The 144,179-nt window shown below is 37.7% G+C and overlaps 5 protein-coding genes, 1 long non-coding RNA gene, 2 other non-coding genes and 1 pseudogene across 9 annotated transcripts; 3 read left to right on the top strand and 6 right to left on the bottom strand.

Annotated features, from left to right (window-relative positions):
• Positions 1 to 1,523: 1,523 nt before the first annotated feature.
• LOC149933610 (uncharacterized) lies at positions 1,524 to 6,220 on the bottom strand. 2 transcript variants are annotated; one of them, XM_090155568.1, is made up of 3 exons: positions 6,077 to 6,217; positions 4,447 to 4,617; positions 1,524 to 1,850 (listed from the first exon to the last, which is right to left on the bottom strand). In XM_090155568.1, the coding sequence occupies exons 1-3, from the start codon at positions 6,135 to 6,137 to the stop codon at positions 1,579 to 1,581; spliced, it is 504 nt and encodes a 167-aa protein (XP_090011694.1). In that variant the 5' UTR covers positions 6,138 to 6,217; the 3' UTR covers positions 1,524 to 1,578. The 2 variants fall into 2 exon arrangements, with proteins under 2 accessions (XP_090011694.1, XP_090011695.1); XM_090155569.1 differs by lacking the exon at positions 1,524 to 1,850 and adding an exon at positions 3,709 to 3,882 and having other exon boundaries at positions 6,077 to 6,220.
• Positions 4,084 to 4,440, bottom strand: LOC149933611 (uncharacterized). Its single transcript, XR_016472805.1, has 2 exons — positions 4,346 to 4,440; positions 4,084 to 4,266 (listed from the first exon to the last, which is right to left on the bottom strand). It is a non-coding gene; the product is annotated as an uncharacterized LOC149933611 (long non-coding RNA).
• Positions 6,221 to 46,945: 40,725 nt separating the features above from the next.
• Positions 46,946 to 47,446, bottom strand: LOC149933609 (uncharacterized). Its single transcript, XM_090157354.1, has one exon. It carries the CDS (start codon positions 47,444 to 47,446, stop codon positions 46,946 to 46,948), a length of 501 nt encoding a protein of 166 aa, XP_090013480.1.
• Positions 47,447 to 48,469: 1,023 nt separating this feature from the next.
• LOC149933608 (uncharacterized) lies at positions 48,470 to 50,086 on the bottom strand. The gene has a single exon (XM_090157353.1). It carries the CDS (start codon positions 50,084 to 50,086, stop codon positions 48,470 to 48,472), a length of 1,617 nt encoding a protein of 538 aa, XP_090013479.1.
• A 1,191-nt stretch (positions 50,087 to 51,277) lies between these two features.
• On the bottom strand, positions 51,278 to 52,009 carry LOC149933607 (uncharacterized). Its single transcript, XM_090157352.1, has one exon. It carries the CDS (start codon positions 52,007 to 52,009, stop codon positions 51,278 to 51,280), a length of 732 nt encoding a protein of 243 aa, XP_090013478.1.
• Positions 52,010 to 60,264: 8,255 nt separating this feature from the next.
• On the bottom strand, positions 60,265 to 127,807 carry sra (RRM_RCAN_like domain containing protein Sra). Its single transcript, XM_090155974.1, has 4 exons — positions 127,458 to 127,807; positions 95,293 to 95,466; positions 65,251 to 65,425; positions 60,265 to 63,706 (listed from the first exon to the last, which is right to left on the bottom strand). The coding sequence occupies exons 1-4, from the start codon at positions 127,623 to 127,625 to the stop codon at positions 63,495 to 63,497; spliced, it is 729 nt and encodes a 242-aa protein (XP_090012100.1). The 5' UTR covers positions 127,626 to 127,807; the 3' UTR covers positions 60,265 to 63,494.
• On the top strand, positions 73,302 to 73,383 carry TRNAL-AAG (transfer RNA leucine (anticodon AAG)). Its single transcript has one exon. It is a non-coding gene; the product is annotated as a tRNA-Leu (tRNA).
• TRNAL-AAG (transfer RNA leucine (anticodon AAG)) lies at positions 74,103 to 74,184 on the top strand. The gene has a single exon. It is a non-coding gene; the product is annotated as a tRNA-Leu (tRNA).
• Positions 127,808 to 137,555: 9,748 nt separating the features above from the next.
• Positions 137,556 to 138,252, top strand: LOC149933603 (uncharacterized; annotated as a pseudogene).
• The last annotated feature ends 5,927 nt before the right edge of the window (positions 138,253 to 144,179 follow it).

Here is a 144,179-nt window from a genome sequence, read left to right as displayed (position 1 = left end):
AAGTAGATAGGCCTTATATATTTCGATCTAAATAATATATTTGATACAATGCGATTCTAATATTAGCTATTCTCTTTGAAATGTTTTGTGGTTGTACAAAGGATTTTAACTCAGTAAAACACTTAGGACGCGCAAGGTCTAGCATATTACTTCAGAGCACATCACTTGTCGATAAATAAGTCCAGTTTATGACGTTTATGGGAATGTAATTACAGATCTTGCCCGTTATTTGATTTCACTACTTTTATGGCCTGGAGTAATATAGGACGTGACGTTTTTGTTTAAAGGACCGTGCAATTTTTAACCGAATGGTTTTCGGGTGGATTTTACGCCTTTTTGTTTATAACAATAGAAGTGAAGTTATTATAATACCTTCAAACGTAACAAAGCGGAAATAATATTTATAAACAAAATTGGAAAGTGAAATTTCACCTATTTGGAATATTGAGAACTGCCTAGCTCTTTCGCCAACATTGTGTACGTTTAGATATTGTTTACTTTAATTTTTTGAAAATGTGACGTCATTATGCTCTTTAATTCATTTTTTTATGTTAATAAATAAGCTTGTACGATTGTTATTAAACTTTACATATTTTGTACTGTGTTTATTCATCGATAACCGCCCTCTGGCGGCACACTGCCCACCCTGACACTGGCGAGACACTTCGAACTCACTGCACCTCTTTCGCTTAGAAACAACCTATAAATCCGTAGCATTTGAATGTTTAATCTATTTCCCTAGGACAAGATCTGTAATTATATTCCCATAAGCGTCATAAACTGGACTTATTTATCGACAAGCCGTATGGCGGGCAACCCCCACCCTGACACTCGCAAGACTATTGTTGTCGAACTCAGCGCCCATTTTTACCTACAATCCACCTATAAATATGTTGCATACATAGTTTCCAAGTATATCCGTCTATTTAAAAAAATAATATATGTCCCTTTAAGGCCGCACCTCTAACGAGCTCTAAACGGTTTTTTCAGTTCGAAGAACTGTTTTTGTTATAATCTATCATTTTACCTGTCAAAATCATTTAGATGGAGCCAATATCACTATCGCGACCAATTTTTTTCAAAACCCCGCAATGTTTAAATATCAATTTAAAATCAAAGATGAGTAACTTTTCTCGATCAATTTTATTCCTCTCATTTTTTTAAATATAACGCCACTATCACTATTCCGATATCAATTTTTCTATCGATAAAAATCCGTGAAATCACAACCAATCAATTTGTATATAATTTTGCGGTTAAAAATCGTATCAAAATTTATAGAATTATAAGGTATATTTCTGAAATCGATCAAAAAAGTATCATTTTTAAAAAAGATACGATAGTGCCCAAACTGACACGAAGCTCACGCCGTTGACGTTTTCCATCCTCCACTCCCGTTCTGGTCGAAAAACCAGACCCTGAGCGTCACACCATATTCATTCTCCCTAGTTTAAATTGCGCCTTCATATGCTCTATAATCCCGAATAATTATTAGTCGAGGTATACGTATAATAAATATTCAGTTATATTTATTTTTATTTTATTTGCTGTTAGTGTCCGAAGACTCTAAATTTGAGCCTAAAAGCATTGACAAATTTGCCAAGATGAACTCCAACTTCCTGATTCAAAATGGTCACATCTGGGCTTTTTAGAATTGTCAAAGCATTTCATTTTCGAGCAGTCAGAATCTGATGCATTATGCCATTTGGATATTTTCGCTCTGCAAGTACATTGGCATGTTTCGTCACCATGGACCCTAGATAGTGAATAGCATTTGGCCTTTTGCAATCCGATTCCTTTGCACGATGTGCGCTGGCAATTTTCGTCACCGTCGTCTGTCGATGGGCACTCTGTCAACGATAATTATTTTTCCGGGTGTAAAATTTATTTCGTTACATCAAATAAATCAAATATTAGTTTCCTGAAAACGAATAAACCCTGATAAAATATTCCCTTTTCCGATCAAATAGCTGAATATTCCGAAAGGGTGATGGATAGTTTTCTTATTTCAAATAGTTTGCAAAATAATTGGTTCTTAAATCAAATACTTAAATTATATTGTATTCGAAATATTATTTGGTATTTCATTTTAAAAAGTGCCAATTTAGTTTATATATTCTTTTTGGTATTTGACGTGGCTTGAAAATAAATATTTGATATAGGATTCTCAAAAGATTGTATTTGCAAACTTGTAAATAGCGACCGGGCTAAACGAATATTTATTCTACTAAGAGTAACATCTACTAAGCGCCATCTATTAAATGAGCGAAAAAGAAACTACTCGTAGATATTCTTTTTAAAAATACTGGAATGAAAAAGATAAATTTAGTTTAAAAATCCTAGATATTTTTCTAATAGACTTTAAATGGAACATCCAAATTTTTTTTAAAGTGCAAAATCTTGAAGCCCGAAATGCTATTGTTCAATGCCTTTGCAAAATTGCTCTAACAAAACTTAAAATGTCGATATTCAGGGTATTTATTTAATATTGACGTATTTCATTTGCACTACCGGGAAATTTAATTTAGTAGACAAAGTATTACACGGAGAAAGTTGCATGGAAAATTCAAAAACGCACAGCACAACTTTTTTTCTCTCTAGAATATGAGGCCATGAAAAATCTCTAAATTATTCTACCGCAAAAAATGTTTTCGTAATGAAAACAATATACCATTCATTTAAATTTGTTCAATGGGTTCAAAAAAAGCTCGATTAAAGGTCCGTTTGCGACAATACGTGCCCGATGAATCTTGTTTCGAGGCTTGTCACGTGTCTTTTGTTCACTCGTCCCTTTATATAGCCCCAGTGGAAAACGTCCATCAGTGTCAGGTCTGCAACTGATCCAGGCACCGTCCTGTGGAAATCATAGTCCAGAGAAATGCGGTTCAACTCTTTCTGCAGAAGCACCTAAAATGTTTGCCAGCTCAGATGATTTGGCAGAAAAGGAATACTTGATGGATGGCCACTTAGAGAAGAATAAGAAGGTTCGGGTTTTCGTTAGACATCACACGAGGCCAGTGATAAAAGTCATAACGACGTTCAGGATCTCCTTCGTGAAATGCTTACCAAGGAGTCACTCAAATCGCATGGAAGTTGTGATTGCGCACTGAGCACAATTCTTTGGTAAACCTATATTTGCTCGTCAGAGAGCCTTATTGGAGAGTTATATTTAAACAACTTATACTTTATTTATTGCGCTTTAACCTAAACTATATATCCCTTGTAAAAATATAGTTTAAAATTAATGAAATTTATGTCATTGACCAATTTAAAAACGATCCAATCAACGCGAGGAGTACCTACAAGTACCCGCCTTTTGGGTAAAAGCGTAACTAACTAACTAACTAACTTGTTTTGATTACGAAGATAGCGGCATCTGTGGAAAAAAGAGCTACTTGACGTCGACCCGACACTTGCTTTAAGAGAACGGTTTTATGACTGTGTATTCTGTGAGGATTGCGTAAACTTAACAATTGATTTATTATAGCCTATATAATAATTCTACCATTTTTTATTAGAAATAATGAAGAGGCGTATTTGATAATATTGATTATACTCGAGCAATTTCCCAGTGATAAGCTAAAGGTGTCGCTTTAAAAATGAAAACTTTTCATTGTACAGAGCATTGTAATGCGACCAAACTGGTTTGTGAAGTCAAGTGAATATAACCTAGAGGCTTTGCCTACATTTCGATTTAATGGGAAATGGTTGAATTGTAATGAACACGTTTTTATGACTTCAAAATCTTGTGAGAAATTGGGATTTTCCATAGAAGTAATTTCTATTCACCTTTTTGAGTATACAAAATAACTTTCTCTTTGACTTTTTGACTACCATCTATCGGTGAAATCGTGAACCTTTTAATTTCTTCGAAATTGAGATCTTAATAAAAACACAAACCATGAAAATTTTGTAATTCTAGATTAATTCATTTTTAAGACCACAATTCAAACAAAATAATAATTTAAAACAAAGTGCTTAGAAAAATTATATTTATAATTAATAATTATAATAATAATTCTTAAGTGTAATCTTTCGTAACCCGTTCAACCTAAATTCAAGATAGAGTCTGAAATGTGGCAGATTTCTAAAACTAAGGGTCGATTCTAAAAGTCTGTTAGAGAAAATTTCCTTCTTCCTATCGTGTGAAGAGCTACTTCCCCTACTTCTAACGTCCTCTGTTCCGTCGTCTTCCCAAAATTTGGTACAGTCGCGAAGAAGACGAAGAAGCAGACGACATCGTGGCGTATGGGAAGAGAGCTTTCGCTAGAAAAGGAGGAGATAATTTTCATCCACAAATCTTAGAAATCAAAAATTTAAGAAGAATAAAAAAAGTATTTCGAACGTTTCTAAGAGATGAATCAATGAAACTACATAGAAATGATCAAATGTGAAAATGGTTGTGCTTGGCTCCGGACTATCGCGCCATTCAGTGTGAAATCTTACCCCCGCAGTGATCGAAGGGTCCGAGCCACTTTCCTTCTACGCATGTTATAGATTTTTTTCCACCAGTTTCACACGGAATGGTGCATACGTACATCGTCCGTCCATAACCGGAATCATGCATATCCGTACAACGGTGCTTGGGGTGTTTGTGGAATTCATGATCAGGACAGTCTATTTAATGAAAACAGAAATTATCAACGCTTTGTCTTAAGCTGAAAACACATTGAAAGCCAATCTCGGCTTTCGTTAAAAATGTGAAAAACACACAAACTGACAAAACCTTTAAAGAAAGCGTTTCTATGTAGAAGCACCTTCCGGCAATAATTATGTCGAAAGTGGTTTGACCTCCATCTATTAATGGCAAAGCGTACTAAAAATCACATTTTCTGTAGTAGTAGAAAGATTTTATGAGAAGAGCGAGTAAGTATTAATGTCCATTATAGCGCCTTATTAAATATTTTAGTAAATCACGCAAAACTTTTGCGGAGGCAAAAGCTGAGAAACGCTCATCTAGAGAATGCGAATTGTTTTTTGATCAGAAAAGGTCATCGAGAACAGTCGCGTAGCAGCCTTAACAAAGGACCTTGTTCAGTTTCCCTGCTTTGCGCTTGTGTTTCTTTCAAGCAGACGATATAAAGAAAAATAACTACATTGAACCCGAATGCAATCATTTCTACCAGAAACGACGAACTACACCATTAACCGGTCTACCATCTGGAGTAGGGATGTCCGTTTCCTCGATTTATTTAATTAATTAAAACAAAGAAGGATTAAACTTTTGTCGTTGACTCAATCCACAAAATGTTTCAAGAAAACTCCTTGTTTTTCTTAAAAAACAGCAGTTTTACTACAGAGTCAGCTGATAATCGCAAATAAACGTATTTCTCATTAATTTGGGTTTCTATTTTCATCCAATCGAAAAGATGCTGTTTAAACATTTACAAAATAAATTGAATGTTTATTCGTGGCAACAAAAGTGATCAAGCTTGCCAGCGATAAAAGTTGATATGTAAGCACACGCTTTTTGCTTCCCTTTTCTGTGTACGCACTTCTCTTTGCGGATGCCAGTACAGCGAGAAAAGCAGAAAGCACGTGCCATTCGATTATCTAACCTTAAAATCCGCTTCCCTTCGCAACTGCCAGTGCCAAAACAAATTAAACTAACTAAGCCGTAATTTTCCTCCTTGATTAAAAGAGATTTTGCCCGGGTTCTTTTCACTTTCAATTTTATTTATAATTGATACCTCGATAAATTTCATCATCAGGCGAGTTTAACGTTTTAGGCTACATACGGTACACTTACAAAAACCTACTTAGACTAACGCTTAATAAGCAGATTTTGGCTGGCGAAAAGTAAATTGTAAAAGCCAAGTGGCTAGATTTTACATTCTTAAAGTCTCTTATATCATAAAGTGTGCTTTTGAAGGCTGTCATTAGAGATTATTCTGGTTTCCAATTTCAAATTCTCCATTCACACGCAAATAAATGAAAACCTTAGAGCGATTCACGTAATTTTGACATTGAATGTATATTTGAAACGTTTGGCGCACTAGGGCAAATGTGTAGAAGTCTTTAGGGAGGCAGACATTTCGAAATACATATTAGATAAAACCTTATCAATACAACTTACCTTCAGCATTCGTAGGATAGAGAGCGCTAAGTATGAACGCTGCGAAAACCACACAGTTCATTTCCAAGATACTTTGAAACCACTTTCTGTAACTTTCTCGCACTAAGAAGCGTTATATGCCTTTTCCTAGAACGAATTGAAAGTCAAGTCCTTCTACTCCAAACAAAAAACGCCACGAGTAAAGCCACGAAACAATATAAATTACCACTTATTTTTTAAAACTTATTTCAATAAAATATAAAATAACAAAAACTAATAAAGTTGTACTCATTGAATTGTCAATTTACATTTTAAATCAATTTGAGAAATATTGCTTATTGTAGGGAAATAATGGAACTTACAGCCTCGCGTACACGTTCTAGGCTTAAAAAGCAAAGATTTTAATATTTTGGGATTTTAATATTAGAAATAATATTACATTAATTTTTTGCACGGATTTCGTGGAACTTAACAACGAAAATGTCAACAAATTGTCTGTTTTTTAACCGAATTCAACCGTCAGCTGCTTCTCTAGTTCTTTTTACCTCTCCGAGGGGTTTTACAATCATCCTGTGTGTGTGTGTGTGTGTGTGTGTGTGTGTGTGAGAGTTCGCACATGATTGAGATGTGGGGCGATAGGCAGTCTTTTCACCCACAAAGTGGGGACTTCTCTGTAAGTGGGTACATTTTTAGGTTCCCACTTACAATAATAGTTAAAATTAGTTAGTTAGCCCAACTACTCTTAGTTAAAAAATTACAAAAAAGTCCCCACTTCCGACGTGGTAGGTAATTTTGATTGAAATGAGGGGACTTCGGAATATACACTGATCTCATAGATGTCGCTAGCAGTTACAATTGAGCGATGTCCCCAGGCCTACGAAACCATTCTCGTTCGTCTTCTCACAGTATATCTGGGGACCCAAAAATCAATTTTAATTACATTGGCCATGGATAGATGGGGGTAGAATATTAGATCACCACATATAAAGATGAATGTCCCCACATATAATGTCCCCTTATATAAATAAATAATGAACATTTCTACGCGTAAAATGTCAAGAATCCCATTGCCTTATTTCCGGAAAATACAGGGTGTTTGTTTGAATATTTGTTATAATGTTGTAGTAGGCGGTTTAAATAAACATCATTCGTAATTCTTAGAAGTACAGGGTGTTTATTATTTAAATTCACGAAACAATCTACGATATTCAACTTACGCGTCTTAAACTAGGAGTACTATCTCGTGGAGGTAGATTTCAAGCAGCAACAGTCATATTTTTTGTACATACCGGGTGATTACTTTTATATTATCGTACAAATCTACAATATAAGGCGTTTAGAATTTGGTGTACTATCTCATTATGCCTTGACTGTTGTCGTGGGCAGTTTCAATAAATAACATTTGTATTTATATTTATGTAAATACAGGGTGATTATTTTTAGCATTGTGTACAAATCTAAAATATTCAACTTTCGTGTCTTAAACTTGAAGTACTATCATATGGTGTTACTACTGCTGTCGAGGTAGATTTCAAGCAGCAAGATATTCATGTCATGGAGTTCCCCGCACACAAAAATGATATCCGAGTGTAAACTTATTTTTACACCAAAATCGATGAAACAAAAGCAAACTTAAACAATAAAATTGAAAACAATACAATTATAAATATTTACGATATAACCATAAAGATGTGTGTAAAAGTCCCAAAATATCAATTATGGAGATTGTGAAAGTCCTCACTTTACCGCAAATATTTTTCAAACACAAATTTTAAATTGGCTACGAATATCTTATTGTTTTATGTATCGTCTCTAATCGAAAGTGTGTGTTTTTAAATGTTCCGATTGTTGGATAAAATGATCATGGAAAAATTTCAATCCTGTTTAAATATGATTTTCTATAAAAATCTTTTAAATTAGGCCACACTAAAACAATAAAATTAAAAACAATACAAGTAAAAATATTTACGATATAACCATAAAGATGTGTTAAAATTCAATACATTTCTATTAAGAAGATTGTGAAAGTCCCCACTTAAAAACAAATATTTTACAAACACAAAATTTAAATTGCCTAAGAATAACGTTTCTAATGAAATGTGTAAGTTTTTAAATGTCCCCGGATGATGGATAAAAAGGTCATGGAGGTCCCCACACACAAAAATGATATTCGAGTGTAAACTTATTCTTACACCAAAATCAATGAAACAAAAGCAAACTTAAACAATAAAATTGAAAATAATACAATTAGAAATATTTACGATATAACCATAAAGATGTGTCCCAACATATCTATTATGAATATCTTATTGTTTTATGTATCGTCTCTAATCGAAAGTGTGTAATTTTAAATGATCCGATTGTTGGATAAAATTATCATGGAGGTACCCACATGCAAAAATTCCAATCCTGTTTAAATATGATTTTCTATAATTTAATTAAAATTTATACCTAAAATATATAGGACAATCAAAATATTCTATTAAAAACAGAAAAATTATTAAGAAACTTTAACAAAATTTCTTTAAAGTGTGCAAACGTCCCCACATATGGATAACTAAGACTATGTAAGTCCCCACATCCGAAAATTAATCTTTTATTTTAAATATACACACGCTCATAATTAACGCGAGAATTGAAAGAAGGCTTTGAAATTTGTCAAATTTCAACTTGAAATAATTTATTATAATTTTTGTGATACATCGATAACATACTTTTCACACTTTCGATTTATAACTTTGAAGGTCAGCTATCAACCTTAGAACGTTTAAATCAGAATGTGTAAAATAATTTGGTCCCCAGATATCCGTTAAAAAGACTGTACAACTTCCCACATCCAAAACTAAAATACTTGGATTGAAATTTACACCTAAAATAGATAGGACAATCAAAATATTCTATTACAAACAGAAAAATTATTATATAATGAAAGTTGAACAAAATTTCATGAAACCCGAAACTGATCCTACTTACAGATTACTGTGTGATCTTTTATATGGTGATCCCATATAAAAACCTTATATAACAAGGATGTCAGTATCATGCCCCTTTTTTGTGTTTGTTGTTTGTTCGGGGACGAACATATTCTTAGGCGGGGGGAGATAACACGACCCGTTCGCTTTCTGGGCGTGAATAATGAAAAAGATAAACAATTTTTCCTTATTTCCTACCCAGTTCAAATTCGAACTAGACTTCTAAATAGAGACTACGTCGACCGCTAGTGACCATAATTCTAGAAACTCTAAAATAGTTTATTTTTTTTGTATCTTAAGATATTTAGTTTTTTAAATTAGTATATAAACCCATGTCGATTAGTATCAACATGATTATTGATTTTTGAATATGGAATTGAAGTAATATTGATATTTAGTTTGAGATTTATCCTTTTTGATTTTTCGTCTTTAGTTGAATTTAATTGTTGAAAGTTAGTTTAGTTTTTGATCAGATTAATTTATAATTGTCTTTAGTTTATTAGTTATTAATTAGTTTAATTGTCCTCTTATTTTCAAGTCTTTATTAGTAAATAGTTTAACCTAGTTAAGTGTCTTCCATCTTCAAGTTAAATATTTGCGCTTTATGTGCGTGTCTTCTTTATAGTGCGGTTTAAAAAGTCATTTTTGTGCGGGTCAAGATTTATCAAGTCAACTTCGTCAACTAGAACTTAAGTACGATCTTTATATTTTTTTGATTATCATTTCTATATTTTAAGTTTTATATTATTTCGTTACCAATTATATCCTTTGTCCAATGTCCCGACCTGTTATATTATTTCGCGCAGTCTCAGTCCCTCATTTTTTGTTTCCCTTTATGTTAGCCCCGAATGTTTTAATTTCATTTTCAAGAAACTCTTGTCATGACTCTGGGTTGAATGTAATTCCTCGAGATGGTAAATAATTAATCACATTCCATCTATAATTAATTAAGGCTATTTATATGAAATAATTGTTTAAAACTTAAAAACTAATTGTTATTTGACAGATTCTTTCTCATTAATTGTCTTTATTTCTAGTATGGTCTAGTTAACCACTTAAAATACTTTTAATAGTAAATATTGGTCTGTTCATTTAACGTATAAATTTTAAATATTGCACAAATTTTAGTTTTGGATGTGGGAACTTGTACAGTCTTTTCAACGGATATCTGGGGACCAAAATATTTTAACATTCTTATTTAAAGGGATAATGATGTGCCGATATAACCTATTTTTTATCGATTCCTACTCCAAAAATAAGCTTAGAAATGATGCTCGCGTTACAGGATTATTTAATATCAATTTTTAATTATTAACTTCGTGAAATACGGGCCTTTGTATTTTGGTATAAAGCTTAAACAAAGTGCAGCAGATTGAATTAGCTGGAGAGTCGTTGTTGAGACTTCCGCTGACCGAAGCGCGGGTAGATTGACTTCCGTCCCCTAAAAGTTTCTTCTTCTTTTTAATCTTGCTATTACAGGCAGGGCAAGTGTATTTACTGACTTTAGGATCCGTGCCATCCCAAAGCGCGTCGAACTCATCATCAGTTAGGTGGCGAACACATTCACGGTGAATGCGTTGGTTGCATTTCCCACAAGGTACTTTACGCTGTTTGCCGAAAAACTGTTTTTTGCACCTTAGGCAGCGGTCAGTGGAGCCCGCCATTATCCGAGAGTTACAATATATAAAATGTCCCGAAACGTTCTACTCGTAGCGCGAACGCACCCATAAAAAGTTAGAGAATACTGGTAAGCAGCGTGATACAAAGTGGACTAAAGATTTTACACACTAACTAAAACTTATATACACTAACTAGAATTATATACACTGAGTGAAATTATATACTCTGACTGAAATTATATACACTGACTAAAATTATAAACACTGAGTAAAGAGTTTTACATTGACAAAATATATACTGGAAAAGTATATACACTGACAAAATATATACCGGCAAAGTATATACACTGACAAAATATATACCGACAAAGTATATACACTGACATTATATATACACTGGCAAGAAAAGGACATAGTGATTAAGTAAAATAAAAACAATGTGGTGGCAATTAAAATAAACCATGAGCTGACAATGTGAGTTAAGAAAATAGTGCTTAAAATGCAATTACGATACGGTGGCTAAAGATAATGTATACCACATCAAAAATCCCCAGATGAAATACGAATAATAAAACACGTCATAAAAATTTGAAGAAGCAGCCCTGTTGGTAAACAGCAAAATAGAGATGTGCACTGCCGTGCAAAGCACAAAAGCATTAACGACCAAATTTTCGATTTACAGATTTTGGTTTTATTTCTCCTTATTTTATACATTAATTTCAATTTTGAACTAATTTTCGAATTTAAAATTTTTGTTCTTAGGAAATGACTTTTAGGTTTTTGCATTATTTTCAAACCAAAAACGCATTAATGTGTTTATTTTCTTTAAAAGTCAAATCAAAACGCATTTTTTTTCACGTTTTAAGACATGGTTTTAATGATATTTCTGAAATATCGTTTGGCCTGTAAATTGTTTAGTACCAGAATAGAATTTGAGTTGAAAAATCCAAGTATTCTATATAAACTTGAAAGAAGTAAGTTGGGGTATCTTAAGGCAAAGAAAGTTTGAATTTCGCGGGTTTTCTCCATATTTTGGTTTTGGTCGTTAATGCTTTTGTGCTTTGCACGGCAGTGCAGTCCTGTTGCAAGGGTTCAAAAGGTTGAGAATGGAGGGACAAATTTCAAAAAACGCGCGAAAAACTATACAAATAGTGAAATTTAATAATATTAATTAACAAAATAAATAATGAAAAATAATGAAAATTACTTAGTCAAAATTGGCAAACAGGGTACCAAAAGAAAGAATGTAATTAGACGCAGATTATGGTACAAAGGTAATCCATAAAAATAAGGGAACCTCTTTGGTGTGAGCGAGAACATACGATGATGCAAATTCAATTAGCGAAAGCGGTAATTAATTCTAGTGGCCGAACCACTAAGTAGAAAAAATTAAACAATATATTAAAATGAAGAGGATAACTTGTAGAATAAGAAAAATCCAAAAAACGATGGTGTCACAGATCTGCCGGGAAAGATAAAGCTGAATCAAAACAGCTTGTTTTCAAACATTTCGGAATTGGGGCTTTAGCCCGGGTCTATTTCACAAATGTTAATTTTTTCTAGTGAATGTTCGATGTTTTTTAGATTTAAATCTTTTTTGTACGTCTCGACTAACACAAATTGTTGTAATTTCTCTCTGTAGCGTTTTTTTAAGAAAGGTAAGGGGTGTTGTAGAACTTTGTTACACAATGAAAGGGAGTAGATGGATAATTTAGCAGCGGTTATAATTAGACATTTAGCATCAAAAAAATTATTTTTTCCGTGGTTTGAAAGCCAATAGTGTTGTTCATTTAATGAGAATTCGGTGTCAAATGTGCGAATGATTTTTTCAATATAATTTAAAAAACTTATAACGGTGGAACACGTAAAATATACATGAAGAAAGTCTGCTGGGGTGACGTTGCAAAAGGGGCAAATATTTTTAAAATTTGAAAACGCCTTAGAGGCAGTATTAGGGGTAATGACCTTTCCGAATTGAAATTTGTAAATGAGGTTATTCTCTTGCGAGTTAAATGTACTGGACCAGCAGAAATTCCAGTGTATACCCCTCGGGTCCACACACTGTACAATGGGTGGGAATTTATCGATAACGTTTACATTAATAGAGCAAACCTTCGAGATTTGTGTTTTGGAAATAGTTGTCATACAGATAGGAATTTTGTTATCCGTATTTAAATACGTGAGCCGACTTTCTACGGCTAATGGTGCAGGTTTTATAGTTCGTCTTTGGAGCGAATTTTTAAAGTTAGGACACATTTTGGTAATTTCAGAAATAAGAAAGGCGAGTTGATTATTTGCATTTCTGATTCTTGGTTTAATAGTAGCAAAGATGTCATCAATGGTTTTGAAAGTGCGATCGCGAACATTAATAAGATCTATAACTAAGCGTATAGGAGAATTTTGCCAATAGTGTTCTAGGCGCGTGGTAATAAAAGGGTTTTGAAAAACGGGTTCATTGAGTAATTCACAAAAATTTGATGGGGGTAGTATATCCGGGCCAAGAACGTTCCAAGTGTCTAATAACGAGCAATAAAATTTTTGAGAGTTGTTTTTAGAATATTCCATTTTATAGGCGAGTGCCTCAAGTCCATAGGACTGGGGGTTCGCTTTTTTTACATTGTAGATAAATAATTCGGTTTCCACAAGATTTTGTTTATTTAAGATTCGTTTTACTGTTTGGATTTGAAATTTTTTGGTTTGGGTGAGGGGATCAGATAGGCCGATACCACCGTGTTTACAAGGTAGGAAGAGAATTTGGAGAGGTAGCCAGTGTCGCTTGTCGTTCCAAATGAAACGACTACACGAAGAGTTTATCTGTTTTATATAGGTATCAGGTAAGTATATACAAGGTAAAAGGTACCATAGTTTACTGAGCTCATTGTTACATAAGAGTGCTCTGCTTTTGTAGGAAAGGGATTCGACAAATATGGTTTTTGATAGTAAATTAGCTTGTAGTCTTCCTAAAAAGTGTTCAATGAAATCTTTTTGCCAATTCTCATTGGGAGCAAATTCGATTCCTAAAATTTTGATCTTGTCTCTTGACCAAGACAGACCAAGAGGTGTGTCTGTCCTACCAGACCAAGCCCCAAGCCATAGCCCTCTGCTTTTGTCCAAGTTAAACCGAGCGCCACTGACTTCGCAGTAGCGTCTGAATTCAGTGGCGAGCACGTCAAAACCTCTGTTCGCTGACAAAAAGATGTTGACATCGTCAGCAAAACAGATGTAGACGAGGGCGCTGGAAATAAACGATGGCTTGAAGCTAAGGTCTGCCAGGGTCCCGTGACAATGACGAAGAAAGGGTTCTAAAGATAGGATAAATAGGAGACTAGATAGAGGGTCACCTTGTCTAATACCAGAAGTAACCTTAAAGCGAGAAGTTAGAGTTCCGTTAATTTTTATTCGTCCACCGGCGTTGGCATAGCTGAGGTATATATATTGAAACATGTCCCCAGAAATGCCAACGTGGGCGAGAATTAATAGCAGATAGTCGTGGTCCACCCGGTCAAACGCCTTCTCTTGATCGAGAGAGACCACGGCTACCTGCTGATCGGGGTTATCATTCACATAGTCAACGACGTCTCTTAGGGTGTTGATGTTGGTTTGAATAGATCTATTCGGTAGCGAGTACGTCTGATTTTGATGGATCACCTGTTATAGGGTGGGAGATAATTTAAGTGCGAAACATTTCGAGAAAATTTTATTGTCATTATTTTGTAAATAAATGGGCCGAAAGTTTTTTAAAAGGTGGGGGTCACCTTTTTTTATAAATTAACGTTATAATGGATGTGGTGAAACTATCGGGTAAGTTATTAAATTTAATTGATGATTGAAAAACTAGCAGTAGCAAATTGCGAATTTTAGGCCACATAAACTTTAAAAGTTCATTGGTTAAACCATCAGAGCCAGGAGATTTATTGGGTGGAAGAGATTTAACTACATTGTCCAAGTCAGATATTGAAAGTTCACTATTACAAAGAGTCGACGCCTGTTCGTCGAGTACGGGAAGTATGTTAATATAATTCGGGATTAGGCTCGTGTCCGATTTTGCCTTCTTATATAAATTTTCGTAGTACAACCTAGTCTCCACTAGTAAGTCTAAGGGGGTGGACGTGAACGAGCCGTCGGATCTCTCGATCGAATTCAGGGTGTTGATACTCTTTTTATTATTCTCTAAGTTGAAAAGGTACTTTGATGGTGTATTCGAGTAGGCCTGATGGTTGATTCGGCACCGGATAATGCTGGCGTCCGAACGTTTCGATTCCAGAGACGATAGTCTAGAAAGCAGTTCTTCTCGTTCAACTGCCTGGAGCTCGGAGTCCAGAAGTCTGTTTTGAATTTCAATAATTTCTTTTCTGAGGTAGTAGATTTGTAAGTGAATTCTTTAACGAAAACCTTAATTTTACCTTTAAATTTATCCCACCATGACATACTTTTTTCACTTAACCCAGGAAAGTGCGAAGACTCTTTGTCAATAAATTGATTCAATAATTTGCAGAATTTTTTATCATTTAGGAGGGAGTTGTTAAAGATCCATAGATCAGAAATGTTTTTTAAAGTATAGGTATCTTCTGGAAATTTAAAGTTTAGCAATAACGGTTTGTGGTCGGAAGATGACCCCCATCCAAAATATGCAACCCCTCTGCAAAGGGCACTAGGGTTGAAGAAATATAAATGCGGTCTAGTCGGGCTTGTTTCTGCTTGTTTGCAGAACTAGTCCAAGTCATGCCGAAAATATTAAAAATTTGGGCTGTGTCATATAAATTTAGAGTTTCAACGATACCTCTTAAATGGGAGACTAAGGTGGGACGGTGTTCTTTAGTGTTTAAATGATCGGAATTGGCGTCAAGGACGCAATTGAAATCGCCCAGTAAAACGAATTTATCGGAGTTGTTGTTTAATATATCCAACTTAATAGCATCAAGAGTACTAATAGCGTGAGGCTCGTCCTGGCTAACATAACAATTATAAATAGCGAATGAAACATTCGAATTTTGCAAGTTTATAACAATATTGTGGGCGTACCCGGGTACTAGCTCTATGGGTGGAGTATGGGAAAAAAAAGGCGCAGAGTTATTTTTTGTGAAAAAAGCCACCCCAGCTTGGTGGTTGGTGCGGGCGGAAAATTTGACACTGTAATTGTTATTAGGTATTACTAAATTGTTGCAATTAGAAGTTAAATACGTCTCTTGGCATGCTGCTAGACAAATTTTATGGTCGTTGAAGAAATTAAGTTCCCGAACGAGCTCATTTGGGTTCCGAAGACCCTTGGCGTTATGAGTCGCTAAACTAAAATCCATAAGCTAAAAAATATAAATATAAAACGAGAAGAAGAGCAATAGAAATTATATATGTAAAATTAATTATGTAGGTTATATATGAAGTCTGTAATTTTTCTTTTAATATTTTTGGTTGATATTAGCAATCAGGGTGGTCAGCCTTCGTGCATCATACGGGGTGACTGTTTTCTTCCGGTCTTCCAGTTGAACCAGTAAACCTGGAATGTCTTTCGTGTACGACAGAGCGATGTCACGGAGATTCTTTTTCTTACCCTTAGCAGAAATTAGGAAGTCCTCAAGAGTCGCAGTATCCAGGGCACCCTTCTTAGCGATGAATTTCCCTGGCGGTGACGCGTCGTTGAGGGTCCTCCGTGGAGATAAAATGGTACATGGAGGTTCCACCAGAGTGGCAGGTGTCTGCGACGGCACGGCTTGAGTACCGAGAGATTCGTCAGATAAAGTGTGAATATGTAGTTGAAAGTCCGATCGCGGAATAGGTGTCTTTGAGGGTGAGAGTTGAAGGTGGGTAGAGTTGACAATTAGAGGGTCAGAAGTGGACGAGGATAATGGATCCGTAATGGACGTCTCGTTGGTTGGAGGGTGATGAGAGTTGTGAATGGAGAGCGGATTACAAGTTGGAATAGCGGCAGCTTCATCTTGAAGGCTTGCTGGTTCCGGCTCAACTGGTGTCGGTTGTTCTATCGGGTGAGAATTCTGCTTGTGGACCCGGATCTGACCACCGTCAGTGTCAGACAAGACAGAAAACGGATTGTCATTGCATGGTTTCGTTGGGGAAAGCGCGGCTTTTGGAGTACGGGGTGCCCCCGTTCTAACGATCGACCAGCCATCTTCAACAGAAGGCGCACTGGACGTCAAATCAACCAGAACAGCGGGGGTACCTTTGTTGTCTTCAGGGGAGATGTCATCGGTGGATGTTGTGGCAAGTGTTTTGGGAAGTGTGGATTGGTCGTTGGGGGCGTAGCAGCGGTCAGCAGTATGCCCCTTACGCTTACACTTATCACACCTTTCGTCTCCTAAGAGTAGAAACATAGTGTAAGGGGTGTCGTCATAGTCGAAAGCGATGCTTTCTGGAAGAGTGTTTTCTTGATCTTGAATGAAGTATGTTTGTCTTTTTCCAGTAAAATAGCATTTGCCGGAGGCATTTGAAATTAGTGGAACGAATGTGAAATCTGACGCAAGTTTTCCATGTTTCTCCAGCATTGGCTTAATGTGTTCGTGGGGAACCTCAGGTCCAAGGCCACTGATAGTTAATTTTTTTGAAATGGTGATAAGACTACGGCACGATGTGTGTATACCGTGAACGTCGAAGCCAGTAGCGACTAGATCACCTACCAGAGACTCATCAGACAGGTAAACCCAAACTTTATTTCCTTTGTATGAAGACGGCTGCGTTATCTTGTTGTAGAGCATCATCTATAGCACATCCGTAATCGAAACTACTAATGTGAGAGATACCCTCAAAAGCAACTGCTTGACGTTGGGTAGTGGGCATAGGTTGCGCGATTGGAGGTCGTGGTTTGAGAAACTTGTTTTGGAAATTGACATTAGTTTGGTATTTATGGTTATTACTTGGGTTTTGTTGTTTGTTGTTACGATGCGAGGAAGAATTGTGGTGAGAGGAAGCAAAACGCTGGTTATAGGTGTGGTATGGTGCAGTGTTGTTGTTGGAAGGCTGATCATTGTTGTTGAAAAGTTGGGGGTCCATTGGAAGAGCTTTAGGGATCGCCCCCGATGCTTTCACGGCCGACGAAAAAGAGGCCATGATAGAGATCTTCTGTAGAGACACTTAGCCCCGTCCGAGGACCCAGACCTCCGCGGAAAAAAAAACGCTTTCGCTTATCCCACGATTGTCTTATAAATGCCAAAGCGTAAAAACACGAGAGAAAAAAAAAACGGCGGCGCGAGAATTGAAATCAATTACTGGTGGCCTCGCGCTCGCTATGAAAAAAATGAGTTTTCAAAATCCGTTGGGCCTAAAAATGGCCAAAAACGGAAAACTTCACACCTCTAAAGTTGTTCAAACTTGCCTAACACTCGACGTTCAAGATGAGAAAAGGTCTCTATCGAGAGCCCGACTGTTTCCGCTTCCTAAAAATACAAAAAACCGGCGATCCGATAAGAAAAACATCAATTAACACCAAGAAAGACGGAGCGCGAAAAAAGACGTTTTTAACAACATTATTATTATTACTATTAATAAATGTGTTATATTATTATTATTATTAAATGTGTTACATTATTATTATTATTATTAAATGTGTTATATTATTATTATTATTAAATGTGTTATATTATTATTATTATTAAATGTGTTATATTATTATTATTATTAAATGTGTTACATTATTATTATTATTATTATTATTAAATGTGTTTTATTATTATTATTATTAAATGTGTTATATTATTATTATTATTAAATGTGTTATATTATTATTATTATTAAATGTGTTACATTATTATTATTATTATTAAATGTGTTATATTATTATTATTATTAAATGTGTTATATTATTATTATTATTAAATGTGTTATATTATTATTATTATTAAATGTGTTATATTATTATTATTATTATTATTATTAAATGTGTTTTATTATTATTATTATTAAATGTGTTATATTATTATTATTATTAAATGTGTTATATTATTATTATTATTAAATGTGTTATATTATTATTATTATTAAATGTGTTACATTATTATTATTATTATTAAATGTGTTATATTATTATTATTATTAAATGTGTTATATTATTATTATTATTAAATGTGTTATATTATTATTATTATTAAATGTGTTACATTATTATTATTATTATTATTAAATGTGTTTTATTATTATTATTATTAAATGTGTTATATTATTATTATTATTAAATGTGTTATATTATTATTATTATTAAATGTGTTACATTATTATTATTATTATTAAATGTGTTATATTATTATTATTATTAAATGTGTTATATTATTATTATTATTAAATGTGTTATATTATTATTATTATTAAATGTGTTATATTATTATTATTATTATTATTATTAAATGTGTTTTATTATTATTATTATTAAATGTGTTATATTATTATTATTATTAAATGTGTTATATTATTATTATTATTAAATGTGTTATATTATTATTATTATTAAATGTGTTATATTATTATTATTATTAAATGTGTTATATTATTATTATTATTAAATGTGTTATATTATTATTATTATTAAATGTGTTATATTATTATTATTATTAAATGTGTTATATTATTATTATTATTAAATGTGTTATATTATTATTATTATTATTATTAAATGTGTTTTATTATTATTATTATTAAATGTGTTATATTATTATTATTATTAAATGTGTTATATTATTATTATTATTAAATGTGTTATATTATTATTATTATTATTATTAAATGTGTTTTATTATTATTATTATTAAATGTGTTATATTATTATTATTATTAAATGTGTTATATTATTATTATTATTAAATGTGTTATATTATTATTATTATTAAATGTGTTATATTATTATTATTATTAAATGTGTTATATTATTATTATTATTATTATTAAATGTGTTTTATTATTATTATTATTAAATGTGTTATATTATTATTATTATTAAATGTGTTATATTATTATTATTATTAAATGTGTTATATTATTATTATTATTAAATGTGTTATATTATTATTATTAAATGTGTTATATTATTATTATTATTAAATGTGTTATATTATTATTATTATTAAATGTGTTATATTATTATTATTATTAAATGTGTTATATTATTTATATATACATATATATTTGTATCACCGGTTTTCATTTTCAGATTTTAAAAGGTAACAATCTAACCCTAAAGCGATTCGAAATAGTTGTAAAAATGCTATCAACAAGGTGAGTATTTTCCAGATGGCCATTTTCCATCATATACCTTTAAGATTTTGTAATAGTGTTCTCAGCGTCATAAACAAAAAATATACCAAATTTGAAAACAATCGGACTGTACACTGAGATAAAAATATGCTATCGAATTTACAGGTATATTTTGGACCCACGGGTGTCAATGTCGTTACTGTAGATTGAACTGGATCTTTTCGTGAAAATTATGTACATAAACAAAATGTAGATTTTACATTTAAAAGTTTACGGTAGAGGTTTTTGTTGTTACAGGACAATATGTAAACATAACAGTAGGTAACTATATACATTTTACATACACTATAGTACAGTTTCTAGCTAAAAATGTTTAAACTACAGTTCACCCCTCAGTATATTTTACAGTTATTTGTATTTTATGGAAAAATATGTGAAATATACAGTCTGAACTACTGTATATTTTACCGTAAGTTATGTTTATTATATTGATGAATTTGTAAATATACAGCTCAAATTACCGTATATTGTACAGTAAGATATATTTAATATATCGAGGAATATGTGAAATATACAGTCTGAGGTACTGTTTATTTTACGGGTAGTCACGTTTATTACATTGAAGAATATGTAAAATATACAGTTTGAAGTACTGCATATTTGACGGGTAGTCATGTTTATTACATTGCAGAATGTGTGAAATATACAGTTTTAAGTATTGTATAATTTACGGGTTCGTATGTGTATTATATTGAAGAATGTGTAAAATATACAGTTTGGAGTACTGCATATTTGACGGGTAGTCACGGTTATTACATTGCAGAATATTGTTAAGAAATGATGAGATGGTGTCTAAGTTTAACTGTGAAGAACCCTGTGATCTTGTTCCCAACCGCACTCGTACCCGTGAAACTAATCAACAACCCTAGGCATGGACATCAGGCCCTGTCTCTAGGGATTGAATCGCACGAAGGCGTCGGTACTCTCCGCCCTATGGCCATTTACACTGGCTATTTATATCGAGTGAGAGCGCAGCGGGGGGGGGGGGTTGGAACAGGGTACACACACAATATATTAAAAAATATATTTACAAAGGTTTTTTATATTTACAGGTAAATGGTCTAAATGTTATTTTTATCTTAACAATATGTAAAATATACAGTTGGAAGTACTGCATATTTGACGGGTAGTCATGTTTATTATATTTCAGAATGTGTGAAATATACAGTTGGAAGAATTGTATAGTTTACGGGTACTCATGTTTATTATATTGAAGAATGTGTAAAATATACAGTTGGAAATACTGTTTTAGTAAAGACAAGATCGACCTCCAAATGCCAAGATCCTGGATAAATGCCAAGGAGTGGCAAAATTGTTCGAGAGTTTGAAGAAACGAAGTTCTACGATCTAAGAATCTGCATTTTTCCTGCAAAGACTATTAATACGCTTCGCTAACTAGACAGACGTCGCCCTACAAAAAATTGTTACCCCGTTAGAAACACGGGAGAAGCTTCTGACCAGCCGTTAGGGGCGCCAGTAGTAGCACTGCTGAAGTGCAGAACAAACGTCGACCATCGTATGCGGTAGAGTCCGACGCCGAAAATAAAAGAAAATTAATCGTTATGTCGATCAGTACAAAAAGGTCAACAAAATTACAATAAGTTCCTTCTTTTGCCTGGAATTCAGCAACTTAAAACATTAGCGTATCACAGCAATAATTCAAATATTGATGATTAAAGAGTGACGAAAACGTCATTGAATAAAATATTAGAGATTTTTTTATACCGCGTAACAGGAATGTACCCTCGGAGAGATAAAAATTAGTACCTTAAAGGGAGTATGTAGTTCCATGTTTATGGTGGATCAACGAGTTCCGCATTTCTACCACCAGGTTTAACAAAGCTAGGAGGGTTTGGTGCTAGTTACCTAAAAACGAGTTTTAGCAGAAGATTTTGGGATTTAAGTGAGCGCTTATAATAATAAATGTAACGTTCCACAGAGTAGCGTAGCCGGGATTTAATTTCGGAGGGGCACACAATGCAATGGATACAAATAAAATACATAAATTGTATATACACGTACCACCTGTGCCCCCTAACTACGCCACTGGTTCCAACTGAATAGTTTACTATTGTTTGGTAAAAGTAAGAGTATACTTTTACCTTTAAAATATATTTTTATTAGAAAAACATACTGTCATTAAAAAATAGCGTTACGAAAATAAACTTATGGTGTTATGTAATAAATGTGGTCTAAAATATTTAAAATTGATTTTTCATTAAAAGTTCTCGTTATGAACTTGTGAATTTTTCCCTTCAAACATGTATATTTTAGCTTCCCATATATGTAAAACATACAGTTTTCAATTACAGAAAACGTATTTACGACATCAAACTGTACTTTTAACGTAAGCTAACTTACTTAAAGAAAGCATTATATTTATGTTAATTTTGCAATGTGCACTGACAATTTCACAGATATTTTCCCTGTAATTTATACAGATTTAAAGTGTGCTAAAGGTTTTTACGTACCTCTTCGGTACTTTTTACGGTAAACACCTTTCTTAAAGAATACACGTTATTCCGGTAAATATTCTCTTTAAAAAATACCAAAACCCGGTAATATTTACAGGACTATTCTGTCAACGTGTTGCATCATATTTTCATGTAAACATTTTCTGTTAAAACTACGGTTTTTTCTCTCAGTGTATCATTTTATTTTGAAGGCCAAATTCGGCATTGCAGTCCGCCATTTTCCAAGATAGCGGACGAAATAATGGTCGCAAATCCATAAAATATTATAATTAAGCTCACACAGCCGTAATGAAACTATTTACCACTTTTCATTCTAATTGAGATATATAGTGGAAAGTTACGTGGAAAACCTTTTTGCGGCAATTTTCCAAGATGGCGACAAAAATAATGGTTGTACACAAAAAAACCTTAGAATACTTTTCAGAAACCCCTAAATGTATAATGTTCCAATTTTTAGCATTTTCGGAGACTTTGATTTAATAGTGTTTTGATTAAGTTGTTAAAGCAATTAATGTAATTAATAAAATAATTAAGTTTACTAAGAACAACCCGTGAGTTAAAAATAACAAGTTGGCAAGCCAAAATATACCTCTCCTCGGAAGAATTGTCCCTAGTGGTATTGATTTCTCGAGATAACCCTTAAAGATATATCTCCGCAATTTAGAGTTATTTGTTAAAAATGTTATCCCAGTTCTATCCTGCCCGGTATAAAATTTTAATTATAATTAAAATAATTGAGACGAAACGACCAATTTTAATTTATTCAGAATATCATTAGTTAAGTAGTTACAACAGTGAGTTAGACGTACTATAACAATGCACAATTGAATTAAACCATTTTTACAGTACAAGTTTGTCAGTTGAATATAATACAAAGTTAATGAAAGAAATATCTACAGAGGGTATTATAACGACCGTTCGCTTTTTGGTTTATAATTTTAACGGAATCGGGCCGATTTTAATTAAACGATAGTTTATCGAAATTTTGTTAAAAGAATATTCTCTAAGGCCGCGCGATAAATTTACGATAATAATTTCGCGTCGCCGTTAAATCGAAAATTTAGTTGATTCGGGATTGCCAGAACTGTAATGTTGTGGGCGAGTGATTAGAAAATAAAATGGAAACCAGAATTATGCAAAATTATAAATGTTTATTTTTATTCAGAACAGTCTATGGAACGTTCTAGATTTAACTTTCATCAATAACCCAACAATATATATCACTCCTACGTAATTGTACAGAACTGGTACTCAAGTGTCTAAGACTAGATTTGTCTTAGTTCATCGTGATTGAAAAATAAACCAAAACATACTTACACTTAAGTAAATATCATAAATTATACTGAGTAATTTTAACTAAATTCAAACTACCTTACTATAAACTCTTGCCTTAATTAACAGCTGAGAGCTGTTCGCTACTAATTACTTCCAATCTACTTAATTAGCCTCACAGGTTGAGTTGATAATTTCAAGGGTATAATTCGGTTATTCCAATTCAAAAAATAAAAACAATAAATTTTATCTTACAGCTGACTTAAGTTAGTTCACAATTACTTTAACACTTTCAGTCTTAAACACGCACTGTTCATACACTTAAGTCCATTCACTCACGTTCCAAACGCGAAACACAATTTAACTCTTTTCTTGACCGAAGACCGAACATACTAATTAAAACCGCAAAGTTACCTCATAACTTTTGACCGACACCAGTAGTTCGTCTGACAGCCAAGAACTAAGAAAGACTAAATCTTCTTTATTGACGTTAATTGGCGTTTTTAGACCCGTCAAGATTTGACTAAAGTTCGAAAAATTGAAGAGATTATATTTTTTACCCGGTTTGATTGATAGTTCTCCACACGGTGGCGCTATATTATTACTTTGATATAGTTTCAGCGGGAGTTTTGAATAATTATCATTCAATAAACAATATATACAGATATTGTATTAATCCGTTTAGTTCATAATCATAATTGTTCCTTTACTTGAATATTGTCCCTAAGGAAGTCAATGGCTCGGCGGTGAACTATCTGCATTGTAACAATGCGACCCGAGTTCAATTCCTGATCGCGATCACACTTTACATAAAAATACTAATATATTTAATTAAATATAAGATTAATATAATCTATCAATATTTAATTAAATATAAGATTAATATCATTTATAAATATTTAATTAAATTTAAGATTAATATAATTTATAAATATTTAATTAAATATAAGATTTATTTAATTTATAAATATTTAAAATGATGTAGAATAAATTATAGTACCTAACTTTATAACTTTGTAAAGGACATTCGCCAAAGCTGTTTTTTAAAAAAACACCGTAACTTAACAAGCGTTGGTGGCTGAGTGGTTAGAGTACATCTCTTACACGAGGCAAACCCGGGTTCGTTTCCCGGCCGGCGCCAAAAATTCGCAAATTGATACTAAGACGAATACCGTGTACAACTGGTGGAAACCCTGCCATTGGACGTTGAGAGGTAGCTTTATACTCAGCACTCAGTCCGTCCCAAAGTCATTAAGAAGAAGTTGGAGAGAAAACGCCCATGCAAACACAACAGACTCAACATCCACAACCGTCATAACACGTACTCAACATCCACAACAATCATAACACAAACTCAACACCCACAACAGTCACAACACGAAATCAACATTCACGACCTACAACATAACAATAACGAAATATCCGGTGAGCGCTGACGAAAAAATGCCAACCAAACCCAACCGCAAGTCAATCCGTTAACGCGCACCGTCACACGGTGGTTTTGCCAACCCTGCGAGAAACTGCGTACGCAGAGATCTCGAGAAACTGCGTACGCAATGATTACACTTTGCTACACAAATGCGAACGCGTTCGCAGGCCTGACAGACAGCCCCACAGACAGACACGGTGATTGTATAACCCCTCCTAGGGGACTTTGTGCCCTCGGAGAGGTAAAAACATTACAATACTATTCAGAAAGCCCTAAATGTATTATGTACCAATTTTTAACATATTTGGACACTTTCATTAAATTTATAACGTCAGGCGTGCTTGGCGGCCATTTTCCAAGATGGCGTCGGAAGCTCACGCTCTAGAGGTGGGGACATAAGTATATTTTTTGGGGGTCAAAATCTAACTATGTACCAATTTTCATCTTTATGGGGAAAATGTTCCGGGTCAAGCCCTTTTTAGGCTATCTGTCCTGGGCTATACGCATTTTAAGGATTTCCAAAGATCCCCCAATTATTAATTTAAATAATAATTATTTTTGTACAAAAAACCATTTTTTTTAATTACTTTAGTGCTCCATTTCGACAACGTGTTCGGCACGATCAGATGTTAGGACCTTTGAATTTCGGACCGCTAATTTATATTCTTTAATTCTTAATTTTAAGTTTCGTTTAGTTTGGCCAATGTAAACATGTAGCACGTGATTTGATAGAAAGCATATATTTTAGAGCGATCAATTTCATTTTAACAGGTTGAAGGTTATACTATATTTTATTAAATGGCTTTTTTTTATAAACTACATTATACCTGGACTTGAGTTATCAAGAACAGGTTTACAGGTTTACAGGTTTATTGGTAGCCGTAGTTATACACCCTTTTATAACAGGGTAATAGTGTAATGGTTCCGGGTTTAGCTTAGTTATCATAAAATGTGGGTAAATGCGTGTTAAAAGAGTATTTAAGCATATTTATTTACGTACTAAAATTAATTGAATAGTCGACATTAAGGGGGAAGAATACCTTAGTGAATTTTGAATCTTTGACACTAGATGTCACTTGGTCAAAAACTGCGCTCACGTTCCATGACAGATTTGTAGTAGCTCTATTGGGAAAATTCCTCTTAAATTTCCCAAAAGGCGTTAAATACAGAAAGTCAGCCAGTATACTCGTCAAAGACTGAAGGAAAGTAAAGTCTATTCAAGCGGGTAAAGCCTTAGTATTTTCTCTAGCAGCCACCCTACCCGGTGCATGTGACAAGATCCTTCCAATTGAATTGAAAGATGACGCTCCTGCACTATTTACCGGAAACAAAGCAGAGCCGGACCATGGATTGTCCCTCGGTTTAACGTTTATAGGCGGTAGTTCAGTAGGTGCATCTATTCCACAAGCTTGAGAAGAGTCGAGTAGCCGTTTACTATTGAAGGTGCATTTTGAATATCAATAAATTTTTAACAATGGCCAAAACGTCGAAGGCTCAACCTCCTTCCAAGGCCCATTCTCGCGAGAAGAAGCATAAGGCGAAACCAAAGAAACGTTAAGTTTATGAATTCTCGAGATTGGCGGAAAGGATAACTCACGTGTTGAAATATCACAAAAAGGAACGAAAGTGTTTAAATATCCCAGGAAGGAAGGAACGAACGTATTTAAATATCCCAGGAAGGAAGGAAAGAACGTGTTTAAATATCCCAGGAAGGAAGGAAAGAACGTGTTTAAATATCCCAGGAAGGAAGGAACGAACGTGTTTAAATATCCCAGGAAAAAAGGAACGAACGTGTTTAAATATCCCAGGAAGGAAGGAACGAACGTGTTTAAATATCCCAGGAAGGAAGGAACGAACGTGTTTAAATATCCCAGGAAGGAAGGAACGAACGTGTTTAAATATCCCAGGAAGGAAGGAACGAACGTGTTTAAATATCCCAGGAAGGAAGGAACGAACGTGTTTAAATATCCCAGGAAGTAAGGAACGAACGTGTTTAAATATCCCAGGAAGGAAGGTTAACAAATTTCAAAACAAAAGGGTAAAAATTTACGTATCTACTAACAATATTTAGATTAGTATCAAATATTTGAATTAATCAAAATCTTAAAATAAAAAATTGTTTTTGGGTTCATAAAATAGGAACGTGCTTTAGGTTTATTAGAAAATCACAGATGTTTAATTGTACAATATCACTTAAAGGGAATTAATTTTTGGGTTGACTAATACCACAGACGTAAACTTTTACCTCTCCGAGGGGACTTTGTACCCTAGGAGGGGTTATACAACCACCGTGTCTGTCTGTCTGTCTGTGGGTGGGTGGGTCTGTCTGTCTGTCAGGCCTGCGAACGCGTTCGCATTTTCGAGGCAAAGGGTAATCACTGCGTACGCAGTTTCTTAGAATCAGGGAAAAGGTAATTCCAAAAGCGCCCTCTTTTTGTCATTGTGTGTATAATAATTTTGTAATCGGCCGAGATTCGAACCCGAGCCCTCTTGAACGACAGGTGAGCGTTCTACCGCAGAACCACGGATACAGTTACGTTCAACTGAAAATTAAAAACTCTTCCGAGGAGAGGTATATTTTGGCTTGCCAACCTGTTACTATCTCATTTTCAATTTTTTTAGATTCAAGTAAAAAGGCTTCATAGCAGATTATAAATTTCATTAAAATTTAAAATTCAAAGTGAGGCGTCTGGACAGAGGTCTTTTCTCGATGCCAGATCATTATTATAATAGGCTGGTGCTGAGGACGTACCTTTGTCTTAAAGCTCCACTTTCAATTTGAGATTCTAATTAAAAATTTAATGAAGTATCATCTTTTTACTGAAATTTTAACTTATCACAGTTCAAAACAAGACTTATATTTATAAGACTTTTAATTTTTTTAATCCCATGCAGCTTGAATTTCCGGGACAGGCTTATACCCAGTATAATTATTCGCATTGTCTTCGGGGTATTCCTTTCTGATTCGGAGTAGGGCACATATCAAGTCATAACTTATCGGTTTCTTCTTCCCAGGTTGTGAAATATCATATGAAAAAACGTGTGGAAAGCTGTATATCTGTACGTCCTTAAAAAGAAAATATCTTTCAAAAAATATGCATTTACAATTTACAATATTAATATTTGCAAATACTCTTTCAAACTCCGAATCATACTACTCAAGACTGTTTTAGGAAAATGTAAAGCCAATAAAAATGAAATATTTCTTACAGATTTGATAAATTTCTTGGTGGTGGTGGTCTTCGTCTACCGATTGGTAAGACACTCTGCGAACTCTTGAAAATAAGTACCTTTAACAGTGCTAAATGCACGAACTCGGTGTACAGATTATCTGAGACTGTCTTACCACCCGTCGTCTATTGTGTAAATAGCTTTTATAGCTAGTTTCCAGGGACCGGCTATCTAGCACTAAATTTGTTAAGCCACGAAAAAGGGTAATACAGTCTGTCTCTGCATCCAGTGGCGTAGTGAGGTTATTTGGCGCCCCCCCCCCCCAATTTCCGCCATAAAATTCCTTTTTTTAAACGAAACCTAATCATTATCAATAACAAAATATATTAATCTATTACAATTTAATTGATATATTAAAAAAAATTCAAGTTTCCAATATCCGCTTTAATACTTTAGGCGTATGCCTCCCCCCTCACTACGCCTCTGTCTGCATCATAATGTTCTAGAAACATCCTAACTGCATTCACAGATTCGAAACAAATAATCCCTTCTTGAACATCTGGAAGATTTAGGTCGAGTTTTAGACTAGCCATAATGGTATTATCGCCAAGGCCTAACCATGACGGTATACAGTGGTTTTTCAATTCGACGATATTTCAAATATTTTTTAATTCGATTACTTTTTTCCTTTCCTAATTTTCCGCTTCGTTTTCACTTCTTTCTAACTCCTCCTCATTAAATATAGGATCCAAATTGTAAAAACTTAAATTTCTTGCCATGACTAAACAACTATAAATTCTACAATCAAAAAAAGTTGGAAGCCACTAAAAAATACTTTTATGCGAGGCTGCGCAACCGCCAATTGGGTTTTGATAATGAGAAAACGGAGAAATCGTACTATATTGTATATTTGCTTCAGACTTCTGCGCCTTGGTGCTCTGCCGAGAAGTATACTTCATTAGAAATATGACTGCGCTCATGAATTGTACTAAAACGCTAATTACTTTAATTACATAATTAATTTTGAATTTAAAATTTTTGATTTACTAGTTTTAAAGTTTCTTGGATCTTATAAATAAAAGTAAAATTAGTAGCTGGAACTTTCCTTTAAAGGGGAACGGCGAAGCTTTTCCAAATATGGCCTTATTTCCGTATCAAAAGATAAACAAGACGTTCAATATACTAACACGTACCTTATTTTTGTCTTGGAAAAAATAGCTTTTGGCCCAAAAATCTTTCGCACCTACAGCAGCACGAGGTTTTTTTTTTCAATTTTAATCGAGCCGGGAGTGTCTCACCGGTTTCTCACCAAGTGTCGCGGCGGACGTGCGCTTTTTAATTTCCCGAAATTCCTTTTTTTATTAAAAATTAACCACTCAATATTTTTTGATGCGGTTTTCGCCATAAATTTTAGTTTTTAATGGGCTATAGGTCTATCTAACTAGTTAAAGCTTGACCGTTCCCCTTTAAGCATAGTGGCTGATTTTGTGAAACACGGTTTCCCTTTTCTTCCACGACAAATAACATTTATCATTATTAACAAATGGTTACTTCCTACATTTACCAAAGCCTTAATATCTTGTAATAGCTATGTAAATACAATTAAAAAATGCTATAAAAATTCACAAAACCGTTAATTCTGAATTTTGCTCATGATATTTCGGACGTTAAAGAAATGGTAAAAAACACTAATGAGAAACCGTTATCCAGAAAATATTTAAAACTTTAAATTGAAACATTTGTTATATTTAAATGTATTTCAGAACATTGGTTATTGTTGCATTATCATATTTTAAATAAACCGTTTTAACTGCTTTAATATATTAACCCAGATATTTCTCGAAAATTAGGAATTTGGCTTAAAAAAATAAAGTTTTTGGTTTACATTCAAATCTCGCGCCTTTTCTTCTAATCCGATAAGCGCCACCTATGGGACTTCTCTGACTCGTTTTAAAAAAGAATTGAAAATTCGATTTCCTAGCCTTCTCTATATACAGGGCATTGTTACTTTAGTCTTAATTTATTTTTAGTTTGTCGCGAGTCCTACTTTATTCCAAAAGTTTCTTTCGAAAAGCTAATATTATACGCAGTTTTACGAACCTGGGGTACAATACTTCGATTTATTCTATTTTTAATAATATTATTATTCATTTCCGCCATGTTCTTCCAGCAAGGTTATTTTTTATAAGTATTAAAGCAATATATTTCTGGGTGCTATTATTATATTTGGGCAAGTTACGATTTATTTTACTTTTCAAATGGTCTCTACACCGCCGTCCAGTCTAGTTTTTCTTTTAATCGAATGTTTAATAGCGTAGAGTAGCATATATTAATATGGAAGAGATCTACTTGGCCGTTAGCGAGATATGACGCGAAATTACGTAACCATTTTGTATGAAGAACAAAGATTTGTCGTTTTTCTCCCCGATTTTCAAGACGCTATTTCTCGAGAACTTGGGTGTAATTAATGTTAATTCGTTAATATTATCTTTTCATTATATTGTTCATTTCACTTTTTTAGTATTATTCAGTTTTTAATTTGATCAACTTCTGTCAGGTTTCGTGATATTTAAATATTTGTAAAGTTTGTTTATCATTATTTTGTTAATTTCATAGTTTTTTGCGTTATTCAGGCTTTGATTTAATAATTTGGTTTTTATATGAAGCAAGTTTAGTTCTAATTGCTTTTGAATAGTGAAATTGGCGTCATCTATGAAAGTTATACGAGATTTATTATCGTCTAACATTCGAATCAATTTTTGTTTTGAGTTTCGTGAGTTTTACTGTATTCAAAAATATCTTTTGTGAAACCTTTTTCGGCGAATTGACGGCGGTGTACTCTACCTAATTTTGACCTAAATAAATTTAGCTTTATTTCTAAATATGGGAAAGTTAACAATTAGAGATCTTTGAATCCATCGGGAAATTACCCGCCTCTAAAACTACGACGATTACGCCCACCTTTTTTACGCCATTGAAAAATCGTTTAACACAGGATTATATATAAGTTTAACGAGTCTAAACCTTTGACATTAATTTAGATGTTTTGAGTAATAATATCTAATTATAAGTAAATTTTGGATTGGAAACAAATGCCGTGTATTTATCCAGAAATTATACTTATCGTGAGTAAATTAGCCAGTCGACATTTATTTCATATATGCAACACTAACAATGTAAGTTAACTCAAGGCCCACGAAATTATGACAATTACGGTTAACGTGCTGTTCGCGATAATTTGCCAATGAATTCCTAAAAGGCTGTCTCTCTGACCGTCCGTCAGTTTTATATCTACTTACAAGCCGTGGTAATATTATCGCATTTATTTCATGGCTTAATTAGCTAGCTAGAATACTACCACTCGTAAACGCTCTTACTTCTAAGAGTAATAACGTAACTAAAAAGTTCTGAGAAGTAGGACACCATTTCACATATTCGTCACAAACCACTTTGACTATGCAAAGCGTGGTGAAGTAAGACACGCGACAAATCACAATTTTCTTTAATCTAAACTAAACAGTGACACATACCACAGCCACGGCCAACTTCGATCACGCGTACCGCGCTTTAGCGGCCCCGTCAATCGCCTCGCATCTAATGTTAATTTGCGTGTATGAATAATCCCGATAGGGGCGCTACATACGACCAAAAACTTACTATCACCAAAGGAATACAAGCGAAATCGCGGAAAAATGATTATTCTTCGGTTTTCAACTTTCCTTTTAAGAAAAAACAAGGATTAGTAAGTTAAACTATCTTTTCTCAATATATTTATGTATAATTCATTGTTTTAAAAAAATATTATCTTATAAAAATTAAATGAAGAAAAAGAGACGCGTTTTTTACGCGAAGGCGCCATATTCGAACACATAGTTTTGAAGGTTGTAGAGGTGTTTTTGATGTGTAAATAATGTATATCTTAAAATTTATAAATCTTAATTAATAATAAATGTATATATATAAGCAAAGCAAATTCACGAGTTTATAACAGTTCTTAGGGAGTAAATACTGTATATCTAAATTAGTTTTAAGAGCAAGATTCTCGAAACTTATTAGATATCTTATTGAAGGTAAATGATACTTAGGTACATCTTTGGAATAAAATAGGTAAAAGATTCATCACAATGCCTTCGTGTTGCGTAACATATCAAACCATGTAAATAGGAAAGACATATCTTTTCACGAGTTTCCTAGCGAAGAAAGCTATAGAAGTTAATGGTTAAAAACATTAGTCGGGATGATTTTGTACCAAAAGATACACTGAAGGTCTGCAGCCTGCATTTCAAGGAGGAGGATTTCTGCTCAGGTTTATTACTATTATTATGGAAAACATTTTCAGTCAGATAAAATTACAAACCCTTACAATATTATTTTAGGTTTAAAAAGACGAAAACTTAAAACAGGCACGGTACCTAGTATATTCCCTGAATATCCTAGCTATATGCAACCCAAGCTCCCTAAGTAAAGAAAAACTTAAGAAAGGGAATCATCGAATGTAAAGGATGCTACTGCGAGTACATCGAAGAATATTGAAAATGAAGCCGAAAGTTCTTCCGAGCATGTTCCACAAGTTGACGATGAAATCTTGGAAATTAGGAGGCTCAATATATTCATCCATAATCTGCAATCAAAAATTTATCGTCAGAACAAAGCATTACAGAGCCCGCAAGAACAAGTATACACATTAAGAGAATCTGTATTGGATTTTAAACAAAAACCCTACCTGAAACCTGGACAAATTATTAAGGATTCCTCTGAACATGATGGCCAAGAAGCATTATTCTTGTTAGATTTGGTTAAAAATTACAAATCTGGACGTCCCTCTTGGTCAACGGAAACTGTGCGACTTGGTGCCATTTGGAACTTTGCATCTCCCAAAGGATACAATTTTTCGAGAAGAAATGGTTTTCTTAAATTCCATCCAAAATCAACGCTTAAGCGGTTTGTCGGGAAAATGGATAGCAATACGGGAATTACCAAATCAATCGAAGAAAGGCTGGCATCCGAAGCCAGCAAATTGGATCTCCATCAAACGTTCGTGTCTCTAATAATAGATGAAATGTCTATAAAACCTCAACTGATTTATGACAAGAAATTTGACAAAATATTTGGATTGAAAGATACCACCAAACATCTGGATAAAGAAGACACTGAACCTGAGAGACCGAAACCGCCTAGTGTTGCAAATCAACTATTATGCTTCGTGATTCATGGACTTTCCAGATCATTTACACTACCTGCCGAATTTTTCTTCTCAAGACAAACAACGGGCATAGATCTGTATTTTTGACGCTTTCTGTAATACATAAAATTGAAGATTGTGGTTTCAATATTGTTCGAATTGTCACTGATAATCACAAGTCGAATGTCGCTATGATGAGGAAACTTTGTGATGGAAATTTACGACCACAAATACCCCATCCGGAGGATGGACGGCGATGTTTGTTTCTGAGCTTCGACCCAAGTCACATCATCAAAAATGTCAGGAACAAACTTCTTGACGTTGAAACCACTGAAGAGTCGGAAGAGATTTCAGGGAAATATGTCAAAGAGCTTTATGAATTGCAAAAAGACGAGCCTGTAAAAGCAGTACGAAATTTGAAAAGAGAATGTGTTTATCCAACCAATTTGGAAAAAATGAAAGTTGAATGGGCAATTATAGTTTCAGTCATTTCAAGGCTACTTTGTTCAAAACTGCAGGGCCAACTAATGAGTACATGGAGACCATTCAAAAGTGGTTCGATATGCATAATTCCTGCAATAGGCATTTTGCAAATGAATCTAGAAATGCAAATAAGAGTAATTTTTTCTCATTTGATGATGAAAGGCTTCTTTGGTTAGAAACTACCTTTTTGGAATATCTTGAAAAACTTAAAGAAGAGGAAAATCAATTAATGTTGACAAATGAAACTTATCATGCCATCAAATTCACAACTGAATCCACTGTAGCGTGCATTAAGTATTTATTGAGCCATGGTTTTGAATTTGTGCTAACTAGGAAACTCGGCAGCGATCTGATAGAAATGTTTTTCAGCATTCTTCGTCAAATGTCTGGTGGGAATGACATGCTGTAGTTTTTGAAAATATACTTAAAAAGGGAACACTTACTTCAAAAGTTCGATCATCTAATGTAGCAGCAGACAGTTTCACAGCAATGTACAGATTCAGAGATGATTGCGTGGTCTCAAGGGTTGATTCCAGACCGACTGAATCGCCTACCATTATTATCGCAGAAGTGACTCTTGAAATTTTGGAAAAACTATTAGTTCATCCTGAAAATCAACGGACAGCCTTCAAATTAGCAAGAATAGCGTATTTGGCGGGATATGTTTTGATGACCTTGGAGAAGGATAATTTTTGCAGTTGCTGCATTGAGAATCTTTCTCAGCCATGTCAAAACTCTCCTCTCCTTGATTTGATAAACAAGCAAGATTGAGGGAATCTTAAATACCCAAGTCGGCCATTTGTTTCAGTTGTTTCCACAATTGTTTCCTTCGTTCAAGACTCATTCCCGTACATTTGTGATTCCAAAACCATATACTCTACAATTGAGTCCCATGTTTTACCGAAACTCGAATTCTGCCCTGTACTTGAATGTTATAACCCAAACCATGCTAGACTGGTCACCAAAATAGTCTGTTCCAAATTAATTCCTTAACTTATGGTCAACATAAGCCGTGCGATTTTTGCAAAATATGAGAAAGCGAGGGAATTAGTATACAAGCCTATATCTAGGAAGGTATACAAACTTCAGTGAAATGTTCCTCCAGCTTGTTAAAACGTAAAATTATAATTTATTGCGCTTGTAATATATTTTAACTTAATATTATTGAATTAAAAATGTAAAAATAATATATTTACCCTGAAGTTACAGTGAATCTTTTTTTCACTTTTTTTTTTATTTAGTTTATTTACATGTGTTTCAAGTATTACGCAATAATACTATGTTGCTGGCAGCATCTAGAGGATGTTCTTGGTTTCTGTTTAACTCTTATAATTTATAAACACCGTTAAAAAATTTGAATCAATAAAAAAATATTATACTATTAGTTAAATATTAACCTACATTCGGTTTAATTAATAAAAATAATTGTTTTTGTGGATTTTTCCTATCTGACTAACGTTAAATTTTGGTCGTAGCGAAACCCTGGTGGGAAAATATATACACGTTAAATTCAGGCGATTGACGGGGCCGCTAAAGCGCGGTACATGCGATCAAAGTTGGCTGTGCCACAGCCAACAGATCATACTATCCCATACATGTATTTAAAATATAATTCCCCCTATTAATCCACCAAGTTCGAGATTCAAATTTCCTTTATCACAATTTCTCAACACTAGGTTATATGGATAATATGGTATAAACTTTACATGTATAAAAACTTTTCAAGATCTTATATTTGTATTAATTCTACTATACTATATTGAATAATATTTCAATAGAAACAAATCAATGAGACCTTGTTGCACAAGGAACATATAATTAGTTCACTCTAAATGTAAAATGCTAATAAACCCAGTGCGATTGAAAAGGTGAACATGGAAACCAAATCGCCAGGCATGAGCCAAACTATATTTGATCAAAGCCAAAAACAGGCGAGGAATTCGGAGCGTTTTAAAAATTCACTTAACTAATCTGAGTTTAACAATTTTAAAACTGATGACTTAATTACTTTTGAGCTATTACGTCACATAGGATTCTACCAAATTCGTCACGATATAATTTAATCTTTGTATTTTCTCTTTCTAGGAGGAATGCACATTAACAAACGTTTAATATCCTAAACAGAGGCATCGGAATTTAGAAGAAGATAATTGGGAACTATGTCAGTTCTTGAAAAAGAAACTCCAGATGTGGACAACGTATCGTGGGGGAATAGTTGCTTCGAAGACGGATTCTCATCCGGCTCTGAAGACGAGACCACAGCTACTGGGCCTTCCAACTTGGACCTATTTACGTCCCTGATGCCCAAAGCCTCCAACGAAAGGAAGGAAATTATCACTTTAAGCAGTGGCCAAGCCGTCTTGAACGAGAAAGAGAATCAATTGAGACGAATGTTGAATTCGACCTTTCTTCTTGAATATTTGTCCGACTACATTGTCAAGAAAGCGTCCCCGCTGAAGAAAGTATACCTGAAAGACATCGCTGACATCGAAGTGAAATGTCAAAGGTCTTTCATCCGAGTTTTGCAGTACTACCCCGGCATTACCTTCGAAGATAAACTCATTGATTTCATTGAAAGTTACAACCACGTTTTCATCATCGATGAAATGAAAAATAAACGGATATCGTTGGATCTAAGCGCTGGAAAATACGTTATCGAAGCTTATGACAGGTTGGTCAAGGAATTGGTGCTATTTTCCATCGAGGAAGGAAAATCGGGCGTTCATAAAGTCACCGAATATGTTAGAGAAATGTTCCAGCAAGAGCCCTTTGTCCACTTCGCTAACTTGACGACTACGCAGTTGAAATCACTGATTTCCAAGTACCCGGATGAATTTCACGTGGATCGTCACCAACAAGTGCATGTTGTCGAGAATCTATGTACCAATAGCCCAAAAGTAAAGGTCACCGGAAACTCCAATTCGCAGGTGGTCGCCTTTTTCCAGAAGGAGTTGCGAAGTCTTCCCGATGGGTTGTTCTTCAAGGATTTACCTCGAGTACTGTCCTGGAAAAAACCCGAAATCTTGGCCAATCTCTCTGGAAGGAACGCTCAAAGCATCTTCCAGATTTTAGCGGCTAACAGCTTATTCGAAGCCAAGGACAATTACATCCTTTTAAAGTCGACCAAATTGGAACAGCCCCGAAAAATTATCAACCATTCCTTGGCTCGTAAATCGAGAAATGCCGGCCGGAGAGCTAAAATGGAGGGCAAGGTGCAGCACAAAAAGTACACGCCTTCAACGACACCATCCAAGAAGATTGTCATCGTGCATAAGAGTAAAGACTTGAAGCCATTAACTCATAAATCCGGCGATACCACTCCGATCCCAAAAACTGAAGACCACAACGCGCTTTCAAGCAGACAGCCCAAAAGAGAACCTACCCGGAGAGCCGCCAATAACTATTTAATGATATATGTAGGTACCATAGCTTCACTAAGCTCAGTCCAAGGATCAATAAGGTCACAGTGCAATTTAGCAAGCTCACTGGTGCTATTCACGATCCGAACGATAGTAAACGGCCACCTTGTGGCTGATCTGAACCAGTTCCTAAAAGTTGGAGATAAAGTGGAATTTTACGCGATTTCATCCGGAATCGGTGCTCAGGCCAAATTGTTCGCTTTAAAGATAAAACTTAACGTAATACCGTGCCCTATATGCAATGATAATAATAACTACGAATTAGATTTTGGTGTAGAAACGTTTAGGAAAATTGTGAAGAATGTGCTCGCTATTTTCACCCAAATAGGGTTTTCCTTGGCTTTTCTGTTTAGAGATCCTTCGCCACCAGAAGGGGTTCAGCGAAGTCCGCCATACATAGTACAACAAATCCTGGAACGACAGCGATTAAGAAGGCAATTTCCTGCAACTGAACGTGCTCTTAGAGGCCTGGACCGCTTCTGGGAAGCTTGGAATTGAACCATTTTGCAAAAGATAAACATTTCAAGGATGTTTGGTAGTCTCCATGTCGAGGGATCGGACATTTGTTTACTCAAGGGTGGATTTCGGGGGTTCAACCCGAAATGGAATTTGAAATGTGTGGATTTTTTTAATCAAATGGTTTTCTGGGTCGTAATCATCTCGTTTTTTTAAAAGAACCGAAACGGTGTGATTTATTATTTAAAACACACTTCAATAGTGTATACTATTTTTTAAACAAGCTAACTAACGTTTAACTATTCAAAATTTTTACTTATCAATAAACTTACGAAGCAACTAATTTAGAGTTTAAATTAGCTTTATTGGGAAGGGGTAATATTTGTGTCAATAACGGATCGAAGCAACTGAGAACAAACAAAGCCTTTTTAATTTTGTAAACGAAGGTTAATTGAGTTATATTACCTAACGACTGTGAGAAGGAAGATAAAATATGCGAAAAAGTAGATTAGTCCATAATTAAAAGGGATAATATATCTAAATCCTAAACAAATTTGAAGAAATTAAAAAAATTACTAATAACTCGTACCGATAGGTCTTCGAGCGAATCTCGGATCAAATAGATCTTCGAGTAATAAACTACATAAAAACTAAATAAAATAGCCAGAAATTCCAACGGTAGACCGGTTTCGTTCTATTTGGAACTCATCAGTACCGTGCGGGAAATCTGGCTGGCGACTGTTATATCGAAAAGAGAAACTAAGCCTAAACATTAAAAATTTCAAAACGCGTTGCATAGCAACGGAAAGCCGAAAAGGGGGGAGTTTTTTTTTGTTTTTAAATATACTAGCTTTATTACCGTAAATGCTTAAGTTACAAGTTTACAAATTTTAGATATAAAAGCAATATGTTATATACCAGTTTTAGAGATTAAAGCGATATTTACAAGTGTTTTATATATATTTATAAAGAAAAAAATTAAATAAATAAATAGAGAATTGAAAAATATTTACAACTTAAAACCACTGGGGTTCACGATTAATGCCCCATAGGGCGTGAAAGGCATCCAAAGTTTCACCTGTTACGGCGGTTTTACGCTGAGTCCGGTAGCGAGCGATTACTCTGTTACCGATCGTTCGGTGTACTCGATCTACGTAATCGCCAAAAGCGTTAGTTGAGAGAGAGATTTTGGAGCGCTCGCCGTACATTTCAGCTAAAGCGGCTTTGAATAGCAAAGTTATGGTTGTCGCCACTCGCTAACGTCCAAACGTTTGTCAACGAATGCTGATGGCCGGTTGTAAGAAAGACGCAATCCAAACCCCTCTCACTGTCGCTCCTGGAGAAGGGGCAGTCGAAGTAACAATGGGTAACCGTGCCCTTCGCTGGACAGAAAGGGGCAAAAAATATGATCCAAACTTTCCACAATATGGAAGAGTCGGGCCGGAGAGGGAAGCGCGAGATGCAGAGCTCTCCATTGAAAGGAGAGATCGGCCCTTGAGCTGATCGTCGAAAGTTTTTTTCCAAGCCAGGAAACACGTGAAACTAGAGTGGGTCACACGCTCGAACAGCGGGAGGCCTACCAGGAAAGGAGCAGCTGACGCGACATAGATAGATTTCGCGGGTAGAAAGGTTATCGGTAAGCAAAAAAACGGTTGATCTCGGGACCGGTACGATATTAAGTTGAAATTGATAAAATGTCATCATTGATAAACTCCGCGCTATCCTAAATCCAGGTAGCGTTGAAAGTTTCGGGGAAATTACGAATCAAAGTTTGAATAATTTAGCCATGCTGCTGAACGAAAAGGCGAGATGGCGAGCGAATCGGAGAGAGAGAGAGTGTTGAGGAAGCCAACGTCCTCTGGGATCGAGAAAGGCAGGAAATCGTTTAAGGCCAACGTTCGCGAGGGCCGAAACGTGGTCAGAACGAAGTATCGCACCGTCGACGGTTTTTAGAAAAGGCGAATTTACGAATGGAACATTTAAGAATTTGGAACGGGAAGAGAGGGTGGGTTGAATACGAAGCGGCATACGAAACCAAGACGAAAGGGCCGAAGAATAAAAAGGAATATCAGCATTTTGAGTAGAAGCGTCTGAGAGGATAGCTTCCGGAGACGGGAGACCTGGGAGGAAATGATCAAAACTGGCGGTAGAACACTTAATGTTCGGAGAGTCGCAATCGGTTGAATTTAGAAAATCGCAGGTTTGCTGGACTCTGAAAGCCTGAATTTTAAGGTTAATATTGACGAGAGCAATACCACCGGCGATAGCCTGGGGGTACAAATAATGTGATGAAACCCAGTGGGTTCCCGCCCAAAGGAAATTCACTAATTTAGACTGCCAATCGTGAATAAAAGAAGGAGGGGGTGAGAGAATTTTGAGCCGATGCCAAAGAATAGAGGAAGCGAGCTGATTAGCGAGTAGCGTTCGTCCCGAAATGGAACAAAGGTGTTTTAAATGAAGCCAGCGACCAAGAACGCGGCTAAGGCGCGTGGTAAGTTCAGGGCAATTTCGAAGTTCATAATCGGGCGAGTTTCCCAGATAGACACCGAGAAACTTGCCACCGTCAACATTGGGTGGGTTATCCTGCCACGCACCACATCAAAGAACGAAGGACTTATTGCTATTAACTATAGCTCCGGAAGAGATGGAGAAAGCGTCGAGGCACCCACTCATGACGGCGATTTCTGATTCGTTTCGAAGAAGACCATTAAGGTCATCAGCGAAAGTGGTATTGGTGATGTCAAAATAACCAGGGCCAGAAGGCCTACGTAAAGCAGCGCGCAGGTGGTATAAGAGCGGCTCAAGAGATAAAACGAAAGGCAGCCCGGAAAGAGGACAGCCTTGTCGAATGCCTCTCGCGAATGGAATTTCACGGGTGAGCGTGTTATTAACGTGAACGCGAAAGATAGGGTCCGTGTAAACCACGTTCAGAAAATTAATGAAATTAGTCGGAATTCCGAAGCGAGCGAGTGTCTTAAAAGGGTATGCGTGATTAACGCTATCGAAAGCCTTGCAAAAATCAACGTTAACAATGGCAAGTTTCTCATTTTTCAACTTTGTGAGACTAATAAGGTCACGCAAAACCGCGAGCGAGTGATAAATACACCTCCCAGGAATTGAAGAAGTCTGGGAAGGGTGAATTAACTTCGAAATGACAGAATTTAGACGGTTTGCCAAAACTTTGGCGTATAGCTTATAATCAGAATTTGTTAGGGAAATAGGGCGCCAGTTAGCCAGGTTCATAAGGTCTCCCGTCTTCGGAAGGAGGGAGACGACGGAGCATGAGAATTTTCCAAAAATTGGGACAAGTTAGAAGACCGTTAAATACATCGATTAGAAGGTCCCAAAACGCGATGTAATCCTCAACAGGGATCCCGTCGAGAGCGCAGGCCTTTCCGCGAGATAACCCTTTTAAGGCGCTGGTAATCTCCGAGAGGGAGAAAGTACCAGAAATGGTGGTAGCGTCATCAGCCTCAAGGGCTGGCAGGCTGCCCGAAAGGTAGTTATCGATGGTAGAGTCGCGAATATCGGTTGGCTTTGTATAAAGGCTCTCGTGATAGTTAGCGACTACTTCGCGGATCAGGGTCCGAGACGGTGATACCACGCGGGTCGTAAACGGAAGGGATAATATTGACGGCGTGAGCCTTTTTTTCAAGCTTATAGAAGTCGCGGGAAGGGGTATCTATACAATTGAAAAACGATTCTCTCGCGCGAAGTAGAGAATCGGTGGAGCGGTCTAATAAAAAAGATTTGAGACTCTCGCTATGATCCTGGAGCTCGGGAGAACCTGGAGAGCAAGCGGTCACCATTGCTTCGTGGTGGTGAATGGCAGCCGTATCGCGAACATTGCGACGGTGCCAAAACAACATGGAGAAGGATTTAATTTCGGGCTTCAGGACGCGAAACCACCACGAGGTCCAAGACTCCGTGAGCGGCTTAGCACGAAGAAGGCCCAAAAGCATATCGCGAGACTGCGAAAGAAAAACGCGGTCTTTTAAGCACCGCGTGTTCATACGCCAAAACGGCGGCGACCGGGGCATCGTGAAAGTGTCAAAAATTGACACGAAATCGCGTCGTGGTCCGAAAAAAATTACGGGATATGACGAACGTTTTTTAGGCGGAAATTGGAACGAGCGGAGTTTAGTTTTTGGTGATTTTTAGCACGCCAGGTGAAACTTTGGGTGTCTGAATTTAGATGACGAAAAGCGTCAATTAAATCGAAATCAGTAACGAGATCGTTTAAATTTTGACAAAGGGGAAATCGATACTCGGTACAATTATTACGATCGATAGGGGATAAACAACAATTGAAATCGCCGAAAAGAATAACAGTGTCAACTTGATCAATTTTGTCAACGATATTCCGAATATAGTTCAGGGTGTCAATCGCGATATTATCATTTGAAGACGAAATGTAAATGCAAAAAAGATTAATTGGGCTCTCCGAAGAGAAAATCCCCGCGTTAAATTTCATATATAAGCAAACATCGCGGAAAGAATCAAAAGAATTTACATAAGGACGAAGAAAAGGATGAATCGCGACTGACACACCTGAACTGCGTGGCGCCAAGGAGGGCACGTGATAAAAGACATAAGGCCATTGAGACCAAATATAAGAATTAACGAAATTAGAATTTACAAAAGTCTCTTGAAAACAAATAATGTCCGGATTAAAACGAGTCACGAAATCACGAGCGCGAATAGACGTTAAGTCCTGACTCATGCCGCGAACGTTTAAAGACAATAAATTAAAAACGACGATTAAATAAAGAAGCACCATTATGAGTTGAGCAAACAAATAAAAGTTACTTCTCCTGAGAGGAGTGTTCGATGTCCGAAAGATTGGGGAACATACCTCGAATGGCATTGGCGAGACGGTAAAATTTGCTACGTTCATTTTTCCGTAGGTCGTTAGGCAGTTGGGCGATTTCAGGATCAGTGTAACCGACGACTAGAATTTGTCGGGATAATGCGTAAGCGTCGACGGCATCGTTGGTGATTTGTCGACAAGCGTCGCGAGCGACGTGTGCGGGAAATCTGAGGGCGAGGTTAATGCATTGCTTAACATCGTCATACGAGAAAATGGGTTGACACGAGCCTTTGGGGTCAGCCCATTCATTGGTGAAAGAGTTCAAATGGAATTTCGTACCAGTTGTACGTTTCTTAGGAGGCATGGGACTTGGCGGACCCATATCGGTTTTCCGCTTAGCAGAATTTTCAGTGGTAGCTTTCGGACGATTATTTTTCCGCTTTTTTCGAACCACTTTAACAGTGGGATCACTGTCAAAATCCATCTCGGCATCTTCGAACTCGGCGTCTGAGCCAGAGACGATCCGCGATGAATCGAGTGTAGGAGTGTCACCGGTAGTAGCCGGCTTCGTGACGATCACAGTTCCAGAAGCAGTGACGTCGGCCCACGATGGACTAGCAGACTGTTCTTCCGAAGAAGGAACTGTAGCATCGATAGCATCTGCGGCGGTGGCATCGCTTTGAGAAGTTGAAGTAGCTGTAGAAGTGTTTACGTATAGTAAACGCAAAAGTGAGAGTAGACTGGGATGAAGTTTCCTCTTGCGCTCCCGAAGAAGGAAATTTTAATTCACGCGCGCGCACGCGGAATTAAAATGAAAAGTTTCAAAAGGCACTCGGGCCTAAAAAAAACGAAAAAACTGATTTTTGGGGAACCGAAAAACGGTTATAAAACCGAAAATATCGGTCGAACCGGGAAAATAACTATCAAATTCGATAGCACGATAGTTCAAGCTTCAAAATAATATAAAAATCGCCGCCCTTAGGCACTTTGAACTGTCGAAATACTTTAAAAACACGGAGCGCAAAAAAACACGGTATAAACGGAAAGCCGAAAAGGGGGGAGTGTGGTGGAGAATAGTATATACGATAAGTTAAGTTAGAAGAGACCACCTATGGACTGTGAGAAGGATGACAAAATACGCGAAAAAGTAGATTAGTCCATAATTAAAAGGGATATTATATCTAAATCCTAAACAAATTTGAAGAAATTAAAAAACTTACTAATAACTCGTACCGATAGGTCTTCGCGTATTTTATCATCCGCGACGGATACCTTATACTATAATTGTACCAATTGGCCTCCAACGGTCGCTGTATTAACCTAACATGGCCAACTTTGGTGACGTGCTGTTGCGCGAACAAAGTTGGCCATGGTCTTAACTATACGTTTAAGGTTTTTTTATTTGCCGTCTGAAAGATGCCCTTTTGTAACAGGGCGGCTCACGAAGAGCTTAGCGATTACATCAACTTGATATATAAAAATTACCTTTTTGTTATTAATATTTTTTACAATGACACTATCAATCGACGTTGAAACCCAACACACCGTTGAGATCGCAGACTCGATGCCCTTAAACGTGGCCCCGCCGTTGAACACTGTTCAGGAACAGGCCTTAGAATTGCCGGCTACCGTCTTCGACATTCCTAAACCGTCCTTGTCTCTGGTTCAACCAACAATTGAGATGCCCAAACGCGCACCAGAAGTGCACGATGTTCCGCACGCCAACATCGGCTTCTCTGGGAATATCCCAAACATCCCTTCGCCAGTCATCGAGGCTCCCAAGTACATCGTCCAGACCAAACCCGCCCTCTTCAGGGAGCCCCAGGCCATCTTCGTCATCCCCAGTCCCGTGGTCCAGCACAAGCCCATGGTCTACAAGGTGCCCCACATTCTCATCTAGCACCGACCAGAAGTTAACCTGCACAGTACCACGAGGTCATCCCCCAAATGAAGGTAGTCAAGGGTTCCAAGTCCGCTTACACCCAACCCATCCCTGAAATCTATAAAGCTAAGACCTCTGCTCTCGTCTTCACGAAGTTGGGTTCCAAGATCCAAGCTGTCCAGGGTGTTGGTAAGATGATCGCGGACATGGAAGCATCCAAGGCGGCTTCTTTCGAAGTGGCCAGAGACTTGGCTGAGAAGAAATTCCACGACAAAGTCACCCGCGTTTCGAAAACATTACACGGGAGAGTTTAAAACTAGGCCGTAGAGTTTTTGTTATTCAATTTTAGAACCTTGTATTTATTACTGTAAATATTTATGTAACATGTAAATAGTCATGAGTGAAACAAAAACGATTTAAAAAAATAGATAAAGGCAAGGAATTGCTCCGAAGAAGTCCACATGAAGTTCTCACGTATTACACCAGAAAGACCCTAGTGCGTGGCGTTATGTTTAAAAAATCTTTTTCGTGTGCTGTTAAATGGTACAATATGGTGGCAGATACCAAATCTTTAAGATAAATGAGGAGAATGCGAATATCGATTGTACTAGTATGTGGGGGGGGCGCGTCTGAGGGGCAGTTGCCCTACTAAAAGCTTTTTAGGGGTTTCTAATTAAAACTTAAATAACTATTTAGTTAATAAATATTTAAATGATTTAGTACGAACATAAATATAGTAATTACTACCATGGTTCCGTAAAACCTAATTTATGTAAATTTTCCCAGTAAAGAGGCGCATTTAACTCCGCCCCTTCTCCATTTTCAAGCAAACTAGCTTTTGGTATTTAACCCCATGGTGTAAGGTATCAAATCAAAGCTCACTGCATGAAGACTTACCCTATGTTCAGCAAATTCACCGTTCGTGTATGTACGTGAAGTATTATCGAAAGGTGGCACACGAAAATGAACCCCCACATACTTTCATTTCGCATTTGGAACTTATACATTCGTTGTAGAATATCAATTTCAAGCATATTTCATCATTGATATCTTTGCCTTAAAGAAAATAATGTCAAAGGGTGCACTTAAAAAAAATTCAAGGTCTTAAAGTGACTCACGATTAGCCGGGTCATACGAAACCCTACGTATTAAGTGGACTCACTCAGAGCGAGAAAGAAATAAGTGGGCGAATATAATAAGGGGTTCGCGTTACAACACCAAGGTATTAACTCTGGGTACAAATGTTTGACCAATTAAGGGTCACGTGAATGGTGAGGATAGCGTTTGTTCACTTTGAGGACCTCTTGTTAGAATAGAGTTGAGCAACTGAGTCATTTAGGAATGAGCGTCAATTATTGAAGGGTGAAAGATGTTGAGACCTTAATAGCTAAAAATGTACTCCATAGATTGAACGAAAACGGTGGTATCTATGTTCCACCGAATTTTGTATTAGGAATAACAATATCATTCGCTTTTGACAACTTAGACTTCCAAGAGGACACTCCTGATGGTTAACGTACTATGCAAGGAACAGTTATGGTCATTTACCAAAAAATCGAGCCTTCGGATTCAAATAAACAATTTCATTTTAAAGAGGAGGCACGAAATATAGTAAGTACTTCCATGCTCAGTTCCGAAATCTGTATGACCTCAAAGCGTAAAATTCCCCACCTACACACAAGGTGTTGGGGTTTCTAGTCCAATGGAAAAATGCTTTCAATCACGATTTCATGTGGATTCTATCACGAACAAGTCGTATAGAAAAAGGATCTCAAGATTCTTTAATAGACTTGTTCAGCTCACAATTTGCTTGAGTATCATAGTAAACAAATTACACGCATCGCTGTTCTACCACTACTTGGAATCGATAATACCTCACGTTGATACACGAACGGTTAATATGCAACGCATAGTATTAGTCTTCGTGCAATAAGTTTTATCTTGATACCCTATTGTTGCGAACCGTTAGTCAGGTTAATTCGCGACCTTAAAAATCCGCAGCCCAAAACTTAGACCCCAAGTGGCTTAAGTTAAAAATTATTGACTACGAAGTAAACGGACAAAATTCAAACAATGTTTATTTCGACAGCACAGAAATGCGAATGAATAAGTACAGATTTTTTCTCACTGAGCTTCACCCCCTTTTACCCTGAAAGACGGGGGTGACACTCTCTGACCATAAAGGTTATAAATTCCCCTAAGCCCCGATTTTGGGCACGCTGGGAGCTCTTGGAAAAAACCCCGAAATAATCCCGAATACCTTGTCAATGCTCCCGACAATTCCTTTCTAAAAAGACGCTAAAAATAGCATTGTGGACAATAGCTAGGCTGTTGCAATGTGGTGAAATATATATATACCCGATTTTCGAGGATGGTTCCAATTTTACAAAAAATTATAATACAACACAATTTTAATATTCAATTAATTAAATCTATTTCGCAACAGCTTCCCCCCGATGAACTGAAAGTTCATTCCTGGTCTAAATCCAGTTCTAGGGGATAGACCAGTTGTATCGGTCTCTTTATAATGTTTCGGTTTGGTAACCGCAAATTACACGATCGGACAATGCTGTCGCCTCCCTTGAACAGTTCTTCTATGACACCCGTTTTCCACATTAAACGTGGCACCTTATCTTCTATAAGCGCGACGTCACCGATTTTAAAACGCGCTCCGTCGGTTACTTGTTTTCGTTCGTGCGCGGAACGTAACTGCAGAATGTAATCCCGCCTCCACCGCTTCCAAAAACGATCCAATAAAGTTTGGTGGTACTTGAGTTTCTTGATTAGCTCATCTCTCGAGCTCCGGAAATTCGTAGGCTCTTTGAATGTCCTAGATGGTAATGTGGTAAGACGTCCCCCGGTCAGGAAATGTCCCGGGGTTAATGGCACCGGCTCGTCCTTGTCCGCGTAGTCGTATGTTAGCGGTCTTGAGTTGATTGTGGCCTCGATTTCAGCCACGATAGTTACCATCTGCTAGGGACGCTTTCCCTAGGATTTTCTTGAGAGCGGTCTTGACGGAGCGGACCATTCTTTCCCAAAATCCGCCCCACCAAGCCGCTCTTTCCGCAATGTATTTCCATTTGATGCGAAAACTTGCGAGGTAGTTTTCCACTTCTGGACTTCTAATAGTTTGGAAGATTTCCATCAAGTCTCGCTCGGCTTTCTTGAATGTGCGTGCGTTATCGTTATATATGACTCGCGGTATTCCTCGTCGTGACGCGAACCTTCGGAACGCGTGGAGGAACGTTTCCGCCGACATATCGGACACCACTTCTAAATGAAGGGCTCTAGTTACCGCGCATGTAAAAAGTACGATATACGATTTAGTTATATTTTTTCCACTTTTGACATAGAGCGGTCCACAAAAATCAATTCCGGTGGTGTTAAAAACTGGCGCTTCCGTTATTCTATTTACCTTTAAATTTTTTGCAAATGATGCACGTTTTGACACTCGATTTTACCTTTTGGCGTGAACGCACGACCCAATAATGCTCACGTAAGTCCGCCAGCAACCCGTTAACTCCCGCGTGCATGACGCGCTCATGGTAATAATCGATAAGGAGGTTTGTAAATCCGTGTTTATCTGGCAGGATTTTTGGGTGTTTCTCACCGTATGAGAAATTTGCGTACTGCAGTCTGCCACCGACGCGTATCAACCCGTCTTCATCCAAAAACGGGTCCAGAGCGTATATTTTTGACTCCTTGTCAACCTTTTCCCCTTTTTGTAGTGCGGCTACCTCTTTGGCGAAAACTTCCGCTTGTACTAGTCGGCCGAGTTTGGCTTCCGCTTCTAATAATTCTTCTCCCGTCAATGAAGAGTTCATTTTTTGGTTTCCGCTTTTGCTAGCTTTCTTAGCTAGTCTGGAAATTCTCGCGAATATTCTCAATAATTTTTCCAAATTTCCATACCTTTGCCAATTCAATATTGGCACCGTCTCTGGTTCCGCGGTACAGCTTCCTCATTTTCCGTACTTCCGGATCGTTGTTGTTCGCTTACGCGTACATGACCTTCGATGTTGGCCATCTTTCTTCCGTCAGCCGAAGCCATCGTGGGCCTTCCCACCAGGTTTTCGACTGCCTCAGCTCTGCGACCTTAAATCCTCGTGTTGGGTAGTCTGCCGGGTTGTCGGCTCCCTTGACATGGCACCAGTCTGCTGGTTCAGTCAACGACTGAATTTCGCTAACGCGATTGCTTACGAACGGTTTAAAGTTCTTTGCGGATTGACGAATCCACCCGAGAGCTATGGTAGAGTCTGTGAACAATCTTACCCGATCTAGTTCTTCCGCGAAATCATTGTTCTTTATGTGACTAGTTAGGCGGGCTCCCAGTAGCGCACCCATCAGTTCCAAACGCGGTAAGCAAATTTTCTTTATCGGTGCGACTCGCGTTTTTGATGCGATTATCGTAGTTCCGATCTTTCCGCTTTCGGACACGTACCGAATGTATACAACGGCCGCGTAACTTTTCTCGCTCGCGACACAAAAACAAACTAATTCCCGATGTTTGATTTTTTCGTTACAGCTCTCGTGGTAATAGAAACGCGGAATTTTAATTTCGGTTACGCGTTGTAGTTCCTCGCTCCAAAGTTTGAATTTAGCGGATAAATTCTCAGGTATTTGTTCGTCCCACGAACATCCCGCTTCCCGCAGTTCTTGAATTAATAATTTCCCGATAATTGTAAACGGCGCAATCAGTCCGAGGGGGTCGTAAATTTGAGCGACAGTTTGTAAAACACACCTTTTCGTGCTCACCCGTTTAGTCGAATTCTCTAGCAGCGACTCTGTGTTGATTGAAAACTTGTCAGTTTCCGTTTCCCATTGCAGTCCTAGAACTTTGACAACTGGTTTATTTTCTCCTTGTGGAACATTGTTTTCCACCCAGGCTTCTCGTAAATCTGGTACGTTCGTTTGAAATTTCCTCAAGTTCATATTGGCTCTGCCGAAGACTTCTCTCGCTTCCTTGGTCAGCTCCAGCGCTTCGCCTTTCGTTTTTCCGCCTCCCAATAAGTCATCTACGTACTTGTGTTCTCGGATCATTTTGCAGGTACGCGGGAATTCCTTTTCGTTTTTCTTCAAATGGTGTTCGATGGTAGCGTTTAGCAGATATGGGCTACAAGTAGCCCCGAAAGGAACGCGTGTTATCCGAAAAGTTTCGAAATCATTTCCGGTCGATTTAGTGTTCCACAAAAAACGTACCGCGTCGCGATCGTTCGGGTTTAGCGATATTTGCAGGAAAGCCTTTTCTAAGTCCGCGATAAAAGCGACTTCGTTTTTCCGAAATTTCACAAGTAAATCTAGCAAGTCCGGGTTCAAGTTCGGTCCTGGTTTCAAACAATCATTTAGAGATTGCTTTCCGAACGCGTGTGAAGACGCATCAAATACTATTCGGAGGCGCGTTGTTTCGCTGTTGGTTCTAATAACATCTCGATGGGGTAAATAGTACGTTGGGTTACCCAGGTCCGGATTGTTCGTTACGCGTTCTACGATGCCTTGCTCGATTTGTTCTTGCATGACGTCACGGTACTGTTCATACAAGACTGGATTTTCTCTAAATCGCTTGAATAAGTTATCAGTTCTTCTAGTTGCTACTGCTAGGTTGTCCGCGAGCATTTCTGTATTTTCCCGCCAGGGGAGAGCTACTTCATACCTCCCGTCTGCTATCCTAATCGACTTTTCAAACTGTTTTAATGTTTCGGCATTGCTCGTATCTAAATTTATTTCGTGACCCTTCACGCCCAAGGTTTCTAAATCCCAAAAAGCACGAATTTCATTGGCTAATTCCTCCCCTACGGTTGCGAAGTGCGTAGATACACTATCTCTTACTGCTGACGTAAGTGCAACCGACGTTTGACCATGGAGGGTCCACCCAAAAAGTGTCTTAACCGCTACTAAAGCTGGCCCCAAACGTTGAACCTTTTTCTCGCTGACTACTGTCCAGTAGTAGTCACTACCTATTAGGAGGCCTATACGCTCGTCTAAGTCCGTTCCAAAATTTTCCGTCGGCCAATTCTATCCCCCCCTTCCTTAAAAGGGCCTCAGCCTCCTCCCCAGGTACCGATATCACAGCGCTGCACAATTCTGGCCTAACCAACGCTTCTATCATGGCAAATTTTCTCTGTTCACTCAGATTTCCCACAGCGAGTCTAACCCTATTTGTCGTAACCCGTTGTCCTTCTGTGTTCCCGAAATTGTGGATCAACAAGGTTTCCTTCCCCACCACGGGTAGGTCTAATTTTTTAGCTATATCTTCTCTGATATAAGTTCGGTGGCTACCGTTGTCTAATAGACAACGGACACTAAATTTCACTTGGGAATTACTTGGTTCGCCACTTGTTACGCTAACCCCAGCGGTTTGTAGTAATACCTTCGTATCTATCCCCGTTCCTTCGACCACGATCGTCGTTAGGTTTATAGAGTTATTAATCTCGTCTTTCTCTTTAAGCTTTCTAAATTATCTTGTCGATCGCATAAAGCTAAATGATGATAACCTTCGCACTGACTGCATCCAATTTTATTTCTACAATTTCTAGCCATATGGCTAGCCCCCAAACAGATAAAACACCCGCCCTTTTTCCATTCGCTTCCTTTCGTCTCCGGTGTAACGCTTACACTCTTCGGACGCGTGGTTATTTGAACTACAAAATACGCAATACTTTCGATTTTTCGCCGTAACTGTTAGGGCCGCTGCCGATGGAATATTCCCCCCGCTAGCCGTCCATTTGCGCTCCCGGTTCCCTTTCCTTTCTGAAGGCCTAGGTTCTTTCCCTGCTAGACACTTCTTTACCAAGAAATTTTACAATTTTAAGTATCGGACACTACTCCTAACGATTCCAATCCCCTAATCTGAACCTCGATTGTGTCGTAGATACGCCTAAGACTAACTGAGTCAGTAGCTCTCCTGACTGGGGTTAAATTTATTAAAGTGTTCATATGCTCATTTACGATAAGATCGGTCCGTCCAAACCTTTCTTTAAGCAATTTTATCGAAGCTTCGTAGTTGCCGTTCGATCTCGATAAGCCCGAAATGGCTCTGAGAGCCTTTCCCTCCAAAAACGAGTGCGAGTAATTGAACTTATCTGACGTGCTGAGGGACTCATTTTTGTTGATCGCGTTATCGAAACTGCACCAAAAGTCTTGCCACTTGGCGATGGTTCCGTCAAACTTGTTGATTGTTAGCTTTGGCAGCTTTACCGTTCTTTCGTTGTTTTCTGGACGCCCGTTCGCGCCTCTTCCGTTCGTTCCCGAACGACCTTCGTAACTTTCCGCTTTGCTTCTAGCGTCGATGATTCGCTTCTGAATTTTTAGCCATTGTGCCACCGTTGTCTCTAGGTTCGCTAGGTCTACCTCTTCTTCTAGGTCGTTGTTAATTTTCTCTAAATTCTTCTCGACCTGTATCAATTGATTCCGTAGTTGTAGAATTACCGTAGAGTCGATTTCTGCTTTTACAAGCTCCGTTTCAAGCTCGTTGATAAATGTTTCCGCTTGATCTTTGTTTAAATTCCATTTCGCTTGCAACCGATGCAACGTCGTCATCTTCTGTGGAGGTTCGTTTTCGCGCCCGACTATATTCAACTAACACTCATACTTTGCAAAGTATCCTAAATCTAAATTCCCTCCCGGGTTTCGGCACCAAAATGTGTTGCGAACCGATAGTCAGGTTAATTCGCGACCTTAAAAATCCGCAGCCCAAAACTTAGACCCCAAGTGGCTTAAGTTAAAAATTATTGACTACGAAGTAAACGGACAAAATTCAAACAATGTTTATTTCGACAGCACAGAAATGCGAATGAATAAGTACAGATTTTTTCTCACTGAGCTTCACCCCCTTTTACCCTGAAAGAAGGGGGTGACACTCTCTGACCATAAAGGTTATACCTTCCCCTAAGCCCCGATTTTGGGCACGCTAGGAGCTCTTGGAAAAAACCCCGAAATAATCCCGAATACCTTGTCAATGCTCGACCTTCAAACTATGGCGCCACTGAATCGGCCCAAGAAACCGTCCCTACAATTCCTTTCTAAAAAGACGCTAAAAATAGCATTGTGGACAATAGCTAGGCTGTTGCAATGTGGTGAAATATATATATACCCGATTTTCGAGGATGGTTCCAATTTTACAAAAAATTATAATACAACACAATTTTAATATTCAATTAATTAAATCTATTTCGCGACACCTACATCAGCTGGATAAGGATAAAAAGCGAGTTTGCTTAAAAATATGGAGGGGGGAGAGATTATTGCGCCCCCTGTGTGTAATTCTTTACGTTAATTAGATTTTGCTTAACCAGGATGCTAATTAGTACTTAAATGTTTGTATTAAAGCGTTTAAATTTAAATTAATTAAATAATTAGTTTACAACCCCCTGGCACGCCCCCGAACTAGTACCATCAATATTCAAATTCTCCTCATTTTTCTGAAAAATTTGGTACCTTCCACCATATTGTACCATTTACACGAGAAACATAACGCCAGGGACTCCTCGTATAATGGGTAATTCCATGCCAAATCACCCGTTTTCGGAAAACGTTTCCCACGGCACCATGCGCGATTTCGACGTAACATTACACGTTAGTAATATATATATTTTTAGTGGGAAATCCAAATTTTTAGCCCAAAAATTCAATGTTGTTTTTAAAATATGATTTTTTGAAAAAATGATGTCTAGGGTGTACATTTTCAAAATGCCGAAAATCTCGGTATGTGCTTACGAATAACTCAAAACCTATTCAAGATAGACCCACGAAACGTTTTATACTAGAAATATAGGTAGCAGTGGGTAACTAGAAAGTTTTCTTGATATTATGTAAAATGGACCCAATGAACACGAAAATAGCGCTGAAAGAAATCTCAGTAATTTAGGTTTTGAGTTATAGATACGTGAACCGACCTATTTTTTTGGAAAAACTACTAAACATGGTAGTGATTGCGGCAAAATTACGGTACGTAGGGAGTTGAAAATCAAAAAAAGAATACCACCGCTAAAATGCTGAGATTTTAAGCTACAAAACACGTAAGTAAAAAAGTTGTTTATGGGAGACCTAAATTACCAAAATCAAGATTCAATTTTAAGTAAATTGACTGGAAACCAAATCGGTTTTAGTTATTTACTTTTGACATAATATGTGTGTGTTCTAGTTGGCTCAGAACAAAGGTTCTACCATCCAAAAATAAATTAGGTTTTACAATGGATATTATATCTTGTAAAGGTACCCAGCATATATCATCCTTTCTTGGCCAAAATAGTTCTAAATCTTTTCTACGAAAGAAGCTAACCAAGACATCTTTTGTCGATTGATATCCAAAATTGATGTTTTTAACATTTTGTGTACACCACATGAACATTTCTTCAGGTTTTTGTGTTTGTGAGGTTTTTGTTGCCTGTAGGCTCGCCTTGGCCACTAGTCGTTTCACGGTACCCCCAATTCCGTCACATGGACTTTTGCCGTGTGAGGTGGTGAAAAAGTACCATTCAGCTTTTAATTTAAAATCCCTTTCGTGGCAGCAGAAATTAGCTAAATTCTTGAGGTTTTTGTATTGACTTCTGGCCCCATCACTAAAGTAAATAAGTTTGTCAATTGTGTTCGGTACATTATTTTTAACAGCTGCAATAATTTTGCATAAAAATGCGTGAACGGTATTGACATCGTAAGAATTTCGATTGCGTATAAGACATGTAGTGATATGGCGCTAAAACGCTAAGCATTTTTATTATTTTGTCAATGAAATCAGCCGATGGCATTTGAAAATCCTCAAGTTGGTCGTGAGTTTTATGAACCCATTGTTTAAACTCCACGGTATCGTCTTCGTCAATGTTCTGTTCGGCAAAATGGTTTTGTAGGTACCTTTGAACAGGTTCTATTCCAGGGCGATTATCACATTGGTGCAACATGCAGTTTCGGTTTTAAATGTCGCATACGGTCAACGAAAGCAAATCTTTATAGTCCTTGTGATAGTTAGGTATCGAATAGAGAGTTAATTTTATGTTCTGGTGATACTCGCAAACACATACGGTGTGAGTTCCAGTTCTACCAGCTATTATGCAGCTCTTCGGCCTTAACTGACAAAACTTCGACAGTCCCACCTTCATATTTGTTTGCTTAGTGAACTCGACATGAAGCTCCCTAAAATTAGCAAGCAAAAGTCGCTTCTGAATTAGTTGTCGTTTTCCATTAACCTTTATGGATACACACTCTTTCCTACCAGGACAAAGTCTAGAGGATTGATCATTTTCGTAGAATTTTAGTACCTCGTTTTTTATCTCATCTGACATTTACTTTGTTTAGTACGAGAGCCCGGAAGAATTCCTTTTTCTTGCTTTAACTTTTAACCATGTATTCACTAACACCGAATTCTTTTACGATATTTGCTTTCGTGTAACATTCTGGAACTAGGGTTAGCAGGTTTATTTGCTCTTGCTTAGTGGAAACCTTTATTTTATCCTTCAGTTGATCTATTATTTTCTCAAAGCCTTAACATTTTTCACACGTTGATATAGTTTCCTCTTCAGTAGTTGATAAGGAAACGTCTAAAGTTGTTCCTAGACATTTTTCTAGAGTTGCTTTGTATGAACTAGAAAGCTTGAGCACTTTTTTTTTAATAAACCTTGGTTAATCTCGTTCGCTGACTCTTTTTAATGGAGATTGACCCAACAGTTCATTAGCCTCATTCAACTCATTTCGAGCGTCTTGGCTTAGAATAAAACCTTGGCTTGACGAACTACCTTGAGATTCTGAATTTTCCAAGATTTTTTGGGAGTCATTTAAGCAATTTGTACATAACTTTTGCCCAGGAATTAGAGTTTTCATTTGTTATGTTTCATTTAAAGATTTAGGGAGCGGAAAAGTAATACTTCTAAGATTGGCGCTTATTTTCTTTGTGTTTATTGTATGGGTCAATACAATATTTTTGAAGACTTTCGTACCTTGATCCATACTTCTTTAAGAGTAGAAACTAGAAACAAACGTTACAGTTTGCCGGGCCACGTGTGCGAAGTTTTGGAACTTGCGTAGGATTTCTTCAATTTCTCCACCGAAGAATGACCGAGAGCGAGAGAGAGAGGAAACCGGAATCAAATTCTTAAGTTGAAATTACTTAAAATTGAATCTTGATTTTGGTAATTTAGGTCTCCCATAAACAATTTTTTTAATTACGTATTTTGTAGCTTAAAATCTCAGCATTTTACCGGTGGTATTCTTTTTTTGATTTCCAACTCCCTACGTACCGTAATTTTGCCGCAATCACTACCATGTTTAGTAGTTTTTCAAAAAAATAGGTCGGTTCACGTAGCTATAACTCAAAAACTAAATTCCTGAGATTTCTTTCAGTGCTATTTTCGTGTTCATTGGGTCCATTTTACATAATATCAACCCTCATATTTATCTCAGATTTAATATCTTGGCGACAACATCATTTTTAGTTTACCTCAACAAACGAAAGTTCAGTTAAAATCGCCATTTTCAAATATCTTTTATTAAAAAACTAATTTATATCTTTCGGAAATAAAACTTTCTAGTTACCCACTGCTACCTATATTTCTAGTATAAAATTTTTCGTGGGTCTATCTTGAATACGTTTTGAGTTATTCGTACGCACATACCGAGATTTTCGGCATTTCGAAAATGTACACCCTAGACATCATTTTTTTTTTAAATCATATTTTAAAAACTACGTTGAATTTTGGGCTAAAAATTTGGATTTCCCACTAAAAATATATATATTACTAACGTGTAATGTTACGCCGAAATCGCGCATGGTGCCGTGGGAAACTTTTTCCGAAAACGGGTGATTTGGCATGGAATTACCCCACTATCCCTTTTTATCGAACATCATCGAGTACTCGGCCTTTTCTGAAGTCGGGCACTCGAACTCGATGAAGTATTTGGAGAATACTCATCGATTACCGAGTATCAAAAAATTGCATATTCGGGTACTGGATCATTTTAATAAGCTGCTCTCTAAACTCTTCGAGTATTTGTTTTCGCTATCCTCGCTGTTTTCCTTGTGGAGAAACAGCGCTGCCAGGCATGCGATTCTTAAACAGCCAAAAAAGGCAATCGGAATCTGACACCACTGCTATTTTGATTGAAATTCGCGCCATTTGTGGAAATAGGAAACCAATGTTTTACGGCATATTATCGACAGACTAGAGTCTAGGGTTGTTAATTTTCCGGAAAAATAAAATAAGGAAAAATTTCCGGAAAATTTTCCGCAAATCGGAAAAATAAAATATTAAAACATAAATTACTTTTTAAGGGTTTTTAATGTTTTTAACATTTTATCGATATAAAATGTAAACATACTACAAAACATTAATAGTTTTACATTGTTAATCAGTTTAAACTAGTCTAGAGGTTTAGTTTTACCAAAAGTAAATAGGGCGACTTTCTCCCCCTATTTACTTTTGGTTTTACTTACAGATTAAAAGAAAATTATGCGAAAATGCCGCTTTATTTAAATTTGCAAACAATATATTAGACTAATCATGGAATGAAAACTTTTTTTTATTTTTTTGGTCGGAAAAATACGGAAAATTTTCCGACTTACAACACTACTAGAGTTTTTAGAGCTTTAATAGCGATACCCCATGCTAATATTGGGGCCATTTCCAATTTCCTTAATTTTTCCAGATTTTGTACGAACCCTGTAGTTATTTAGACCAAATTAATAAGCTTTGGAAATGACAATCAATAAGATGTTGCGAACAACACCTTAAATCGTAAAATATAAAAGACTGGTACTTCTGATTTCTTTACCGTTCGGTCCGATTGCTTATCGTGACGTTGTTACGCTCAAAATAACTCAATCAAAAAGGCGACAAGCAGAAATTTACTACGTGAGCTTTCAACAACTATACGTTTATTAAGCGTATCCTATTAACCAGCTCGTGATACAGGTTAAATCGAGGGTCCGACATTTGTCACTTTTGTGTACGGGATTTTGGATTTTTTTCAAAAATCCAAGATTTGTTGTTGTGGGTTTATCATACTAAGTCTATGGGAGCGAAATTCTTGGATTTTGGATTTTTTTCAAAATTTTGTATGGGATTTGGATTTGCTTTGATTTTATTTTAAACCAAATATGTTAAATAATAGTTTTTGGAAGTGTTGATTTTTTTCATCAATACATTTTGTTCGCGCTCCTCTCTTACATCACCTACCCACTCTTCCTTTCTTGGAATTCACAGCCGCCCGTTCTCCTCCAATTGAAGATCCCCCAACCACGGACCTCCGCGACGGACTGCAATTTTTTTTACTCAAGTCGCTTGTCTTGAGTCGGACGGATGGACGGACGGACAGCAAAACTTCATATCAACTTCCCACTACGCTCAATTAAGGTTAAAATCAACTAAGTAGAGTATAAGTTGTCTAATTATAACTAGGGCGTCTAAAATTAATGGCTTTAAAAGTCGCTTGAGGAATTAGACCTAAGGTGGTGCCTTTTGTATTAGCCTAGCTGATATATTATTATTATTATTAACCCGAAATGGGCGTTCTCTACAAAAAATTGAGCGGAGCGCGCGTAATGGCTGGAATTCAAGTCACAAGTTTTTTCTCCTTTACTTTGTTTCAAACATTTTAAGTATAAGAAAGCTACATTTTATAATGGACAAAACCATGATAAAAACTACAGAGCCGGTAAACGATTTTCAATACATACGGAAGAAACAAGACTGAAACATGAAGACGAAAAAGAATTTTCTTTCAAAATACGAAACGCGTCGCGAGGCTGCAAAAGTTTTATAAGCGAAGAAAATAGAGAAAATTGATGCTTACCTAGTACTGTTATTATAAATATAGCCTACAGCTCTCGGCCATAATGCGAACGAGTCGATGATGGAAAAAAAGTGATGAAAAGAAGTTAAGGTCAGTCAGGGCATTCGAGTTTTCCCCTCTCACCAAAAACCAATTCGTGGAACCGATGACAAAATATAGGCCTAACCTCGAATCTATTCCGATTCTAGTGAAATCAGTTTCGATACTATTCCGATTCGAGTGAAATCAGTTCGAATTTATTCCGATTCGAGACTGTTCAGTTTCGAGAGAAGTCAGTTTCGAGTCTATTCCAGTACCGCACATTGAGCTTTCGAGACTAGTCAGTTTCGACGCTAATCAGTTTCCTGGTTATTCATTTTCGAGTCTATTCAGATTCGAGACTAGGACACTTTCTTTGTACAATCTTTCGGTGTTATTCACATTCGAGACTATTCATTTTCGAAACTATTCGCGCGCCTTATACCCATTAAACTACCTGTACTTTTCCACTGTTTCGCAATGTGTGTTTAAAAATTGGCGACAGCCAGGTGACGGACGGATAGCACGACAGGCATCTTTTCCATTGAAGTCGCTGCAGTGAGAGCCTCGCTCGCTTCGCTCAATTATTTGAAATGGGTCTCTGTCGACGTTATTCTTTCGCTATTTTGAATTTTAGCTTCCTTTGCCATTAATAGATGACACCACTTTCTCCAGTAAAGTCACTTTTTTTCGAAGAATCGGATAGATTCATTGCCATCTCTAATAACAAGGGCCTTATCATAATACAGGTGGCAATGTTTGAGCCGACAGTTGCTGTAATTTTTTTATGACTTGGAATGCCCTGAATGATGGAAATGGCTAATTTAACACTAAAATATTGTATATTATTGGGGATAGCCCCCGGTGGAAATGTATTTTATGGTGGCGCCATCTACGGCGTTTTTTTAGACAAGTTTGCATTTTACATTTTGTAGAAACGGGCAAAAAGTAAATCACCCACTAAACAATTTTCAGTTCTGAAAGTAGATGTCACGCCAATCGATGCGTTGTCGCAGCCCGTATTACTTTAAGTAACTTACGGAGGACGCTTAACGATTCCCGTTAATCATATTCTGTCGCGGAGTGATTGCGTAATGCCAACTTTCAGAACAGGAAACTTCCTTCTGCTTACTTCCTGTTACCTTCATTGGAAAATTACTTCCAGTTTAGTTTAATGGCGGAAAATGTAATACGAGCGGTCATGGGCGAAACAGACATATTATACAAATTGCTGTTGGGAGAAAAGACAGTGTCTTACTTATCTTTGTTATGTTACCTGGCCCTTAATGTATCAGAGTGTGCAATAACTGGTGGCTTTACCGGGGAGTCGGGGTCCGGTTCATGTAACCCATAAGGACGGTGGCGCCCTGGGAGATGTTAGCTGTACTTAGCTCTGATCAAATTGTCCTATCTCCACTTCCGACTTTGGTCAGGTGTGGGCTGGAAACTGATCTTCGGTTCAGGCTATCGGAGAGGGTGCAGGCAAACTGGCCGCCTCGGAGGACTGGGTAGCCTGCTGTGGGGTGGCGAGTTTCCGTATGAGGCGCAGTGGTCCTGTTTCCCGGCCTTTTGGGGCAACACCGGGTGTCCAGTGCCAGCTGTGTGCCCGTCGTTCCCCTTTAGGAGCTCTTTCTGAAGGGTATGGCTCTCTACCTACGTAGAAGTGGGAACTGGTCTCCATCCGCTCTTATTCCCACTGCTGTGTGCGTAGTGAGGGGTTGGTCGCCCCATTGTTGCACCTTCTGCTGAGTTGCGAGGCTTGCGCCAAAGGTGAGACCGTCAGCGGTAGGGTTCTCTCGCTGCCTTCGCTGTTCTGTCACCTGTCCGGGCTGTGGACGCTGGCGTTGGGCAATATGATGAGGACCTCCGGTGGTGTGCACTCTGTTTGCGGTACACCGGGCTACAAATCTGATACACTTGTTATGTTACCTATGGTATTACTGGAGTTGCGTAAAAAACGTTATAACATAAGAAAAAGTCATTATATATATCGTAACATTTTATTTAAATATTTACTATCGAAAACAGAGTTAATTCTAGATATTACCCACTATATGCATTACTTAATTATCCAATTTCAATAAAATTATAAATAATTGAACAATAACATGATGTTTACAATTACACTAGACGCTGGTATCTTGTTCATTTCACAAGAAAAATAATTCGCGTTGCGTTCATTTGTTTTTGTTCCATCATGTACAAACACGCGAAAGCCACATGTAAAGAACCAAAGAATCTCTCTTGCATTAAACCTTTCTTGGATGCTCCACAAATAGTTCGTTGTTTTTATTCAAACAACATGAATGTACCAAGAAAGTAAGTTACTATCCCTTTAACCAAATTTTCTTGATAGAATGTCTAAGATTTTCTATATCCCATAGAGTTTGTTCTCTATCAGTATTTGTAATATAAAAAACCCCGACGTTTCTAAAGATTTTTCTATGTAAAAATAACCCAAATTTATTTAGAAATTACATAGTTTATACTTTTTAATTTTCTAAATAAATTAAATAAAAAATGTTTCTTAATAGACGGGTTAGATTGAACAGGGGCATTTTTGCAAAAGGTTCGTGAAAATAATATTTTGACGCATGTGTCCAAAATCAATCTGTTGCGCCATCTTCAGTATAATCGTAGAAGAAATCTGCCTCATTGCAAATACCTTTTATTGGAGTTTTGACAATACTATCAAATAGTTAAAGTAAACGTTTTATAAACTAAATTTAAGCCAATGGGAGCAGTAATTTGTTCAATATTATACTTAAGTGTTTATTGTTAATTTAATTGCGTTCAAAGTTGGGCAGTTGGTGCCCAATTAAAACCGTATGCAAATTCCAAATCAAGGACTCATTAGCAAACCAAACTCCTAAAATATTACATTTGGGTTTAGTTTATATTGAAGAATATTCTTTAGTTAGCTTGTTTTATTTTTGAGTGAAGCAGAGTACCCGACGACTCAATACAGAGTCTGGGCAAAAGTGCAGCTAGACTCTGTTTTAGGCATACAGACGTACTTATTGTCCTGAAACGAATTTAGTTGTCTTGTAAATAGGGGCCTACGACCTGTTCGCCTACAACAACAAAAAATCATGGTGCCGCCACTGATTACCGTGTTGTATAAACTAAATGAGGAAGATTTTTACTCTCAGTTTGCTGAAGAGCACACTACACAACGTGTAAGCTCCCTAGTTTAGCGTAGCGCCATCTTCGAGAACCTAAGCCAGAGCTAAATCACGATATTGCGCTGACGTTCTAGTTGTGTGGTAATAATCGACTAAATTTGATCTTTTATTAGCATCTCATTTAAACGCCACATAATCAATCGACTTTTAAAGCCAATAATTCAGATGGCCGAGTTACAATGCTAATTTACCGCGCAAGAACTATATACGATAACTTTTCCCCTGCTGCCATGATGTTTTACTTCTCATAATGGAAACGCCCTAAAATATGTCTGTGGCTCCATCTGGACAATGCAAAAGTGGAATATATTCCCCACTCTGATAAAAGACCGAAAAATGGGAAAATATTTTTTTTTAATTTGCATTCGCTGACTGAAGAATTATAATTATAAAAATGATAATAATAACAATAAATAATAATAATAAATTATAATTTATAGACTTTATTTTCCACGACCATATGAAAATGTAGGCACTAGAGGGCGCCAGTCAATTCCCCGTGTTTGAGAAGTATAACTTCATGGTGCCATTATTCAATATTTTCATAGTTCTTATATACTTCATCAAGAACGCATAGAAGTAACTTAGTTAAACCGTCTGTTAAGATGCGCTACGCCTAGATTCTGTTGCAATCTGGTGTCAGAAATGTGAGATTAGACCGTCCACCAACAATATGAAAATTTATATTTACTGCTTATTCTGGCAGTTTTCTATAATTTTGACTACATGTATCTATATTTGATTTTTAGTTCTTTTCCAAATAATTAAGTACATGAAATTTTTTTCGTAATACTTAGAAGCCATAAGTATTTTTGGCCGTGGGGTTTGGTTCAGTCATTTGTAAAAAAATTTATTAATTAATTAATGTGATGCATCCAAGAGAGGAAGATAGATGAAACATAAACTTAAAACTATAAAAAATTTAGAAATTAAAATTAATGCAAATTAAGCCGAAGCATTCTAGGTTTTCTCTGTATCAAAAACATGTAAAAAAAGTAAACGTGAAACATTCCAATATTCTTTCGGTTTTAAATAAACTAAATTGGTTACTCCATTTACAAGCAATGGTTATAAATTATATTAGCCAAAATAATTATGATACACTTAACACCGAATACATAACGAATTAACAATATTTATTTTATACTTAATCAAAATCATAAGGCTTATTAATGTACTTGTCCCGGGTAAGGTTTCGAAGCTTTAATCACTACAAGTATTTCGCACATCCACCACTAGAGGGAGTTTGAATCGATTATAATTTGCAAGTACAATAATTAGTCTTAGGTAATTTCATTTAATATAAATATTTCTGAACATCCCTGGGAAAAATATCAGTTGATTTTATACAATTTTTTAAGTGGACCAGCACGAGTTTGAGGAATTACGCAACAGATGGCGACTCTGTACACTAATATTTTCGAAAAAGCCCGGTACAGGGCGGACTCTGGTGGCGAAACAAAAATTAGCGTTCGCCAGAAGCCAAGACGCCCAAAAACAAAAATTAACAGTCGAAAAAAATAATACAGCAAAAAATAATTATCTTTTTGTTGATGGAGATTGAATACAGACACTACGTCTACTTTTAATCGCGCTCTAATACAAGAGGCGTGAGCCGTTCGAATTTTTAAATGGTGCATCTACACCTATTATGCAGCTAGTAGACTGTGTAGAGATGTAGAGAGAAAAATACCTATAGCTGCGAATTTGTTTTCTTTTGGAAATCTTTGACCGAAAATTTAGAACAATGTTTCCGGTGGAATCTATTTTTAAATAGTCACTAAACACGTAATAACTGATTTGGTTTAGTCGTCGTTCTGTTTTAAGTGAAATTCACGCAATGATTTAACTGGCCAAAATAATACCATTTCTTTTCCCGCAGCAGTCGCTTCCTCTCAACTTTAAATAATTTCGTAAATTGAACATACGGGTTACATTATTATTATTTGTTTGTTATCGGAACTTCCACTTGGCGTCGCTGATATAATATATTTGATGTATATTTCGTTTATTGGTTTTCGCGCGAGTCCCGCAGATTAGCGTTAAGAAGTGGCTTCCTGGCTGGGGCTCGATGGTGGCGAGGGACTGTCCGGCGACTCCAGCGAGTGCTTGCGCTCCGGGCAGCGTGTCTGGTTGATCTTGACTTTAGGGGTCTTGGTGGCCGGGGCCGGAGCCGCTCCTTGGGGGTCTTCGCAGACGTGGACCACAATGCCGGGCTGAGAACCGCTGGCGGGGTGAAGTTCGTGAGGCTCTCCTGCGCGCAACAAAATAACGCATTAATTACAAATAATTAAGATCATAGACTGGTTCAGAAATTGCTCACAGGGAAGCCCTTAGAGGTTCAATTATCATGCTTTTACTTACACTAGATGGCGTTTATAGGCGCTTAAATAAAACATCTTCGAGGAAATCACCAAGAAGTAATATATCCGAGATCCAGGACCTGCAATTTATGGTTTTTTCACATGCTAACAGAACTTAGTGTTTTTGCTAAGCCTTAATACGTTAAAAAAGCTTCCTGGTTAAAAGGAAACACTTGTTGCATACCGTACATTTGAAAAGTTTCCATTATTTCCACAAGCACTATATAAAAATGAACTTTCAAGTCCTGGTTCCCGGAAATATTACTTCTTGGCGATTTCATTGAAGATGTTTTATTGAAGCGTCTGTTTAATTTTTTTGAACACTGTGGATTCCTGCGTCGTAACATCATCTCCTCGGAAGCTTGGGAGGGTGGAAACTTGGACGAATAATTACTGGACCCGAGACCAGATGGCGCGCTTGGTTCTTCTACGGCAGTGCCGTAGTGTCAAGTATTGGAAAGATTTATATCCAAATAATAAACACGTGCCCAATATTAGCGGATGACGTTAGGCCTAGCGTTCTTAGCACGTCACTGTCGTCAAAGCTTACACCTTTATTTCCATTTTGACAAGGCATTTGTAAATTTATAATCTAGTTAAACCTTCACACAAACTATATATGCAAAAACATTAAATTGAAATTACTATTTAAAAGTATTAAATAATTACCCTTTAATTTTTATTCCAATACAATTATTAGTGAATAATCTAAAGCCTATTAAAATTCCACAAGCAGAGCATTAAAAACAGCAGACGACGGAATGCGGGTCATCTGACATTTTTACGCACGTGTTTTGTATTTGGATAGAAATATTTCGTAATTATCTCGGTAGGAGCGCTGACGGGCGATGCAAATTGTAAAACCGGGGAATTTGCTTAAGTTTCGAGTCCAGTAAATTATTCGTCCAAGGTGGAACAGACAACGTTATGACGCATGGGTCGGAAGGGAATTTTCACGCGCTGACCTTTGGACTCGAATCTATTAGAACGAAGCCCTGAGAGGTTCGATTTTAACGCTATTATTTGAACTAGATGGCGCCAATTTAACCTTTTTGGCTGGAAGAGAAGAAATACTTATTTATCTAAAAACACTTTTATCTTTACATTTAAAGGGCAACAAAAGTGGCGTGTGGAAACGCAATATGCTCAAGCTGCATAGTGACATTGTAAAAGGGGGAAAATGTGGCATGATCTAGTTACAGGAAGGGCCACCTTTGGCGCTGCCGTACAACGCCATGGGTGCAATGTGAGCACGTTCTGACATGTATAAACTATTAGCAAAAATTAAACTCAGGAAAAGTTTTGCAACTTAAAAAAATCTACGTTCCAGACTGTTGGCGCCATCTGTTAAGATTTTAGGGTATTTAAAAATCAGTCTCTAATGGCGTTGCCCCTGTGAGAGGGCATTTTCACCGCGTATACGGTGCGAGTATACCTGGTTTCAGGTGCGAGACAGCCGAGAGCAAGTCGAAGTTGATGCAGGGCTCGGCTTCCTCGACCGGTTCCCAGCCGACGGGAGGCGAGGCCGGCGGCGAAATCAGATACTGGCGAACGGGCGACGGCGGCTGCAAGTGCGGATCGGCGTCGCCATCTTTGTTGGCTGCTGCTTGCTGAAAGAAACGACAGCCGGTAAAATAAATCCCAAAGGCTTTCGCGCCTTGAAAGGTTTGGGTTTTAGAAGGGGGGTAGGAAAAAGGGGAACATTTCGAGACAGCATGGCTGCCACCCTCACCGCCTTCCGACCTCAATTATAGCAAAGAGTATAAAAACTACGTAACCTAGAGATATAATGACGGTCGAAAGCAGTAAAGGAAGTTGTAGCAACCGGGGGGGAAGGCACTCAGTGAATTTGCACTTCAAATTTCGGTACCGCAGCGCCACTACGGCAGTATTTAGTACAATAAATAATAAAACCGGAGAAAAATGGCAGTTACGGTGTTGCGGAGGTGCTAAATTTGGCATTTTGGATATTTAATTGTCTAATATCTGTCAATTGAAAAAAGTGACAGTAATTGGTTACTGTTTCGTGATTTTTTTAGTTAGAATTTGTGGATTCGTTGTTTCGGTGTTTATTTTCAAAAAGTGAAGAAAAAGGCGTTTGTTCTCTAACGTTGCCAAGTCCTAAAGGTAACCAATTCCTTAAGGAATTTTCCAGAATGTTGAACTAAATCAAAATGATTGACTCTTAAAACTGCCGTAGTGGCGCTGCGGTTCCGAAATTTGAAGTGCAAATTCACTGAGTGCCTTCCCCTCCGGTTGCTACAACTTCCTTTACTGCTTTCGACCGTCATTATATCTCTAGGTTACGTAGTTTTTATACTCTTTGATTATAGCCACTGAGGTCATTTCTGCTGTTTCATTCTATTAATATTATGCATTTCAATTTATCTAGTTCAAAGTTATAGCTAACTTTATTTCGGTCAAACCTTTATTTCCGAAATATAAGATTAAATTTAGTTAGATGGCGCCACGTGCTCCGTGAGGTATTATGATTTACGTCTACCTAGGAATATAATACGGCGTACCTGGAATCATGGACACTGTATCTCTAGCCGGACGGGAAAAGCAGCCTACAAGAGGTACCCCTCACTGTCCGTTTGCATCCTACTTCGTATTAGCTGAAATAGTCGGCCGTACTCGATTCGCAGGGCCGTCAAGGTCATTCGGAAGAATGTAAACCCCCATTTCAAACGGAACGTTTTTTCGACCACGTGACGAATTATATGGCCTTGACAGCCCGAAACTTTCAAAATTCTTGAAACTCCCCCCCTTTACAGAGAGACGGTGGCGGCGGCAGGTGATTTTGTATGGTGGAAGCTACAGCTTTTCCCGTCCGCTTAGAGATACAGTGTCCATGCTGGAATAGGAATCTGTATTCGCCGTTTTAGCTTCGGCAACGTGGGAACTATATAATTTCGGACATACGTAAAAATAAATTTTAAAGGTCTATTAGTTTGCCTATCAAATTTGTCCAACTAATTGGCCGTAAATTAAGCAGTGTTAACTTCAAACTTTATTCCAGCCTTTTACGGGTAAATGACTGCTTTTTTAGTGCACAATTAGCCTTTTCATTTTACATAGAGCCACGTAGCGGCCAACGCCAGAAGTTCAAACTGCTGGATTTTCATCGGTTAAACAGACGAGACGAAAATCCAGCAGTTCACGACTTTCTCGCTTTGGCCGTTAAGTCGCTGTATGTAAACTGAAAAAGCAATTAAATTTTTACATATACAACTAATTGAAGTTCAACTAATGAAATTAAGCTATTCCGTGACGTCACTGTTACGCGAACTTTGAAATCTTTGGCCCATCGTAATAAACCTAATTTCAAAGTTTAATACAGGAAACAGCGTAGTTATGAAAATGTGCAAAACCAGTTATTGTTGCCTAGGAACAACAAACACAAGGAGAACGCAACCCGTCAAAAGTCGTGGATTTTCTTGTGTACGTTTTTCATTGCCTAGACGCTTTAGCGCCTGCTGCCGTCGGAAGGGGAAAATTCGGAAATTGTCTTCCCCCCCGCCCGTAAAACGTTCAGCGTAAAGGCTCGTGACGCTCGTCCAATGAAATTCGTACACAACCCTTCGTTAGCGTGTTTAAAGGCTAGCTGCGTTCTCCTTGTGTTTGTTGCTCCTAGCTGTTGCAATGCCAATTCATCTAAATTTCATTAAGTGGATCAGATAAATTTAATCAGTATCTGGAAAAACATTTTAATTAAATGGAATTTCATATTTAATTAATTTTTATTTTATTTTTTATCCAAAACGTGCATGTTTTTCATGGGCGTGTATAGAATACGTAAACTAAAATTTTAAATTAATATGAATTAAATTTAAATATTTCAATTTTCATTGGTAGAAAAACCTTAAATCATAAATATAAAATCCATTAAAATATAATTCTTTATTTTAAAAATGGGTTTAATTATAACCAACTTTTGATTTAAAATAATTGTTTTCGTTAAAAGAATTCACTAAATCAATCTCATGATTTAAAAGACTAATTTCCATTAAAAGATTAATTCAATTAAAATAATTTTTATCAATTTAGTTTAAATTGGAAAGGGCTCGTTGCCGACAGACATTTGATAGTTCCACAGTAACCGATCAAATAATACGTGTCTCTTTATTGATAATAAGCCTCGAGGTAAGTGGCGCCATCTACGTCAACGCGATGAGTACCTATCCCTAAATAATTTATTTTTCCTTTTAAGTCACTTAAATTAAAATTCATTGAAACTTAATATATAATGTTTTGTATAAAACGAAATTAATAAACAAATAGGTTTAAGGTGTTTAAAATTTAAACTGGATGGCGCTACCGTATCAAGAAACAGTTATCAATAATTCAACGCCGCTGAGAAACGTTATTCGTCGACCAGCGGAGTACGGACTTCCGATCAATTTTCGTCGTAGGCTGGGTTAAAACAAATTATTTTTCGCTATTTCTAAAATAGTTTTTCAGGTACTTTAAATGTGGGTCACAACTCAATTATTTTGGTCAGAATCGAATAAATATAATATTATACTTAAAAATATGAAATTGTTTCCATTGAAAGATAAAATAAAATGTAGTTGGAATTTTCATAAAATTAAGAGATTTAAACTTGGAGAACAAAACAATTTCACATGAAAGGAAAGTTTTAAAAATTATTTGGCTTCGTTTGGCCATAAGTATATAATATACTCTTACGACAGAAGTATTCATTTTTCTATACTGCCAACGTTATTCGTTAGAAGAATGTACCTTCGCAAGTTCGCATCGATTTTAGTAAGTAAGAAAAATGTGCGTTATTATAGTGATATTATTATGTCAAAGAAATATGGTTTCAAAGTAAATAACGGCACGGTTCATATCCTAGGATGGATACTTCAGATTCTCTCGTACCAAATATTATACACTTATGATTTTATTGATTTTTTTAGCATTTAATGCAACTTTATGATTAGTACTAAAATAATTAGTATTATTTCCTTTTTCTTTTTTTAAATTGTGTTATTGTTCCTGATGCATACTTCTCTCGTAAGAAATATTATTTACTGGCTAGGCTTAGATTTCCCATTATCAATTACGTTACAAATTCTCGTTTATTTCAAAATATTCTTTCCAGGATTTCCTGTAAGCTTTCGTTCTTCGTATTGACGTCAAAGTTGTTGGTAAATATCGGAAGGATTAAATTGAAACTTATATGGTTGATAATTATTTAATTTCTCAGAATATTTATCGATTTTAAGAGCTTGTTGTTGAACTCTGCTACCAAAGAAATGTATTTACTTATATTTAGGGTATCATGGTCGGGTTTAGCAAGGAACGAGGGGGGAGTGAAGGGGGAAGGGAAAACGTCACCGGCCTATGCTTCAATAAGATACCGGGCTGCTTTGATTGTCGTTTCAGTAGAGGAGCCAACTACGGCTCCCAAACTATAAAAACGTACATTTTTCAAAAGAATAAAAAAAAATTGTTTTCGTTTATTTGGGGAAATTGACCAAGTATTTGCTGAAGTCTAAAATTAGTCAGTGTGTTGGCACATAGTTAAATATTGGCATTGACTACAGAAATTGCTAGTTGCCTTACCATAAGTCTAGGATTACATTCGATAAATGTGTTAGGTAATCGAAATGTGTATATGTTGAAAGACTCTAACACACTTATTTCTTTTGTAATTATAAACTTATGGTTAAATATATATTGTTTTTTATTTGCATGAAAAAGTTTCCAAACTACATGTATGTTAAAAAACTTTAATATCCATAAGATCTTAATAAATATCGATCTCATTCATCAAAATGAAAAATATTCATAGCTCAAGCGAATAACATTGGCAGTTGAGGCATACTTATATCTTATATACTTCTGAAAAAAATCAGAAATAAAATTTTTATTAAATCAGATAAATTTGTATTTTTTTCGAAAATAGCTTGCAAGTTTTAAACTTCTAGTAGCCTTGACGACGAGTTCTGAAGGTTTTCCAGAAGGTTAAGTAGATATAAAATTATAATTTCAGCCAGGATATTTTTAGCTGGAATAAATTAAAACAAGCGTCTGCTTTCCAGGGCAAATGCCCATAAGTCGAGGCACGCCAATTTTGAAAGGAATTCTAAATAAGAAAATGCATATAACATATTCAGGTTCAAATTCCCCGACTTTTCCCGGAACATTTTTAGAGATTTTCCAATGCCGAAATAACATCATTTTATATTTTACTTTTATCAGAAGTTAATAACTTTCATCAACTTTCTTTTAGTATAAAAATACAAAAAAAAATGTTTATTAGGTTTAAAAACGATTATAACGTTAGATGAACTATTGGGGTGGCGGAGTGGTTAGCACTTTCGCCTCGCAGCAAGAGGAGCCTGGTTCGATCCCAGCTTGTGGCACTGGGTGAAAACTCGGAACAACTCCTTCCGCGTTGAGTTTGCAAGTTCTCTCCCCACTGGTTTAAGGGGATCCCCCCGAGTTCTTCGGTTTCCCCTTCCATAAAAACTTGTCTAGGTTAACGGTAATAGTTAGTGTAGGGAGCTGTTGGCTCGATCTCGTGGCATGCAGGGCTTGCCACCACCCTCCTACGCATTGTAACGCGGCCACCTGAATTAAAGGGCATATAACCTGCAAGGCAATCTTTATGGAAGACCCCTTCAATTTTTCAAGTTTCCCTCTACAGTGGCGCCAAAATTTTTTAAAGCCAAAGGCAAGAGCGGCCAGAGCTGCAAACGTTGGTGTTCCACACCAAATACCTGAGGTTATATTCCCTTTAAGGGCTTCAAAAGTCGCATGATGACTTACGCCTAAGGTGGTGCCTTGGGTATTAGCCTAGCTGATTATTATTATTATTTTATTATTACCTTAATCAGAGAATTATAGTAAAATTAACTTTGCCTCTTAAATTCTTGGCTTTTAAGTCTATTTTCAAAATTCCCTGACTTCTGAGCCAATTTTCAAAATTCCCTGACTTCTGAGCCAATTTTCAAATTCCCTAACTTCTAATCTTATTTAAAAATTCCTAACGTTTACGGCTATTTTTAAATTCCCTGGCTTTTATGCCTATTTTCAACTTCTATGGGTTTTAAGCCTATTTTCAACTTCTATGGGTTTTAAGCCTATTTTCAACTTCTATGGGTTTTAAGCCTATTTTCAACTTCTATGGGTTTTAAGCCTATTTTCAACTTCTATGGGTTTTAAGCCTATTTTCAACTTCTATGGCTTTTAAGCCTATTTTCAAACTTCTATGACTTTTAAACCTATTTTCAAACTTCTATGGGTTTTAAGCCTATTTTCAAACTTCTATGACTTTTAAACCTATTTTCAAACTTCTATGGCTTTTAAGCCTATTTTCAAACTTCTATGGCTTTAAAGCCTATTTTCAAACTTCTATGGCTTTAAAGCCTATTTTCAAACTTCTATGACTTTTAAACCTATTTTCAAACTTCTATCGGTTTTTAAACCTATTTTCAAACTTCTATGGCTTTTAAGCCTATTTTCAAACTCCCTGACATTTAAGATAATTTTCAAACTCCCTTACTTTTAGGCCTATTTTCAAACTGCCTGAATGTTAGTCTTATTTTAAAACTCCCCGACTTTTAGGGCTATTTTCAAACTCCCCGACTTTTAGGGCTATTTTCAAACTCCCCGACTTTTAGGGCTATTTTCAAACTCCCCGACTTTTAGGGCTATTTTCAAACTCCCCGACTTTTAGGGCTATTTTCAAACTCCCCGACTTTTAGGGCTATTTTCAAACTCCCCGACTTTTAGGGCTATTTTCAAACTCCCCGACTTTTAGGGCTATTTTCAAACTCCCTGAATTTTAGGTCTATTTTCAAATTCTCAGAATTTTTTATATTAATTTAATTAATATTTTATTCTTAAAAATAAAATAATCTTCTACTATAAAAATGTCAATTTACGTTAATAAGGTTGGTTTAGATTAATATTTTTACTCAGTACGTGTACGAAAATTATTTAATTTTAATATTTGTACTTAAGCCTCGGCTATTCAAAATTTGTATATGCTAAATTAGAGGTGCATTGAGACTCGCTTGACTTTAGCTCTGAGCTCAACTTCTCAAATGAACCCTGCGTTACAATCATGTCATCGCTTAAGCGTAGTCCATTATACTTGCAATGTATACGACCATCATCAAATATTTAACTTTCAAACGATACAAAGAATACATTATAATAGAAGCAAACAAAGCCAAACGATATATTGGGAGGTTTTTCGAAAAACTTTCTTACGATTGTAGCTACTAAAAATAGCTTTGATCGTCAGCTAATGGGGCGGCAAATGGGGATGGGGCGGCAGCGGACAGCGAGCTTCTCTGAGGCCGGAAGAAAGGCACCCGAAAATAACAGAAAATATTTCACAGATGCACTCACGACGTCAGTGGCGGAAAACATTCCGAATGGAAATCTACTTGTTGTTAGTGCTCGGAAAATTTCAACAGAAGTATATAATATTTCATTTACGAGAAAAGTATCCAACTCCAAGAATCATGTGTACAAGAATCTATGGCAGAAAGCCCAGTCAACAATTTAAATTTCTTATAAGGAAATGGGATTATATTTGTCAAATTAAAGGATTATTCAGGACAGAATATAGGACTAAAATTTATTATATAGTAGAATATAGGATTACAATTTATTATATAGTAAAATATAGGACTAAAATTTATTATATAGAAGAATATAGGGCTAAAATTTATTATAAAGAAGAATATAGGGCTAAAATATATTATATAGAAGAATATAGGACTAAAATTTATTATATAGAAAAATATAGGGCTAAAATATATTATATAGAAGGATATAGGACTAAAATATATTATATAGAGGAATATAGGACTAAAATTTATTATATAGTAAAATATAGAACTAAAATTTATTATATAGAAGAATATAGGACTAAAATTTATTTTATGGTAGAATATAGAATAGGTGTTTCTATAAAATAAATCAATAAAAAAATTAAGTGTATAAAATGTTTTTCCCGCGTCACGAGCTTAAGCTTTTTATTGCTTTATTGGCACGCGCGTTTCGCACGTCGACTTCAAATACCAAAATCTTTATCGACTCGAGCGCGAGCTCTCTATCTTCAATAACTTTAGCTAGTGACGTAGAAAAAACATTTACACGTGACCTAACGTATTTTATAGAAACACCTATTAAAATTTATTATATAGAATAATATAGGACTAAGATTACAATAGAATATAGGGCTAAAATTTATTATATAGAAGAATATAGGGCTAAAATTTATTATATAGAAGAATATAGGAATAAAATTTATTATATAGTAAAATATATGACTAAAATTTATTATATAGAAGAATATAGGACTAAAATTTCTCAAACATATTTCGGGAACATGTATATCAACAGATCAAAGAATATAACAGATAGTTGATTAATTTGTGGCCAAAAGTTTATCTTAAAACGAACAAGCTGATTAGTATAATAATGAAAGATAGTAATTAATTCAATGATGAACGTGGTAGCGTGGCCGAGCGGTCTAAGGCGCTGGTTTAAGGCACCAGTCTCTTCGGAGGCGTGGGTTCGAATCCCACCGCTGCCAACAATTATTTTTGTAAGAAATGTATTATATACCCTTGGTATCGTGAGTAAGATAAGGCAAAGTTCATAAACTTCGAAAAACGTATTTCTTTGTCCTTTTTGGTATTAGCAAAAAAGAAACCGGCTCAGATGCATCCCTTAATTTTAAAGTTAAAACGAAACAAAATTTTCAATACACTGACGCGCCATCTATTATAAAAAAAAGATAAAAGATTAATATGTAATTTGCTTTTCTCATGTTATATTACAAATACTGAATTGCCGCACCTCTTATCGGTAGAAGAAATATAATTATTACTGTAGCGATAATCGTGTCACAGTACGGTATTCGATTAAGCGTTTCCTAACTAGAGATACCGGTAATCGAATAATCGCTTGGCAGTAGGGCCATAAAATAATCGCTTCTGGTAACGGCTTTCGAATAATCGACTACGTAATAGAATCATGTAATAACAGAAAAAGTATTCGAATAATTGTTTATTATAATAAATTATTTGAACTAATAGTTTCGGAATTCCAAAACTGATATTTGAATAATCATATTCCTTTATATTATAGCATACTGGCGGTATTCAATTCTTTATTCACAATTTTATTTATTTTATAAATAAATTAATAAAAACCGATAATTCAATAAATCGATATGGGAATGAACTCGTTTCCATAAATCGGAAATCTTAAGTCATGTTCCAGTCTCAGTATTAGCACAATAAACAACGTGGTAGCGTGGCCGAGCGGTCTAAGGCGCTGGTTTAAGGCACCAGTCTCTTCGGAGGCGTGGGTTCGAATCCCACCGCTGCCAACAAATATTTTTAATTCATTTAATGATGCCTAGCAATCGTTAAGTTAGCACACAAACATTTAATTTCCGTTAAAACCCGTGTATTTAACTTTCCAATTAATAATTAACGCATAACAAAAGCCGACGCCGTCGACATCTTTCGGAGGGTTTAGGAAACGCTTCAATCGAAGCGTAATTTTCTCCCCATCGAGAGCAGCAGCGGCGTTTGGGCGCGTCATCGGCGAACAGCTGATAACTAGGTGGAGGGGGAAGCGGCCGCGGGGAGAGACGGATTTATTTAAAAATCAGAAAAACAACTTCTAAAGCAAAAACGTGGTAGGTCCGTTTTCAGCTTTTTACTGATATTATCCTCGTAATTTCCGCGGGGCCAACAGAAATCAAAAACGTTCTATTTTTCTCGTAATGTTTGTCTTTAAAACGAGTTTCTTATCGAATTTAATTTTTTTTTAAATGGTGTAGGGATAAAGTTACATATTTATGGAAAAACCTAATTTCACATTGTAGAACGTTATAGAAAATAAATTTTCAATTCAGAAAATACCCCCCTTTTGAATAAGGTTTAAGGCAATTTTTTTTTAAATTACGTTTGTAAATCTAATTTGACTTAAGTACGTAAAGCTTAGTTTACACTAAGGTATTGTTTTGCGGGGATAATCAAGTTTTAACTGCATAATAACGTACTTCTGACGTGCATAATAATGTTTTTTAGGTTCATACAGTGGCGTAGCTGATGGTCCGCAGGGCCCGCGGCTCGGGGGAGCAGAGCTTCAAGGGGCCTCGCTCACTATAAAAAAATTGAAAAGGGGGGCCATTACGATTTTTGCGGGGGGCCTCTGAGTGCTCAGCTACGCCACTAAGTTCATAAAGTAGTTATAAGTATAATAAATAGGTTGTTTTCTATTAAGTAAATTTATTGTAATTAAATACACCGTTAATATAATTTTCCCAATATTTTTTTTAAAATATAAAATGTTTTTAAAACAGCGTGTTTTTAAAACAGCGTGTTTTTAAAACTGTTTTTAAAAATGCAATAATTTTTAAAAATGCAATAATTTTTAAAAATGCAATAATTTTTAAAAAGGCAATAATTTTTAAAAAGGCAATAATTTTTAAAAAGGCAATAATTTTTAAAAAGGCAATAATTTTTAAAAAGGCAATAATTTTTAAAAAGGCAATAATTTTTAAAAACGCAATAATTTTTAAAAACGTAATTATTTTTAAAAACGTAAATATTTTTAAAAATGTAATTATATTTAAAAATGTAATTATATTTAAAAATGTAATTATATTTAAAAATGTAATTATATTTAAAAATGTAATTATTTTTAAAATTGTAATTATTTTTAAAAATGTAATTATTTTTAAAAATGTAATTATTTTTAAAAATGTAATTATTTTTAAAAATGTAATTATTTTTAAAAATGTAATTATTTTTAAAAATGTAATTATTTTTAAAAATGTAATTATTTTTAAAAATGTAATTATTTTTAAAAATGTAATTATTTTTAAAAATGTAATTATTTTTAAAAATGTAATTATTTTTAAAAATGTTATTATTATTAAAATACAATAATTTTTTAAAATATAATTTTTTTAAAATAATAATTTTTTAAAATCATAATTTTATAAAATATAATATTTATTTAAAATATAATAATTTAAAAAAAATTAAATATAACAATTTTTTAAAAAAGAATAATTTTTTTAAAATAGGATAACTTTTTAAAATAGAATATTTTATTTTAAAAATTATTCTTTTTTAAAAAATTATTCTTTTTTAAAAAATTATTCTAACTGAATATTTTTTATAATTGAATAGGTAAACATCAATATCATTGCATCGTCACAACTTGGATTTATTTTTCATGTAACGGTAGCGTGCACTAAAATAACATTTACATAAATCGTAAGAAAATTTTAAAATGAAATATTAGGTAAACGAAATGGGCGATGTGTAACTTACGACGTTATCCCTTAAAGGGTCACGATCTTTTATCGGGAGGGCATTTTGCCAAAGGAGAGAAGCGGGACCGATTTAAAAAGATGATTTTCGGCTCGTACTACACCTCGGTCTACGCTTCTCTCTCATCTAATTGACCCAGTTTTGCCAACGGATTAGGCGCCCCGACGCGAGGAAAGCGGGCTTCGTCGGCGCAGAATGTGCGGGGGGAAATATTACGCCCTGTTTTGAGATGGCAGCTGCAACTCACGTCAAAAGTATATAAGAATTTCCTTGCCCGCGAAGTAATAAACCTTATTCAAATCGTCTAACAAATAACAACCAAAGCCCACAAATAATGTATTTATTTCTACTTCGGGAGAACTACCATTTAAAGACGTCTAGTTCCCGCACCCCCCCACAACCAGACGCGGAAGGAAAACCACGACGTGCGCTTCAATCTCGTTGCACGACGTCAGTTTTAGGGAACCAATGAGAGGGCTTTTAGAGTGAAGGAACTTAGTGTTCGAGCGTGAGAGGGACTGGAAGGAACTTACCGTTCGAGCGTGAGAGGGACTGGAAGGAACTTTCTGTTCAAGCGTGAGGGGGACTGGAAGGAACTTACTGTTCGAGCGTGAGGGGGACTGGAAGGAACTTTCTGTTCGAGCGTGAGAGGGACTGGGAAGAACTTACTGTTCGAGCGTGAGGGGGACTAGAAGGAACTTTCTGTTCGAGCGTGAGGGGGACTGGAAGGAACTTTCTGTTCAAGCGTGAGGGGGACTGGAAGTAACTTTCTGTTCAAGCGTGAGGGGGACTGGAAGGAACTTTCTGTTCGAGCGTGAGAGGGACTGGGAAGAACTTACTGTTCGAGCGTGAGGGGGACTGGAAGGAACTTTCTGCTCGAGCGTGAGGGGGACTGGAAGGAACTTTCTGTTGAAGCGTGAGGGGGACTGGAAGGAACTTTCTGTTCGAGCGTGAGGGGGACTGGAAGGAACTTACTGTTCGAGCGTGAGACGGACTGGAAGGAACTTGCTGTTCGAGCGTGAGAGGGACTGGAAGGAACTTGCTGTTCGAGCGTGAGAGGGACTGGAAGGAACTTACTGTTCGAGCGTGAGGGGGACTAGAAGGAACTTACTGTTCGAGCGTGAGAGGGACTGGGAAGAACTTACTGCTCGAGCGTGAGGGGGACTGGAAGGAACTTTCTGTTCGAGCGTGAGGGGGACTGGAAGGAACTTTCTGTTCGAGCGTGAGACGGACTGGAAGGAACTTTCTGTTCAAGCGTGAGGGGGACTGGAAGGAACTTTCTGTTCGAGCGTGAGACGGACTGGAAGGAACTTTCTGTTCGAGCGTGAGACGGACTGGAAGGAACTTTCTGTTCAAGCGTGAGGGGGACTGGAAGGAACTTTCTGTTCAAGCGTGAGGGGGACTGGAAGGAACTTTCTGTTCAAGCGTGAGGGGGACTGGAAGGAACTTACTGTTCGAGCGTGAGACGGACTGGAAGGAACTTGCTGTTCGAGCGTGAGAGGGACTGGAAGGAACTTGCTGTTCGAGCGTGAGAGGGACTGGAAGGAACTTACTGTTCGAGCGTGAGGGGGACTAGAAGGAACTTACTGTTCGAGCGTGAGAGGGACTGGGAAGAACTTACTGTTCGAGCGTGAGGGGGACTGGAAGGAACTTACTGTTCAAGCGTGAGGGGGACTGGAAGGAACTTACTGCTCGAGCGTGAGGGGGACTGGAAGGAACTTTCTGTTCAAGCGTGAGGGGGACTGGAAGGAACTTTCTGTTCAAGCGTGAGGGGGACTGGAAGGAACTTTCTGTTCAAGCGTGAGGGGGACTGGAAGGAACTTGCTGTTCGAGCGTGAGGGGGACTGGGAAGAACTTACTGTTCGAGCGTGAGGGGGACTAGAAGGAACTTACTGTTCGAGCGTGAGGGGGACTGGAAGGAACTTTCTGTTCAAGCGTGAGGGGGACTGGAAGGAACTTACTGTTCGAGCGTGAGGGGGACTGGAAGGAACTTTCTGTTCGAGCGTGAGAGGGACTGGGAAGAACTTACTGTTCGAGCGTGAGAGGGACTGGGAAGAACTTACTGTTCGAGCGTGAGGGGGACTGGAAGGAACTTTCTGTTCGAGCGTGAGACGGACTGGAAGGAACTTTCTGTTCAAGCGTGAGGGGGACTGGAAGGAACTTTCTGTTCAAGCGTGAGGGGGACTGGAAGGAACTTACTGTTCGAGCGTGAGACGGACTGGAAGGAACTTGCTGTTCGAGCGTGAGAGGGACTGGAAGGAACTTGCTGTTCGAGCGTGAGAGGGACTGGAAGGAACTTACTGTTCGAGAGTGAGGGGGACTAGAAGGAACTTACTGTTCGAGCGTGAGAGGGACTGGGAAGAACTTACTGTTCGAGCGTGAGGGGGACTGGAAGGAACTTACTGTTCAAGCGTGAGGGGGACTGGAAGGAACTTACTGCTCGAGCGTGAGGGGGACTGGAAGGAACTTTCTGTTCAAGCGTGAGGGAGACTGGAAGGAACTTTCTGTTCAAGCGTGAGGGGGACTGGAAGGAACTTTCTGTTCAAGCGTGAGGGGGACTGGAAGGAACTTTCTGTTCGAGCGTGAGAGGGACTGGGAAGGAACTTACTGTTCGAGCGTGAGAGGGACTGGGAAGGAACTTACTGTTCGAGCGTGAGACGGACTGGAAGGAACTTACTGTTCGAGCGTGAGACGGACTGGAAGGAACTTTCTGTTCGAGCGTGAGACGGACTGGAAGGAACTTTCTGTTCGAGCGTGAGACGGACTGGAAGGAACTTTCTGTTCGAGCGTGAGACGGACTGGAAGGAACTTTCTGTTCAAGCGTGAGGGGGACTGGAAGGAACTTACTGTTCGAGCGTGAGACGGACTGGAAGGAACTTGCTGTTCGAGCGTGAGAGGGACTGGGAAGAACTTACTGTTCGAGCGTGAGAGGGACTGGGAAGAACTTACTGTTCGAGCGTGAGGGGGACTGGAAGGAACTTTCTGTTCAAGCGTGAGGGGGACTGGAAGGAACTTACTGTTCGAGCGTGAGACGGACTGGAAGGAACTTGCTGTTCGAGCGTGAGAGGGACTGGAAGGAACTTGCTGTTCGAGCGTGAGAGGGACTGGAAGGAACTTGCTGTTCGAGCGTGAGAGGGACTGGAAGGAACTTGCTGTTCGAGCGTGAGAGGGACTGGAAGGAACTTGCTGTTCGAGCGTGAGAGGGACTGGAAGGAACTTACTGTTCGAGCGTGAGGGGGACTAGAAGGAACTTACTGTTCGAGCGTGAGAGGGACTGGGAAGAACTTACTGTTCGAGCGTGAGGGGGACTGGAAGGAACTTACTGTTCAAGCGTGAGGGGGACTGGAAGGAACTTACTGCTCGAGCGTGAGGGGGACTGGAAGGAACTTACTGCTCGAGCGTGAGGGGGACTGGAAGGAACTTTCTGTTCAAGCGTGAGGGGGACTGGAAGGAACTTTCTGTTCAAGCGTGAGGGGGACTGGAAGGAACTTTCTGTTCAAGCGTGAGGGGGACTGGAAGGAACTTTCTGTTCGAGCGTGAGAGGGACTGGGAAGGAACTTACTGTTCGAGCGTGAGACGGACTGGGAAGGAACTTTCTGTTCGAGCGTGAGACGGACTGGAAGGAACTTTCTGTTCGAGCGTGAGACGGACTGGAAGGAACTTTCTGTTCGAGCGTGAGACGGACTGGAAGGAACTTTCTGTTCAAGCGTGAGGGGGACTGGAAGGAACTTTCTGTTCAAGCGTGAGGGGGACTGGAAGGAACTTACTGTTCGAGCGTGAGAGGGACTGGAAGGAACTTGCTGTTCAAGCGTGAGGGGGACTGGAAGGAACTTACTGTTCGAGCGTGAGAGGGACTGGGAAGAACTTACTGTTCGAGCGTGAGGGGGACTAGAAGGAACTTACTGTTCGAGCGTGAGAGGGACTGGGAAGAACTTACTGTTCGAGCGTGAGGGGGACTGGAAGGAACTTACTGTTCGAGCGTGAGGGGGACTGGAAGGAACTTACTGCTCGAGCGTGAGGGGGACTGGAAGGAACTTTCTGTTCGAGCGTGAGACGGACTGGAAGGAACTTTCTGTTCAAGCGTGAGGGGGACTGGAAGGAACTTTCTGTTCAAGCGTGAGGGGGACTGGAAGGAACTTTCTGTTCAAGCGTGAGGGGGACTGGAAGGAACTTACTGTTCGAGAGTGAGAGGGACTGGAAGGAACTTACTGTTCGAGAGTGAGAGGGACTGGAAGGAACTTGCTGTTCGAGCATGAGGGGGACTAGAAGGAACTTACTGTTCGAGCGTGAGAGGGACTGGGAAGGAACTTACTGTTCGAGCGTGAGGGGGACTGGAAGGAACTTACTGCTCGAGCGTGAGGGGGACTGGAAGGAACTTACTGCTCGAGCGTGAGGGGGACTGGAAGGAACTTTCTGTTCGAGCGTGAGACGGACTGGAAGGAACTTTCTGTTCGAGCGTGAGACGGACTGGAAGGAACTTTCTGTTCAAGCGTGAGGGGGACTGGAAGGAACTTACTGTTCGAGAGTGAGAGGGACTGGAAGGAACTTACTGTTCGAGAGTGAGAGGGACTGGAAGGAACTTACTGTTCGAGAGTGAGAGGGACTGGAAGGAACTTACTGTTCGAGAGTGAGAGGGACTGGAAGGAACTTACTGTTCGAGAGTGAGAGGGACTGGAAGGAACTTGCTGTTCGAGCGTGAGGGGGACTAGAAGGAACTTACTGTTCGAGCGTGAGAGGGACTGGGAAGAACTTACTGTTCGAGCGTGAGGGGGACTGGAAGGAACTTACTGTTCGAGCGTGAAGGGGACTGGAAGGAACTTTCTGTTCGAGCGTGAGGGGGACTGGAAGGAACTTTCTGTTCGAGCGTGAGACGGACTGGAAGGAACTTTCTGTTCGAGCGTGAGACGGACTGGAAGGAACTTTCTGTTCGAGCGTGAGACGGACTGGAAGGAACTTTCTGTTCAAGCGTGAGGGGGACTGGAAGGAACTTACTGTTCGAGCGTGAGAGGGACTGGAAGGAACTTGCTGTTCGAGCGTGAGAGGGACTGGGAAGAACTTACTGTTCGAGCGTGAGGGGGACTAGAAGGAACTTACTGTTCGAGCGTGAGAGGGACTGGGGCGAACTTACTGTTCGAGCGTGAGAGGGACTGGGAAGAACTGACTGTTCGAGCGTGAGAGGGACTGGGAAGAACTTACTGTTCGAGCGTGAGAGGGACTGGAAGGAACTTACTGTTCGAGCGTGAGGGGGACTGGAAGGAACTTACTGTTCGAGCGTGAGGGGGACTGGAAGGAACTTACTGTTCGAGCGTGAGGGGGACTGGAAGGAACTTACTGTTCGAGCGTGAGGGGGACTGGAAGGAACTTACTGTTCGAGCGTGAGGGGGACTGGAAGGAACTTTCTGTTCGAGCGTGAGACGGACTGGAAGGAACTTTCTGTTCGAGCGTGAGACGGACTGGAAGGAACTTTCTGTTCAAGCGTGAGGGGGACTGGAAGGAACTTACTGTTCGAGCGTGAGAGGGACTGGGAAGAACTTGCTGTTCGAGCGTGAGAGGGACTAGAAGGAACTTACTGTTCGAGCGTGAGGGGGACTGGAAGGAACTTTCTGTTCGAGCGTGAGGGGGACTGGAAGGAACTTTCTGTTCGAGCGTGAGACGGACTGGAAGGAACTTTCTGTTCGAGCGTGAGACGGACTGGAAGGAACTTTCTGTTCAAGCGTGAGGGGGACTGGAAGGAACTTTCTGTTCGAGCGTGAGACGGACTGGAAGGAACTTTCTGTTCAAGCGTGAGGGGGACTGGAAGGAACTTTCTGTTCAAGCGTGAGGGGGACTGGAAGGAACTTACTGTTCGAGCGTGAGAGGGACTGGAAGGAACTTGCTGTTCGAGCGTGAGGGGGACTGGAAGGAACTTACTGTTCGAGCGTGAGAGGGACTGGGAAGAACTTACTGTTCGAGCGTGAGGGGGACTAGAAGGAACTTACTGTTCGAGCGTGAGAGGGACTGGGTAGAACTTACTGTTCGAGCGTGAGGGGGACTAGAAGGAACTTACTGTTCGAGCGTGAGAGGGACTGGGAAGAACTTACTGTTCGAGCGTGAGGGGGACTGGAAGGAACTTACTGTTCGAGCGTGAGACGGACTGGAAGGAACTTTTTGTTCGAGCGTGAGACGGACTGGAAGGAACTTTCTGTTCGAGCGTGAGACGGACTGGAAGGAACTTACTGTTCGAGCGTGAGAGGGACTGGGAAGAACTGACTGTTCGAGCGTGAGAGGGACTGGGGCGAACTTACTGTTCGAGCGTGAGGGGGACTGGAAGGAACTTACTGTTCGAGCGTGAGACGGACTGGAAGGAACTTTCTGTTCAAGCGTGAGGGGGACTGGAAGGAACTTACTGTTCGAGCGTGAGAGGGACTGGGAAGAACTTGCTGTTCGAGCGTGAGAGGGACTGGGAAGAACTTACTGTTCGAGCGTGAGGGGGACTAGAAGGAACTTACTGTTCGAGCGTGAGGGGGACTGGAAGGAACTTTCTGTTCGAGCGTGAGGGGGACTGGAAGGAACTTTCTGTTCGAGCGTGAGACGGACTGGAAGGAACTTTCTGTTCGAGCGTGAGACGGACTGGAAGGAACTTTCTGTTCAAGCGTGAGGGGGACTGGAAGGAACTTTCTGTTCGAGCGTGAGACGGACTGGAAGGAACTTTCTGTTCAAGCGTGAGGGGGACTGGAAGGAACTTTCTGTTCAAGCGTGAGGGGGACTGGAAGGAACTTACTGTTCGAGCGTGAGAGGGACTGGAAGGAACTTGCTGTTCGAGCGTGAGGGGGACTGGAAGGAACTTACTGTTCGAGCGTGAGAGGGACTGGGAAGAACTTACTGTTCGAGCGTGAGGGGGACTAGAAGGAACTTACTGTTCGAGCGTGAGAGGGACTGGGTAGAACTTACTGTTCGAGCGTGAGGGGGACTAGAAGGAACTTACTGTTCGAGCGTGAGAGGGACTGGGAAGAACTTACTGTTCGAGCGTGAGGGGGACTGGAAGGAACTTTCTGTTCGAGCGTGAGACGGACTGGAAGGAACTTTCTGTTCGAGCGTGAGACGGACTGGAAGGAACTTTCTGTTCGAGCGTGAGACGGACTGGAAGGAACTTTCTGTTCAAGCGTGAGGGGGACTGGAAGGAACTTTCTGTTCAAGCGTGAGGGGGACTGGAAGGAACTTACTGTTCGAGCGTGAGAGGGACTGGAAGGAACTTGCTGTTCGAGCGTGAGGGGGACTGGAAGGAACTTACTGTTCGAGCGTGAGAGGGACTGGGAAGAACTTACTGTTCGAGCGTGAGGGGGACTAGAAGGAACTTACTGTTCGAGCGTGAGAGGGACTGGGAAGGAACTTACTGTTCGAGCGTGAGGGGGACTGGAAGGAACTTACTGTTCGAGCGTGAGGGGGACTGGAAGGAACTTTCTGTTCGAGCGTGAGACGGACTGGAAGGAACTTTCTGTTCAAGCGTGAGGGGGACTGGAAGGAACTTTCTGTTCAAGCGTGAGGGGGACTGGAAGGAACTTTCTGTTCGAGAGTGAGAGGGACTGGAAGGAACTTACTGTTCGAGAGTGAGAGGGACTGGAAGGAACTTACTGTTCGAGAGTGAGAGGGACTGGAAGGAACTTACTGTTCGAGAGTGAGAGGGACTGGAAGGAACTTGCTGTTCAAGCGTGAGGGGGACTAGAAGGAACTTACTGTTCGAGCGTGAGAGGGACTGGGAAGAACTTACTGTTCGAGCGTGAGGGGGACTGGAAGGAACTTACTGTTCGAGCGTGAGGGGGACTGGAAGGAACTTTCTGTTCGAGCGTGAGACGGACTGGAAGGAACTTTCTGTTCAAGCGTGAGGGGGACTGGAAGGAACTTTCTGTTCAAGCGTGAGGGGGACTGGAAGGAACTTACTGTTCGAGCGTGAGAGGGACTGGAAGGAACTTGCTGTTCGAGCGTGAGGGGGACTGGAAGGAACTTACTGTTCGAGCGTGAGGGGGACTGGGAAGAACTAACTGTTCGAGCGTGAGGGGGACTAGAAGGAACTTACTGTTCGAGCGTGAGAGGGACTGGGTAGAACTTACTGTTCGAGCGTGAGGGGGACTAGAAGGAACTTACTGTTCGAGCGTGAGAGGGACTGGGAAGAACTTACTGTTCGAGCGTGAGGGGGACTGGAAGGAACTTACTGTTCGAGCGTGAGACGGACTGGAAGGAACTTTCTGTTCGAGCGTGAGACGGACTGGAAGGAACTTTCTGTTCGAGCGTGAGACGGACTGGAAGGAACTTTCTGTTCAAGCGTGAGGGGGACTGGAAGGAACTTTCTGTTCGAGCGTGAGGGGGACTGGAAGGAACTTACTGTTCGAGCGTGAGAGGGACTGGAAGGAACTTGCTGTTCGAGCGTGAGGGGGACTGGAAGGAACTTACTGTTCGAGCGTGAGAGGGACTGGGAAGAACTTACTGTTCGAGCGTGAGGGGGACTAGAAGGAACTTACTGTTCGAGCGTGAGAGGGACTGGGAAGGAACTTACTGTTCGAGCGTGAGGGGGACTGGAAGGAACTTACTGTTCGAGCGTGAGGGGGACTGGAAGGAACTTTCTGTTCGAGCGTGAGACGGACTGGAAGGAACTTTCTGTTCAAGCGTGAGGGGGACTGGAAGGAACTTTCTGTTCAAGCGTGAGGGGGACTGGAAGGAACTTACTGTTCGAGAGTGAGAGGGACTGGAAGGAACTTACTGTTCGAGAGTGAGAGGGACTGGAAGGAACTTACTGTTCGAGAGTGAGAGGGACTGGAAGGAACTTACTGTTCGAGCGTGAGGGGGACTAGAAGGAACTTACTGTTCGAGCGTGAGAGGGACTGGGAAGAACTTACTGTTCGAGCGTGAGGGGGACTGGAAGGAACTTACTGTTCGAGCGTGAGGGGGACTGGAAGGAACTTTCTGTTCGAGCGTGAGGGGGACTGGAAGGAACTTTCTGTTCGAGCGTGAGGGGGACTGGAAGGAACTTTCTGTTCGAGCGTGAGACGGACTGGAAGGAACTTTCTGTTCGAGCGTGAGACGGACTGGAAGGAACTTTCTGTTCAAGCGTGAGGGGGACTGGAAGGAACTTACTGTTCGAGCGTGAGAGGGACTGGAAGGAACTTTCTGTTCGAGCGTGAGAGGGACTGGGAAGAACTTACTGTTCGAGCGTGAGGGGGACTGGAAGGAACTTACTGTTCGAGCGTGAGGGGGACTGGAAGGAACTTTCTGTTCGAGCGTGAGGGGGACTGGAAGGAACTTTCTGTTCGAGCGTGAGGGGGACTGGAAGGAACTTTCTGTTCGAGCGTGAGGGGGACTGGAAGGAACTTTCTGTTCAAGCGTGAGGGGGACTGGAAGGAACTTTCTGTTCAAGCGTGAGGGGGACTGGAAGGAACTTACTGTTCGAGCGTGAGAGGGACTGGAAGGAACTTGCTGTTCGAGCGTGAGAGGGACTGGGAAGAACTTACTGTTCGAGCGTGAGGGGGACTAGAAGGAACTTACTGTTCGAGCGTGAGGGGGACTGGAAGGAACTTTCTGTTCAAGCGTGAGGGGGACTGGAAGGAACTTTCTGTTCAAGCGTGAGGGGGACTGGAAGGAACTTTCTGTTCGAGCGTGAGGGGATTGGAAGGAACTTTCTGTTCGAGCGTGAGGGGGATTGGAAGGAACTTACTGTTAAACCTGTACTAGGTTTTGCCATGATGCAGCTACTATGCCTACGACGCCACGAACAAGAACCGAACACATTGTGAAGCTGTGGGAGATTTTACCCCATCTAGTGCGATACACCAGTACCAATATTCGCAGGGTTTAACAACAAATATCTCCTCATTTATCGCTTAGACTGAAATAATAATTGAAATTCAAAGTAAAAGTAATTTGTTAAAATAGCGGCCTCCAATGGCATTACCCCTGTGAAAAAAGCTTCTCCCTTGTCATATAAACAAGATTGTCTAATACAAATATGGAAATTGTATATTAAAATAAAAAACCCACCCAAATGAAAAAACTAAATGGGTTGGGCTTTTTGGAAAAAAAAACCAGGTTTTGTTTTAACCCTGTTTGGTAGTGCTAGATCTATAATCCCCTCGCCCGCACGCCCCCCCCCCCCTTTTCAAATGACGTCACTGATCATAAATTATAATTTAAAAGCAATGATGGTTATAAATATTCAATAGGCATTTGACTTCCAAATTTGAATTAACGACCTATATTAGGTCTGCACTTCTACTAATTATGTCTCGAAGCTCTCAATTCGAACTTTTTTGAAATTAGGTATTTTTAAGACCCTACATTTCTGAAACTTCTGTCAGAATATAATGAATGTTTAAATTTAACACTCCTTACGACTAGAGCTCGGCGTTTGGATAAGAAATAATCACTTTATTTATTTTTATCCACAAACGAAAATTATCCGGGAAAAAACGATTATTTTACATGTTAAATTGCTATATAGCCGTGGATAATATCCATGGATAAACAGTTAATCGTAATTTTTATGGTTAATCAAAACTTTAGCGGTTAATTTATCTGTTTGGCCGAGCTCTACTTACGATTAATATATCTATATTTTATTTCTCTAAAAACGATCCAGTGCTTATAACTCCAAATGTGTTTTAGATAGGAATATGAAATTTTCAGGTCACGTTGCTCGTTTAGGAGGTAACTTGAAAACGTAAATTTCCATGACCTTGAACCATGTCTTCAAGGTCACTCAAAATTTATCTTGAGAACCATTAAACATACAAAGTTGGTTTCAATTAGAAACGTGTAAATAGCTTTGATCATACCTTATTTTACCAATAACATGTCGGGGAATTTTTGACAAAACAAGAAGGTTGGGATGAAAATGATGTTACTAGAGACCTAGAGAGGGCTAATAAGTACTCATGCTAGACCTACTCATCTGGTAGAAGGGCTTGCCAACTCCGATGACCTTCAAAGTTTCGTGAACCAAAGAATATAAAGCCCCAGGAATGGAAGGATTGATATTATTGGCCACGTGTTTTGGTTGCGCTATAAACTTCCGGCAAAGTAAATCAGAGTAACCGGAAACGGTTAACGCAATCCGGTCTCTCTTTAAAAACGAGAGGCGGAAAAGTTCCACTAGACGGAGCTACACCTTCCATTCCTCGGGCTTTATATTCTTTGCGTGAACCAATGAATTTAAAGAAATGATTCCAATTATACTTCAATATTTCGGGTTAAATATCTAGACTTCTGGCAATAATAAATAACTGCGACTCAAGAGTGTAAGATCCAACTTCAACAGATGAAGCCAAGAAGTTGAATTTCCGAGGAAGTATTTGTTGTTGTCACAAAATCATCTCAGTTTCGACTCTCAATCTGCTCTCGAAACCCTCAAGGGGAAACAGAGGCTCGGCTTCCCAGAGCCGCAGAAAACCGACTTGTCGTCTGAAAGCAGTGATGGGCACTATTGTTAAGGAAAACGCTCGCGCTCGCAAAATTTTTATCGGTAAAGTTTCGCTTCGATTATTTCCGTTTTGCGCTCTTTTAAAAATATATTTTACCGCTCAATTTCGCTCAAAATGAGAAGAAAGCGCCCATCACTGTCCGAAAGACCAATCCACGTAACTCCCTGTCGGCAATTTAAAAAAAATATAGACCGATTCATATATGGTTTACGGATGAACAATCATTTAGCGCGAAGCCTTTACCGCTTCGATATTAATGTATTTATTTATAATATATATTACGAATTGGTCTTTTTAGTTAACTAAGAGCCACGTAGCGGTCAACGCGAGAAGCTTATAAGATGCTGTTTTATAATAGCAAATCGTCTGCTAACGAAACTATCCCAGAGCCCCACTCAAATCTTCATAGGACTTTATAGGACAATTTTTACAAAATTATAGGATTTTATAGGACTATATATGCTATTTCATTTACTAACTTTATGCATTTAAAAACAAAATCTATATTTAGAAAAATAATTCTTAGATTTTCACTTAAAAAATTTAAACTATTTAACCATTTTATCACAAAAATATACCATGTTAACCAATATAAATATAAATATACCATGTTAACCAATATAAATATAAATATACCATGTTAACAATAACAAAAGTAAAGACTAGAATGACTTGGTATAGGAATTTATCCTATAGCTAAATCTAGCTGGATTTGAAATGGGCAAAATATCAAAATTATAGGATTTTATAGGACTTTCGGGGGATTTTGCTAAAAATATAGGATGTTATAGGACATTTTTGAAAATATAGGATTTTATAGGAATTATAGGACCTCTAGAGGCCCTGCTATCCATTTAAAAACTTCTGTTGGCCGCTACGTGGCGCTATGTAACTTGAAAAGGCTAATAAATACTGATTTATTACGGAAAAAACTTTAACAATGTTTTGTGAGTATTTTGTGTAAAAACTATGTCAATTCAGGAAAGGACCAAAAGAAATACGAAAACTAATTTTCGTCTATTTAAAATTTAAACATTTCAGATTGTTGGCGCCATCTGGCTTCGGGTTAGGGCTGTGTGAGTAGTGGTTTTACGCAATCGAGTCGGGTTTCGAGTATTAATACATTTTTCATCGGGTAGTTGAATCGGGTAATATTTAGATCTAGGTGACTAGTCGGGTTGTCGAGTATTCGATAATTTCCAAATTTTCCTTGTTCGAGTAGTCGAGTAGTCAGAAAAACCAGTTCGGGTACTTGATTAATCAACGAGTTCTATTCGGGTAGTCGAGTAATTAAGAAATTTTTAAATAGCCTACTAGTTACTACTTAAATGGATGTTAGGTAACAACTAGATCTCTCAAAACCAAAACCAAAATTAAAAAACTTATATACGCATCCAGCCAATCACTCAAGGTCATTGTTCGTTGGGATTCTACCCAGCGACGAAATTTTATGGAAAGGAAATCCGGAGAACACAGTCTTTTCACAATCAAATTCCCTGATTTTCCAGGTTTTCCCTGACCATCTCCCGAGATTTTCCCCGACTTATTTTGTGCCAATATTTGGTATTTTTTTGTCTATATTTTAGAAAAAGTTTCCAATTTTCAAACCGAAATTAAATTCCCTGATTTTTAAACTAATTTTTAAAATTCCCTGATTTTTAAACTAATTTTTAAAATTCCCTGATTTTTAAACTAATTTTTAAAATTCTCTGATTTTTATACCCATCTTCAAATTCCCTGACTTTTCCCGGAATTCCAGGTTTTCCAGGTACCGTGGCAACTCTGCCCTGTAACCAGCGGGGAGATACTCTTTCTGCGTAGGGTTTGCGAGTGAACGCTAGAGCTCGGCGTTTGGATAAAAATTAACCACTTATTTTTATCCATAACCTAAAATAGAGCGTTCTATAAAATCGGTGTGGTGTGCTTTCCCCCTTTGGAGTTCGGAGGAGGTGAAGGTTTGGCCGGTTTTTCTTGTGAGAGAAACATATTTATCTGGCAAACCCGTAAGAAATTGAGAGCAGTCAATTTTTAGGAGTAGCGTAGTTGCTAGCATAGGCTTCACTAATTTCCGGCTTTCCGCGCCGTTTTTACACACAATCCTAAGGATTTGTGTGTATTAATCTCACGTACAGTGTAGCCGATGCCGCCGATGGCGCCGTGTCACGCATACCTCTTCAACGGTTATAACTAGAAAAGTCAATGATATCTCGTTCAAAAGTACATATATTACCATTGATAGCCTTTCATAAAGTTTTCAAATCGGAGCCCAAGAAGTTGAAAATTTGCCCAATTTACTATTTTCGGTGATTTCCTTTATGGGGTAGATATTTTGTTTAAAATTAAGTCCGATAACGTTAAAAAAATATTATTGGATAGGTTAGGATTCAGCGGACCTTTAACTTCGGTCATATCAGTAAATATTAAATTTAAGTATAGTTTTCAGGGTAATTTACGGGACCCCAATTTTCGTGGTTTTATATTTCCGCCTAAAAATCTACATATTTAAGTCCGATTTTCATGAAAGTTATATTTTTGAATAGCTGTGGTTTACATATAACCTAGAATTGTAAAAACATTCCTTAAATTTAATTCTAAGTAAGGTTTTTTGGGCAGCGCGGACCCCCGCAATTTCCAACATTGTAAATCCGCGTGTTTATAAAGGTCTACGCGCCCGTTTCCCTTTGGCGTTTTTCAAGGCCGTTCAGAGTGGGCCGCACTTTCAACGTATGACCAGAAGTAACAATTAAGTATGACACTGATCTACCTAGTTTTCGGCGTATGACCAGAAGTAACAATTAAGTATGACACTGATCTACCTAGTTTTCGGCGTATGACCAGAAGTAATAAGTGTGACACTCAACGTAACAAATAAGTGTGATCCGAAGTAACAAATAAGTGTGATCCGAAGTAACAAATAAGTGTGATCCGAAGTAACAAATAAGTGTGATAAGAAGTAACAAATAAGTATGAAACTAATCGAACTAGTCTTTGTCGTATAACCAGAAGAAATAAGTGTGACACTCAACGGCTGACTAGTAGTAACAAATAAGTGTTATCAGAAGTAAAAAATAAGAGTTACACCGATCGAAGGAATCTTCGATGCTTTCAAAGTATGACTAGAAGTAACAAATAAGTGTAAATTTGTATATATGTGTGACCGTGGATATATTTTGGTTGTGATAACGGCGCTGCAGGTTGCTGTGAATAGCTCAAAAAAACTTAACACATTAGGGGGATTGTGTGTATTCTGACCGTCGTACGTCTTGTTCTTATTTTAAATGATTTTTGTAATAAATGTATGATGACAAATAAGCAAAATACTAGTCCCAAATCCACGGGTTTAAAAGGAAACTTAGATCCTGAAAATATTCTAAACCCCAAACTTACTTCAACACCTATAGGGTCCCTCCTATAACTCCTAAAAGGTACGTCTCTAAAATATTCATATAAAGACAGGGCATAAGCCGAATTCTCTTAAACCAAAGAATAACAAAAGTTGTTAGTCCTGCTGAACTAGCTCTGTAGTCCGTATGAAAAGTTTGGCCGGTTGTGAGCTTATTTTACAGAACGCTCTATTATCCGAAATTATACATTATTTTTTGCATGTTAAATCGTTGTTTATCCATGGATAATATCCATAAATAAACAGTTAACCAAAATATTTACGATTAATCGAAATTTTGTCAGTTAATATCTGTTAAGTAGAGCTCTAGTGAAATCCCGAGTTTTCATCCAGTGCCACACGCTGCGAGGCGAGAGTGCTAACCACTCCGCCACCCCACGTGGAAATTCGTACTTTCTTTGAAGCCGAATCCAGGTAATTCACGTTCCGCTGCTCTAGTTTCGGGCGACGGCCCGCAGGAACCCGCGATAGTTGACGCCGGTTAAATTGAAGTGAGATGATGACGGGATGACAGCGAGCCGTGACCCGCGCATAAGTACCGTACGAGTAAAGGCCACTAGGGCCAAAATCCCGCCGCTGAACGTCGACCGGGAAAGAAATGTTCTAGGCCTAACGCAAAAGAGTATCTCCCCGCTGGTTACAGGGCAGGGTTGCCACGGTACCTGGAAAACCTGGAATTCCGGAAAAAGTCAGGGAATTTGAAGATGGGTATAAAAATCAGGGAATTTTAAAAATTAGTTTAAAAATCAGGGAATTTTAAAAATTAGTTTAAAAATCAGGGAATTTTAAAAATTAGTTTAAAAATCAGGGAATTTTAAAAATTAGTTTAAAAATCAGGGAATTTAATTTCGGTTTGAAAATTGGAAACTTTTTCTAAAATATAGCTTAACGCGCGCTCGTGGGAAATAAGCTTCACGCGCGCTCGTGGGAAATAAGCTTCACGCGCGCTCGTGGGAAATAAGCTTCACGCTCGCTAGTGGGAAATAAGCTTCACGCTCGCTAGTGGGAAATAAGCTTCACGCGCGCTAGTGGGAAATAAGCTTCACGCGCGCTAGTGGGAAATAAGCTTCACGCGCGCTAGTGGGAAATAAGCTTCACGCGCGCTAGTGGGAAATAAGCTTCACGCGCGCTAGTGGGAAATAAGCTTAACGCGCGCGCTAGTGGGAAATAAGCTTAACGCGCGCTATTGGAAACTAAACATTAGTATGATTTTCGCTCCGATGCTATTTCCCACTAGCGCGCGTCATGATGAATTTTTCTTTCCGCGCCTAAAAACCTTTCTACGAGCCAAAGTGGGGAATTGCGCAGTCACGTGCGCTAGTATAAACTAAGCGTAAGCCTTGGTTTCCACTAACGCCCGTCACTCAACTTTGGGACGTCAAACGTTTTGAAAAATGCATTATTAGTAGAAACTAAGCTTAGGCCCAAGTTTACACTAACGGCTCGACTCTTGGAACGTACAAAGGTTTCTACGCGTAATAAAAGTAACAAAATGAAACTAGCCTTTAGAACTAACGGAAATTTTTCGCCCTAGTGAAAAGCGGGCTTAAGCGAACGTCGAGAGATCACCGTCCGAATGCGTGGCTCAGTGGGTGGAAGAGCAGCCCTTCCAATCTAAAGATAGGTTTGGAACACCAAATACTTTCGCAGATTGCGGGAAGAAAACTCCCCCTCACGCTCTGGCAGAAGCTCCTTCCCTTCAAAATTCGATTGAAGCGCCCCCCAGTGACGTATTTCCTTCCCCCACTCTGAGGACCGAAGGAAAACTAAACCATGGTGCTCAACATAATAAGTATACTTAATAATAAATAAGACAATTATGTGACACAGAATTTTTAAGTTAAAAATATTCTTTATACAAGCGGCTCCCAAATTATTTTTTCTATGGAACCATAGCCGGTTGAATAAAACTAGGCCATGAAATCGCGTGATTTTTTTATTATTTTTAGGTCCTGCGCCCCTGCGCTCAAATTCCAACAGTCAATGAATGACGTTTTTCAAAATTATCCAATAATAATTTTCCCTCTTCGCGTTGTAATTTGTGTAATAAGCTGTTACTTATTTGTGTCAGTTTTCCATGTATGGACCTTAATTTATGGTAAGTTTCTTTAAATTTTTATCCGAAAATTATGAAAATAGATAATTATTTATATTATGTTTCAGTTGAAGTCTTGCAATGTTGATTTTATTCGAGGGGTCGGACATTTGCCTGTTTTGTGTACGGGATTTTGGATTTTTTATTGTGGATTTGTCATACAAAGTCTATGGGAGGAAAATTCTTGGATTTTGGATTTTTTTCCAAATTTTGTATGGGATTTGGCCAAATGACCGACCCCTCGATTTTATTCATTTGGACGAAGTTTTAAGTTAAGCCTTTGAATTTGAAACAGGAAATAAATAGATTCTTCCTTCTGAAAGCTAGTCATCAAACTTTAAAAAAATGGTTACTTGCTGTGTAGCAAACTGCGCATCAAAGCAGGATGAAACTAAAGGAGTGAATTTCCATCGTGTGCCACAACAAGACGATTTAAGGAAGATATTGCGAGATGTATTTGCTAATCCACTCCCTATTAATGGGAGAGTTTGTAGTAAACATTTTGTTGCTTCAGACTATTCCGTTAATTCTGCTAGTCGTAAAATTTTGTTACCTAATGCTGTGCCATGTCTTTAAAAGAACACCGAAATCTAAAAAGTCGAGATTTGAAAATACTACAGTATTTAAGTCTCCTCGAAGAAAGAATACTTTGAACAGTAACACCGTTTTGAGCCCATTAGCCTTAGAGAGTAATGCCGAATACAGACAATTCACCCTAATGGTATATTCAAGAATGTATTTATTTATACCTAGGGAGAATGTCTATGTCGAGACGGTTTTTAGCCTTTCTCTCAATCCACCCGTTTGTCCCCCCAGTACGCTCCTCTGCTTAAAATAAAACGAATAGTCCAGGTATTTTATTGGCTGCTTAAAATTTACGTCACCTAACGCGATGGAAATCAAACGCCGGTGACGTTTTGTCTTTCCCCCGCGCGAGACGAGGGAAAGGCGTTTACCGTGCCCGGCGATTGTCGCAACATAATCATTCTTCTTAAATATAAATAAATACATTCTTGGTATATTCATAGATAAAATATACCAGTCTTATTATTTAATACATTAATTTTTCCTTTCGTAGATTCCTGTTTTAACGGCCAAGTAACTGCTGCAGTGGTTTACATTTCTGGCTTCATAACACGAGTATCTGATGAAAACGCAGACTTTACCAAACAAATACAGATGCTTAATTAAGTACCAGGACAGGGGTTCATCGCGTTATCCTAGTCGCTACTTAATCAACATTTTATGTATAGTTGCTGGTTTTGTTAAAGCCGCAATAAAACACGAACCTAGGAGACTGACTTTGGAAATTCTAGTCCAAGCTGTGATACCCCATTTTGTTAAAGCTTTAAAATGTGATTGTGATTTTTACGAAAACCTCCGTGATGTATTACTAAGGAAGTTCCTAAGGCCTTTGATGCAAAATCTAGCTAGTGATGTAACAATTTAAAACAGAAAGGAAACATTTGAGAATGTAAAGACTGTGATAAAACTTGCAATATATATGGTTTAGTTCCAAACGTTTAATATCATAAAAAATGTCATAAATACGTTCCTTTTCTGAATAACGTGTTTATTTACTTCTGATAAAGCTCCATTCAAGTACCAATAATCGCCATCTAGCGGCAACCACAAACCCGAAGTGCCAGCAGTCTGCGCTCACGATTTCATGGCCTAGTTTTGTTCAGCCGGCTATGATGGAACCCTAAATTATCCGCTGCTAATTCTGGCGGAAACCCCAACTCCTTTTTTTAACTCAGCTTAAATGACTCTCTTGACACAAACAAAGATGGCCGCGCTGCGAATTCTCGAAACCCCCGTGACACATTTCGGGAACGGCTGCTTGATACAATCTTGACCTTGTTTTTTGCCGAACCCAAATTATTAGAAAGCTAACCCCAGTGATAAGCGTCGATCTAACTGACATGGAAGCCGTTGGATCTATTTCTACGACGCCACCTCGCTTGCAACAGGTGTTCGCGGGTGCGCTAATCACTCACCGTTTGCGGTATCATTCCGCTTACTCGAGATTGAAACGCGCGATTAGATTTGAAATTCCGACAAGGCTTAAAATCGGAGCTGAGGCAAATTAAAGCGAACGTTTTGCCGAATTTGTCCGATAAGAATCGGCATTCCGCCCGCGAAACAGCGGCACTCGGATCTCACGCGGCAGTCGCTGGCGTCACCGAGGAGGACATACCTGAGCGAAATAGCAGTTGATGACGTTGTCGCCGTGTCGCGTCTGGTGGCTCTGTATCCGGGCGCGGGCCGCCGAGGCCGGGCTGCTGAAGTTGACCCGGGCCCGCTTGAAGCTCTTGAAGTATTGGAATGTCGCCTCTTCTTCGTACTGACGGAAAATCTGCTCGAACTTCTCCTGCAACAGACACGATCAAATATGATTTATCTGGTTACGGATCACAATCATGGATTAGTAAAGTCATAAGTCTATAACAGGGTTGCCACAAAATTTTCAGATTCAAATTCCCTGACTATTCCCTGTTTTCCCTGACCATTTTAACAGATTTTCCCTGACTTATTAAGGCCAAAATTTTTCTTTTATATTTTACTTTTATCAGAAGTTAATAAATTTAGATGAACTTATATTTCAGTAAAAAGGTTATTGCAATGTTGAAAAAATTAGCCAAACATTCAAGGAAATAAATGATAATCGTGGAATTTGTCATAGATCTAGAGTTAAATTACCTTCAAAAAGTGCCAAGATAAAATTGAATTCCCTGACTTTTCCCTGAATTTTTACCAATTCTTAAAATTCCCTGACATTTCCCTGACTTTTTAGGCCCATTTTTAAGTTCCCTGACTTTTCCCTGATTTCCCTGTTTTCCCTGACGTGTGGCAACCCTGTATAATATTGTTCCATAAGTCTTGGGGGAATATTTTACTGAGAGCTAGTAACGGAGTGACGTCCCCCTAGCGAGGCGCTGTCAAAGGCTACGTGTGACTCGTTCGCAAGCGGACGCAAAACGTCGACGAAGCCCGTAATGCAATCTGTCTCGCGAATAGCTCTCAGTAATTTTTTTCATAAGAAGAATAAGAAGTGTCACACTTATGTAACAATAATATACACTTATAGTAAAGCTAAAGTTCCTCATAACTGCTGGATTTTCTTCCTCAAGTAGAAGCTCTGTGTTTTTAAAGACAAATATCGCGCTTAGCAGACGAAAATCCTGCAGCTAATGAACTTCTCGCGTTGGCCGCTAAGTGGCTCTATTTAAACTGAAATCGTTAATTTGAAAACGTTTCAACAGGGTGTTTATTCTGTCTAACTTCCAAATATAAATTAAATAATAAAACTAGAGACGCTACTACTGGCTTTGCTATATGGAAAAATACTTGGCAATGCACGGATTTGTTGACTAAATTAAATCCCTGAATAAGCCTTTCCATAACATAAGCTACGCTTACTTAACTTGTTTTTATCTAAGAGCAACAAACACAACGAGAACGCGGCTAGCATTTAAACACGCTAACGCAGTGTTGTGTACAAATTTCATTGGACGAGCCTTAAAGCTGAACGTTTTTCGGAAAAGGGGTAGACAATTTTGAATTTTCCCCTTCCGACGGCAGCAGGCGCTAAAGCGTCTAACCAATGAAAAATGCACGACTTTTGACGGGTTGAGTGCCCTTGTGTTGGGTGTTGTGTTTGTTGCTCATAGTTTTTTAAGTAGCTCATTCGTCACGAAAAACGTAGAAGTTCAGATCAGTTTATACTTAAATACAGGGTGCCTCGTCGAATTTACCATTATGTCCAGGGCTTTTCGTAGTAGGACGTCATTTACCCCGTGACCCAGCAGCAACATCAAAACCAGAAAGCCGATGTGACTTTATTGAAAAGAGTATTATAATCTGACCTCCAGTTTTTAGATCCCCGACTTATCAAGGTTTTTCAGGTTCAATAATTCCCCTAACTAAGCTCATTTATAAGTCATTTTATAAGGCGGGGAAGGTCGCTCTATATAATAAAGAGATATTTCTCCGTGGGTTATCTGAGACACACGATTCCCATTTGGCAGCGAGAAAGAGAAGGCATTCTTCAATTCTTCGAAATTCAACGAAGAATTTGTTGATGCTGTTGATGCAAAGAACCGCGGTCAAAAGATTCTTTCTACGCTGAAACGTTTTGGCTTTGGACGTAGTGGCTTCGGAGTTGTCACGTCTAATAAATGGCTGTCCTACAGCTCCTCATCTGTCCATAATTCAAACTAACGGTGAACTTGGACGCAAAAAAGAATGTAATAGGCCTAACGAGAAATTTTGCGGTAAACCCGCTGTTGCGACCATCGAGTTGGGAATATAACTCAATGGTTGCGACTTGTTTATGTTGAAAACAAGCCCTTAGGGTATATTTTCGGCGAAAGTAGGACTAAAGAATGTAGCACTGTTGCCAAACACGGTCATTAAACCTTTTGGATGATTTTAAAAAATCTAAAAAAAATTATTTATTTCATTTAAGTAAACTTTTTCTATTTTATTGATTTTCAATTGATATATAAACATATTATGCTCCTTTTTCCTAGGTAAATTTATTTATAATTTACACGCATTGTTAATGTAAGCCCAAATTTAATCTTAATTAAATTTAAATAGTACTTAATTATTACAGGGATACTTTTTGTATATTTTTAGAAATATAAAGAAGTATAATAGGTGATTTAAATCAATGTTTTAAATAAATGTTTGATTTAAATCGATATCTATAAAATAATGATTTGGTTCAGCCAGATTTTGTATTTTTTAACCTATATTTAAGTAAACGTTTCCTATTTGCAACCAAAATTAAATTTCCTGACATTTCCCTGACTTTTCCAGGTTTTCCCTGACTTTTGTGCCAAGATTTTGTATTTTTTAACCTATATTTAAGTAAAAATTTCCTATTTGCAACCAAAAATAAATTTCCTGTCATTTCCCTGATTTTTAGACTAATTTTAAAAATTCCCTGATGTTGATACCCATATTCGAATTCCCCGACTTTTCAGGCACCGTGGTTACCCTGTTCATTAATTTCACGCGCTAACCCCAGAAATAGGAGCGCTATCACGAAATTTCCAGGCAGATTTTTCGTTTTGGCCATTAAAGAAATACAAAATTTAAAGGTAAAATTTATCCAAGAAACTCGACTAAATAATTTAAACAAGTTGAATAATGAAAAACGGAATAGAAGTCGTGGGCTTCAAAATAATAGGCGTAACTCAACGGGGGCGCATCTCTGGAACTCGTTTTTTGAGAGAAAGTCGAAACGAATAGAGAGAGGTATATTTCTCTCTGACCAGTGACGTCACTGGTCAGATTTTCAAAAGAGCTATTTTCAGGGTGGCTACGTCTGTTCTTATTAGAGTCTGTCCTTCAATATAAGCGGTTCTTATAGGAAAAGCACTAAATGGCAATGACACTATTATTTTTGCCGTTTTCATCAAGATAGGTTTAATAATAATAGTATAAAACTGTATTATTAATAAAATAACATAACTTTATTATTTATAAAGTATTTTTATTTCCATAAATGCGATTGTCAATTAAGAAATTTTATTTGTATTTTTAAATATTAAAATAGAAAACAAATACCAAAATGAGGCAAAACTTTCGATTTTAATGTCAGATTTAAACAAAAAACAAAAGCTAAAGCATAATTTTAAAAACATTTAGTATATATTGTAAAATATTAAATTTGAGGAACTTTTTGATTTTTGTTTTGGATGTATTTTGTTATTTTTTTCGCTTGCCTTCTGTTTTGAGCGTCGGTATTAAATTTGGAATTTAAATAATTCATTCTTATAATAGTTCTCATTTTGACGTAAGTATATGTAATGTCTCGCGGGTAATTTAAAAGTTGGTCAGAAATTACATTTGTTAAAATATTTGTAACTCACCTTTCTTTGCTTAGAGCAATATCTTTAGAAGTTTTTCCTTTATGGTATTTTGAAAACTCTAATTCTATAAATTTCGTATCCTTTAAAAATGCCTCAGAAGGAACTATTATACCATGATAACTGAGGTATTCAACCTATGTAGGTACAATATAATCATGGTCGTTGCGATTTGATTTCAAATGTAAATCGGGGTATTTTTCGTGGGATTTTTTAGCTACCCATCCCACTAGATATTATAATATTAATATTATATTAAATATAAATCATTGTCGGCTCGGCCATGTGGTTAGTAACATATCATAAAGAAAACTAATTTATAGGCCTCAATCGCCCCGCATTACTAATAAATACCGCCCAATAATGTAAATAAAAATTGTAGTTTCATTATTTCATTATATTTTAATATCACTTTTCAAGATTAGCATGTTTAATAAAATCTTAATACCATAAAATTAATTCTTAAAATAGCGACATTAATATAAAACACAATGTATGTTAATTAAAATTCACTGTTTTACTAGAATATAGCCAACTTGGGCTGATATAACTATAATCTGGAAGCTCAGCAAAAGGAATTTCTTTTTATACCTTTACGCCTGCGCAGTTGCTATAGTTGCTATAATTTCACGCGGCGTCTTGTTTAGATTTTCCCTCCAGTTAAAAGGGGAATACAGGACTATCTTTCCCCTTTCCGCACAGCTGTAGATATCTCCCTTCCCGCCACTTTTACAAGAGCCAACCTTATAGTGCCTTTTTCTTTTACGAACCTTGGGCGTAACTATAAAGTCCAGGGGGGCTGAAAAGATGGTAGTCACGTGACTTTGTGGAGAACTGCAGCGCCATCTATCCTAACAAATACGAACTATTATTCATTTTATTTTGATAATGGTGGTTTAAATTTTGATCGATTATCGATTTAAAACACTTGGTAAAAGAAAGTGGAAGTTAATAAGCTGTCTGCAGTATTTGGAAGGAATAATTTTTTCTTTAACGTCGCGCGGCCAACTATGAACACGAGTTACCGAATCGAAGTTGGCTGTGAAAAGGTAGTCACGTGAGTTTGTTTTCCCACTATAACAAGTTGGTAAAGACCAAATTTACTTTATAGTTTCGCCTATTCAAACCATACCACTACAGCGAGCCTAGCGGCGAAGTCAACAACAAAATCCAGAGGCGTACACTGGCTTTGGCAAAATGCATTTAGATAGTCGCGGGCAAAGTAATACGGTAACACTGTCATAGCCCCGGCTCAAGGAAAGAGCGATTTTTTTCTCCCGGGGCGTAGTAGGGCGGGCGTAGGCGGCCAAATCAATGGCGCTAAAGCGAGGATTATGGGCTCTCAGCAGCGCCATCTGTTGACGCGAGGAAATTTCTAATAAAATTGGATCTTGAAGCTCCCACTCGAAAGCTTTTAAATTTAATGGAGAAAAATTGACTCAGAGCGTGAATATGATAAAGAGAGCGAGAACGGGAGTAATATTGGAGAGAGCTGGCCCCGTCGCCCGCAAAGCGAGGGGCTGTTGGAACCTCTCTTCAAGAGTTAATTTGCTCCTTCAAAAGTCATTACGTTATTAGTCCAACAACGTCTATATAGACGCGCATTAATAATAATTAATATTATAAAATATATAATAAAATAATTAATATTTATATTGCATAATATATATATATATATATAAATTATACAGGGTGTTTCAAAAAGTTTTACAAAAATTTGTAGGGGGTGAGTTGAGAAGTATGCCTGTTTTTACCCATTTTCCTACGATGATATAAAAGAGCGCCAGAGAGCTTCAAAGTCTGGCCTACTAGCCCCTGGAAGTAGGCTGCAACAAGTACAAAACCAAGCAGCAGGGATATTGTTTAAGTTTACTTTTGTACGCTGGTTGCGTCGATTGGTTTACAAAGTCCTATTTTACCTATCACACGAACCCAAACCTTAATGTTCGCATTTCCCTGCTGCTGGGTTTTGCGCTTGTTGGAACACCACGTATAATATAATACTTATTTTTATTGTAATTTTATGAATTGAATTGAATTTTACCGCGTTACAGTACAGCACTGAATACCAACAAGTTGTAACATAGTAGTCAGTGGGCAAACATTCAACCATTATATCAGAAATACATGTATTTCTGATTATATTAGATTAGATTTAGTGTACAACACATCTTTTGGCTACTTTCATAATAAGTTCATTTAAAACGTAAAATTCGTTAAAATAAACCAAATTTGTTAAAAAAATTATATTAAAATAAAAAATTTATTCTCGAACTAAAAGTGTACTCTTTTTACCCTAAAACGTTTTATTCGTTTGTTCTGGGGATCAAAATTACTCCGGGCAATAACCTATTTGCTTGTTCCGCAGTATTAGGGCTACTCTTTTTACTCCTTCTGAAAAGAATGTGTAAAGGAGTAAATCGTATTTTGTCGTCTGCTAGCCAGAATTTATCTGTTAAAAAAGCCACCGCAGCCATTTTGGAAAAACGTTTTTACTCCGGGTCAAACTATTCTCCACCACAGAATTAGAGTAAAATGACGTCATAGTCTTATTCTTATTATCCAACTCCGAAATCCCGGAACAAGCGAAAAGAAACCTACTAAAAGAACTAAAAACATTGTGAATGCGTTAACAGGGTTCGTACAAAATTTCCGGAATTAAATTCCCTGACATTTTCAGGTTTTCCCTGACTAAATTGCCAAATTTCCCTGACCATTTTTATAAAATAAATTTATGTTTTGAGGTAAAATCTTGAAAAATGTTAATTATGTATTTTTAATACATTTTTCAAAAAATTATTTGCCGGATTTGTTTTTGGGGTCATTTTAAAATTCCCTTACTATTTCGGACCATTTTAACTTTCCCTGACTATTCCCTGATCTTTGGGAATCATTTTCAAATTCCCTGACTTTTCCCTGACCTTTTGGAAACATTTTCAAATTCCCTGACTTTTCCAGGTTTTCCAGGTATTCCAGGTCGTGTACGAACCCTGGTTAACAAGGTCTAAGTATGAACCAGGATGTGGCCAAGGGTTGTCAAATCTCCGCCCGTTGTGACCATTTTGGAGCTGCTAGCCAACCACGCCCGAAAGATAATTATAATAATCAGCTCATTTAGCGACTTTTATTGCCTTTTTAATATAGGTGGCCGGGTTACAACGCGCAATCCCTTCATGCCACGCGAGTCAACAGCGACCGAAAACTATCGCTACGCCCCCTTTGGTTCGCCATTGAAACCTAGATGGGTAATGGCTAAAGAAGACGCTAGTAGTAAATTTTACTTTATAAATAATGATACTCGCATTAAAATATAATTTTTGCATCGTTTGCTTACATTTTTATACGATTATTTAAGAAAAAACTATCTTATGACTTTTTCATTTGTCTGAATCCGTGTTTTGTTCCAGCTTAACAATGCGATCACAAACTATTCCGTAATAAAATGTAATTCAAGGGAGAGTGACAGTAGTCACTAAAATAAATCGAAATCTGGGGGCTCACTAGTTAATTTGACTAATGAAAAATGTACCTAAATATTCATAAATAATGGCGCATCATAAATTCATCGATCCAATTTTATTTTAAAAAAATCCCAACATGCTTGTAGAAAATCAAGCGTCCTGAGAGTCCACTGCACCGAAGATCTCGCGGGAAAATTTCTTAAACCACTGGCATAAGTTAGGTATCATTAACTTATGCCAGTGGGGAGAGAACTTACAAAATCTACGCAGAAGGAGTGGCTCCGGATTTTCACCCAGTGCCACTAGCTGGGATCGAACCCGGCTCCTCTAGGTGCGAGGCGAAAGTGCTAACCACTCCGCCACCCCACCTTTCGCTAGATGACTTGGTTCTAAGGTGGTACCAAGGGTATTAGCCTAGCTGATCTTCTGGTTGGCGCTTAAGCGAGTTTCCACTAGGAAATAATTCAATATAATCCCTATTTTTAAAACCGAAGAATATATTTAAATTGATTTTTGTTCATTTTTAAATTTCACTGATTTTGTTTTACATTTTACGCTTCTTTGCCTAATGCGATTGCAGCTGGTAACGTAAACATATTTTAGTTTAATTTTAATTAAATTTAATTTCTAATTAAAAACTAAATTTAGATTTTTCTTAACTTACTTTTGTAAAATACATTGAAGTGCAATAGGTGATTTAAATCAATGATGCCAATCGAATTGATTCAAATTAGACAACCTTGAGGCTGGAAACAGCAGTCTGTATTTTAGGAGCTTCGTACCAGGGCGGGGCGGGGGGAGGTTAAAAATGGGCCGAAAAGAAAGCGCTTGGTCACGCGCCATCAAGTATTTTTAATTGGGCAGCCAACCGGGCCGCCATCTAGGCGATAAGTCTGGCGATGTTTGCGGAAAGATATGACGCGCGTTCGCGCAACAATGCAGCTCCTGCCACCGAAAAGACCAATTATTCTTGGGTCTTATCGATGTTGTTTCTTTTCATTCATACTTTGCCCAAATTTCGAAAGGTACGCTTTGTTTGTATTTTAATTAGTTATTTTTTATTATAAGAATTTAATTTATTTTTGTTTGTATAAAAATGTAACATATATTTTCGCTTTATACAAGGCGAAAGTTATGAAATGTTGAAGGTTTGAAATTATAAACTGATACCTTAAAGTAACAGAAAATAATAACTTTCGGCAGGAATCCATATTTCCACTCGGAATGCTTATCCTGGCGTATCGCGTATGGTAGGATCACTCTGACGGCTTTGGCCCCGCCTACGAGATAAAAAACCCTCTGCGCACGCTCCCTTCTCACGTTGTTGTAGTGACGTCCAAAAACATCAGCCACATCGAAACAAAAATCTGCCGCGATAAGTATTCCGAGTATAGGTATGGATTCCTGCTTTCGGTCATTTCCATTTTCAATTAAGACGTGCATCCCAAAATATTTATATAAATTTGATACATTTTGTTAGAGTCCTCCTTGGACGTGGGTTTCGTAACAGAAGTAAAGCCTATTCGTGTTTTAAAATAAATGATCTGCGACGAACTTTACTTACATTATAAGTATTTAATATTCTAACAATAAAGCGTAATTAAATTTTGATAAATTAAGCGTACTTTGCTTTTTAAATATGTCTTGGGGGTGCAAAATATTATTAATATACTTAAACAGTTTTTAACACAAACATAGAGAAAATGTTTTCGTGTGTGAAATATCTTTAAAAATCCAATGCAGCAAGTCCGGCATTGGTGGGGTGGCGGAGTGGTTAGCAATCTCGCCTCGCAGCAAGAGGAGCCGGGTTCGATCCCAGCTTGTGGCACTGGGTGAAAACTCGGAACAACTCCTTCCGCGTTGAGTTTGCAAGTTCTCTCCCCACTGGTTTAAGGGGTTTTCCCCCGAGTTCTTCGGTTTCCCTTCCATAAAAACTTGGTAATAGTTAGTGTAGGGAGCTGTTGGCTCGTTCTCGTGGGATGCAGGGCTTGCCACCACCCTCCTACGCATTGTAACCCGGCCACCTGAATTCAAAAGTCGCATGATGACTTAGGCCTAAGGTGGTGCCTTGGGTATTAGCCTAGCTGATTATTATTATTAATAATAAACTTGAACTTGAACTTGACTTCTTTATTACGAAAATGTTAAATCGGTTTTTATGGATTTTAGCCGCCATTTTCCAAGATGGTGGCGTTAGCCCTGGCGGGACAACGTGGAACAAACTCACTACGTGAAAGAGGGCTTAGAATCTATAAGGTCACAAATAATAAAATCTTTATGAATTTTTCTCGGTGATATCGTATTTTTACTCGACTACAGTGGGAAAAAGATGAAAAAATTTCGGTTTCAAAAGAAAACGTAAAAATTAAACGTTCTAGTAGCGTTGCCCCCGCGATAGAAGCTTGTCCCTTGTCTACTGGGCTTCGGTCTCTTATCAACTTTGGTCGAAGTTCGAATAGGCGTTGAGCCTAGAAAAAATACCTCAACGAATAACATTTTTATAAAGGACGAAATTGAGAATATTGGTAAAATATAAAATATAGGAAGTGGGCAGCCGCTCACAATGATCAAATTTCGACTAAAACTCACTTTTAAAGATATTTAAAAAAATGCAAAAAGATCTGGTCACCATGAAAGCATTTTTTACGTTAATAATTGGTTAATTTAAAGGTTTGGAAAATATTCAATGAATTATACAGGGTGTTTCAAAAGTTTATGCAAACATTTTAAGGAATTGTAGGGGGTGAGTTGAGAAGTATGCCTGTTTGCTTCTCATTTTCCTACGATGAGTTAAAAGAGCGCCAGAGAGCTTCAAAGTGTGGCCTACTATCCCCTGGAAGTAGGCTGAAACAAGCGCAAAACCAAGAAGCAGGGAAATGCGAACATTAAGGTTTGGGTTAGTGTAATAGCTAAAAAAGAGCTTTGTAAACCAATCGAGGTAACCAGAGTAAAAAAGTAAACTGAAACAGTATTGAAAGTCGTGATGGACCGCGATTTATCGCAAATTGATCGTACCCCTGAAATCGCATTTCCCTGCTGCTTGGCTAGTAGACCACACTTTGACGCTCTCTGGCGTTCTTATAACTCTTCGTAGGAAAATGGAAAAAAAAACAGGCATACTTCTCAACTCACCCACTACTTATAATTTTTGCATAACATTTTGAAACATCCTTAAAAAGCCCAAACGCTGATCTCGAACTTCAAAATCCTTCTCTAAATTATACTAAAATCTTTTTTCGTTAACTGAAAAACGATACAGGGCCAATAACTCAAAATTTGTTTTAGCTAGGAATTTGAAATTTTCAAGACACATAGAACGCAGAGGGGGTCACTTGAAAACGCAAATTTCCATGACCTTGAACCATGTCTTCAAGGTCATTTAAAATTTATCTCTATACCTGAATTAATGGCTTTAAAAGTCGCTTGATGACTTATGCATAAGGTGGTGCCTAGGGTATTAGCCTATTAGCCTAGCTGATTAACCTTTAGAGATACAAAGTTGGTTTCAACTAGAAAAGTGTTCCTCTTCACATTTGAGGTGTAAATAACTTTGATGCTTCCTTATTTGACCAATAACAAGTTGGGGGAATTTAGACAAAAACACGAAGGTCCTGATGAAAATAATGTACCAGAGACTCATGCTGCAGTAAGAAAATTTTCCAGACATACTCATCTGGTAGAGCGTCCTTAAAATTTGCACTTGGATGACCTTTAACTCATGGTTCAAGGTCATTCTAAGTTTATCTCGAAAACCAATTCTTTTTAAATGAGTCTGTCTAGCAAATTTCGATACTCTAGCACAGGAATCCATTCTTCTACTTGGAATGCTTATCGTGGCAGACTTTCGTCTCCATGTGGCTGACGGTTCATTTGACGTCACTATGTGAACTTAACAAACAACAACGTGAGAGGGGAGCGCGCAGAGGGGATTTTTTTATCTCGTAGGCGGGGTCAAAGCCGTCAGAGTGATCAAAGAATATAGACCCCAGGAATCGAAAGAAAAACCGTTAATGTCTCACCTCTCAAGTTGACGGGAGAGCTTCCGGCTAGGCGAATCAATAGAACCGGAAATAAGCCCGTCAACCCAGGTTTGCCTTTGGAGGCTAGAGACAAACAAATTATACTAGATGGAGCTGCAGTTTCCATTCCTGGGGTCTAAATTCTTTGGAGTGATCTTACCATACGCGATACGGAAGGATAAGCATTCCAAGTAGACGTATTATTTAAAAAAATGTTTGTAGAAAATTGCCAGTCGTTTCGGAGGAGTGGGGAGTTTCCGCGGAAGAAATGGAGTGACCAGGTGGGCGCAGCGCTCCAGCCCAAGTGTGAAGCCCAGCGCGTCTAATTAGACGAGCGAGATCTCTTACGCGCGTCTGTCCCTCGGGTCGCGAGTGCAAATACTGACACGCCCAAGCAGTCACGGACTACCATCGGAAAAGATAAATGCTTAGGACGTAATTTACTTTTATCCCGTTCCTACCGAACCTAAGTTCAAAATAACTGTCGTAGATGGCGCCGCAATTAACACTGGAGTAGTGTATTTTTTGTAACCTTCAATTAATTACGTCTTAGAAATAGACGGTAAGATATCTAGACACTAGGGATGCCAGGGTTGGCAAAAAACCGGCTTTTTTAAAAATTGAAAAATCCAGTATGGTTAAAACCGGTTGTAACCGGTGGTTTAAACCGGTTAAAACCATTAATAAAAAATGATCAAATTGCTTATATCAAGCCCTCATTGCTCAAATTGCCCGATTTCAAAATTACGTTTTTGCGCGTGACAGTACCTTTACATTGTGAGGTATAGGAGACTTATTTACCCGCTTTTATACCCTAACATGGCAGCGTATTTTCACGTGCAAAATTAATTTTAAGATACCCTAATTGCTTATATGTTAGCTCTCATTACTTGCGACAAAAAGTGAAGGTTAAATTTTGTCAATGTTTCTAATTAATTTCTCAATTTTTTTTTATAAAAAAAAGTTGTTTTAACCATGGATTTTATTTGGTGGTTAAAACCGGCTTAATCCAGGGTGGTTTAATCCAGTCTGGCTGGCTCTTGCCAACCCTGAGGGATGCACCGATATATCGGCCTATTATTCTAAACGCGGTATCGGCCAATATCGGCTTAATCGAAGCCGATATTGGCCGATACTGATATTAGAAAAATATTTTCTGGAAACAAATTTAAAATAAGAAAATTCTCGTTTAACTAATGATAATATTTGATTTGAATTGGCCACGTACGCCAGACTTCAGAAGCTAGATCATACCTTTTTTTAGACCGCGGGTTACCAGTGTAAACAAATAACAACATTTGATATTCTATTATGAGAGAAAATATGTATCACTTAAAATGAAAATTAACATTCGGATAGGCTCTTGCAAACCTTTTTTCACGAAAAATTAAAATAAAATGGTATGAGGGTGTACTGAACCCGTCTTTTACAATTAATTTATTAATGGTATGATAGATAACTGTGTTAATATCGACTGTACCCATATCGGTGCATCCCTAGTTACGTTCTTAATTCAAATCGTTCAACGTATAAGCCCGCAACAAAGATTGGCCCATTGGACAAATGGTTCGAATTTGTCCCGGGCTATTTACAAAATGAAAGACTTGGTCATTCCGCGCAAACAGTCTTCGAATCGACTCGAGGCCGATTCGTTTCGTGGTCGACGAAGAATAAGGCTGTGTTTGAATTCCGCCAGTTCCCCCAAAATCAATAACGCGGACGAAAATCTTCGGCACTAGCTTCCGGTTGGCGTCTTCGGCGCGACAAGCAAGTCCGTCTTGTATTTTTCATACAGTGTTTCCGGCGACGTTTTTGCGCTTTTATCGTTCGGAGATTTATGAAAATTTCGCAGCGCCATCTTTTTTTAAACCCACAACTGCGTTGTCCGGAATTTATGGCCTTTTACCCGTGATAAAGGCGAGGTTCCTTGTTACTTCGTGAAATCTAGGAGGACGCGGCTAGCCTTCAAACACGCTAACGCAGAGTTGTGTACAAATTTCATTGGACGAGCCTTGACGCTGAACGTTTTTCGGAAAGGGGGAAGACAATTTACGAATTTTCCCCTTCCGACGGCAGCAGGTGCTTACGCGTCTAACCAATGTAACTGTACGCAAGAAAATGCACGACTTTTGACGGGTTGCGTTCTCCTTGCGTGGGGTGCTGTGTTTGTTGCTAATAGATGAAATATTTTCGAACCTTTTATTGCGCCACCGAAACAGCAACGCTCATCAGAATCATCGATGTAGTCATTTTCTTCTGTACGGCTTTTTGAGTTGTTGGTTTGACGTCAAACGCGTTGTTAGTAGATATAGTAAGAACAGTTGAACCGTGCATTATTTAACTAGCTTCCATCCCCATGGCAACGCTGGACCGAGCGGAAGTATATTTCCAGCGATATTTCGGTTGGTAACCATGGAGATCGATTTAATGGTTCCAGGAAACAACCAATTCCGCTAGGTGGCGTTCGTAACACGAACAAAACAGCTTTTCGTGTCGAGGTACATCCTTTAATTATTGAATCCATGGTTCAACAACCTGAGACGACACGACCTTCCAGTGTTGGCTGATTTAAATCCATTTGATTTAAATCCATTTATTTATTTATTTAAAAATTGAATAAAAACAACGATATTTAAAAGTACACAAGATTATTTATTTATTTTAGTGTGCCGTCATCAGGGGTATGACCCGTTTACAATAATACCATCTATTTATAACCTAGTTTAAAGTGGAATTGTCACCACCCTAAAATTGGTTAAATTTGATTGGATAGAGGACGTCCGAAAATGGGTATACAAAAAATTCATGTTAATATTTCCAGTATTTGATTTATTATTAGCAACCATATTTCGTGTTTTATCCCCCCGACCCGAGAATCTCAGAACCGCTTGGTTGAACCTACCTGCAGCGCCATCTCGTGAACGAAATATTATTTTCCCCGGTTTTATCGTTTTTCGGTCGGAACTATTCGTCTGCTACGACATTCTCCTTGGCTTTTTAACCGAGTTTTACTCGTAGATTGTGGTTTATCGTGTTTTTAAAATGCCTTACACGCCACCCTTTCTCAAATTTTCAGTGACTCTCAACGGAGGGGAAATTGTTGATTAACCGTTGATCTCCGTTTGGAATCGTGACGCCACGTCTGTTAAACGCTTTTTTACGATTGTTGTAAATTTTATCAAATATCGTCTGCAACTAGCCTTCCCGCGTGCTGTGACGTCACGATTGCGTTTATCAAAAAAATAACCGGCTTTTTCAGCCGCTTATTTCGATAGCTATTCGATTGCAATCGTGACGTCAAGGCCGGAAATGAAAAAAGTCGTACAGTAGAGAATGCGCATTCAACGTTGAGTTTGTTGACGGTTACTGAACGCAACCAGTCTTAGTTAAAATAAATCATGCCCATCTGCAATAACCGGGGCCTTTTCATAATACAGGTGGCAATGATAGAGCCGACAGTTGCTTTAAATTGAAGTATTGTCGTACACCGAATTTTGAGTGCACATAATTAAATGAAATTATTAATCTTACCCCATTAATTTATGTAAATTTAAAAATACGAATAATGATCTTCGCTGGTCAAACCAAGAATTAAATGTTAAGACGATCGAATTTCAAACACTGGGCTGATATAAATTCACTCTTGGTTAAAATGCGAAATCTCAGGAATGTGTCGAAGAACGTGCAACGAACATGCAACGTGTTTCGCGAGTTCGATTCGAAAACTGTGATAATAACATTCAGATCGACAAACGCTTGTAGCCGCTACGCCTAACAAGTTGTCAAAAGGCGGTTATAGTCCGGCGCTTAAGTCGCCATCTACACTCGTGAAACCGAACATGGTGAGAAAAGCTAAGTCATCCTATTCTAATATTAATTACATATTAATTACGATTGTAGGTTTAACCCCTAGAATTCCCAACATAGGGGGCTCCACATTCCTAGAACAGACAACAACTGGGAGTCAGGTTGCGGGTGTCCCAGGGCAGCTCTACCTTTGGCAATGGTGTCATGGACTAATTAACGCAGGGACACCCCCGTCCCGAATATTTGCTTCGAGCGATTGTTAAATGTGCGCTCTGGCGGTATAGTTAAGAACTAAGAGCAAAGGGGGGAATGAACATAAAGCTAGTCCATGTGGCTAACATGTTGTGGCGCGTAAAGTTTTGTTTTTCGGGTTTAAATTAGCTAGAATTGTCCTTCTTAATTTGAAGTAAATGGAAAATGAATTTTTCTTCATTAACTTATGAAACGATATTCATTTCTCAACTTAAAAAAAAGGGAGAAAAATAATTGGATGTCGATTTTGTTTTTGGTAAGTGCTTACAACGGCTTAATAAACAGCCTTTGTATCGCTACCAATTGAAGAATTTTGATTTAGGGAATGGTATAAAAAACTCAACTCATATGTTGTTTACTGCTGTATCTTGAATCACTTTTACACGATTTTCTTAAGCAGAGTGTCTTCATTTTTCGGAATAAAAATATTATCTAATGGTAAAATCTATCATAAAACGTAATGTCGTGGCAAAAAGAGCCCGTTGTAAAAACTGAGATAGAACCGTCGGCTATATTTATCAAAATTCAGAAGTTATATTGAAATCTACTAGATGGCGGTAGCCGTTTCCTTCTTATGACGTTTTGACCCGAGTGAAATATTTGTCGGGGGGGGGGATAAAAAGAGGAAGAGCATTTAACAAGGGTCTTTCGGAGCAGTGACATAAGACCCAAAAGTGTGCCAACTCTACCTTTGCCCCCGTTAAAATATTTACTGAGAGCTAGTCCCACAATAGACTTCATAACCTACTAGTTGGAACAGTACTAGCAACGGTCTATTTAGTCTATGGTCTGGTGCGATTTTCTGTCTTCGATTTACTCGCCCACGTTCTTAAACGCCTCACTTGGCGGCGCTGGAGTGGAGAAAATTTCAAATTTTTATGACGTATTTTCAAACCCTTCTCCCACTCCCTCTTTTTACTTAGCGACAAGATCCCATTAAACATTATACCGTACTGACACACTTTTGGCTCTTATGTCGCTTTTGGTGGAACGTGAGAACGGGGTGTCCCTGCGTTAATTAGTCCATGATGGTGTCAACTAAAACGGAATTTCGAAAATTTGTTCCATTATCCGAGTATAATTCCGGCGGCGCGCGTGTGAAGGGGCAGACCGAAAAAGGGGGAAATGAAGAAAATGTATAAAACACGCAATCGACGTTTCTGTCGCAAGATGACCATGGCACGGGTCGGAGAGAAGGCTTGTGCCGCCATCTCTCGCCGCAGAGGGCGCGGCGACGAAGATGACATTCCGACTTTCGTAACCCGATCGCGTTAAGGACGGGCTGAGTGGCGAGACGACGTTTGTCGGGATACCCTGGGCCCAGGACGATGAATCCTCCTGGGGACACCATTTCCCGGACGCCGCCGATTTCACCCAAATTATCACAAATTTCTGACGCCTGAAAGCGAAATCTACGTAACTTACTTTAAAGGAATTTCGAAAAGTATTGATTTAAATTTAACAAATAGTATGCGCAAAAAATATTTATTTCTACTTTGGGATAGACCCCGACGCCGCCGATCATTTTTTTGCGCCGCCGCCGCCGAACGGTTTTGAACAGCGCGCCGCCGATGGTGTATAATATTTTTTAACAGGGCTCAGTGGCGGATACATATGGGGGACGCTTAAGCATTGCATGTGACTTGATGATTTGTTATTACACCCATAGCTCAAGATGTCTTTTCTGTATCCGCCACTGACAGGGCTACCAGATTTCCGTTAATATCTTTGCAGCTCGAACAAAAATGTCGTTCATTATCACGTCTGTGGCTTCCTGTTTCGTAATCTACAATTAAAGCGAAATTCCATACAAACGCCGCGCCACGCCACCGTTAAATTTTGGTTCAACACCGCCGCCGACCAAAAATTCTGCCCACGCCGATTACTCCGCCGATGGAAAATCACCGGATCGCCGCCGCCGGTCAAAATTTAGCGGCGTGCCCAAGATAATTGTCCGATTCGCACGAAATTTGCCCTGTGGCATTGTGGCCCCTGCCGTAGGGCAAAATTTCGCGGCGTCTTGGTCTAGTTTCGTGGCAGGGCATAACTAGCCCACGACCGCGGAATCGGTGTACTAATGGGATTACGCGTAATCTTTGAAGTCCCTGCCTTTGACAGTGGGCCCTCAAGGGGTCGGAGTGTGCAATAACTGGTGGCTTTACCGGGGAGTCGGGGTCCGGCTCTTGTAACCCGTAAGGGCGGTGGCGCGCTGGGAGATGTTAGCTCCGTCCAAAGGGTCCTATCTCCGACTTCGGTCAGGTGTGGGCTGGATACTGGGCTTCGGCCCAGGCTAATGGAGAGGGGCCGGGCAAACTGGCCGCCTCGGCGGATTGAGTAGCCTGCTGTGGGGCTGCGGGCCTCCGTATGAGGGCACGGCGGACCCATCTCCCGGCCTTTTGGGCTCCCACCGGGATCTCCGGTGCCAGCTGTGCCGGGTTATGCGGGCTGCTGTGTGCCCGCCGTTCCCCTTTAGGAGCTCTTTCCAAAGGGTTTGGCTCACTACATTCCTGGGTAGGGTGTCGGCCGGAGTTGCTAGAGCATCCGTTCTCTATCCCACTGCTGTGTGCGAAGTGGCGGGCTGGTCGTCCCATTGTTGCACCTTCTGCTGGGTTGAGCGGCTTGCGTCGAGGGTGCGACCATCAGTAGTGGGGTTCTGCTACCCATGCTGGTTTTGTCACCTGTCCGGGCATGTGGACGCTGGCGTAGGGCATTCTGATGATAGGCCTCCGGTGGTGTGGTTCTTTTCTTACCGGTACACCGGGCTATAAATTCTGACAACACATGCCTTTGACAGTGCTAATCTAAGCGTAATCCGGTGTACAGACTTTCTAAGAGTGGTTAGCCCCTCGCCCACTACCGCCATTCTAGGTACGGGCAAAGTGAATTCCTTATTAAAAAGGGGATATTAAAACAGTATTTTTACGCTGGCACAAGAATTCATCGTGGAATTTAAATAACCCCTTTAAAAGTAAAAACCATGTAAGTTAAGTTACGTTTCTTTAGCTTTCAGGCGACTATTCCGAGATTGAAGAAACGAGTATCGCGTTCCCTGGCGGCGTTTCTCAGAAACTATTTTCGACATGCTAAATATTATCACCAATTTCGTTCAACAGAGTAAAGGCAAGTAGACGTTTTAGCGACAGCACTGGCGAGTTAGGTTGACCAGACGACTGCGAAACGCCGGGCAGCCCGCGAGTAGGCGCCGCTGGGAATCTCGGCTGCCTTTGACGGCGTTTCCATATCCACCCACGCGGAAATTATTTTTCAGCGGAACGCTTTTGAAGTCCGTGTTTACGCAGTTCCTCCGGTTGCAACATCAAATTCAATTTTAATAAACCTACATCAATCATCAACGGCAACTTGACTTGGCAGTGACGTCAACGTTACATTTACCAGATAATATAAATAGATCGTAACTTCGAAATTCCAGTTTGAACAAATTCAAGCTTAAAGATTTGTATTACATTCAACATTCGCGATTTACCAGGTTTAAGGGGGAAGACTACAGTGGCCATTGTCTACTTTCGCGATATTTCAATTTGAACTCTTTTAATTTTGTATTTTAACTTATAAAATTAATATTTAAGTGTAGAACATCCTCTTGTTTAGTGACTAAAATAATTTTGACAATTTTAAATTTAAAAGTAATTAAGTTATTACGTTTTAATTCGGACCCCCGGAGCTAAACAAGTTGGGCAAGCGCCCAACCTACCCTTTAGTTAGGACCTTTTATATCGTTAACTATTAACATTAGAATTATCAAAATTATTTTAAGCACTAGAGGAAGGTTCAGCCTAATAAGAAAAATACAACTCAAATATGTAATTGTTAAAACAGAAACGTTTAGCTTGAACGAAAAAGAGGGTTTTACTGTATTCTTCCCCCTTAACAAACTGATATAGCAAAATTCAGGGTTGCCACAATATCTTCAGATTCAAATTCCCGAACTTTTCCCTGATCTTTTGAGGTCAAAATGAGATCATTTTTAATTTATACTTTTATTAGAAGTTAATAGCTTCCTTTTAAATTATATTTTAGAACGAAGGTTTTAGCAAAATAACTATTTGAAATGCCACGAAAGCGATGGTGATTTTAGAATTTGCGTACGACCAGTAGTTACTTCGCTAGATCACTAGGAACAGGAATCCATACTTTTACTTGGAATGCTTATCGCGGAAGATTTTCGTGTCGATGTGGCTGACGGTTTTTTTGACGTCACTACGTTAACTTAACAAACAACAACGTGTGAGGGGAGCGCGCGCAGAGGGCATTTTTTATCTCGTAGGCGGGGCCAAAGCCGTCAGAGTGATCTTGCCATACGCGATACGCCAGGATAAGCATTACAAGTAAAGGTATGGATTACTGCTGGCTAGGAGCAACAAACACACAAGGAGAACGCAACCCGTCAAAAGTCGTGCATTTTCTCGCGTACATTTTTCATTGGTTAGACGCTTTGGCGCCTGCTGCCGTCGGAAGGGGAAAATCCCGAAATTGTCTTCCCCTTTCCGTAAAACGTTCTGTGTAAAGGCTCGTCCAATGAAATTTGTACACAACACTGCGTTAGCGTGTTTAAATACTAGCCGCGTTCTCGTTGTGTTTGTCGCTCCTAGCTGCTAGGTACGATCTAGTGTCAAATTTGGTATAAAATATCTCCAAAACCGTTTAAAGTTCATTAAAAATAATTTGTAAATCGGCTTTTTGGCCCAAAATTACCCTATCAACCAAATTTAGCGAAATCTAAGAGGGTAGGGTGGACACCTCTGGTTGATTTGTCATGGAAACTAAACTCGAACTTTTTTTGTGCCAAAATAAACTATATTTCAGTTTTAGATAAACAATAACCTTTTCGGCCAATTTTCTCAAATTTATCGTGAAATAATTTTTAAAAATGAAAAGAACTTGGATCAGTTGATACACTATTCGCGACCGAAAACTATCGATATGCCCCCTTTGGTTCGCCATCGAAACCTAGATAGGTAGCGGATAAAGGAGACGCTATGAGTAATTCCTAATCGTTATTCGCAAATTGGACTTTATAAATAATGATACTCGCATTAAAATATAATTTTTGCATCATTTGCTTACATTTTGATACTATTATTTAAGAAAAAACTATCTTATGACTTTTTATTTGTCTGTAGCAGACGCTTGATCATAGGTGCTACTTCGGAGAAGCTAGTGCCGTTACGCCACCTGGACTCGTTTCGCGAATAGTTAAAGACAGTGTTTAAAAAATCCCACTTTTTATTGGTTTATCTTTTATAATAAAATGTGAAATCAAGAAAATAATTCAAAAACTGAATACATCAAGTTGAGAAGATTTTTAACTTCATTTTAATACTCTACAAATCTGTTCTAAATCTTAAAGGAAAAGTCCAGGTTGGGTAAAACTTGGGTCTATTTTAAAGATCATGTTTAAATATACTCAAAAATATCAGTCGTAAAATTGTATCTTCTTTTAATGACGAGAAATTAATTTTTAAACGAGCGAAATTTACCGCCAAGCGAGCTGCCATTTTCTTTCGCCTTCCCGCCGCAGACCGCACGCGGAGCAAGCGCGCGCGGGGAACAGAGCGCTGTTAAAGCCTGTTATAGCGCGAACAGCGCGTGATTAAAGTCCTAAAACGTCACCCCGAAACAAAAAATGGCAGATCGCTTGGCGGTAAATTTCGCTCGTTTAAAAATTAATTTCTCGTCATTAAAAAAATATACAATTTTACGACTGATATTTTTGAGTTTATTTAAACATGATCTTTCAAATAGACCCAAGTTTTACCCAACCTGGACTTTTCCTTTAAACGTTTTATCTGCATAAATATAGGTTTAAATTGAATATAACCTCAGGTATTTAGTGTGGAACACCAACGTTTGCGGCTCTAGCCGCTCTTGCATTTGGCTTTTAAAATGTTTGGCGCCACTGTACAGGGAAATTTGAAAAATTGAAAGGGTCTTCCATAAAGATTGCTTTGCGGGTTATAGTCCCTTTAAGTTTTACATACTGTAAATAATTCATGGAAGTATATCATTTACCATTATTTTTCACTTTTTTCATTTTATACCATAACGTTAAATACCGCATTATTTACCACCTTGAAATACGACTTCGGAATCCTGGTTATAGAAATATTTTAAAAAGTTACATATTAAAGGGGAATTGTCACCGAAACCAAAATTTACGAGATTTTTTTAACAGAATGATAGAAAATATATGAATGATTATGTCCCTGAAATTCCATAGTTATTGGAAAAGTATTTAAAAAGTTACGCCACTTTTTCCGCAACCTACATCAAACGGCTCCAAAAACCTCAGAAATCGCGGTTGAACCTACGTGCAGCGCCAAAAGAATGAAGCGGCAAAAATTTGAGAAAGGGTGGCGTGTAAGGCATTTTAAAAACACGATAAACTACAATCTACGAGTATAACCAGGTTAAAAAACCAAGGAGAATGTCGTAGCAGACGGCAGTTCCGACCGAAAAACGATAAAACCGGGGAAAATAATATTTCGTTCACGAGATGGCGCTGCAGGTAGGTTCAACCAAGCGGTTCTGAGATTCTCGAGTCGGGGGGATAAAACACGAAATTTGTTTGCTAATAATAAATCAAATACTGGAAATTTAACATTAAATTTTTTGTATACCCATTTTCGGACGTCCTCTATCCATTTAAATGGTTTATAACCAATTTTAGGGTGGTGACAATTCCCCTTTAAGAAACAATATATCAGCGAAACTCATTGCAAATGCCTTACTTTTACAACTAGACTCCCCGCCCCGGTAAACGTTTGACTCTCCCCGTAAACTATAATTGGAACTATCAAACGTATTCTTTCAATTATCTTCTGTGAACAAGCTTGAGTGTGAATAAGGGCCCAGGCGTTCCCCGTACGCGTTCCACGGCTCTCATTTAATCTCCGCCTCTATTAACGCGATTATCTCTCGTCCTGGCGGCCTTGAGATTAAATGGACTTGACACATTAAACTTTTAACGAAATAAAATCGATAAATTTCCTGATGAAGTGCCTCGCCGCGTACACTCAATTAGCAAATTTTCGATTTTCAGATTGGCGCATTTACACGCTTCGAAAGCGCGGCAAGTATAGCTTTTCTAACTTTAGTCTCAGCGCATTTCGGCAGACAACCAAGTGTCCCGCTTGTGATCCAAAACAGAGTTTGCTACGCTATGGCATTTGAGAGATCCAAAAACCAACTTTGCTATCCTGCGCTTGAGAATTTCACCTTTGAAACCGAGTTTGCTATCCTACGCTTGAGAATTTCACCTTTGAAACCGAGTTTGCTATCCTACGCTTGAGAATTTCACCTTTGAAACCGAGTTTGCTATCCTACGCTTGAGAATTTCACCTTTGAAACCGAGTTTGCTATCCTACGCTTGAGAATTTCACCTTTGAAACCGAGTTTGCTATCCGACGCTTGAGAATTTCACCTTTGAAACCGAGTTTGCTATCCGACGCTTGAGAATTTCACCTTTGAAACCGAGTTTGCTATCCTACGCTTGAGAATTTCACCTTTGAAACCGAGTTTGCTATCCTACGCTTGAGAATTTCACCTTTGAAACCGAGTTTGCTATCCTACGCTTGAGAATTTCACCTTTGAAACCGAGTTTGCTATCCTACGCTTGAGAATTTCACCTTTGAAACCGAGTTTGCTATCCTACGCTTGAGAATTTCACCTTTGAAACCGAGTTTGCTATCCTACGCTTGAGAATTTCACCGAAAAAAACGTTTTTAAATATGATATACTAAATATCAGTTGATAGTTTTTATTGAATTAAAAAACCAAAATTAAAAATTACTAAAATATAAAGCGCAAAAAATTACGTAACAATATCAACCGCATTAGATTGCCATTTCGAATTTTAATATCACGTGGTACAAACGACCTTGCAAGACTCCCTCGGAGTCTCTCGAGCTGATTGATAATAAAAAGCACTATGGAAGGGTAACGAAAACCTGTCCTCTTAATTTACTGTCCATGCTTCAACGCTGTGAAATTTGAGCAATAATCAGATATCACGGACATTTAAGTACACAATTATCCGATGTATTGCACAGTTCATAGCTGGTTTCTTCTAACTTAACTTTTCGTACATATTATTCTCCACCCTTTTCGGCTTTCCGTTGCTATGCAACGCGTTTTGAAATTTTTAATGTTTAGGCTTAGTTTCTCTTTTAGATATAACAGTCGCCAGCCAGATTTCCCGCACGGTACTGATGAGTTCCAAATAGAACGAAACCGGTCTACCGTTGGAATTTCTGGCTATTTTATTTAGTTTTTATGTAGTTTTTTACTCTAAGATCTATTGGATCCGAGATTCGCGTATTAGTAAGTTTTTAAATTTGTTTAGGGTTTAGCTATTTTATCCCTTTTAATTATGGACTAATCTACTTATTCGCGTATTTTTTCATCCATTGCACAGTCCATAGGTGGTTTCTTCTAACTTAACTATCCGATGTATTATCTATATTTTAAATATTAAAATTAAACTTGAACTAATTTTGAATCATCTTGTACACTCTGTTTGAAAAGTCTTCGACAGCTGAAATTTTTGCCCTCTTTTTAATTCTGCTAGAAAACTATAATAGATAGTTCGATGAAACCAATTGCAACTTTTATTTATTTTCCAATATCTTTCGTTATTTATCGGTTTCGTCCGCCAAAAATTAATAGTTTGGCGGGAACCGTCAAAACTCATTTTTGACAACTGTTTAAATATTGGTTCTACGGCACTGACTCGCGCGTTTTTGAATTCACAATGGTCGATTCATATTTAGAAAGTGGAAAAATAATCCCTCTACAACCAACGGTTGAGAAGTTATAGCGTTTCCAAACTCTCCTCGAAACTAGGAAACACCTAAAATGCATCAAGCGATTATAAATAACGCAACTTCGACGACAATTTGGAAACGCGATAACTTCTCAACCGTTGGTTGTAGAGGGATAATTTTTCCACTTTCTAAATATGAACCGACCATTGTGAATTCAAAAACGCGCGAGTCAGTGCCGTAGAACCAATATTTAAACAGTTGTCAAAAATGAGTTTTGACGGTTCCCGCCAAACTATTAATTTTTGGCGGACGAAACCGATAAATAACGAAAGATATTGGAAAATAAATAAAAGTTGCAATTGGTTTCATCAATCTATCTCTTATAGTTTTCTAGCAGAATTAAAAAGAGGGCAAAAATTTCAGCTGTCGAAGACTTTTCAAACAGAGTGTACATTAACTTTATAAACCCAAAAGGAATTTCGTTGAAAATGAATTTTTCGCGTAATATGGTTTTGTAAATAAGGTAGCGAAACGCGAACACGTGAATTTAAAATTATTTTTAGACATAACGAATTTTTCGAGTTCCCTGGTTTCGGAAATAAGGTTAGATGGCGCCGGTATCAATTGGTCCGAAATTCAAATATGACAATAGTGCGTACGCGGGTTGTGGGGTGTCGCGAATTGGCCAGAAATCTCAATTAAAATTAAAATTTCTCAATGCAACCGAAAACGTAGTTCAGAAATGATCAGTCCTAACTTAAAATATAATATTCAAACAAGTCGGTTTCAATTTAAACAAACTATTTAAAATTTAATATCGACAAAAATCACTAAAATGGGCAAATAATAAACTTGTGGGCCCCCGATCTCCAACATGAACTCAACATGAACGCGCCCAGCAAAATTTAAAAAAAAAGAGTCTATATTATATCATTCTTCGTTCAAAAATGTAAGGCTTCCCTTTTCAGCGGTAGAATACGATCTGGTTAAGCCACAATCGCTACTGAGATCGGGCTGCCTGGCGGCTGGTTGGAAACGTCGTGGTCAATTCGGGGATTACGTCCCAGACAACCCGGATATTCCGTATTTTAGTATGAATTGCCAACAATAGATGGCAGACAAGTCTTCTCGCTCAAGTGTTTCTGGGAGGTGCTTCCTTTTAGGTGACCAGGGTTGCCACAATATTTTCCCGGTTTTCCCTGACCATTTTCAGGCCAAAATTAGACAATATTTATATTTTACTTTTATCAGAAGTTAATAAATTGTATTCAACCTATATTTCAGTACTAAGGTTATTGCAACATAAAAAAATTAGCAAAACGTTTAAGGAGCTAAATAACAATCACAGAATTTGTCAGAAAACTTACCCTCAAAAAGTGTATTTTTTTTTAAATTTCCTGACTTTTTACAATATTTTTAGATTTCCTGACTTTTTACAATATTTTTTAATTTCCTGACTTTTTACAATATTTTTAAATTTCCTGACTTTTTACAATATTTTTAAATTCCCTGACGTTTTACAATATTATTAAATTCCCTGACTTTTTACAATATTTTTAGATTTCCTGACTTTTTACAATATTTTTAGATTTCCTGACTTTTTACAATATTTTTTAATTTCCTGACTTTTTACAATATTTTTTAATTTCCTGACTTTTTACAATATTTTTAAATTTCCTGACTTTTTACAATATTTTTAAATTTCCTGACTTTTTACAATATTTTTAAATTTCCTGACTTTTTACAATATTTTTAAATTTCCTGACTTTTTACAATATTTTTAAATTTCCTGACTTTTTACAATATTTTTAAATTTCCTGACTTTTTACAATATTTTTAAATTCCCTGACTTTTTACAATATTTTTAAATTCCCTGACTTTTTACAATATTTTTAAATTCCCTGACTTTTTACAATATTTTTAAATTCCCTGACTTTTTACAATATTTTTAAATTCCCTGACTTTTTACAATATTTTTAGATTTCCTGACTTTTTACAATATTTTTAGATTTCCTGACTTTTTACAATATTTTTAGATTTCCTGACTTTTTACAATATTTTTTAATTTCCTGACTTTTTACAATATTTTTAAATTTCCTGACTTTTTACAATATTTTTAAATTCCCTGACGTTTTACAATATTATTAAATTCCCTGACTTTTTACAATATTTTTAGATTTCCTGACTTTTTACAATATTTTTAGATTTCCTGACTTTTTACAATATTTTTTAATTTCCTGACTTTTTACAATATTTTTTAATTTCCTGACTTTTTACAATATTTTTAAATTTCCTGACTTTTTACAATATTTTTAAATTTCCTGACTTTTTACAATATTTTTAAATTTCCTGACTTTTTACAATATTTTTAAATTTCCTGACTTTTTACAATATTTTTAAATTTCCTGACTTTTTACAATATTTTTAAATTTCCTGACTTTTTACAATATTTTTAAATTCCCTGACTTTTTACAATATTTTTAAATTCCCTGACTTTTTACAATATTTTTAAATTCCCTGACTTTTTACAATATTTTTAAATTCCCTGACTTTTTACAATATTTTTAAATTCCCTGACTTTTTACAATATTTTTAAATTCCCTGACTTTTTACAATATTTTTAAATTCCCTGACTTTTTACAATATTTTTAAATTCCCTGACTTTCTACAATATTTTTAAATTCCCTGACTTTGTAGGCCCATTTCAAATTTCCCTGACTTTTACCGAGGGGCTAACCACTCTTAGAAAGTCTGTACACCGGACTACGCTTAGATTACCACTGCCAAAGGCAGGGACTTCAAAGATTACGCGTAGTCCCATTAGTACAGTCAAAGGTACGGCTCTGTACACCGATTATGCGGAGTGATCAGCCCCTCGACTTTTACCTGACATTTTTGGATCATTTTTAAAATCCCTGACTTTTACCTGACTTTCTAGGTCCATTAAAATTCCCTAACCTTCCCTTGACTGTTTAGTCCAATTTAAACTTGGGAGGAGTGGGAGAGAAACAACGAACAGACGACGTTATGACGTAGAGGAAGTGAGTTTTCATAAGAGAGCCCGTAGGTATTTTCAGCCCAGCGCCATTGGAATTCGCTCTACGTCTCGCGATTCAAGCGAGGTACGATTTCAAAAGGGCCAATTTATTTACCTCGTAAACGAACTACTAAACGCCATATTTCGAAGCGAGAAATTACATTGCACAACGACCGCCTAGGGGGGGGGGGGGAGGGGGGATTCTTCTATAAATAGAAGGTCACACGTCACTGATTACGTTGGAGAGCGTGAGTGTATGAAGGGAGCGCGAATGCCATTTGCTCACCTCTAACAATTCGAGGACCCCTCACGCTAGAAAGGGACGAACACCTCTACATAGCTTTTCCCTGAGTGTTGTAGTTAATTCACAGTAAGTCGAATAAAATTTAACAAATGATTAATAAAATGTATTAATAATTAATTTTAATTTTAATTTACGTTAATCATAAAACAATTGCACTAAAGGAAAGATATTGATAGATAAATTTAAAAATTAACTTAAAATTTACATCGTATGAAGCTCTATCTTTTAAAACCTTAATGGCTTAACGCGTACCCAGAATGTTTTAACGTATACTATAAACATAATTAAATCATGTGACTTAGCCCAAAATCAGGATCATGAGTCAGAATGATTCAGTTAAGCCAAAAACCTCGATAATTAAGTTAAACCAAAAACCTCGATAATTAAGTTAAACCAAAAACCTTGATAATTAAGCTAAACCAAAAACCTTGATAATTAAGTTAAGCCAAAAACGCTGAATAAGTTAAGCCAAAAAACTCCGATGATTAAGTTAAGCCAAAAAACGATGATTAAGTTAAGCCCAAATCGTGATGATTAATTGCAGCCAAAAAAACCGAGGATTAAGTTAAGGCAAAAAACGGTGATTAATTTAAGGCAAAAAACGGTGATTAATTTAAGCCAAAACCCCCGACGATTAAGTAAAGACCAAATCGTAATGATCAATTTAAGATCAAATCGTGATGATCAATTTAAGCCAAAAACTCCGATGATTAAGTTAAGCCAAAAAACGGCGATTAAGTTAAGCCAAAAACTCCGATGATTAAGTGTAGCCAAAAATCACAATGGTTATGGTTAATCATAGCCTAATAAATCCTACTAATATATGAGACGATAGCGAGTAGTCCATTTACATCTTAACTAGTCCCCAAATGCGACTGAGTGGCTGTAGTTTTTAAAAGTGAATCATTCCCAGGTGGGGGAGGGTGAAGTCGGAGTGGGGGGGCGGCGTACGTCATTAGTGGCGTCACGAGGCGGCGTGCCAGCGCACTGATGACGACGCGCGATGTCACCCCTCCGCTTTCTCCTGGTCACGATAAAAAAGCGCAACAAAACGTCAGAGAGCTATTAATAAATACGGCTGCGACACTGTATTGATAAAAAGGAACTTCGTGACGTCAAAGCACGTACTGAAAATTCTCGCCGCCCAAGTCGTGAGAAATTAACGCTGACAATTGCATCTCGCAAATGGAACCTGCCAAAACAGCTGCATCGTGTAAATATTGAATATTATTTACATAACGCTACGACCTCTCGCGTTAAGGAAAGATTCCACTGAAATATTCAACGCGTCTTATCTTAAAGAACCCTATAATATAAACTTAAAGTCGTCTAAATTTAGCGTAAGTAACATAAGTGTATTATTATTTTTCCCGTAAGCCTATCAGTTCCCTAAACTTCCACGAGTGGTCAGACCTTCCGAAAAATTCGTTACACTCAACGAAATTTCCAAAATCCTCAAAACAAAAGCGAAAATTATTATTTTTTTTAAATATAGGGTTTTTAACAAATCTACAAAATTGACAATTCCAATTAAAAAGACCAAAAAAAACAAAGATTCTTCCCAAAAAACAAATCGGATTTTATTTTTTTAAATACCTACATTTTGGAAAATTCACAAATATCGTAAATGTTTTTGAATGTCCGATATCCGGCTAAATGTTTACTGAAAGTCTTTGTTTGGTTGCATTCAGATTTAAGTCATTAAAGGTGATAAAACCTCAACGCGTTATTTATGGAAGACCACTAACAGTTTGAGCATGAACTAGCGAGTCTAGCATTGCCAGGTCTTGAAAATTTTATTATCGTAACATGGGCAAAAAAATTATCGATTTCAGAAAAAAATATCGTACGCCTGAGAATTGGCGGTAAATTTGAATTTTGTGGGTACAATTGTTGATTTTATAAAATGTCTTTACGCTTGCCCATCTTGTTGAAATATTGCCCTGGAATAGTTCAGCCAATGCCTAAGGATGAGTTCATAAACTCTTTAATGCGAGAGAAAACGGATCCACAGCTGAAGCGGGGAGGCAACATTTCAACAAGATGGCCAAGGTTATTTTATAAAAAGAACTATTGACGTTAAACGCGAGAAATCAATTTTCAATTAACGCTTAAATGAAAACCAAAGTCTAATGTTAAAAAGTTTTAACCGGTTTGAAACTAAATTAAACAATTATCGTACATTATCGTACATGCAGTCTGAATATTCAAAAATAGCGTACTATATAATACGATTTACAAATCATCTTAAGGCTCTAGATTATCGACGTGTTAATTATCGAACAACTGGCAATGCTGCAAGAACTCCTTAACTAGCGGCAGAAATAACTAAAGTCATATAACGAAGCGGCCAATCATGGATTAAACACTAAAGGATGTTCCACGGGCGAAAAAACACACAAATGCCCTGTCACGTCGCCACCTAGCGGCGCGAGTCCGAAAAACCGGAAACTTATTTTTATATCCGCTCTATCCAGGGGCAAACAAACCCACGTGCTTTTAAATAAATAATGGTATCGAAAAAATAGCAGACGAATTCTAAAAATCACGGTATAAAAGTCCCAAAAAAAACAGATGGCGCTACAAACTCATATCCGGTGCCCCCGGATAGAAGAAAAACAAAAATAACACCTAGCTAACGAGGACTTTGCCTTAGGCCCGTGCTACATCCTTTAGTGTTGGGCCAATATTGGAATTTATGTTGGTGTGGAAAATACCCGCGGTTCTATTCCCTTTAAGCCTAACACGCACGCGCTCTGGGCCTCGTCGTCATAGCGCTCGCTATGACGTCAATTCTACGTCACTCGGCACCAGTGTTGATAAAAATCCACCTTTTTGGAGAAAAGTCCAGGCCAGGGGCAAATTGGCCAAAAGTGGCTCATAAAGAAAAATTGCATTTCAAAGCTTAACAAAGTAATTGGAATTAAATTTCTAAGAAGTTTATTGTAAAAATGTCTTAGTTAACACTGAACTTACAAAGTTAGAATTAATTATTCCAAAAAAAAGAACAGAATTAATCAGAATCTGACTATTCCAATGCATATATATTTGCCTCAAGTAGCCCAAATCTGAAATTTCTGTGTTTAAATATTTTTTATTATTATTTAATAATTGGTTTGAGGTAAAAATATTTATTGGCCACTAAATTCACTTTTGTCCAGCTGGCATTTTCCACCTCGGAACAATGCTCCGCACATTGCATTGCTGTCAGTAATCCATATTTGAAAAAGTAGCCACTAGTCGTTTAGTTGTTCTTTAGTGTTGTAAGTCGGAAAATTTTCATTCCATAAATCTAATATATTTTTAGCAAATTTAAATAAAGCGGCATTTTCGCCTAATTTTTTCGAATCTGAAAGTAAAACTAAACCTCTAGACTAGTTTATACTGATTAATAATGTAACACTGATTTATGTTTTGTAGTATGTTTACTGATATTAGACATTTTACATCGATAAAAATTCAAAAACATTAAAAACCCTTAAAAAGTATAATGTTTCAATTTTTAATTTTTCCGCATTTTATTTTTTTGGAAAATTAACAACACTATTTTTTTTACTTATAATCACATTTCTACATTCAAAAATCCGATAACACTTCGATAAATATCCTGACGAAGTGAGCTTTCGATTTTTTGGCGTCACTAGGAAAATCTAATTAAGTAACCCGCTGACACACTTATGTACTTATGACATAACGTACTTAATAATAATAATAATAATAATAATAGCTGAGTTAACCCAACTATCGCTGCAATTTATTTTCGAAAACACATGACAAGGGCTCCCACCAAAATCTGAAAAAAATAGTAAAATAGGGCATTTTTCTGGCTAGAAATAGGGTGAAATAGGAACCAAATAGGGACCATTTAAATAAACCAAAATAAGTTCTTTCTTTAAACTTTTAAAAGTAGCAAATTTTTAAAAATGACTTAGTTTTAATTTTAAAAAATGTTTCATCACAAAAATTGCTTACATTTAATTTCTAAAACAACCATAGACGTGAATCAATACAATTCTGGTTCAATATTTTAAGCCGATGGTACTTTTCACCAAATGTACTAGAAATAGGGTGATTTAGTGACTTCGAAAAAAAGTAGGGGCTTTTACGTATTTTAGGGACCTGATGGGAGTCCTGCATGACGATAAATACAATCAGGAGCGCCCCTATTGGCTAACTTCAGTACTAAAAGAACAAACATGCTTTATAAAAATTACCCCCCCCTCTAGATACCCCCTCTGAATGTGGACATAGTCTGTCATCCCCGAAGCTCGATATTAGTACATCTATACTTGCGTAAAGAAAGCTATGAAACGAATGTAAATTTTTTAATTGTGTTTAATTTTAGTAAGCGGAATGAATTTTTCTATAATTTCACGAACTCCTCTTACGTATATTTTAACTTCTTGAATAAAAGGCGTTAAGTTGTGTCCCGTATATAATAGTGAAACATAAATATTAAATTATAGATGTTTTATTATTCAATGATACGATTTTATCATTTTAACCCATAATAAGAAAGGTAACTGCTGTTTGGTTCAATTCAAAACTTATCAACAAAGCCCCGATATAAATACTAATTCAAAATATTTAGCCTTATTCGATAAACACGTAATTCTCCCTCCTAAACTGTTTAGCGAAAAACAATTTATTCCGTAAACGGGGATTTACGCCAACAATAACGTTCTAGCGTGGCACCCGTACCTGACTCAGTTTTCTAGGTAACCCAGATTACGATAAAGCTTCAGCTCTTATCAACAAACAATAGAGAAGACCGGATAAACAAATCGTTTTAGAAGTAATGAAATCAAGAAGTATCTAACCTTTTGTTCTTCATCGCCGAAGATAACGGAATCGAGGTTGGTGATGATCAGAGACGTGGGCAGATCGGAGGTATCGGCCAGTTCGTCGCTGATTTCGTCTTCGGTTTCGACCGAATTTCCCAGATTTCTTTCTTCCATCATTTTTTCAAGGTTAGCGAATAGTCTCATTATTGACTAGGTGACCGTAGTACGTTCTATAAGCACTGACATCCAAACGAAATAATCACAAAACCACTCAAACAATCGAGAAATAACCGCGACAGTAAAAGCGACAGCGGCGGGATTCTAACCTCCTGTCATCCGCCATCTTACAAATGGCCCGAAGCAGCGACAACGCAGCCGGCGACAGCTGGCGGTGAGATGAGGAAAAAGAGAAAACGACGCGATTCGATTTCTACCGACTCGCGAACCCTGGCGGCGCGAATCGATACTGCTCGAAAAAGAGGTCGCGTTCGAAGGCGACGTATGACCCAGCTCAAATACTCTTTCCGCTTTCCAACACTCATTTTTAATGTTTTTTTCACTCAGCGTCAACATTTAGTTCAATAAATATTATCAGAAGGGTATAACACATCTTGTGGCGAACTATGCATATTCCTATACCACTAATGATATTCGCATGAAACAACCTGTTTTTACACACAATCCAAAGGGATTGGTGTGTATTGGTTTCACGTACAGTGTAGCCGATGCCGCCGTGTCGTACATAAATCTTTAAAAATTATTGTTATAAATTTCAACGATACTACATTTACTGGCCTCGGTATCCCAATATAAATCAAGTTAATCATTTTTCCATTTTAGTGATTTTGTCGATTTTCACCTTAAAATCTACATACTTTTTTAAATTAGGAGCGATTTTTGGCCATATTAATTTTAAATCTCATTATTTTTTAAATTGAAACTGACTTATTTGAATATTATATTTTTAGTTAGGACTGATCATTTCTGAACTACCTTCAGTTGCATTAAGAAATTTTAATTTAAATTGAGATTTCTGGCCAATTCGCGGGACCCCACAACCCACCTAAGCACTATTTTAATATTTGAATTTCGTACCAATTGATACCGGCGCCATCTAACCTTATTTCCGAAACCAGGTAACTCGAAAAATTCGGTTTGTCTAAAAATAATTTAAATTCACGTGTTCGCGTTTCACTACCTTATTTCCAAAACCAGGTAACTCGAAAAATTTGGTTTGTCCAAAATTTAATTTAAATTAACGTGTTCGCGTTCCTCAACCTTATTTCCAAAACCAGGTAACTCGAAAAATTATTTTTCGATTAAATTACAAGATGATTGGAAATTTGTTCAAATTTAAATTAAATATATAGTTAATACATCGGGAGGATTGTGTGTCCTTAAATGTTCGTGGGGGTAATTCGTTATTAAATACGAAATAACCTAGAAAAAATTCACAAAGTTTGGATATTTGGGGACCTTTTTAGATTTCGCGGCACTCTTTCACGTGAGTCGGCTCCACGTTTTCCCGCATGAGCTACCACGCCATCTTGAAAAATGGCGGCTCAAATCCATAAAAACTGCTAAAGCATTTTTCGTATTAAAGATACAAACTCCGGACTTGCACCTTTCAATTTCAAAAGATATTTTACACATGAAAAGAATTTCCTGATGTTAAAGAACTATTTAAGTATCAGGGATATTAATAATTTTCAACCCCAACACGAAAGTCCCGATGTTTAAAAAGCTAAGTATGCTTAATTTAACAAAATTGAATTAAGGAGGTTTAGGTTTCCTTTCCACATAACTCTCAAATAGCAAACAGTTCCCCAGTTGCCGTCTTAAATTATTAATCTTCTATTGTGTCCAATTGTAATAGTTAGTGTTAACTCATGAAGGGCTTGCCACCACCATCCTGCGCATTATAACCCGGCCACTTGCTTTAAAGATCACTAACAAGGAGGTGTTTATTGCCGATTTAGTTCAAAGTCGGCCGTAATGTGGACCTATATGAGATATGAAATTTCCCAAAAGCAGACGTTGCACTACCCATTCGATTTGCCATGGCAACCGAAAATGTTTTTGACCACTTACAACCAAAATAAGATTTTTCCCTTATTTTACCAAACATTTGTTACACATTTACCCTAAAAATGTTTCAATTTACCCAAACTTGATGAAATTTACCTAAATGTGGTCCAAATTACACATTTCGAGATTCTCAAAATTTTTCAAAATTTTCGTGAAACCGAGAAAATCCCATGCTTTTTTAAATGGAGATTTTATTGTTTTAAGTGATCAAAAACATTTTCTGTTGCTATAGCAAAACGAATGGCTAGTGCAACGTCTCCTTTTGGGAAATTTCATATCTCATATAGGTCTACATTACGCCCGACTTTGAACAAAATCGGCAATAAACACCTCGGGTACTCTCCTTGTAAATGACTTGGGCCTAAGGTATAGTGCCTTGGGTATTAGCCTAGCTTATTACTATTATTATTATTATTAAATTCAATATGACTAACTTTGATATTTCATTAGGCGTTTAAGTTTTTAGCTCTGAACAAATTTAAGTTCCACCATATTACCCGAAGTACATAAAAACTTCTGAAAGATAAGGATCCATTACCCTATACTGCTAAAAGTTATTCGTTTGAATCATAGACCTTCTAAGACTTTCTTTGGCGTACGTTGCGGAAGATTTTATGGCGTGTAGCCCAATACATTGGCCAGTGATTTACGAAAACTATTACAACGATAAATATGAAGTTTATAACTATATAAATAAATATACCTACCCGGTTTAATTTAGACATTTTTTGTCTAATTGGATACTTCATTTGTAGGATATATATTATATACTTCTGGCTATACCTCCACGTTTTGTTTGAACAAAACATAACTTGGGGAAAATGTGAAACCCTTTGACATATTTTTAAGGGGAGGGGTTAAATATAAGATTAAAATTTTGCGCTCAATTCAATCAATATTTTTTGAACCGAGTTCTATCGCTGTATGCGTTTTCATTTTTTACTTTTTCATCGATAAACGACCTTTTCCTACATTAAATCCCTTTATTATTGATTTCAATTCGTATATGAAAACGAAAAATAAACAATTTTCGTGACATCAGATCGATTGCGAGAGTGAATGTTTCGCGAAAACAACCACCCTTCACACTCGACCTAAATACAAAGCATAAATATCAAAAAAAAATTAAGAACTACAAAATCCACACAAGTCGGACCCCTAGGTTACCACGTCCAAATTTAGGCATTTTTCTTTAATTTCACAACAGCAGACGTTATGTTATAGACGTTACCTCGGAATAGTGAGATATGATTCGTCCAGTGCTAACAGATAAATTATATTCGTCTGATACACATCATGATAAGCGTCCCGAATGAACAATAATCCCAGAATCTTAAAAACTATATTTTGATAAATATACCTCGTGCAATTTATCTTTTTATAAGTTATTAGAAAACGGTCTAGTACTATCATGAAGCAACCGTGGTGCCATCTCTAGATTCATTGCTGAACTAATAATTAGCAACGTTAGAGGGTCCTTAGAGGGATTATATGTAGTCTGCTAAAGTAGTCGACCGGCCACGAATCTAGATTCTAGAGATGGCGTTAGTGTAATATAATTTCGTCCGCTATGAATGTCAAAACTCAGGTGATATTTTTATACTGTTCCTAAAGATGCTTGCTGTGACCCTGTGTGATAAAACTGTACCAATTCACCTGATATTAAATTTGTTACTAGAAATTTTTTAACATTTCAATAATTACTTATTTTCTAAGTGTTTATGCGAATGTCTTTGCTCAAAAGTCCTACAATGAAAACGAAATTTCATAATAGAAGCCGTAGAACTCACCTTCCGACAAAGGAAATTACGACACCTATTGAGCCATCAACGTACTACACTAGAACATAAGTATATGTATTTGTACCCCGCTGCTCCGCCTTAAGCACTACAGCGGCCACCAAAACAACCAGCCCCGGACAAAAGTGCGCTTTGCGAAACAACGTTCGGCCAGTGAGACAGCCATTTTGACCGCCTCACATATAGCAAACAAACGCCCTCATCACGGCCCAACAAAAGGCGACACCATGGGCTGCCCGAGACCCACCCTCGCACAGCTGAGGACTAGAGTGGCTTCCTCTTCCACTGCAAACTACCCTCCTTAGTAGGTCACAGAATGACGAGTGTGGAACACCCATGAGGTTCCAGTGACCCAGCGCCCCGATCACATTACCTTGAGAGCCGGGTATGGAGCCCCCCACAGGCTCCAGTGACCCCATCACACCACTAGATAGGGACAGTCGCTTGATTGAATCCTTTTTACACACAATCCTTAGGGATTTGTGTGTATTGCGATCACCTACTGTGTAGGCGCCGCCGCCGCTGCCGTACACACGATTGCTCGCGGTACGTTAGTGGTACAAAGGCGATTGATATATCAATCGATAGGCACTATTATAGCTAGGAGTACTAAATACATATATATTCCCCTAAGGAGTCTGTCATTCTATTGGGTGATAAAATCGTCGTTCGTCTGCTGCAGCAGCTGCGGGTGCTTGTTTGACACCTGTATATTTTTTACTCTTTAATAAGGTATAGGGAAATTAATAGTGTAAATTTTTAATGTAGGGGATTTCTAGGTGTAGATAAAAACTTTCGAACTTATTTGGATCAATTAATTGAAAGGGTGAGTTATACTTACAAATAAAATTACTGCATGTTAAGGCCTTTGCTGTATTGTTTTAGATAATGATATGAAGTAAAAATGTAATATTAGCTAAGGCTTTCTATTATTTTGAAACTAATTGTGATATAGCTAATTAAATAATTACTATTAATTACAGAAAGAATGGTGGCAACGAAGCACTGCCTATATCCAGGTTGTCATAACGATACGCGGCACAACTTTAAACCTCACATGAAGGGAATATTTTTTTTAAGGTTTCCAAAGGAAACAAACATAAACAAATGTTTAAATTGGTTAAAATCGAGGGGCTAACCACTCTTAGAAAGTCTGTACACCGGATTACGCTTAGATTAGCACTGCCAAAGGCAGGGACTTCAAAGATTACGCGGAGTGATCAGCCCCTCGGTTAAAATTGTGTGGTAAATCACCTAACACAGAAAATGTCAAACCACACTGGTATGTTTGCTCAAAACATTTTGTAGGAGGAAACGGTCCAACTGCATTTAACTCAGATCCGTTACCTTGCGTTGGTATTAATGAAAGTGATGACACTCAGTTTTTCAATGATTGCCTACAATTGGGTTGGTCTGTTGGAAAACTAGACGATGGAATTTCTTTCTCAAAAATTTGCAAAGTCAAGTTGCTCGTACAACTAGTTAAAAAACAGACATCAGAACTGAAAATTAGGGTGTTGGGAAATGACACATTTTTTAGTGAACAACATTTTGTTTGGGATTCAGTGCCAAAAACAACCAGTACTAATAGTGATGTTCTTAAAGTTCTTCAAAAATTATCAGTTTCATATTTGTACCGGAAATCCTGAAACTAATTTGAAAGACATTTTTCGTGCTATCCCTGATAATCGCCTGAAGACTGGAAAGGAATGTGTAAATGGTATATGTACTAGTATACGATCAATAATGTGCTCTGGTTTTGTACCACTTGGATTGAGAAGAAATAGATGTGTACCGTGTACGCGCTACAGAAAATACCTTCAATATTCAAAAAACAATAAACACAGAATGGAACAAGGGCTCATTAGGAAAAAAGTGAGACCGAAATTGAAAAGAAATACAGAATTTTTTTCATCTAAAGCTGTTGATGAAGAGTCATTTGTAAAAATATTTGAGGAACAGAAATTGAGAAATTCAAAAGCTAAAAATAAGCATGGCTACAAATGGCATCATGACTTAATTGAATGGTGTCAGTTTCTGAAAAACAAGTCTTCATCAAGTTACGAAATAATGAGGAAATCTGGAATTATGACTTTACCTCAAAGAAACATTGTCCAAGCACACAAAACCCTGTGTCAAATCTGGCTTTACGAATGAAATTTTTTTGGATCTCAAAGAACTTTTAAATGAAATTGGAACTGAAGAATATCGAAAATGTGTGTGTTTAATGTGGTATGAAGTTAAAATCAAGGAACATGTAGATTATGACCATAACACAAGCGGTTTTATTGGGCTTCTTTCGGAAAATGGTGAAACACCCAAGTTGGCGACACATGTGTTTCAATTAATGGTGCGTGGCATAGCTTCCAATTTAAAATTTCCACTGGCTTACTTTCCTACTACCACTTTTACCGCTAATGAAATATTTGAAGTAATTTGGGAGGTAGTCGAGAAGCTTGAAGCCATTGGGGCTAAAGTAATAGCTTTAGTCTGCGATGGTGCGGCTACCAATAGAAAGTGTTATGAAAAATGTTCCCCTACAAAAAAGAACCAAATTGGATACAGTGTTAGAAACAAATATGCCATGGATGAATGCCGAGATATCTATTTAGTTACTGATGTGCCACATTTAATAAAAACTGTAAGAAATTGTTTCAGTAACAGCGAGTACCATTTACAAACCAGAAGTATGTGGAAAAATGGAAAAAAAATAATATGGCCCCATATAGTAGACTTATATAAGAAGATTCATCAAGACAAATTTAAAGTTGCAAGAAAACTAGAATTCGAGCATGTGTTTCTTAACACATTTTCTAAAATGAGAACTAAACTAGCTACTCAAGTATTAAGTAATTCTGTTGCAGCAGCTTTAGAATTGGATTTAGAAAAAAAAGAAGAGTTAACCAAAACGATAAAATTCATTAAAACCTTCAAAGTGGAAATAATGATAACGCTGCATCAGTGGCGGCTTAAGAAGGCTGGGTCCCCGGGGCGGAATTGCAGAAGTTTTTCATGGGTCCTTGCACCCCCTCCCTCGAGCTGCTCCAATGGCACCCCTGGCTACCCTGGTAACCGGACCGCCCCCCTCGCCCCCCCCCCCTTAGGCCGCCACTGCGCTGCGTATGTATCAATGGATGACCCACGACTAAAGGTTGGTTTTTGTTTTATTATTTTAGCAACATACGAAAGGGCATAAACATTGTTAATATTATTTTTAGTGGTTAGAAGATTTACCCAAGTATCTCAAAGAGTGGGAAGAAGACGATAATCGCAGAGAAGGAAATTTCACCAAAACTGACAGAAATAAAATGTTACTCAGTATTGAAACACGAGATGGGCTGAAAAGAAGTGGTAAAATAATTTATATTAACTATTATTCCCAGGACCTCTCTTTGCAAATTACCTAATGCCAGGGTTGGCTGATTTAAACCACAGTGGTTTAAATTATTTTTTATACCAAAAAACCCTGGTTATTTCAAATCGGCTGTCCCATAGCCAAAACCTACTAAACAACAAATTTTAAAATATGAGATTTTATTTTGATTTACATTAGTTTTAATGGTAATGTAAGTGGCAATTACTGGTATAGCTCATAGGGTATATATTTTTGAGGAGTGAAAATTTTACAGTAAGTGTACAATTGGCAGTAGAATTTACTACTAACTGAAATGTTTTGTAATTGGCGTTTACTAGGTTTTGCCGAATAGAGAAACTGTAATACCAGTGGCGTAAATAGGGCCCCCACACCCTCGCGCTGCGGGGGCCCTAGAGTTCCAGGGGCCCGTTATTAGTCTCAAAAGAGTCACTTAGTTACGCCACTGTGTAATACAACATTTCAGTGAACCCTCCCCCCTCAGTAACAAACCTTCCTCTACTCTTACCACATTATCCTCTACTCTTACCACATTATGTCATTTGTGAATGGCACCCAATTATAATATTTTTATTAACATAAAAGTAATTTTACCCTTCAAGCTAAATCTGGAGTCGCCATAGTAAAATTCATGTTACGAAAGGGTGCTCCATTTGTGTTAACAGATCACTTTAATCAAGTAAATCAGTTAAACTTTTCTCAATTAAAATTAAATCCTTTTACCTTACATCCCTTTTGGTATGTAGGACCCCCTTGAACAAGAATTTGGGACGCAAAAATTTGTAAATGGATCTAATGATAATCCGACTTATTTGGAATATATGCACAATGCAAAACGCTTAAGAACAATAAGGCCAATAATAAAGAAATGTAAGTTTATTTTTATTTACAATTTCACTTTATTATCAGTTAGGAACGAATATTTAAGTTTACAAAAATTTAAACGTCTTCAAACGTTGATCTTGTGACAGTATAATTTTCCATCACCTTAAGTGTTGGTCTCAACCCTTTTGAAGCTCTGCTAGCTTTTCTTGTTTCCATTTGGTGGTTTTGGCAAATCATTTTTGCCACCCCCTTTCCCTTAAGTTTCAAAAACGCATCGATTACTCTGTGTAAGTCACACGAGCCATCTGACAGTTTATTCCAGTCATTTATTACCTCTTTGTCCCTTAAAACTAGTTTCCTTAGTTCGTGTTTTTTCTCTTTCCTGAACCAAGAATCTTTTGCAATGGCGTCATAGAATGGTTAATCAGTTAATTCATTTAACCTTTCAAAAAACTGCATTCCCTTTTCCGTTAACCTAGTTAATTTCCCTTTTGATATATTAGTTATGTATCCTTCTTCTGATCTAGCAGAAGCTGAATAATCTTCAACAAAGTTTTCTAGGATAAATTTCTTTTTATCTATTTTCCACTTTTTTACTTTTGAAAGCACAAAGCCCGCCGTATAATTTAAACCATTTTGACTAAAAACGTTATTTTCTTTCTCACAGAGTATTTGTTTAAAATTAGGATTATTAGAATCACTTGTTTCGATGTCTTTTAATAGATGGGTTTACAGTGCGCCTGGAAAGAAACTTCCTTTACAGGGGTACAAAAATATTCGGATTTTTTTTAAGCACCGATCCGTAGATAGATGGCGCCAACGGTCGCGGAAATATTTCCTCCCCCTCTGCCCAAAAGTTTTTTTTAGTTCGTTAGCTCATGCAAGGTTATATTTTTATGAATTACACTTGTTTAATTTAATTAACATTTATGTGAGGGTTGTCTAGTCATTGTAATTTATTAAGGCAAGTTATTTTCGATTAAAGACTATCTTAAAGTGTTTTTAAATTAATTATACCCATTTCAATTTACTTAAACCTATAAGCCTTTGCTAGCCATGGGTAGGTTTTGTTGTGTACTGAATTGTAAACAGAGAGGTGCTGAAGAAAATGAAAGTGACTTTTTAAAGTTGGCTTTCTATTTTTTCCGTTGTTAAAATTAATAATTTTTTTTAAGGTATCTTATCATGAAGTTCCAAAAAAGAAAGAATTAAGGACTGTCTGGCTCAAAACAATACGCAGAAGGGACTACTTGTATAAAGATGTTAAAAGTATTTGCGTGTGCTCAAAACATTTTAAGGAAACTGACTTTGGAGAACTGACTCCCAACGGTAAACGTTATTTGAAGAAAAATGTCATTCCCTCTAAATTCCAGTGGAGATTTGCGAACAATGAAACAAGTAACGAAAATGATGCTCAGCACGAAGTTTTAATCTCACAAGAAGATGAAAATGTAGTGAAACAAGTAGAAGAAAACCAACCCACAGAAAATGCAGATGTAATTGAGGATAAAGTAATGGAAATTGAAAATGACACGACAAATCGTCTGAATGAAGTGTTGACTGAAAACATGTTACTTAAAAATGAGATTTCTAATTTGAAAAAAAAAACTAAGCGAGCTAACGTTAACATCGTACATGAAAAGCATCAAATTGCAACAAGTGGAAAAGCGTTTAGATGAAGAAATAAAAATAAGAAATAAACTTGAAAATAAAATCAAAAAGTTGATTCCCAGTATCGAAAATATCAAAACGGATGATGAAGCCGTTGCGTTCTACACCGGCTTGCCAAACTATAAAAGAGTTATGCAGTTGTACGAGTTTCTTGATCCAGGAATTGACGGAAGCAATATTGTATATTGGAAGGGATCGTCAAGCGCTAGCAATACTAATGCCTCCCCTGGACTTCGTAGTTTAAAAATTAGTACAGTTGATCAGTTTTTCATGGTTCTAATGAGATTGAGGCTTGGTCTATTTGTACATGATTTAGCCGACAGGTTTGGAATTTCAAAAGCTTCTGTTAGCAACATTTGTAATACATGGGTCAATTCTATGTATTTGCAACTCAGCCAAATTAGTATCTGGCCTACGAGGGAACAAGTTGACGCCCACATGCCGGAAGAATTCAAAACCACATATCCTTCAACGCGTGTCATATTGGACGCAAGTGAGATCAAGTGTGAAGTACCAAGCTCGTTAGTGTTACAATCGGGTACATACTCCAATTACAAATCATGTAACACTTACAAAGCTCTAATCGGAATCAGTCCAAAATGGTTTCGTAACGTTTGTGTCAAGCTTATACACCGGCTGCATATCGGATAAAGAACTTACTCAGAGAAGTGGCTTTGGTGAATTAGATTTCAATGAGAATGACAGTGTAATGGCCGATAAAGGCTTTTTAATAGATGATATGCTTAAGGAAAAGAATGTTCGACTCAATATACCACCTTTTCTTGGGCCACGAGATCAATTTGAAAAACACGAACTTGAAGAAACCCAAAAAATTGCAGCTGTTCGAATACATGTAGAGCGCCGAATACAAAGAATAAAAGGTTGGCACATTTTTGACCGGCCGATACCGATAAGTTTATCTCCAGTGATAAATCAGTTGTTTACTGTTGCTGCACTTCTCACCAATTTTCAAAAAACAATTATAAAGAAGAAAAATAACAAAAACCCAGCAAATAATGAGAATGATGAATCATTTCAATTCGACGATACATTAGAGTGGCCAATAGATGTATGAAAATATTTGATTGTTTTTTAAAATATAATTTTTAATTCATGATTACGAAGAGTAATTTATTTGTTGTCAAATTTTACGCATGACTAGAAATGAGCAATATTGAAATAAACATTGAGTAATTAACTAAAATTATTTCGCTACTTAAGTTATTACAAAATATAATTTTCATTCATAATTCATCTTATTAAAATAACGTAAAATATTACTACGGAGTAAGTCAATCACAGATAATTGCTATGGCATAATAACATGATATCACCCGTTAAAAACTTCATTTAGTAGATAATTCTACTTTAGTAAAATAAAAATAGGAACTTAATTATCATATATCACAGATGATACTTATGAGATTGACTTAAGTAGAGTTTCTGTTTTCGACTAGTTTACACAACATGTTATTAAAAAAAATCGATCTAATTTTTCTTCCATTACCCTCCACTCGATTGCGTGAAAATAACTCTTTGAATGATAAGACCTTGAGCGACGTGAACAATATAGTCGCACCACGTGTATCTAGTCAACGCCATTTGACCCATTATTTGGTGGTAATGGTTGTGCATTTTATCGAATTTCAAATTACCATTTTTTAGTTTGATGTGATAATCGCTTGAATTCACTAGTTTCGATGGCTTTTCGTCTCGCAGCGATGAGGGGCATTTTATGTCGATAGTCCCGAAGGGGTTAGCTTCTCTTGGATCATATGCAAATCCATCGGGTGAGGGGCCAAGCCAAAATTTATTTGGGTTGATGACATATCCAGATGGAACTACAGTGACAGCGTGGCCTATGTTGTGCATTTCTTGAACGTACTTGCTTTTAGCTACTGGTTCAAACTTTTTCCCGTACTTTATTGCGTTTAGATGTCCGATATCCTTGGGGTTCACAACATTTTTCAGTCCAGCTTTATTCCATTCTTCCTTTCGTCTTTTACACACAGTTCCAAACGTAGAAGAATTTAGCCTCGTTGACCTCATCTTTTTCCATAAACTCGAATCCGACTGACATTTTGAGTCTTTTTCTATGTCTTTCGAATCTTCATTAGTAACAAAATTTTTCTGAAAAGGAAATGTAGAAGAATCAGTAAACTTTACACCCTAACAAAAAGCTTGTAAATTACCAAAAACATATCGTTTTCCTGAAAATCGAGAGGAAAATAAAGGCCAGTGATTTGTAGTATTGAAGAGTTCGTTGAAAAAGAAGGAATTTTAAAATCTATAGCTGTGCTGGACAGTGTCACCGCTGGGTACCTTGTCAGATTATGGACAACTTCAAATCCTGTTGTATTGAATGGCAGTTGAAAACTAAGCGGGGAATTCATGGAAGCGTCTCCCATTTTGGTGTGAACCCATTTTGATGAGTTCGGGAGTGGAATGCATGAGAACATATCATCCTCATCGTCAGATTTAGTACTTTCGAAAGCCGCTTTCAGTTTTAGCAGTGCCAATTCAACTTCTTCCGCAGTCCGAGGGTTTGCTCTACTCTCGTAGATACGACAAGGTAGTGGCTTCGTACTTCCACCTTCCTTAGGTGACTGAAAATTTATATCAACAACCGCCAAAGGAGTTATAGTTGAAGTCCGTGGTCTATTCCACTTCTGCGGGAGATCTGTACAGGCAACTTGTTGGGGTGGATCAGATACATCCTTCTGTTTCAATAGCGATAACAACCGCAGTAGTGAAATCAGATGATTGCAAGTTCCAGATTGGCCAGCTTTGCATTCGCAGTAACATCCATCCTTTACTTCTACTTGAAATCCAGAAGTGGCCAATACTACCGCTACTAGATATGGTTTTTCATTTTTCCTTTGACTGCGAAAGCATTTTGCTTTTACAAATACTAGTCCATTTTCCCTAAAATAAATGGAGATTAATAAATATAATATAATTCGACTGATTCAAAAAGAACATAAACTTTTCAACTTACTTCAACCTGTTAGAATTTGTCAAAATTGAATCTGAATCAACATATCCCTCGACAAGGTAGTTATAGCTTTTTCGGTAATGCTTTGTTGTTGGATTTCTTGAATTGTAATACTTTTGAATAGTCTCCGAGGTTATAAAAGGCACATCTTTAATGGAACGTTTGTAGCCGGTTATGGGAAAAATAATTACACTATTATTTTCATTCATTGTAATTGGTAAAAACAAGCGACTATCACACGAGGCGTCGATGCACACGACAGAATCCCTAAAATTTATAACAGACGGAGTTTATAAGCAGACGACATAGCTTCCTACAACTACTAACGCCACCTCTTGACACCTTCTATCATTAAAAAAAATCCGAACAAATATTTGCCCCTTTGCCTTACTTCCCTGCTGGACACTAGTAAACCCACCTATTCATTTTCATTTTCAATATCTTCTTTAGACCAAAATTTACGGAAACACCAGAAAAATCTTCGCAAAAATCCTTGAACAATGAATTCTTTTTCTAGCACCGGTGTAGAAAATTGCAAATTTGTATAATTGTATAACTCTATATTGTATATTTAATGTATAATAGATTTTCTTTCCTTTTTTGTATTGTATTGCGTGTGTAAAAAAATACTTTGTAAACTAAACCAACGTAAAAACCCCTGGTTTCACCATTAAATTGTAACGGCTTTGGGACGTTTCTGTAAAATATCCTTCAGAGAGGAATTTCGAAACCTGCATAGGCGAGTTTTTCTCTGGTCATTTTCTAGGAATTCCCCCCAAGGTCGAGGCCTTTTGTAAGCCCCAAATGCTAAGAACAGAGTTGGAAAAACCCTCCGAGGAGTCCCCACCGAGGCGACCCTCGAAATATTCGACAGAACAAGATTAGAAACCAGCGAAATTGGTAACGAAAGTGTAGCGGCTGACAAAAACACCCAAATAGTAGAAAATAAATAAAATTTTGTTTCTTTTTGTTAAATTGACGAATCCAATTTAATTTAGTTATAAAAATAGATTGCGACCGATAATTAATAATTCCCAATCAGTCTAATAGCGAGCAAAACAAACCGCTCTCCCAGTTTTGTAGACCCTGGAAAACGTAAAATTCTACAACCGGAAGTTCATGAAAGATCTAATGGAAATGTACATTGTTTTTTATATAAAGATATAATTCTTAAAAGATTTTACCTTTAATTTGTCAAAATTTTCGCCTAATTTGGTTATTAGTTCAAATTTCATTGTTGTGGCAAATGTTAGATTTTGGTATTTTTCATCTGACACACATTCTTCTACATTTCCAATTAACAATTTTCGTAGTGGAGGAATATCATGGCAAAATATATGGGTGGAATATCTCAATTTATTGAGACATAATCCTATTTGGGGTTCACAAAGAGGGATCAGTTCCCCCAGCTGTTCCAAACCTGCATTAAAGGCTTTTTTATACGGGAGATAGAAGGGTTCTGAAAATTTTAAAACAGATATTTTTTTTTCAAAAGAGTGATAGAAGTAAAACCCTATTTTTTTTTATATTACCTTCGCAGCCATACACGTGAAAATAAAATTATTTCCTAAGATTCCATTCGTTTTTATTTTTCTCCAAATTAAAATCTACAGAGTCATTGTCACTACTGCTTCCATCATCGTTACTTTCCTTTAAATAATAATTTAAAATAAATAGGTAAGGGAAGTATGCATATTTCCCTAGGGGTATATGTAGATTATTGGTACTCCCAACTTCCCAAGACACTGAAACCAACATTATAAGTAGCCAAGGCTTACAGAGTTTTTTCGTTTCAAAGATCTTACAAATTACTTTTGCTTATTTTAAATAGAAATCAAACTATAGTTACCTTTCACACAAGAGCCTTTAGTCAAGAGATCGTAAAATGATCATAATTTAAATAGTTATGTCATTTTAAAAATGACTTGTCAAATTCAACCTAAAAAAATTGTAAAACTAGACGACACAATCGGCGACGGTAAAAGTGAAATGTGATTGGCTCACGTGACTAATCCTAATATCCAATCATATTTTGTACACTATTCTTGGCAAACGGGTTTTCGAAACTTCCAACTCCTTAGGGGAATATACAGGGTGTCCATTTTTATTCGAAAAAGTGATTTTTCTCAATACATAGTTTTCACTAAAGGGGGTAACGTCCTTTCCCCCTCGAATTCATCCCCTGTGCTTCTCCCCGTACAGTACTGCCAGTAATTTGTGAGCGCGCTTTAGCAGTCGACGGTCTGACTCGCCATCGAAATTTCAATACAAGTCCTAGGCTTAGCTTCATAGATAGTTTAAAAAGGAGTTCTATTAAATCAAAAGAATTTTATAAGGGCTATTTTGAGTGTTTAGGGAAAGAAGATAGAATATTATATAAAAAAAAGTATTTAAAATTTGTTGGATTTGATCCATATGAAGAAAATGTAGACAATTATACATCTGATGCTTCACAATGGCCTAAGGTGCAATTTCCTGATATCTCAATGTACTTGTTGCATACTACAAATTCTGTTACGTTAGAGGAAATGAAGAACTATAAAAGTATGGAATCACATACTTTCTTAACAAGCGACGTATTAAAAAAATTGTAGTAAAAAAACTAGACGGAAACTTAGTCCTCGTATTGGGAATGGTAAGTTGTTATTATCTTAAATATTTAACTCTAAAAGTAACATTGCTAAAAAAATGCATTACATTTTTAGGTAAAGCACTCTCAGAGAGCTAATGAAGAGTATTTACATAATTGGATCTTAGTGAGAAGCTGCGGTGAAATCTTAACTGCTCATTGTACCTGTATGGCTGGACTGGGGGAGTCATGTTCCCATGTTGGAGCTAACAAATTGTTTTCAGCAAAGATGCCGAAGGATCTGACAGCTTAGTTCGGCAAGCTGCTTTAAATTTGGAAGCCGTCACTCTACCAATACGTTGGGAGAACCAATCGCTACTTTTAGATTGCTCTCTCGTTTGTTCTTCAATTTTTTCAGACTCCTCGGTGGTTATTGATATTTTTGGATCTTAGTGAGAAGCTGCGGTGAAATCTTAACTGCTCATTGTACACTCTGTTAAATAAGTCTTCGGCCGTTGGGATTTTGGCACTTATTTGCGATTATCTGAAAAACTATGAATGATAGCAAGTTGAAACCAATTTGATTTTTAATATTTTACTAATATCTTTCATACCTATGTCTTGATTTACGTGTAGCATTTCCATATCCGCCGGAAACGCGAAATATCGTTTTTGACAACTTTTTTAATAATGATGTTACGCCCCTGTAACCTGCATTTTTGGATTCTAAAGGGTCGATTCATATTTAGAAAGTGCCATTGTTTTCCGGCTACGTTGAACGGCTGCTAAGATATGGCCTATTGAAAATTCGGGTCTCATTCGGAAAATTCTGGCGTTTCAGTTTTAAAAAATCAATCTTGTACTGAGAAACTTAACCAATGGCTAGTCCCACACGTTAAGCAAGTTCCTTTTAAGCACGCACGTGATATTGATTTTTTTTCATCTAAGCAAAGGAAAAAAGACTAGACCGCTTGTTATTTGAAAATGTATGTCCTTCTGAGATAAAGAGTCCAAAAAAGAAACGAGAAATTCCTGAAACCACAAAAGAGGAATTGAAAAATTATTTTGATATTTTAGCTAGTTTAAATTCAAAGCCTGTGATATTATCTATTACTAGTCCATACAATGAGAAATTTATCCCCAAGTGCGTTGTTTCACCACCTCCATTATCTAGTCTCCAAGACAAATCTGCCAACGATTTACCATTGCAAAAGGTATTGGAACTGTGTAAGCTTGGATTAATAATATGTTACTGGATATTGCACTACAATTTTTAGGCGTCTCTCAAAATTCGCCGTTAACACTCAGCGCCATCTAGCGCCGAAACATTGTTTTGGTGATACAGGCTTTACAACGTGCTTTACGGTATAGGCAGAGAGGCTGCCACGTGTTAACTATAATTAATTGTTAGGACACTTATGAGGTATTGGGAATCCCA

Source organism: Leiobunum rupestre, chromosome 8 (genome assembly GCF_980474605.1).
Source record: "Leiobunum rupestre chromosome 8, qqLeiRupe1.1.hap1, whole genome shotgun sequence".
Lineage (NCBI taxonomy): Eukaryota > Metazoa > Arthropoda > Arachnida > Opiliones > Sclerosomatidae > Leiobunum > Leiobunum rupestre.
This window is presented reverse-complemented; position numbering and strand designations above follow the sequence as displayed.

Excerpts from the sequence above, each read along its gene's own strand:
- LOC149933610 (XM_090155568.1), bottom strand. The coding sequence starts at position 6,137 with ATGAACTGTGTGGTTTTCGCAGCGTTCATACTTAGCGCTCTCTATCCT. Across the intron at positions 4,618-6,076 it reads CTATCCTACGAATGCTGAAG|ACTGTCCTGATCATGAATTC; the intron begins GTAAGTTGTATT and ends TTCATTAAATAG. Across the intron at positions 1,851-4,446 it reads ACCCTTCGATCACTGCGGGG|AGTGCCCATCGACAGACGAC; the intron begins GTAAGATTTCAC and ends TATCGTTGACAG.
- LOC149933609 (XM_090157354.1), bottom strand. The coding sequence starts at position 47,446 with ATGGTAACTATCGTGGCTGAAATCGAGGCCACAATCAACTCAAGACCG.
- LOC149933608 (XM_090157353.1), bottom strand. The coding sequence starts at position 50,086 with ATGCTCGCGGACAACCTAGCAGTAGCAACTAGAAGAACTGATAACTTA.
- LOC149933607 (XM_090157352.1), bottom strand. The coding sequence starts at position 52,009 with ATGACGACGTTGCATCGGTTGCAAGCGAAATGGAATTTAAACAAAGAT.
- sra (XM_090155974.1), bottom strand. The coding sequence starts at position 127,625 with ATGAGACTATTCGCTAACCTTGAAAAAATGATGGAAGAAAGAAATCTG. Across the intron at positions 95,467-127,457 it reads TCGGCGATGAAGAACAAAAG|GAGAAGTTCGAGCAGATTTT; the intron begins GTTAGATACTTC and ends TGTCTGTTGCAG. Across the intron at positions 63,707-65,250 it reads TGTCTCGCACCTGAAACCAG|GAGAGCCTCACGAACTTCAC; the intron begins GTATACTCGCAC and ends TGTTGCGCGCAG.